Source organism: Agelaius tricolor, unplaced genomic scaffold (genome assembly GCF_023055355.1).
Source record: "Agelaius tricolor isolate 1412-34295 unplaced genomic scaffold, bAgeTri1.0.p SCAF_110, whole genome shotgun sequence".
NCBI classification, from domain to species: Eukaryota; Metazoa; Chordata; class Aves; order Passeriformes; family Icteridae; genus Agelaius; species Agelaius tricolor.
The window spans coordinates 75,559-201,344 of NW_027269370.1; the positions used below are offsets into that span (position 1 = coordinate 75,559).

General features: G+C 49.7%; 8 protein-coding genes and 5 long non-coding RNA genes across 104 annotated transcripts; 8 read left to right on the plus strand and 5 right to left on the minus strand.

Annotated features, from left to right (window-relative positions):
- The first annotated feature begins 1,699 nt into the window (after positions 1-1,699).
- LOC139586260 (zonadhesin-like) lies at positions 1,700-12,543 on the plus strand. Its single transcript, XM_071419538.1, has 4 exons — positions 1,700-1,822; positions 3,774-3,935; positions 5,076-5,249; positions 10,593-12,543. The coding sequence occupies exons 2-4, from the start codon at positions 3,825-3,827 to the stop codon at positions 12,084-12,086; spliced, it is 1,779 nt and encodes a 592-aa protein (XP_071275639.1). The 5' UTR covers positions 1,700-1,822; positions 3,774-3,824; the 3' UTR covers positions 12,087-12,543.
- Positions 12,356-16,103, plus strand: LOC139586252 (uncharacterized). Its single transcript, XM_071419510.1, has 4 exons — positions 12,356-12,498; positions 12,835-12,863; positions 13,020-13,117; positions 13,425-16,103. The coding sequence occupies exons 1-4, from the start codon at positions 12,356-12,358 to the stop codon at positions 14,529-14,531; spliced, it is 1,377 nt and encodes a 458-aa protein (XP_071275611.1). The 3' UTR covers positions 14,532-16,103.
- A 2,310-nt stretch (positions 16,104-18,413) lies between these two features.
- Positions 18,414-19,818, minus strand: LOC139586264 (uncharacterized). The gene is made up of 2 exons (XR_011677609.1): positions 19,708-19,818; positions 18,414-19,533 (listed from the first exon to the last, which is right to left on the minus strand). It is a non-coding gene; the product is annotated as an uncharacterized lncRNA (long non-coding RNA).
- Positions 19,819-20,069: 251 nt separating this feature from the next.
- LOC139586261 (zinc finger protein 345-like) lies at positions 20,070-27,278 on the minus strand. Of its 2 annotated transcripts, none has more exons than XM_071419540.1 (4): positions 26,983-27,278; positions 25,070-25,185; positions 24,086-24,160; positions 20,070-22,007 (listed from the first exon to the last, which is right to left on the minus strand). In XM_071419540.1, exons 2-4 carry the CDS (start codon positions 25,101-25,103, stop codon positions 20,098-20,100), a joined length of 2,019 nt encoding a protein of 672 aa, XP_071275641.1. In that variant the 5' UTR covers positions 25,104-25,185; positions 26,983-27,278; the 3' UTR covers positions 20,070-20,097. The 2 variants fall into 2 exon arrangements, with proteins under 2 accessions (XP_071275641.1, XP_071275642.1); XM_071419541.1 differs by lacking the exon at positions 26,983-27,278 and adding an exon at positions 26,330-26,937.
- Positions 27,279-27,460: 182 nt separating this feature from the next.
- Positions 27,461-40,142, plus strand: LOC139586256 (zinc finger protein 814-like). The gene is made up of 3 exons (XM_071419514.1): positions 27,461-27,479; positions 33,822-33,943; positions 36,460-40,142. The coding sequence occupies exons 2-3, from the start codon at positions 33,838-33,840 to the stop codon at positions 39,612-39,614; spliced, it is 3,261 nt and encodes a 1,086-aa protein (XP_071275615.1). The 5' UTR covers positions 27,461-27,479; positions 33,822-33,837; the 3' UTR covers positions 39,615-40,142.
- A 2,137-nt stretch (positions 40,143-42,279) lies between these two features.
- LOC139586257 (zinc finger protein ZFP2-like) lies at positions 42,280-54,930 on the plus strand. 22 transcript variants are annotated; one of them, XM_071419519.1, is made up of 8 exons: positions 43,454-43,855; positions 43,891-44,082; positions 44,130-44,224; positions 45,360-45,420; positions 46,159-46,233; positions 48,358-48,618; positions 50,654-52,329; positions 54,708-54,930. In XM_071419519.1, the coding sequence occupies exons 4-8, from the start codon at positions 45,387-45,389 to the stop codon at positions 54,795-54,797; spliced, it is 2,136 nt and encodes a 711-aa protein (XP_071275620.1). In that variant the 5' UTR covers positions 43,454-43,855; positions 43,891-44,082; positions 44,130-44,224; positions 45,360-45,386; the 3' UTR covers positions 54,798-54,930. The 22 variants fall into 22 exon arrangements, with proteins under 22 accessions (XP_071275632.1, XP_071275634.1, XP_071275628.1 ...); XM_071419525.1 differs by lacking the exon at positions 43,891-44,082 and having other exon boundaries at positions 43,454-43,705; positions 43,736-43,769; positions 44,165-44,224; XM_071419527.1 differs by lacking the exons at positions 43,454-43,855; positions 43,891-44,082 and adding an exon at positions 42,312-42,387 and having other exon boundaries at positions 44,156-44,224.
- Positions 54,931-58,327: 3,397 nt separating this feature from the next.
- Positions 58,328-63,706, minus strand: LOC139586262 (uncharacterized). 5 transcript variants are annotated; one of them, XR_011677601.1, is made up of 3 exons: positions 63,611-63,706; positions 61,372-63,576; positions 58,328-58,659 (listed from the first exon to the last, which is right to left on the minus strand). It is a non-coding gene; the product is annotated as an uncharacterized lncRNA (long non-coding RNA). The 5 variants fall into 5 exon arrangements; XR_011677604.1 differs by having other exon boundaries at positions 61,372-63,498; positions 63,544-63,666; XR_011677605.1 differs by having other exon boundaries at positions 61,372-63,487; positions 63,544-63,654.
- Positions 62,349-64,099, plus strand: LOC139586263 (uncharacterized). 3 transcript variants are annotated; one of them, XR_011677608.1, is made up of 3 exons: positions 62,349-62,447; positions 62,481-63,952; positions 64,031-64,099. It is a non-coding gene; the product is annotated as an uncharacterized lncRNA (long non-coding RNA). The 3 variants fall into 3 exon arrangements; XR_011677607.1 differs by having other exon boundaries at positions 64,020-64,083; XR_011677606.1 differs by lacking the exon at positions 64,031-64,099 and having other exon boundaries at positions 62,481-63,302; positions 63,415-63,969.
- A 4,238-nt stretch (positions 64,100-68,337) lies between these two features.
- LOC139586265 (epithelial discoidin domain-containing receptor 1-like) lies at positions 68,338-100,110 on the plus strand. 6 transcript variants are annotated; one of them, XM_071419547.1, is made up of 19 exons: positions 68,338-68,707; positions 71,041-71,192; positions 72,116-72,218; positions 74,159-74,387; positions 75,790-75,937; positions 77,287-77,389; positions 77,963-78,149; positions 78,803-79,049; positions 79,702-79,815; positions 80,557-80,702; positions 81,782-82,004; positions 82,629-82,727; positions 82,810-82,979; positions 83,319-83,458; positions 84,843-85,010; positions 87,685-87,919; positions 89,755-89,904; positions 98,188-99,568; positions 99,671-100,110. In XM_071419547.1, exons 2-18 carry the CDS (start codon positions 71,099-71,101, stop codon positions 98,548-98,550), a joined length of 2,919 nt encoding a protein of 972 aa, XP_071275648.1. In that variant the 5' UTR covers positions 68,338-68,707; positions 71,041-71,098; the 3' UTR covers positions 98,551-99,568; positions 99,671-100,110. The 6 variants fall into 6 exon arrangements, with proteins under 6 accessions (XP_071275648.1, XP_071275646.1, XP_071275643.1 ...); XM_071419542.1 differs by lacking the exon at positions 68,338-68,707 and adding an exon at positions 70,309-70,715 and having other exon boundaries at positions 70,939-71,192; XM_071419544.1 differs by lacking the exons at positions 68,338-68,707; positions 98,188-99,568; positions 99,671-100,110 and adding exons at positions 70,315-70,726; positions 90,824-91,075 and having other exon boundaries at positions 70,939-71,192.
- Positions 90,872-94,601, minus strand: LOC139586267 (uncharacterized). 50 transcript variants are annotated; one of them, XR_011677639.1, is made up of 5 exons: positions 91,784-91,886; positions 91,619-91,687; positions 91,449-91,551; positions 91,121-91,173; positions 90,872-91,025 (listed from the first exon to the last, which is right to left on the minus strand). It is a non-coding gene; the product is annotated as an uncharacterized lncRNA (long non-coding RNA). The 50 variants fall into 50 exon arrangements; XR_011677638.1 differs by having other exon boundaries at positions 91,121-91,182; XR_011677620.1 differs by having other exon boundaries at positions 90,872-91,096; positions 91,156-91,173; positions 91,449-91,512; positions 91,586-91,687.
- Positions 94,815-105,538, minus strand: LOC139586253 (uncharacterized). The gene is made up of 6 exons (XM_071419512.1): positions 105,534-105,538; positions 102,206-102,309; positions 99,359-99,873; positions 97,446-99,190; positions 96,040-96,277; positions 94,815-95,045 (listed from the first exon to the last, which is right to left on the minus strand). The coding sequence occupies exons 1-4, from the start codon at positions 105,536-105,538 to the stop codon at positions 98,684-98,686; spliced, it is 1,131 nt and encodes a 376-aa protein (XP_071275613.1). The 3' UTR covers positions 94,815-95,045; positions 96,040-96,277; positions 97,446-98,683.
- A 441-nt stretch (positions 105,539-105,979) lies between these two features.
- Positions 105,980-106,479, plus strand: LOC139586255 (uncharacterized). The gene is made up of 3 exons (XR_011677600.1): positions 105,980-105,996; positions 106,027-106,065; positions 106,128-106,479. It is a non-coding gene; the product is annotated as an uncharacterized lncRNA (long non-coding RNA).
- Positions 106,480-114,596: 8,117 nt separating this feature from the next.
- Positions 114,597-121,459, plus strand: ZBTB12 (zinc finger and BTB domain containing 12). 10 transcript variants are annotated; one of them, XR_011677598.1, is made up of 5 exons: positions 115,531-116,644; positions 119,243-120,454; positions 120,861-120,925; positions 121,018-121,059; positions 121,195-121,459. XR_011677598.1 is itself a non-coding variant. In XM_071419508.1 (4 exons), the coding sequence occupies exons 3-4, from the start codon at positions 116,345-116,347 to the stop codon at positions 120,140-120,142; spliced, it is 1,200 nt and encodes a 399-aa protein (XP_071275609.1). In that variant the 5' UTR covers positions 114,597-114,779; positions 115,637-115,686; positions 115,832-116,344; the 3' UTR covers positions 120,143-120,639. The 10 variants fall into 10 exon arrangements, 8 of the variants coding, with proteins under 8 accessions (XP_071275609.1, XP_071275603.1, XP_071275605.1 ...); XM_071419508.1 differs by lacking the exons at positions 120,861-120,925; positions 121,018-121,059; positions 121,195-121,459 and adding an exon at positions 114,597-114,779 and having other exon boundaries at positions 115,637-115,686; positions 115,832-116,644; positions 119,243-120,639; XM_071419502.1 differs by lacking the exons at positions 120,861-120,925; positions 121,018-121,059; positions 121,195-121,459 and adding an exon at positions 115,126-115,325 and having other exon boundaries at positions 115,475-116,644; positions 119,243-120,639.
- Positions 121,460-125,786: the final 4,327 nt, after the last annotated feature.

Here is a 125,786-nt window from a genome sequence, read left to right on the forward strand (position 1 = left end):
GTCCCGTCCCAGTTCAAACCAGTTCAAACCAGTCCCAAACTGGTTCCCAGTCCCAAACCAGTCCCAAACCAGTCCAAACCCATCCCAAACCAGTCCCTCCCAGTCCCTCCCAGTCCATCCCAGTCCCAAACTGGTATCCAGTCCCATCCAAGTCCAAACCAGTTCAAACCAGTCCCATCCCAGTCCATCCCAGTCCCATCCCAGTCCCTCCCAGTCCATCCCAATCCCATCCCAGTCCCATCCCAGTCGCAAACCAGTTCAAACCAGTCCCAAACTGGTTCTCCCCTTCCCTGACTCGTCTCCCAGTCCCTCCCAGTTCAAACCAGTCCCAAACTGGTTCCTAGTCCCATCCCAGTCCCAAACTGGTTTTCCCACTCCAAACCCATCCCAAACTGGTTCCCAGTCCCATCCCAGTCCCATCCCAGTCCATCCCAGTCCCTCCCAATCCCATCCCAGTCCCTCCCAGTCCCAAACTGGTTCCCAATCCCAAACCCATCCCAAACCAGTTCAAACCAGTCCCAAACCGGTTCCCAGTCCCATCCCAGTCCCAAACCAGTTTAAACCAGTCCCAAACTGGTTTTCCCATCCCAAACTGTTTCCCAGTCCCATCCCAGTCCATCCCAGTCCCAAACCAGTTCAAACCCATCCCAAACTGGTTTTCCCATTCCAAACCCATCCCAAACTGGTTTTCCCACTCCAAACCAGTTCAAACCACTCCCTCCCAGTCCAAACCAGTCCCTCCCAGTCCCATCCCAGTCCCTCCCAGTCTCTCCCAATCCCATCCCAGTCCCTCCCAGTCCAAACCAGTCCCATCCCAGTCCATCCCAGTCCCAAACTGGTTTTCCCACTCCAAACCCATCCCAAACTGGTTCCCAGTCCCATCCCACTCCATCCCAGTCCCAAACCAGTCCCAAACTGGTTCCCAGTCCCTCCCAGTCCCTCCCAGTCCCTCCCAGTCCCTCCCAGTCCATCCCAGTCCCCTCCCAGTCCCTCCCAGTCCCATCCCAGTCTATCCCAGTCCATCCCAGTCCCTCCCAGTTCCCTCCCAGTCCCTCCCAGTCCCTCCCAGTCCATCCCAGTCCATCCCAGTCCCTCCCAGTCCCATCCCAGTCCCTCCCAGTCCATCCCAGTCCCATCCCAGTCCCTCCCAGTCCATCCCAGTCCATCCCAGTCCCATCCCAGTCCCTCCCAGTCCCTCCCAGTCCCAAACTGGTTTTCCCATTCCAAACCAATCCCAAACTGGTTCCCAGTCCCATCCCAGTCCCTCCCAGTCCAAACCAGTCCCATCCCAGTCCATCCCAGTCCCAAACTGGTTTTCCCATTCCAAACCCATCCCAGTCCCAAACCCATCCCAAACCAGTTCAAACCAGTCCCAAACCAGTTCAAACCAGTCCCAAACTGGTTCCCAGTCCCATCCCAGTCCCTCCCAGTCCCTCCCAGTCCATCCCAGTCCCAAACCAGTCCCAAACCAGTCCCAAACTGGTTTTCCCATTCCCTGACTCCTCTCCGAGTCCCATCCCATCCCATCCCAGTCCATCCCAGTCCCTCCCAGTCCATCCCAGTCCCTCCCAGTCCCTCCCAGTCCATCCCAGTCCCTCCCAATCCCTCCCAGTCCATCCCAGTCCCTCCCAATCCCATCCCAGTCCCTCCCAATCCCTCCCAGTCCCTCCCAGTCCCAAACTGGTTTTCCCAGGCCGCCCGTTGCCGTTACCGCCGCGTTCTCTCGGACTCCGCGCGCCGGCTGAACTCGCAGGGCTCCCAGCTCGGCGCCTGCATCGAGCGCGCCCGGCCCTACTACGAGGCCCGGAGGAGAGCCAAGGAGGTGAGAACGGGGAGGAAAACGGGGAAAACGGGCAAAAATATGGGGGGGGGGGAATAAAAATGGGGAAAATTGGGGGGAAATGGAAAAAAAAAAAATGGGGAAAATCGGGGGAGAAATGGGGAAAATCTGGGGGGAAATGGGGGAAATGAAAAAAAAAGGGAAAAATTGGGGGGAAATGGGGAAAAAATGAGGGAAAATCTGGGGGGAAATGGGGAAAATCGGGGGGAAATGGGGAAAAAATGAGGGAAAAGCAAAAAAAAATTTGGAGGAAAAAAGGGAATTTGGGTCTCAAAGGCATCGGAGCTTCTCCAGGCATTCCAGACCTTCTGCAAACCCATCCCAAACCACCCCAAACCCCATCCCAAACCTTCTCCAAACCTTCTCCAACCCATCCCAAAACAACCCAAACCCCATCCCAAACCTTCTCCATCCATCCCAAACCCCATTCCAAACCATCCCAAACCCCATCCCAGCATCCCAAACCCCATCCCAAACCCCATCCCAGCATCCCAAACCTTCTCCAAACCTTCACCACCTTCTCTAAACCCCATCCCACCACCCCAAACCCCATCCCAAACCATCCCAAACCCCATCCCAGCATCCCAAACCTTCTCCAAACCTTCTCCAAACCCCATCCCACCTTCTCCAGTCCCAGTCCCACCATTTCCAAACCTTCTCCAACCATCTCCAAACCCCATCCCACCTCTTCCAATCCATCCCAAACCTTCTCCAAACCCCATCCCACCTTCTCCAAACCCCATCCCACCTTCTCCAAACCCCATCCCACCTTCTCCAAACCCCATCCCACCACCTCCAAACCCCATCCCACCTTCTCCAAACTCCATCCCACCCTCTCCAAACTCCATCCCAAACCTTCTCCAAAGCTCATCCCACCTTCTCCAACCCATCCTAAACCCCATCGCCCCTTCTCATAACCCATTCCCACCATCTCTAAACTCCATCCCACCTTCTCCAAACCTTCTCCAACCATCCCAAACCCCATCCCACCATCTCCAAACCTTCTCCAAGCCATCCTAGACCCCATCCCACCTTCTCCAATCCCAGTCCCACCATCTCCAAACCCCATCCCACCGTCTCCAAACCCCATCCCACCTCTTCCAACCCATCCCAAACCTTCTCCAAACCCCATCCCACCTTTTCCAAACCCCATCCCAAACCTTCTCCAAACCTTCTCCATCCATCCCAAACCCCATCCCAAACCTTCTCCAAACCTTCTCCAAACCCCATCCCACCATCCCAAACCTTCTCCAACCCATCCTAAATCCATCCCACCATCTCCAAACCCCATCCCACCTTCCCAAACCCCATCCCACTTTCTCCAAACCTTCTCCACCCATCCCAAACCCCATCCCACCTTCTCCAAACCCCATCCCAAACCTTCTCCAAACCCATCCCACCTTCTCCAAACCCCATCCCACCTTCTCCAATCCCAGTCCCACCATCTCCAAACCCCATCCCACCATCTCCAAACCCCATCCCACCACCCCAAAACTTCTCCAAACCCCATCCCACCTTCTCCAAACCTTCTCCAACCCATCCCAAACCTTCTCCATCCATCCCAAACCCCATCCCACCATCTCCAAACCCCATCCCACCTTCTCCAAACCCCATCCCACCATCTCCAAACCCCATCCCACCTTTTCCAAACCCCATCCCAAACCTTCTCCAAACCTTCTCCATCCATCCCAAACCTCATCCCACCATCTCCAAACCCCATCCCACCACCCCAAAACTTCTCCAAACCCCATCCCACCTTCTCCAAACCTTCTCCAACCCATCCCAAACCTTCTCCATCCATCCCAAACCCCATCCCAGCATCTCCAAACCCCATCCCACCTTCTCCAAACCCCATCCCACCATCTCCAAACCCCATCCCACCCCCGACCCCCCTCGGAGCAGATCCCAACCCGCCCCGTTGGGGCTGTCCCAGGCGCAGCAGGAGACGCAGCGGGCGGCGCTGCGCTACGAGCGCGCGGTGGGCATGCACAACGCGGCGCGCGAGATGGTCTTCGTGGCCGAGCAGGGCATGGGCACCGGCAAGAACCGCCTGGACCCCACCTGGCAGGAGATGCTCAACCACGCCACCAGGAAGGTGGGGAGCCTGAGAATGGGGCTTGGAGAAGGTTTGGGGTGGGTTGGAGGAGGTGGGAGGGGGTTTGGAGAAGGTCTGGGGTGGGTTGGAGAAGGTTTGGGGTGGTGGGATGGAGTTTGGAGAAGGTTTGGAGATGCTGGGATGGGATTTGGGGATGGGTGGAGAGGGTTTGGAGAAGGTGGGAATGGGTTATGAGATGGTGGGATGGGGTTTGGAGAAGGTTTGGGATGGTTTGGAGGAGGTGGGATGGGGTTTGGAGAAGGTTTGGAATGGTTTGGAGAAGGTGGGATGGGGTTTGGAGAAGGTCTGGGGTGGGTTGGAGAAGGTTTGGGATGGTTTGGAGAGGGTGGGATGGGTTGGAGAAGGTTTGGGGTGGGTTGGAGAAGGTGCAGCGAGGTTTGGAGAAGGTGGGATGGAGTTTGGAGATGCTGGGATGGGGTTTAGGATGGGTTGGAGATGGTTTGGGATGGGTTGGAGGAGGTGGGATGGGGTTTAGAATGGGTTTGAGAAGGTTTGGAGGAGGTTTGGGATGGGTTTGGAGATGCTGGGATGGGGTTTGGGATGGATGGAGAAGGTTTGGAGAAGGTGGGATGGGGTTTGGAGATGCTCGGATGGGATTTGGGGATGGTGGAGAGGGTTTGGAGAAGGTGGGATGGAGTTTGGAAGAGGTGGGATGGGGTTTGGAGAAGGTTTGGGATGGGTTGGAAGAGGTGGGATGGAGTTTGGAGAAGGTTTGGAGAAGGTTTGGGATGGGGTTTGGAGAAGGTTTGGGATGGGGTTTGGAGAAGGTTTGGAGATGCTGGGATGGGGTTTGGGATGGGGTTTGGAGAAGGTTTGGAGAAGGTTTGGAGATGCTGGGATGGGGTTTGGGATGGGGTTTGGAGAAGGTTTGGGATGGGGTTTGGAGAAGGTTTGGAGAAGGTTTGGGATGGGGTTTGGAGAAGGTTTGGAGAAGGTTTGGGATGGGGTTTGGAGAAGGTTTGGGATGGAGTTTGGAGAAGGTTTGGGATGGGGTTTGGAGAAGGTTTGGGATGGGGTTTGGAGAAGGTTTGGGATGGAGTTTGGAGAAGGTTTGGAGAAGGTCTGGGGTGGGGTTTGGAGAAGGTTTGGGATGGGTTTGGCGATGGCGGCTCCGTGCAGGTGAACGAGGCGGAGCAGGAGCGGCTCTGGAGCGAGCGGGAGCACCAGCGCGTGACGCGGCTCTGCCAGGAGGCCGAGGCCGAGGTGCAGCGGCTGCAGAAATCCCTGAGGCGCGACATCGCCCGCAGCCGGCCCTACTTCGAGCTCAAGGCCCAGTTCAACCTGCGCCTCGAGGTACTGGGATAAACTGGGATAAACTGGGAGGGACTGGGAGCACTGGGAGGGACTGGGAGGGACTGGGAGCACTGGGAGCACTGGGAGCCGGCCCTACTTCGAGCTCAAGGCCCAGTTCAACCTCAGGCTGGAGGTACTGGGATATACTGGGATATACTGGGAGGGACTGGGAGCACTGGGAGCCGGCCCTACTTCGAGCTCAAGGCCCAGTTCAACCTCCGGCTCGAGGTACTGGGATAAACTGGGATATACTGGGAGCACTGGGAGGGACTGGGAGGTGCGACATCGCCCGCAGCCGGCCCTACTTCGAGCTCAAGGCCCAGTTCAACCTCAGGCTCGAGGTACTGGGATAAACTGGGATAAACTGGGAGGGACTGGGAGGGACTGGGAGGGACTGGGAGGGACTGGGAGAGGAGCTGGGACCAGTTTGGAGCACTGGGAGAAGGATTGGAGTGGGTACTGGGAGCACTGGGAGGGACTGGGAGGGACTGGGAGAAGGATTAGAGGGCACTGGGAGGGACTGGGATAAACTGGGAGGGACTGGGATAAACTGGGAGGGACTGGGATAAACTGGGATGGACTGGGAGCACTGGGAGGCGCGACATCGCCCGCAGCCGGCCCTACTTCGAGCTCAAGGCCCAGCTCAACCTCCGGCTCGAGGTACTGGGATAAACTGGGATATACTGGGAGGGACTGGGAGGGACTGGGAGAGACTGGGATGGACTGGAAGAGACTGGGAGGGACTGGGAGGGACTGGGAGGCGCGACATCGCCCGCAGCCGGCCCTACTTCGAGCTCAAGGCCCAGTTCAACCTGCGCCTCGAGGTACTGGGATATACTGGGATATACTGGGAGGGACTGGGAGCACTGGGAGGGACTGGGAGGGACTGGGAGCACTGGGAGCACTGGGAGCCGGCCCTACTTCGAGCTCAAGGCCCAGTTCAACCTCAGGCTCGAGGTACTGGGAGCACTGGGATAAACTGGGAGGGACTGGGATGGACTGGGAGGGGCTGGGAGAGGAGCTGGGTTTAACTGGGAGCACTGGGAGGGGCACTGGGAGCACTGGGAGCCAGCCCTACTTGGAGCTCAAGGCCCAGTTCAACCTCAGGCTGGAGGTACTGGGATAAACTGGGATATACTGGGAGCACTGGGAGGGACTGGGAGGGACTGGGAGTCCCAGTTTGGCTGGATCCTGGGAGTACTGGGAGCACTGGGAGCCGGCCCTACTTTGAGCTCAAGGCCCAGTTCAACCTCAGGCTCGAGGTACTGGGATAAACTGGGATAAACTGGGAGGGACTGGGAGCACTGGGAAGGCCACTGGGTTACTGGGAGAGGAGCTTGGTTTAACTGGGAGCACTGGGAGAAGGATTAGAGTGGATACTGGGAGCACTGGGAGCACTGGGAGCCGGCCCTACTTCGAGCTCAAGGCCCAGTTCAACCTCAGGCTCGAGGTACTGGGATATACTGGGATAAACTGGGAGCACTGGGATGGACTGGGAGGGGCTGGGAGAGGAGCTGGGTTTAACTGGGAGCACTGGGTTTAACTGGGAGCACTGGGAGCCAGCCCTACTTTGAGCTCAAGGCCCAGTTCAACCTCAGGCTGGAGGTACTGGGAGCACTGGGAGGGACTGGGATGGACTGGGAGGGACTGGGAGAAGGATTAGAGGGCACTGGGAGGGACTGGGATAAACTGGGAGGGACTGGGAGCACTGGGAGCCGGCCCTACTTGGAGCTCAAGGCCCAGTTCAACCTCAGGCTGGAGGTACTGGGATAAACTGGGATATACTGGGAGGGGCTGGGATGGACTGGGAGAAGGATTAGAGGGCACTGGGATGGACTGGGATGGACTGGGAGGGACTGGGAGGGACTGGGAATGAAGGACTCAGGAAGATCTTGGAGGTAAAGAGGGAACTGGGATAGACTGGGAGGGACTGGGATAAACTGGGATGAACTGGGAGAAGGATTGGAGTGGATACTGGGGATACTGGGAGCACTGGGATGGACTGGGAGGGACTGGGAGAGGAGTTGGGTTTAACTGGGAGCACTGGGAGGGACTGGGATAAACTGGGAATAGACTGGGATGGACTGGGATGAATGAGATGAACTGGGATGGACTGGGATGAACTGGGAGGGAACTGGGATGGACTGGGATGGACTGGGATGGACTGGGATGAACTGGGAGAGACTGGGATGAACTGGGAGGGAACTGGGATGAACTGGGATGAACTGGGATGGACTGGGATGGACTGGGATGGACTGGGAGAGGCACTGGGACCATTTAAAAACGAATTTTAACCAAATTTTCACCCATTTTCACCAAATTTTTTCCAATTTTCCCTGAATTTTTTGGCCTTTTCCACCCAAATTTTTGGGATTTTCAGGAATTTTTAGGAACTTTTATGGATCCTTACCAATTTTTTGGGGGGAAGAAAAATCTGAATTTTTAACGTATTTTCCCCATTTTTTGACGTATTTTCCCCATTTTTTCACCGATTTTCCTCAAATTTTCACCGATTTTCATCAAATTTTCACCGATTTTCCCGGAATTTTTTGCATTTTCCCAGATTTTTTGGGAATTCTCACGGATCCCCCTCTTTTCCAGGAGCACAAGTCCCGGGTGACCTCGCTGGAGGCGGCCGTGGCCCAGGCCAAGCTCCTGAGGAACCTGGGGCCATTCAGGGAATTTTTAAACCCAAATTTTTCCCAATTTTCCCCCAATTTTTGGCATTTCCCACCCGAATTTTCAGGATTTTGGGGAATTTAGGGAATTTTTCAGAATTCCATGGAGTTGTTTGGTTTTAATCCAATTTTTGGAATGAATTTTAGACGATTTTTTAGGTATTTTCATCAATTTTTTAGGTATTTTCATCAAATTTTCACCCAAATTTTTTGGGATTTTCCCAGATTTTTAGGAATTCTTTGAAATCTTGGAATTTTTAGGCATTCACCCAAATTTTCTATGGATTTTCACTGATTTTGTTACCAAATCTGAACCAAATACTTTAACTCAATTTTCACCAATTTCCACCAAATTTTAACCAATTTCCATCAAATTTCCACCAAATTTCCACCTGAATTTTTGGGATTTTCAGGAATTTTTAGGAACTTTTCAAAATTCCAAGGAACTTTTATGGATTCTTACCAATTTTTTTTTGGAAAAACCCCATTTTTTTACCTATTTTCCCCATTTTTTGACGTATTTTCATCAAATTTTCACCGATTTTCACCAAATTTTTTGGGATTTTCAGGAATTTTTAGGAACTTTTCAAAATTCCAAGGAATTTTTATGGATCCCTACCAATTTTTGGGGGGAAGAAAAATGCGAATTTTTTACATATTTTCCCCATTTTTTAACGTATTTTCATCAAATTTTCACCAATTTCCCCCAAATTTTTGGGGGATTTTCTCAGATTTTTAGGAATTCCTTGCAATCTTTAGGAATTCTTTGAAATCCTCAGGAATTCCTTGGAATTTTTTGGGGATAAAACCCAATTTTTTAGGGATTTTAACCAATTTTTGAACCGAATTTTAACCAAATTTTCACCCATTTTCACCAAATTTTTTCCAATTTTCCCCGAATTTTTTGGCCTTTTCCACCCAAATTTTTGGGATTTTCAGGAATTTTTAGGAACTTCTCAGAATTCCAAGGAATTTTTAGGGATTAATCCAAATTTTTGACGTATTTTCCCCATTTTTTAACATATTTTCCTCAAATTTTCACCGATTTTCCTCAAATTTTCACCGATTTTCCCGGAATTTTTTGCATTTTCCCAGATTTTTTGGGAATTCTCACGGATCCCCCTCTTTTCCAGGAGCACAAGTCCCGGGTGACCTCGCTGGAGGCGGCCGTGGCCCAGGCCAAGCTCCTGAGGAACCTGGGGCCATTCAGGGAATTTTTAAACCCAAATTTTTCCCAATTTTCCCCCAATTTTTGGCATTTCCCACCCGAATTTTCAGGATTTTGGGGAATTTAGGGAATTTTTCAGAATTCCATGGAGTTGTTTGGTTTTAATCCAATTTTTGGAATGAATTTTAGACGATTTTTTAGGTATTTTCATCAAATTTTCACCCAAATTTTTTGGGATTTTCCCAGATTTTTAGGAATTCTTTGAAATCTTGGAATTTTTAGGCATTCACCCAAATTTTCTATGGATTTTCACTGATTTTTTTGACCAAATTTGAACCAAATATTTTATCTCAATTTTCACCAATTTCCACCAAATTTTAACCAATTTCCACCAAATTTTCACAGATTTCCACCCAGATTTTCGGGATTTTCAGGAATTTTTAGGAACTTTTCAAAATTCCAAGGAACTTTTATGGATTCTTACCAATTTTTTTTTGAAAAACCCAATTTTTTTACCTATTTTCCCCATTTTTTCACTGATTTTCATCAAATTTTCACCAATTTTCACCGAATTTTTGGGGATTTTCAGGAATTTTTAGGAACTTTTCAAAATTCCAAGGAATTTTTATGGATTCTTACCGATTCTTTGGAGGGAAAAAAATCTCAATTTTTTTCTGTATTTTCCCCATTTTTTGGCGTATTTTCGTCCAATTTTCACCGATTTCCCCCAAATTTTTGGAGGATTTTCTCAGATTTTTAGGAATTCCTTGCAATCTTTAGGAATTCTTTGAAATCCTCAGGAATTCCTTGAGAATTTTTTGGGGATAAAACCCAATTTTTTAGGGATTTTAACCAATTTTTGAACCGAATTTCAACCAAGTATTTTAACCAAATTTTTTCCAATTTTCCCCGAATTTTTTGCTTTTTCCACCCGAATTTTTGGGATTTTCAGGAATTTTTAGGAACTTCTCAGAATTCCAAGGAATTTTTAGGGATTAATCCAATTTTTTACGTATTTTCCCCATTGTTTACATATTTTCCCCATTTTTTGACGTATTTTCATCAAATTTTCACCGATTTCCCCCAAATTTTTGGGGGATTTTCCCAGATTTTTAGGAATTCCTTGGAATCCTCAGGAATTCCTTGGAATTTTTTGGGGATAAAACCCAATTTTTTTAGGGATTTTAACCAACTTTTCAACCGAATTTCAACCAAATTTTCATCCATTTTCACCAAATTTTTTCCAATTTTCCCCGAATTTTTTGGCCTTTTCCACCCAAATTTTTGGGATTTTCAGGAATTTTTAGGAACTTTTATGGCTCCTTACCAATTTTTTGGGGGGAAGAAAAATCTGAATTTTTAACGTATTTTCCCCATTTTTTAACATATTTTCGTCAAATTTTCACCGATTTTCCTCAAATTTTCACCGATTTTCCCGGGATTTTTTGGCTTTTCCCAGATTTTTTGGGAATTCTCACGGATCCCCCTCTTTTCCAGGAGCACAAGTCCCGGGTGACCTCGCTGGAGGCGGCCGTGGCCCAGGCCAAGCTGCGCTACTCGGTGGCCCTGAGGAACCTGGAGCAGATCAGCGAGGAGATCCACGCCCGGCGATTCCAGAGGATCCTGCGGAAAAAAAACCTCCGGGAAAACCCCCTGGGAGCCGAGGGCGGCGCCGGGAACCCCGAAATCCCCGGAATTCCCGGAGAAATCCACGGAATTCCCGGAGAAAACCCCAAAATTCCCGGAGAAATGGCCCAAAAAATTCACAGAATTCCAAGAGAAACTCCTGAAAGTTCCGGGATTCCCGGAGGAATTCCTGGAGGAAACGTAGAAGTTGCGACAGAAACTCCCGGAATTCCCAGAATTCCCGGAGAAATCCGTGGAATTCCAAGAGAAAACCACAGAATTCCTGGAGAAATTGCCGGAGGAATTGCCGGAGAAATTCCCGGAATTCCGAGAGAAAATCACAGAATTCCTGGAGGAATTTCTGGAATTCCTGGGGAAAACCCTGGAATTCCCAGAATTCCTGGAGAAATTCCCGGAATTCCAAGAGAAATTCCCAGAAGTCCTGGAGAAATCCCCGGAATTCCCAGAGAAAATCTCGGAATTCCCAACGAAACCTCAGCTGGAACGGGCGGAATTCCAAGAGAAATTCCTGGAATTCCAAGGGAAAATCCTGGAAATTTCACCTCAATCCCATTGGGAACATCCGGAATTCCAAGAGAAAATCCAGAAAATCCTGGAAATTTCAGCTCAGTCCCATCGGGAACGTTCCGAATTCCTGGAATTTCATCCGAAATTCCAAGAGAAAATCCCGAAAATTCCATGGAAAATCCCGGAAATTTCACCTCAATCCCATCAGGAACCTTCAGAATTCCTGGAATTTTGTCTGAAATTCCAAGAGAAAATCCAGAAAATCCCGGAAATTTCAGCTCAACCCTGTCAGGACCCTTCCGAATTCCTGGGATCGCAAGAGAAAATCCCGAAAATTCCATGGAAAATCCCGAAAATTCCACAGAAAATCCCAGAAATTTCAGCTCAACCCTGTCGGGACCCTTCCAGATTCCCGGAATTCCACAGGAAAATCCCGAAAATTCCACTGAAAATCTTGGAAATTTCAGCTCAATCCCATCGGGACCGTTCAGTATTCCCGGAATCCCGCAGGAAAATCCCGAAAATTCCATGGAAAATCCCGAAAATTCCATTGAAAATCCCGGGAATTTCAGCTCAATCCCATCGGGACCGTTCAGAATTCCCGGAATTCCGCAGGAAATTCCCGGGATTCCTCGGGAATTGTCGGCGTCCGGGGATTCGCTGTCGCTGCTGAGCCTGCGGACGATCGCCTCGGACCTGCAGAAATTCGATTCCGTGGAACATTTGTCGGGAATTCCGGGAATTTCGGGAACGCCGGACGCGCTGAGCCTGCACAGCGAGGAGCTGGGGGCGGAGCCTGGGGGCGGCTCCCGGCACCAGCGCAGCCTCAGCCTCTGAGAGGGGGAAAAAATCTGGGAAAAATCCCGGAAAAATCTGGAAAAATACGGGGAAAATACGGGGGAAATCCGGGGAATATCTGGGAAATATCTGGGAAAAAATCTGGGAAATATCCAGGAAATATCTGGGAAAAATCCAGGAAAAAATCCGGGGAAAATACAGGAAAAAATCCGGGAAATATCCGGGGAAAATACAGGAAAAAATACGGGAAATATCCAGGGAATATCTGGGAAAAATCCGGGAAAAATACGGGGGAAAATCCGGGAAATATGCGGGAAAAAATCCGGGAAATATCTGGGAAAAAAATCTGGGAAAAATCCGGGAAAATCTGGGAAAAAATCCAGGAAAAAATCCGGAGAAATATCTGGGGAAAAATACGGGAAAAATCCGGGAAAAAAAATCCGGGAAATATGCGGGAAAAAATCTGGGAAATATCTGGGAAAACATCCGGGGAAAATTCCGGGAAATATCTGGGAAAAATCCGGGGAAAAAATACGGGAAAAATCTGGGAAAAATCCGGGAAATATGCGGGAAATATCTGGGAAAAATACGGGGAAAATACGGGAAAAAATACGGGAAAAATCTGGGGAAAAATACGGGAAAAATCTGGGAAAAATCCCGGGAAAAATTCGGGGAAAAATCCGGGAAAAAATCCGGGAAAAAATACGGGAAAAATCCGGGGGAAAATATGGGAAATATCCGGGAAAAATCGGGGGAAAAATACGGGAAATATCTGGGAAAAATCCAGGGAAAAATACGGGAAAAATCCGGGAAAAAGTCTGGGAAAAAATCCAGGAAAAATACGGGAAAAAATACGGGAAAAAATCTGGGAAATATCCGGGAAAAATTTGGGAAAAATCCCGGGAAATATCTGGGAAAAAATACGGGAAAAAATCCGGGAAATATCTGGGAAATACCCGGGGGAAAATCCAGGAAATATCCCGGGAAAAATCTGGGAAAAATCCGGGGAAAATCCAGGAAAAAATACGGGAAATATCCAGGGAAAATCCGGGAAATATCTGGGAAAAAATCTGGGAAAAAATATCTGGGAAATATCCAGAAAAATCCGGGGAAAAATCCGGGGAAATATCCGGGAAAAATCCGGGAAAAATCCGGGAAAAATCCAGGAAAAAATACGGGAAAAAATACAGGAAAAATCCAGGGAAAATCCGGGGAAAATCTGGGGAAAATCTGAAAAAATACGGGAAAAATACGGGAAAAATCCAGGAAATATCCGGGGAAAATACGGGGAAAAATACGGGGAAAATATGGGAAATATCCGGGGAAAATCTGGGAAATATCTGGGAAAAATTCGGGAAAAATTCTGGGAAAAAATACGGGAAATATCTGGGAAAATCTGGGAAAAAGTCCGGGAAAAATCCGGGAAATATCCAGGAAAAAATCTGGGAAATATCCGGGAAAAATCCGGGGAAAATACGGGAAAAAATCCGGGAAATATCCGGGAAAAAATATCTGGGAAAAAATCCAGGAAAAAATCTGGGAAATATCCGGAAAAATCCGGGGAAAATACAGGAAAAAATACGGGAAAAAATCTGGGAAATATCCGGGAAAAAATATGGGAAATATCCGGGAAAAATCCGGGAAATATCCGGGAAAAATCCAGGGGAAAATCCGGGAAAAATACGGGAAAAATCTGAAAAAGTACGGGAAAAATCTGGAAAAATACGGGAAATATCCAGGAAAAAAAATCCGGGAAAAATCCGGGGAAAAATCCGGGAAATATCCGGGAAAAAATATCCGGGGAAAAATCTGGGAAATATCTGGGAAATATCTGGGAAAAAATATGGGAAAAAATACGGGAAATATCTGGGAAAATCTGGGAGAAAGTCCGGGAAAAATCTGGGAAATATCTTGCAAATATCCGGGGAAAATCTGGGAAAAAATCCGGGAAATATCCAGGAAAAAATACGGGAAAAATCTGGGAAAAATCCTGGAAAAAGTCCCAGGAAAAATCCAGGAAAAAAATCCGGGAAATATCCGGGAAAAAATCCGGGGAAAATCTGGGAAATATCTGGGGAAAATACAGGAAAAATCCAGGAAAAATCCGGGAAAAATCCAGGGAAAAATCCGAGAAAAAATATCCGGGAAAAAATATCCAGGAAAAATCCGGGAAAAATATCCGGGAAAAATACGGGAAAAATCCAGGAAAAAATTCCGGGAAAAAATATCCGGGAAAAAAAGTTGGGAATTCCTGAGGGGAGAGAGCGCAGGGAATTCTGGGGGATTGGGGATGGGGGAAGTGAGGAGAGATCCCAGAAATTCTGGGGGAATTCCAAGAAAACTCAAAAATTCCAGGGAAATTGCCGGAAATTCCAAGGAAATTCCATTAAATCCCGTGGAAATTCCAAGAAATCCCAAGGAAATTGCATAAAATTCCAAGGAAATCCCGTGGAAATTCCAAGGAAATTCCAACAAATCCCGTGAGAAATTCCAAGGAAATCCCGTGGAAATGCCACGAAATTCCAAGGAAATTCCAGGAAATTCCAAGAAATCCTATGGAAATCCTAAAACATTCCAAGGAAATTGCATAAAATTCCATGAAATTCCATGAAATTCCAAGGAAATCCCAAGGAAATTCTAAGAAATCCAGTGGAAATTCCATGAAATTCCAGGAAATCCAGTGGAAATTCCAAGGAAATTCCAAGGAATTCCAAGGAAATTGCATAAAATCCCAAAAAATCCTGTGGAAATCCTAAAACATTCCAAGGAAATTCCATGAAATTCCGTGGAAATTCCATGGAAATTCCAGAGAAATTCCAAAAAATCCCATGGAAATTGCAGGAAATTCCAAGGAAATTCCAAGAAATCCCCAAAAAATCCCAAGGAAATTCCATGAAATTCCAGGGAAACTGCATAAAATTCCCAAAAAAATCCCGTGGGAATTCCAAGAAATTCCATGGAAATTCCAAGGAAAATCCGGGAAATTCCAAGAAATCCAGTGGAAATTCCAGGAAATTCCAAGGAAATTCCATCAAATTCCAAGGAAATTCCATCAAATCCCAAAAAATCCTGTGGAAATCCTAAAAAATTCCAAGGGAATCTCAGGAAATTCCAAGGAAATCCCCAAAGTCCTGAGGAAATCGCCCAAAATTCCAAGGAAATTCCATAAAATTCCCAAAAAAATCCCATTAAAAAGTTGAGATTTTTGGGGGTTAAATCCCAGGAATTTTGGGTTTAAATCCCTGAAATTTGGGATTTTTTGGGAATTCATCCCTGAAATTTGGGATTTTTTTGGGACTAAACCCTCAAAATTTGGGATATTTTGGGAATTAACCCCTGAAATTTGGGATTAAATCCCCAAAATTTGAGATTTTTGGGGGTTAAATCCCAGGAATTTTTTTGGTTTAAATCCCTGAAATTTGGGGTTTTTTTGGGTCTAAATCACCAAAATTTGGGATTTTTTAGGAATTCACCCCTGAAATTTGGGATTTTTTGGGATTAAACCCTCAAAATCTGGGATATTTTGGGAATTCACCCCTGAAATTTGGGATTTTTTTGGGACTAAACCCCAAAATTTGGGATTTTTTTGGGTCTAAATCACCAAAATTTGGGATTTTTTTGGGAATTCACCCCTGAAATTTGGGATTTTTTTGGGACTAAACCCCAAAATTTGAGGATTTTGCGAATCCCAGCCCCAAAATCCCAAATTTCCCCCCAGAATTCCCAACTTTTTTTTGGGGAAAATTCCCCTTTTCCCACCCAAAACGGCGCCCGGAGCCCAATTGCACTAAAGGGGGGGTCGGGAATTTTTGGGAATTTTGGGAATTTTTGGGAATTTTTAGGGAGGGGCTGTGATGAGAACCCCCCCAGTTCGAGGCAGCCCTGGGAATTTCCCATCCCAAAAATCCCCAAAAAATCCCAAAAAATTCCCAAAAAATCCCCAAAAATTCCTCCAGGAATTCCAGGAAAATTCAGGAATTTGGGAATTTCAGGGAGGGGGGAAAAAAAATCCTGGATAAAAAATGTTGATATCAATAAAATTCCTTCTTGTTGTAATTTCTGCTTTTCCAAGTTTGTTTTGTGTCCTCATCCAGGAATTTTTTTGGGATTTTTCCCCTTTTTTTTGGGATTTTTCTCCCCTTTTTTTGGGATTATTTCCCCCTTTTTTGGGATTTTTTCCCCTTTTTTATTTGGGATTTTCCCCCTTTTTTGGGGGATTATTTCCCCTTTTTTTGGGATGTTTTCCCCCTTTTTTTTGGGATTTTTCCCCTTTTTTTGGGATTTTTTCCCCCCTTTTTTGGGATTTTTTCCCCCTTTTTTTTTTGGGATTATTTCCCCTTTTTTTTGGATTTTTCCCCCTTTTTTTTTGGAATAATTTCCCCATTTTTTTGGGATTTTTCCCCCATTTTTTTTGATTTTTCCCCCTTTTTTTGGGATTTTTCCCCCTTTTTTGGGGGGATTATTTTCCCCATTTTTTGGAGATTATTTTCCCCATTTTTTGGAGATTATTTCCCCCTTTTTTTGGGGATTTTTTCCCCTTTTTTTGGGGATTTTCCCCCCTTTTTTTTGGAATTATTTCCCCCTTTTTTTGGGATTTTTCCCCATTTTTTTGTGGATTATTTCCCCCATTTTTTTTTGTATTTTCCCCCCTTTTTTGGGGATTTTTCCCCCTTTTTTTTTTGGGATTTTCCCCCCTTTTTTGGGGGATTTTCCCCCCTTTTTTTGTGATTATTTTCCCCATTTTTTGGAGATTATTTCCCCCTTTTTTTGGGATTTTCCCCCCATTTTTTGGTATTTCCCCCCCCTTTTTTTGTGATTATTTTCCCCATTTTTTTGGGATTATTTCCCCCTTTTTTTGGGATTTTCCCCCCATTTTTTGGGGATTTTTCCCCCCTTTTTTGGAGATTATTTCCCCCTTTTTTGGGGAATTTTTAGGGTTTTTTTTTCACATTTATTTTAGGGCATTTTCCCTTTTTTTGGGATGAGTTTTATCTCAATTTTTTCTGCTCAATCCTAAATATTTTTTCCCTGGGAAATTATCCCAAAAAAAAAGGGAAAAATCCCAAAAAAAAACCCAGGAAATGTCTCTGATAAAAATGGGGGAAATCCCTAAAAAAATCAGGAAAAATGACAAAAAAATAGGGAAAATTTTTCCCAAAAAATGGGGGGAAATTCCCCAAAAAAAGGTGGAAAAATCCCCGAAAAAAGAAGAAAATTCTCCCCAAAAATGGGGCAAAAAACCCAAAAAATGGGGGAAAAATCCCCCCAAAAGGTTGGGAAAAAACCCAGGAAAATTCCCCAAAACATTGGGAAAAAATCCCCCAAAAAAGGTTGAAAAAACCCCAAAAAAATCTGGGAATCCACCCCAAAAAAGGGAAAATTCTCCACAAAAAATTGGGGGAAAATCCCCCCAAAAAAGGTGGAAAAACCCCAGGAAAATTCAGGAAAATCCCTCAAAAAATAGGAAAAAATCCACCCAAAAATTGGAAAATTCCCCCCAAAAATGAGGAAAAAAATCCCCAAAAAAGGTGGAAAAATCCCCCAAAAATGGGAACAATTTCCCCCCCAAAAATGGGGGAAAAATGGGGAAAAATCCCCCAAAAAAGTGGAAAAAAACCCTGGAAAATTCCCATAACAATTGGAAAAAATCCTCCTAAAATGGGAAAAAAATCCCCCAAAAAAGGTGGGAAAAAAACCCCAAAAAATGGGAAAAAATCCCCCCAAAAATGGGGGAAAATTCCCCCAAAAATGAGGGAAAAAATCCCCCCAAAAAGGTGGAAAAAACCTCTGGAAAATTCCCATTAAAAAATTGAAAAAAATCCCCCCAAAATGGGGGAAATTTCCCCAAGAAAAGGTGGGAAAAAACCCCAAAAATGAGGGAAAAAATCCCACAAAAAAGGTGGAAAAAAATCCCACAAAAAAGGTGGAAAAAAACCCCAAAAATGGGAACATTTTCCCCCACAAAAAATAGGGAAAAAAACGCAAAAAATGGGGGAAAAATCCCTCAAAAAAGGTGGAAAAAAACCCTGGAAAATTCCCATTAAAAATTGGAAAAAATCCCCCAAAAAAGGTGGAAAAAAACCCCAAAAAGGGGAAAATTCCCCCCAAAATGAGAGAAAAAATCCCCAAAAAAAGGTGGAAAAAAAACCCCAAAAAATGGAAAATTCCCCAAAAAAATGGAAAAAAAAATCCCCAAAAAATGGAAAAAAAATCCCCAAAGAAATTGAGGAAAACCCCCCAAAAATTGGGAATATCCACCCCAAAATTCCATTCTTTTTCCACATTTCCCAAATTTCCCTTTATTTTTCCATATTTATTCCACATTTTCCATTTTTTTTCCTTTATTTTCCTTTATTTTTTCCATTCTTTTCCAACATTTTCCCACATTTTCCCAACATTTTCCCACATTTTCCCAACATTTTCCATATTTCCCAAATTTCCCAAAATTTCCAACATTTTCCCACATTTTTCCATAATTTTCCTTTATTTTTTTCCATCATTTTTCCAACATTTTCCCCAATATTTTCCCATCATTTTCCCAAATATTTTCCTTTATTTCCCCATCTTTTTCCAACATTTTTCCAACATTTTCCATAAATTCCCATCATTTTCCCATAAATTCCCATAATTTTCCATAAATTCCCATCAATTTCCAATTTTTCATAAATTTGCATAAATTTGCATAAATTCCCGTAAATTTGCATAAATTTCCATAAAATTTCCCAACGTTGACTCTTGGCTTGGCCAATCCCAGTTGGGCACTGGGAGCGCTGGGGATGCTGGAATTCCCCCTCCAGTCATTAATTAGCCAATTAATCATCCCCTAATTAATTAGAGATCGTTAATTAGCCATGGGAATTCAATGGGACCAAGGCAAGGTTGGGTCTTGGGTTGGCCAATGGGAGAACTGGGAATGATGGGAACCATGGAATGATGGGAATTCCCAATGTTCCCACTTAATTAATGAATTAAATCATCCCTAATTAATCAGAGATCGTTAATTGGCCATGGGAATTCAATGGGACCAAGCCAAGGTTGGGTCTTGCGTTGGCCAATCCCAGTTGGGCACTGGGGGCACTGGGAATGCTGGGAACCATGGAATGATGGGAATTCCTCATGTCCCCACTTAATTAATGAATGAATTCACCCCTAATTAATTACAAATCATTAATTAGCCATCGAATTTGAATGGGAATTCAATGGGACCAAGCCAAGGTTGGGTCTTGCATTGGCCAATCCCAGTTGGGCACTGGGAGCACTGGGAATGCTGGGAACCATGGAATGATGGGAATTCCTCATGTCCCCACTTAATTAATGAATGAAATCATCCCTAATTAATTAGAGATCGTTAATTAGCCATGGGAATTCAATGGTACCAAGCCAAGGTTGGGTCCTGCCTTGGCCAATCCCAGTTGGGCACTGGGAGCACTGGGAATGATGGGAACCGACCGGAACCATGGAATGATGGGAATTCCCAATGTTCCCACTTAATTAATGAATGAAATCATCCCTAATTAATTAGAGATCATTAATTACCCATTGAAATTGAATGGGAATGAGTTGGGCCCAAACACGGGGTGGATCCTTGATCCCAGTTGGGCACTGGGAGCACTGGGAATGCTGGGAACCATGGAATGATGGGAATTCCTCATGTCCCCACTTAATTAATGAATTAAATCACCCCTAATTAATCAGAGATCGTTAATTAGCCATGGGAATTCAATGGCACCAACTCAAACTTGGGTCCTGCCTTGGCCAATCCCAGTTGGGCACTGGGAGCACTGGGAATGCTGGGAACCATGGAATGATGGGAATTCCCCATTTCCCACCTAATTAACGAATGAATTCACCTCTAATTAATTACAAATCATTAATTAGCCATCGAATTTGAATGGGAATTCAATGGCACCAACTCAAACTTGGGTCCTGGCTTGGCCAATCCCAGTTGGGCACTGGGAGCCCTGGGACCCCCCCAGCCCCGTGAGCCTCCCCCATCCCCCCCCACCCCCATCCCTCCTTTAATCCCCGCCCCCTCATTAACGCCCTCCCTTTAATTACCCACCGGAAACCCCGGGAACGCCCGGCCCGGCAACGCCAGCGCCCAGGGCAGCTCCAGCGGCGCCGGCACGGCCGAGGAGCCCGGGAATGCCGGGAAGGAGGAGGAGGAAGAAGACGAAAAGGACGATGAAGACGAGAAGGACGAGGATGAGGATGATGATGATGAGGAAGAGGCGGCGGCGGCGGCTTTGCCGTGGGTGCGGCGGTGCCGGTTGAGGTGCGAGCTGCGGCTGAAGCGCTTCCCGCACTCGCCGCACTCGTAGGGTTTCTCGCCGGTGTGGACGCGCCGGTGGATGGTGAGCTCGGAGCGCTGGATGAAGCTCTTGCCGCACTCGGAGCACTGGAAGGGTTTCTCGCCCAGATGGATCCGCTGGTGCTTGATGAGGTTGGAGGAGACGCTGAAGCGCTTCCCGCACTCGCGGCACTCGTAGGGTTTCTCGCCCGTGTGCATGCGCCGGTGCTTGGTCAGGTCGGATTTTTGGATGAAGCCCTTGGCGCAATCCTGGCACTTGTAGGGTTTCTCGCCCAGGTGCGTGCGCCGGTGCTTGATCAGGTTGGAGCGGACGCCGAAGCTTTTGCCGCACTCGGGGCACTCGTGGGGTTTCTCGCCCGTGTGCGTCCGCCGGTGCTTGGCCAGCGCCGAGCTCTGCCCGAAGCTTTTGCCGCACTCGGGGCACTCCAGGCCCCTCTCGCCCGTTTGGGTGCCCTGATCCTTCAACAACCCCGAATCCGCCCCCGATCCCGAATCCGGATTTTTCTCCCCGCCTTTCTCCGAGCCCGAAATCCGGCCCCGCCATTTTCCCGGCCTTTTCCCCGCTCTTTTCCCCTCGTTTCCGCCGCATTCCCGGCACGGCTCCCGGTGAACTTTGCGGTGCCGCTCCAGGTGGGAGCTTTGGGAGAAGCTCTTGCCGCAGCTGCCGCACCGGAACGGTTTCTCCCCCATGTGGATGCGCCGGTGCCGATCCAAGTGGGAGCTCCAGGAAAAGCTTTTCCCGCATTCCCGGCACTCGTAGGCTTTGCCGGCACCGTGACCACGCCGATGCTGCGCCAACGCCGCCGCCGCGCCGAACCCCTTCCCGCATTCCCCGCACTTGTGAGGCTTCTCCAACGCTTCCCCGTGAGTTTTTGGGGCGTTTTTGGCGTTTTTAGGCACCGCCGGCTCCGCCCCGCACTCCTCGCACCGCCCGCCCGATCCCAATCCCGATTCCACCACCACGGCGTGGGTCCGGCGATGCCGATCCAAGTGCGAACTCCACGAAAAACTCTTCCCGCACTCGGGGCACTCGTAGGGTTTCTCGCCGGTGTGGATGCGCCGGTGCCGCTCCAGGTGGGAATTCCAGCTGAACCCTTTGCCGCAGTCGCCGCATTTGTAGGGTTTCTCCTCGGCGTGAACCTTCTGGTGCTTCACCAAACCCGAGCTGGCCGGGAAGCTCTTCCCGCAAACCCCGCAGCGGCACGGCGCCGCGCCACCGTGGACGAGCCGGTGCTGGATGAACGCCGAGCCCACGCCGAAGGATTTCCCGCACTCGGGGCACCCGTAGGGGTTTTGGCCTCCGTGGCGTCGCCGATGCGTCACCAAACTCGTGCTCAACCTGAAGCTCTTCCCGCATTCCGGGCATTTGTGGCATCGCTCGGCCCCGCGCCGGCGTTTCGGCAAAACCCCCAAAGCTTTGCCGCAGTCGTGGCACCGCAGTTGTTGACGCGCTTGGAGTTTCGGCCTCGGTTTCCCTCGGCGTTTGCCCGGCGATTTTTGGGGTTGGGGTTTTGGGGTTTCTGGAGGGAGCGGGGGAGATTTGGGGTTTGGTGGTGGCGGTGGTGGTGTCGGCGTTTCGGGTTTTGCCGGAGCGTTGGGTGGAGGATCTTCATCGTTGTCGTTGTCGCTTGGCGAGGCTGGGGTGGTGTCTGGAGAGAGGGGGGAGAAAAGAATTGGGGTTTTTGGGGGGTTTTTGGGGAGTTTTTGGGGTTTTTGGGAGTTTAAGGTCTTGGGTGGTTTTGGGGTCTTGGAGGAATTTTGGGGTTTTTGGGGGGATTTGGGGGGATTTGGGGCTTTTGGGGGTTTTTGGGGGTTTTGGGGACTCTTGGGTGTCTTTGGGGTCTTGGAGGAGTTTTTGGGACTCTTGGGAGTCTTTGGGATTTTGGGGTTTTTGGGGGGATTTGGGGGGTTTGGGGTCTTGGAGGAACTTTGGGGTTTTTGGGGGTTTTGGGGGATTTGGGAGTTTGGGGTCTTGGAGAGGCCTTGGGGGTCTTTGGGGTTTTGGGGGGATTTGGGGTTTTGGGGGGGATTTGGAGTTTTTGGGAGTTTGGTGTCTTTGGGGAATTTGGGGTTTTTGGGGGCATTTGGGGGATTTGGGGTTTTTGGGGTCTTGGAGGAGTTTTTGGGACTCTTGGGGGTCTTTAGGATTTTGGGGTTTCTGGGGTTTTTGGGGGGATTTGGGGGTTTTGGGGTATTGGAGGAACTTTGGGGTTTTGGGGGGGTTTTGGGGGGTTTGGGGGATTTGGGGTTTTTGGGGGGTTTGGGGTCTTGGAGAGGCCTTGGGGGTCTTTGGGTTTTTGGGGGGATTTGGGGTCTTTGGGGTTTTTGGGGGTTTTGGGGGATTTGGAATTTTTGGGGTTTTTGGGGGTTTTGGGGGGATTTGGGGGTTTTTGGGGGTCTTTGGGATTTGGGGGGTTTTGGAAGTTTGGGGTCTTGGAGAGGCCTTGGGGGTCTTTGGGGTTTGGGGATTTTTGGGGGGATTTGGGGATTTTGGGGTTTTTGGGGTCTTGGGGGGGGTTTGAGGTCTTGGAGAAACTTTGGGGTTTTTGGGGGTTTTGGGGGGATTTGGGATTTTGGGGTTTTTGGGGGGATTTGGGGATTTTGGGGGTTTTGGGATTTTTGGGGGTTTTTGGGAGTTTGGGGTCTTGGAGAGGCCTTGGGGGAACTTCGGGGTTTGGGGGTTTTTGGGGGGATTTGGGGGGTTTGGGGTTTTTGGGGTCTTGGAGGAGTTTTTGGGGCTCTTGGAGGAGTTTTTGGGATTTTGGGGTTTTTGGGGGGATTTGGGGGTTTTTGGGGGGATTTGGGGGTTTTGGGGTCTTGGAGGAATTTTGGGGTTTTTGTGTCTTTGGGGGATTTGGGGATTTTGGGGTCTTGGAGGAGTTTTTGGGGCTCTTGGGGGTCTTTGGGATTTTGGGGTTTTTGGGGGTTTTTGGGGGGATTTGGGGGGTTTGGGAGTTTGGGGTCTTGGAGAGGCCTTGGGGTCTTTTGGAATTTTGTGGTTTTTGGGGGGATTTGGGGTTTTTGGGATCTTGGGGGAGTTTTGGGATCTTGGAGGGGTTTTGGGGTTTTTGGGAGGATTTGGGGTCTTGGGGAACTTTGGAGATCTTGGGGCTTTTGGGATTCTTGGTGGGTTTTGGGGGTCTTGGGAGCTTTTTCAGGTCTTGGAGGGGTTTGGGGATTTTGGGGGGGATTTTGGGGAGTTTGGGGTCTTGGGAAACTTTGGGGTCTTTGAGGGGTCCAGGGATCTTGGGGAGATTTGGGGATTTTGGGGGAATTTGGGGGATTTTGGGAGAATTTGGGGGATTTTGGGGGAATTTGGGGTTTTTGGGATCTTGGAGGGGGTTCTGGGACCTTGGGGTTTCTGGGGGTTTCTTTGGAGGAATTTTGGGGGTTTTTTTTGGGACTTTGGATGAGTTTGAAAATCTCAAAAATCTCAAAAATTTTGGGGGACCCCCGGAAGGGATTTTTGGGGAATCTCAGTTGGGTTGGCCAACTGGAAGAGCCCAAACCCATTCATGGCTGGATCGACCAATCAGAGCCTCCAAACCCATTCGTGGCTGCATCGACCAATCAGAGCCTCCAAACCCATTCATGGCTGGATCGACCAATCAGAGCCTCCAAACCCATTCGTGGCTGGATCGACCAATCAGAGCCTCCAAACCCTCTCTGGGTCGCGTTGGCCAATGGGAAGAGCCCACCCCTCGTTGGCCACGCCCCCTGGACTCACCGGCGCCGAGGCCGCGTCTCCGGTGCGATTCGGCGAAGGCGGTGATCCGCGGCCAACTGATGGCGATCTCCTCGGCTTTTGGGGGGAAAAACGGGGATTTTGAGCAATTTTGGGAATTTTCAGAGTTTGTTTTCCCGTCCCGGCTCCGTTTTGGGGTGAAATCCCCAAATTTTGGGCAAATTTGGGGCAAATTTTGGGTTTTTTTTTTTTAGGGGAAAAATCGTTGCGGGGGAAACTGAGGCAGCCGAGTTCTAGCGGGAATTTTGGGCGTTCCTAAAAATTTAAAATTTTAGGATTTTGCCTCAAGAATTCCCTCAAAAAAAATCCCAAAATTCTGTCAAATTTGTGCCTTTGGGAGCTCAGAAATATTCCCCAAAAATTCCCAAAATTTTGCCCCAGGGGCTCCCAAAAAAATTCCCCAAAAATTCCCAATTTTGTTTTTTAGGGAATTCCCAAAATTCCCACCCCCCAAAAATGTTTGGTGGTTTTTGGGGAAAATTCCGGAAAATGGAGGAAAATCCGGGCCGGAATTGGGGTTTTAATTCTGATTTTTTGATTAAATCAAATTAATTTTAATTTTGGGGTTCTTAATGAAAGAATAACCCCAAATTTATTTAATTGAATAAAAGAATTAAAATAAAAATAAATGTAAATAAATAAATTAGAAATAAATAGAAATTTACCCAAGGAAAATCCCACGGGAATTTGAGTTTTAATTCTGATTTTTTTAATTAAACCCAATTAATTTCAATTTTGGGGGTCATTAATTAAGGAATTTTTTAAATGAAACCAAATTAATTTCAATTTTGGGATTATTAATTAATTTGATCCCAAATTAAAAAAATAATTGGGGTTTTACCCAAGGAAAATCCGGCCAAAATTGGGGTTTTAATTCTGATTTTTTTAATTAAACCCAATTAATTTCAATTTTGGGGTCATTAATTAAAGAATTTTATTGTTAATTAAGGAAATTTGGGCTCTTACCCAAGGAAATGACGCTCTCGTAGCTCTCCTGCATCCCGGATTTTTTTTGGGAATTTTTTGGGGGAAAAATCCCAAATTCCCGAAATTCCAACAGCTCCGGGTCAGATTTTGGGATCCTGGGGAGAAAAAACCAAAAATTTTGGGGTTTTTTAGGGAATTTTGGGGGTTTTAAAGGGATTTTAAAGGGAATTTTTAAGGAATTTTTGGGGATTTTTTAGGGAATTTTTTGGGAATTTTTTAGGGAATTTTTGGGGGATTTAAAGGGATTTTAAAGGGAATTTTTTTGGGGAATTTTTAGGGAATTTTTGGGGATTTTTTTGGGAATTTTGGGGGGATTTTTTTAGTATTTTAAAGGAAATTTTGGGGGAATTTTTAGGGCTCCTTTAGGGAATTTTTTTAGGATTTTTTGGGGATTTTTTTATAATTTTTAGGGGAAGATTTGGGGATTTTTTTGGGATTTTTTGGGAATTTTTAGGGATTTTTTAGGGCACGTTTGGGGAATTTTAAGGGAATTTTTGGGGAATTTTAAGGGAATTTGGGGGGGATTTTTAGGGAATTTTGGGGGGGAATTTTGGGGGATTTTTAGGGAATTTTGGGGCAGTTTTTAGGGGATTTTTTGGGGGATTTGTGGGAATTTTTAGGGATTTTTTAGGGAATTTTGGGGGATTTTGGGGGGATTTTTGGGGGGGATTTTGGGGGCATTTTTTCTTAATTTTGGGGGGAATTTTGGGGGATTTTTGGAGAAATTTGGGGGAATTTTGGGGGAGTTTTTAGGGGATTTTTTGGGGAATTTGTGGGAATTTTTAGGGATTTTTTAGGCGATTTTTGGGGCTTTTTTAGGGGTTTTAAAGGGAATTTTTGGGGCTTTTTTTCTTAATTTTGGGGGAAATTTCATGGGGATTATTGGGGATTTTTTGGGAAATTGGGGGGGATTTTTTTTTAATTTTGGGGTGAATTTTTGGGGATTTTTTGGAGAATTTTGGGGGGAATTTTTAGGGAATTTTTAGGGAATTTTGGGGGAGTTTTTAGGGGATTTTTGGGGGGAATTTGTGGGAATTTTTAGGGATTTTTTAGGGAATTTTGGGGGAGTTTTTAGGGGATTTTTGGGGGGAATTTGTGGGAATTTTTAGGGATTTTTTTAGGGAATTTTGGGGGATTTTTGGGGGATTTTTTAGGGAATTTTTGGGGAATTTTTGGGGTTTGGGGCTGGGAAAAAAAAAAAGGAATTTTAGGGAATGGACCCCCCCCTTAAATTCCCACCTTAATTCCCAGCCAAATCCAGATTTTTTTAAATTTTGGGAAAGGTTTTTAAGAAAGATTTGGGGTTTCCATGGGGGAAAAATAAAAAGCAGGGAATGAAGGGGTTAAAAATGGGAATTTAAAAGGGGGGGGGCGCTGGAATTTCGGGAAATTTAAAATAAAAATGGGGAAAAAAAGGGGGAAAATGGGGGGGGGGAGAAAATGGGATAAAAAGGGGGGAAAATGGGGAAAAAATCGGGATAAAAAAACGGGAAAAAAAAGGGAAAAAACCTCGGGAAAAGGAGGGGATAAAAACAAAGGAAAATAATGGGAGGAAAATCCCGGAAAACCGCGGCAAAAAATGGGGAAAAAAGGGGAAAAAACGGGAAAAAAAAGAAGAAAAATGGAGGAGGGGCTCGGCCGGGATGCGAGGAGGGAGAAAAATGAGAATAAAAAGCGAATTTTGGGGTTAAAAAAGCGGATTTGGAGTGGAAAATATCGGGGATGGAAGGGTTAAAACGCGAGGGAATTAAATCTTGATTTTTTAAATTTAATTTTTAATTAATTTTGGGGTTTTTTTTTCCTGATTTTTCCCGGTTTCTGGGCGCGGTCGGGGATAAATTGGATTTTTTTTTGGGTTAAATAAAGCGGATTTTGGGGGGGGTTTTATTTACCTGGATGGCGCTGGAAAAGCTGGAAGAGGTCGAGAAAAGGGGGGGGAAAATAAAAATAAAAAATTTGGAATTTTTAAGGGTGAGGGGGTTGGGAAAAATGGGGGAAAAAAATATTAAAAAATAAAATAAAAATAAATAAAAAATTGGGAAAAAAAAAAAAAGGGGAGGGGTTGGTGTTGCACGTCGGCTCCGAGAGCGCTGAACACACAGGAAGGGGTTGGGCCGGCCAAAAACAAAAAAAAAAGGTGAAAAAAATGAAATAAAAGCCCCCAAAAAAAAGAGAAAAATCCGGGATATCGGTAAAAAAAACCTAAAAAAAATAAGGGGAAAAAAAACCGGAAAAAAATCGGAGGTGGGAGGGGGAAAAAAGGGGAAAAAAAGGGGGAAAAATGGGGGAAAAATGAGATTTTTTTAAGGGGTGGGGGAGGGGAGGAATTCCCGGATTTTGGGGGGTTTGGGGGAGGGTGGGGGAGGGGAGGAGCGGCGGCTTTGTGCCGGTGGGGTGGGGGAGGGGAGGGGGTTTTTGGGGGGAAAAATGGGGATTTTGGGGGCTTTGATGAAGGGAAAATTGGGGTTTTTTAGTCGATTTATTAAGGGGAAAATGAGGATTTTGGGGTCTTTAATTAAGAGGAAATTCGGATTTTTGGGGTCTTTAATTAAGGCGGAAAATGGGGTTTTTTAGTCGATTTATTAAGGGGAAAATTGGGATTTTTGGGGTCTTTAATTAAGGGAAAAATGAGGATTTTGGGGTCTTTAATTAATGGAAAAATTGGGATTTGGGGGTCGTTAATGCATGGGGGAAATGAGGATTTTTGGGGGTTTAATTAAGGTGAAAAATGGGGATTTTGGGGTCTTTAATTAATGAAAAAATGAGGATTTTGGGGGGCTTTAATTAAGGGGAAAATTGGGATTTTGGGGGCTTTAATTAATGGAAAAATTGGGATTTGGGGGTCGTTAATGAAGGGGAAAAATGGGGATTTTGGGGTCTTTAATTAAGGGAAAAATACGGATTTTTGGGGGCTTAAATGAAGGGGAAAATTGGGGATTTTGGGGGCTTTAATTAAGGCAAAAAATGGGGATTTTGGGGTCTTTAATGAAGGGGAAAAATGGGGATTTTGGGGTCGTTAATTAAGGGGAAAATACGGATTTTTGGGGGCTTTAATGAAGGGGAAAATGAGGATTTTGGGGGGTGGATTTGGGGGGAAATTGGGATTTTTGGGGTCTTTAATTAAGGGAAAAATTGGGGTTTTTTAGTCGATTTATTAAGGGGAAAATTGGGATTTTTGGGGTCTTTAATTAAGGGGAAAATTCGGATTTTTGGGGGCTTTAATTAAGGACAAAATGAGGATTTTTGGGGGTTTAATGAATGGAAAAATTGGGGATTTTGGGGTCTTTAATTAATGGAAAAATTGGGGATTTTGGGGTCTTTAATTAAGGGGAAAATGGGGATTTTGGGGCGCGGATTTGGGGGAAAAATGGGGATTTTGGGGGCTTTGATGAAGGGAAAATTGGGGTTTTTTAGTCGATTTATTAAGGGGAAAATTGGGATTTTTGGGGGTTTCATTAAGGGGAAAAATGGGGATTTTTGGGGGTTTAATTAAGGTGAAAAATGGGGATTTTGGGGGGCTTTAATTAAGGGGAAAATTGGGGATTTTTGGATCTTTAATTAAGGGTAAAATTGGGGATTTTGGGGCGCGGATTTGGGGGGAAAATTGGGATTTTTGGGGTCTTTAATTAATGGAAAAATTGGGGATTTTTGGGGTCTTTAATTAAGGGAAAAATTGGGGGTTTTGGGGTCTTTAATTAATGAAAAAATGAGGATTTTTGGGGGTTTAATTAAGGCGAAAAATGAGGATTTTTTGGTCTTTAATGAATGGAAAAATTGGAGATTTTGGGGCTTTAATTAAGGGAAAAAATGGGGATTTTGGGGTCTTTAATTAAGGGAAAAATTGGGGTTTAATTAATGGGAAAATTGGGGGTTTTTTGGTCTTTAATGAAGGGGAAAATTGGGGATTTTGGGGGGTGGATTTGGGGAGAAAATGGGGATTTTTGGGGTCTTTAATTAAGGGAAAAATTGGGGTTTTTTAGTCGATTTATTAAGGGGAAAATTGGGATTTTTGGGGTCTTTAATTAAGGGGAAAATTCGGATTTTTGGGGGCTTTAATTAAGGACAAAATGAGGATTTTTGGGGGTTTAATGAATGGAAAAATTGGGGATTTTGGGGTCTTTAATTAATGGAAAAATTGGGGATTTTGGGGTCTTTAATTAAGGGGAAAATGGGGATTTTGGGGCGCGGATTTGGGGGAAAAATGGGGATTTTGGGGGCTTTGATGAAGGGAAAATTGGGGTTTTTTAGTCGATTTATTAAGGGGAAAATTGGGATTTTTGGGGGTTTCATTAAGGGGAAAAATGGGGATTTTGGGGGCTTTAATGAAGGGGAAAATTGGGATTTTGGGGCGCGGATTTGGGGAAAAATGGGGGTTTTTGGGGGCTTTGATGAAGGGGAAAATTGGGGATTTTGGGGCGCGGATTTGGGGGGAAATTGGGGATTTTTGGGTCTTTGATGAAGGGAAAAATTGGGTTTTTTTAGTCGATTTATTAAGGGGAAAATTGGGATTTTGGGGGGTTTCATTAAGGGGAAATTTGGGTTTTTTGGGCGATTTATTAAGGGGAAAATTGGGATTTTTGGGGTCGTTAATTAATGGAAAAATTGGGGATTTTGGGGGCTTTAATTAAGGGAAAATGGAGATTTTGGGGTCGTTGATGCGTGGGGAAATGGGGATTTTTGGGGGTTTAATTAAGGTGAAAAATGGGGATTTTGGGGTCTTTAATTAATGAAAAAATGAGGATTTTGGGGGGCTTTAATTAAGGGGAAAATTGGGATTTTGGGGCGCGGATTTTGGGGGAAAATGGGGATTTTTGGGTCTTTAGTTAAGGGGAAATTCGGGTTTTTTTAGTCGATTTATTAAGGGGAAAATTGGGATTTTTGGGGTCTTTAATTAATGGAAAAATTCGGATTTTTGGGGGTTTAATTAAGGCGAAAATTGGGGATTTTGGGGTCTTTAATTAATGGAAAAATTGGGGGTTTTGGGGTCGTTAATGCATGGGGAAATGGGGATTTTTGGGGGTTTCATTAAGGGGAAAATTGGGGATTTTGGGGCGCGGATTTTGGGGGAAAATGGGGATTTTTGGGGTCTTTAATTAAGGGGAAATTGGGATTTTGGGGTGTGGATCTGGGGGAAAAATGGGGATTTTTGGGGTCTTTTATTAAGGCGAAAAATGGGGATTTTGGGGCTTTAAATTAAGGGGAAAATACAGATTTTTGGGGGTTTAATTAATGGAAAAATTGGGGATTTTGGGGCGCGGATTTGGGGGAAAAATGGGGATTTTGGGGGCTTTAATTAAGGGGAAAATTGGGGATTTTTGGATCTTTAATTAAGGGTAAAATTGGGGATTTTGGGGCGCGGATTTGGGGGGAAAATTGGGATTTTTGGGGTCTTTAATTAATGGAAAAATTGGGGATTTTGGGGGTTTAATTAAGGCGAAAATTGGGGATTTTGGGGTCTTTAATTAATGGAAAAATTGGGGATTTTGGGGGCTTTAATTAAGGGAAAAATTGGGGGTTTTGGGGGCTTTAATTAATGAAAAAATGAGGATTTTTGGGGGTTTAATTAAGGCGAAAAATGAGGATTTTTTGGTCTTTAATGAATGGAAAAATTGGGGATTTTTGGGAGCGGATTTGGGGGAAAAATGGGGATTTTTGGGGGCTTTAATTAAGGGGAAAATTGGGGATTTTGGGGTCTTTAATTAAGGGTAAAATTGGGGATTTTGGGGCGTGGATTTGGGGGAAAATTGGGGGTTTTGGGGTCTTTTATTAAGGGCAAAATGAGGATTTTTGGATCTTTAATTAATGGAAAAATTGGGGATTTTTGGGGGTTTAATTAATGGAAAAATTGGGGATTTTGGGGCGCGGATTTGGGGGAAAAATGGGGATTTTTGGGGTCGTTGATGCGTGGGGAAATGAGGATTTTTGGGGGTTTAATTAAGGGAAAATTTGGGGTTTTTGGGGTCTTTAATTAAGGGAAAAATGGGGATTTTTGGGGGTTTAATTAAGGTGAAAAATGGGGATTTTGGGGGGCTTTAATTAAGGGGAAAATACGGATTTTGGGGCGCGGATTTGGGGGGAAATTGGGGGTTTTGGGGTCGTTGATGCGTGGGGAAAATTGGGATTTTTGGGGGTTTAGTTAAGGGGAAAATTGGGGATTTTTGGGGGCTTAAATTAAGGGAAAATGAGGGGGTTTTAATCGTTTTATTAAGGGAAAAATGGGGATTTTTGGGGTCTTTAATGAAGGGAAAATTAGGGTTTTTTAATCGTTTTATTAAGGGGAAAATGGAGGTTTTTGGGGTCTTTAATTAAGAGAAAATTCGGATTTTTGGGGTCTTTTATTAAGGACAAAATGAGGATTTTTGGGGGTTTAATGAATGGAAAAATTGGGGATTTTGGGGTCGTTAATTAATGGAAAAATTGGGGATTTTGGGGGTTTAATTAAGGCGAAAAATTGGGATTTTGGGGTCTTTAATTAATGGAAAAATGGAGATTTTTGATCTTTAATGAAGGGGAAATTTGGGGATTTTGGGGCGCGGATTAAGGGGAAAAATGGGGATTTTTGGGGGCTTTAATTAAGGGAAAAATTGGGGATTTTTTTGGTCTTTAATTAAGGGAATAATGAGGATTTTTGGGGGTTTAATTAAGGGGAAAAATGGGGATTTTGGGGTCCTTAATTAATGAAAAAATTGGGGATTTTGGGGTCGTTGATGCGTGGGGAAATGAGGATTTTGGGGGGTTTAATTAAGGGAAAAATTGGGGAGTTTGGGGCGCGGATTTGGGGAAAAATTGGGGGTTTTGGGGGCTTTAATTAAGGGAAAAATTGGGTTTTTTAGTCGATTTATTAAGGGGAAAATTCGGATTTTTGGGGGTTTCATTAAGGGGAAAATTGGGGATTTTGGGGCGCGGATTTGGGGGAAAAATGGGGATTTTGGGGTCGTTGATGCGTGGGGAAAATGGGGATTTTTGGGGGTTTAATTAAGGGAAAAATGGGGATTTTTGGGGGTTTAATTAAGGTGAAAAATGGGGATTTTGGGGGTTTAATTAAGGCGAAAAATGGGGATTTTGGGGTCCTTAATTAATGGAAAAATTGGGGGTTTTGGGGTCGTTAATGCATGGGGGAAATGAGGATTTTGGGGGTTTAATTAAGGCGAAAAATTGGGATTTTGGGGGCTTTAATTAATGGAGAAATTGGGGATTTTGGGGTCTTTAATTAATGGAAAAATTCGGATTTTTGGGGGTTTAATTAAGGCGAAAAATGGGGATTTTGGGGGCTTTAATTAATGGAAAAATTGGGGATTTTGGGGTCGTTGATGCGTGGGGAAATGAGGATTTTTGGGGGTTTAGTTAAGGGGAAATTTGGGTTTTTTTAGTCGATTTATTAAGGGGAAAATTGGGATTTTTGGGGTCTTTAATTAAGGGAAAAATTGGGGATTTTGGGGTCTGTAATTAATGGAAAAATTTGGATTTTTGGGGGTTTAATTAAGGCGAAAAATGGGGATTTTGGGGTCTTTAATTAATGGAAAAATTGGGGATTTTGGGGGTTTAATTAAGGGAAAATTGGGATTTTTGGGGTCTTTTATGAAGAGCAAAATTGAGGATTTTTGGATCTTTAATGAAGGGGGGGAAAGGGGATTTTGAGGTCTTTAATGAAGGGGAAAATGGGGATTTTGGGGCACGGATTTGGGGGGAAAATGGGGATTTTTGGGGTCTTTAATTAATGGAAAAATTGGGATTTTTTGGTCTTTAATTATTGGAAATAATGGGGGTCTGGGGTCGTTAATTAATGGAAAAATTGGGGATTTTGGGGCGTGGATTTGGGGGAAAATTGGGGGGTTTGGGGTCGTTAATGAAGGGGAAAATTGGGGATTTTTTGGGCTTTAATTAATGGGAAAATTGGGGTTTAATTAATGGGAAAATTGGGGATTTTGGGGCCTTTAATTATTGCAAAAATTGGGGATTTGGGTCGTTCATTTGGGGTGAAAATGGGGATTTTTGGGGCCTTTAATGAATGAAAAATTTGGGGTTTTGGGTCATTAATTAATGGAAAAATTGGGGATTTGGGGTTTTAATTCCTGGGATTTTTTGGGGGCTGGGATTTTTTAGTAACTGAATTTTATTTTATTTTATTTTATTTTATTTTATTTTATTTTATTTTATTTTATTTTTATTTTATTTTATTTTATTTTTTATTTTATTTTTATTTTTTTTTTTTTTTAATTTTATTTATTTTATTTTATTTTATTTTATTGGATTTGAATTTTATTTTATTTTATGTTATTTTATTTTATTTTATTCTAATTTTATTTTATTTTATTTTTATTTTATTTTATTTTATTTTTTATTTTATTTTATTTTTTTTATTTTATTTTATTTTATTTTTTTATTTTAATTTTTATTTTTATTTTATTTTATTTTATTTTTTATTTTATTTTATTTTATTTTATTTTATTTTATTGGATTTGAATTTTATTTTATTTTATGTTATTTTATTTATTTTATTCTAATTTTATTTTATTTTATTTTATTTTTATTTTATTTTAGTTTATTTTTTATTTTATTTTATTTATTTTATTTTATTTTATTTTATTATTTTATTTTAATTTTAATTTTTATTTTATTTTATTTTATTTTTATTTTATTTTATTTTTTATTATTTTATTTTATTTTTTTTATTTTATTTTATTTTATTTTTTGGAATTTGAATTTTATTTTATTTTTTGGGATTTTCCAGGATCCCTGACCGGGCCATGGATCCATGGGGGGAGGAAGAGGAGGAGGAGGAGGAGGAGGAGCCGGAGGTGATTTTTGGGGATGAAGGGGAGGAAGATCCCTTCGAGCCCAATGGGATCCGGGGTAAGTTTGGGAAGGGGGAAAATCCCATAAAAACCCCAAAAATCCCATAAAAAAACCCAAAAATCCCATTAAAAAACCCCAAAAATCCCATTAAAAAATCCCAAAAATCCCATTAAAAAATCCCCAAAAATCCCATAAAAAAATTCCCAAAAATCCCATTAAAAAAATCCCAAAAATCCCATTAAAAAATCCCCAAAAATCCCATAAAATAAACCCCAAAAATCCCATTAAAAAATTCCCAAAAATCCCATTTAAAAAATCCCATTTCAAAATCCCATAAATCCCATAAAAAATCCCAAAAAATCCCATTTAAAAAATCCCATTTAAAAATCCCATAAATTCCATTTAAAAATCCCATAAATTCCATTTAAAAATAAAAAAAAATCCCATTTAAAAATCCCCAAAAATCCCATAAAATAAACCCCAAAAATCCCATTAAAATCCCAAAAATCCCATTAAAAAATGCCATAAATTCTATTGAAAAATCAAAAAAAAATCCCATTTAAAAATCCCCAAAAATCCCATAAAATAAACCCCAAAAATCCCGTAAATAAATCCCAAAAATCCCATTTTAAAAGTCCCATAAATTCTATCAAAAAATCCCATAAATCCCATTTAAAAATCCCATTAAAAATTCCACAAATCCCATTAAAAATCCCATAAAAATTCCCAAAGTCCCATAAAAAAATCCCATTTTAAAATCCCAAAAAATCCCATAAAATAAACCCCATAAATCCTATTAAAAATCCCATAAATCCCATTTAAAAATCCTATTAAAAATCCCAATAAAAATTTCCAAAGTCCCATAAATAAATCCCATAAATCCCATTTTAAAAAATCCCAAAAATCCCATTTAAAAATCCCAAAGAATCCCATAAAATAAACCCCAAAATCCCATTTAAAAATCCCAGAAATCCCATTAAAAAAATCCCAATAAAAATCCCATAAATCCCATTAAAAAAATTCCAAAAATCCCATAAAATAAACCGGAAAATTCGCAATAAAAATGGGGAAAATTCGCAATAAAAATGGGGACAAATCACATTAAAAAATGGGGAAAATTCTGCAAAAAGGGGGAAAATTCCCATTAAAATGGGGGGGAATTTGCATAAAAATGGGGAAAAATTCACATAAAAATGGGGAAAAATTCTAAAAAATTGGGGACAAATCACATTAAAAACTGGGGACAAATCCCATTAAAGTGGGGAAAATTCCACAAAAAATGGGGAAAATTCCCATTAAAACAGGGGAAAATTCCACAAAACACTGAGAAAATTCACAGCAAAAAATTGGGAAAATTCACAGCAAAAATGAGGGAAAATTCCGCAAAAAAGGGGAAAAATTCGCGTAAAAAATGGGGAAAAATTCTAAAAAAATGGGGGAAAATTCTGCAAAAAAGGGGGAAAATTCACATAAAAAATGGGGAAAAATTCACATAAAAATGGGGAAAAATTCTAAAAAAATGGGGGGAAATTCTAAAAAAAAAAAAGGGGAAAAATCCCATTAAAATGGGGAAAAATTCTACATAAAATTGGGGAAAATTCCCATTAAAACAGGGGGAAGATCCACAAAAAAATGGGGAAAAATTCTAAAAAAAAACAGGGAAAAATTCTAAAAAAAAGGGGAAAAATCCCATTAAAACAGGGGGAAATTCCACAAAAAATGGGGAAAAATTCTAAAAAAAATGGAAAAAAAATTCTAAAAAAAATGGGAAAAATCCCATTAAAATGGGGAAAATTCCACAAAACACTGAGAAAATTCGCACCAAAAATGGGGGAAAATTCACAGCAAAATTGGGAAAAATTCCACAAAAAAGGGGGAAAATTCCACAAAAAAATTGGGACAAATCCCATTAAAACAGCGGAAAATTCCACAAAAAAAGGGGGACAAATCACATTAAAAATGGGAAAAAATCCACAAAACACTGAGAAAATTCACATCAAAAATGGGGGAAAATTCCACAAAAAATGGGGAAAATTCCCATTAAAACGGGGAAATTCCACAAAAAAAAGGGGAAAATTCACATAAAAAATGGGGAAAAATTCTAAAAAAAATGGGGACAAATCCCACAAAAAAAGTTGGGAAAATTCACATTAAAACAGGGGGAAATTCCACAAAAAAATGGGGAAAAATTCTAAAAAAAATGGAAAAAAATTCTAAAAAAAAGGGGAAAATTCCCATTAAAAATGGGGAAATTCCCATTAAAACAGGGGGAAATCCCACAAAAAATGGTGACAAATCCCATTAAAAATGGGGAAAATTCCCATTAAAACAGGGGGAAATTGCACAAAAAAAAGGGGAAAATTGCACAAAAAAAAGGGGAAAATTCACATAAAAATTGGGAAAAATTCACATAAAAATGGGGAAAAATTCTAAAAAAAATGGGGGAAAATTCTGCAAAAAATGGGAAAAATTCACATAAAAAATGGGAAAAATTCCCCAAAAAAAATAGGAAAAAAATCCCACAAAACCCATGAAATCCCCCCAAAATTCCCAATTTTTTTTTCCCCCCTCAGGAACCCCCGGCTCCGACCCGAGCCCCGCGGCCGTCGCGGGGTCGGACCCCGAAACTTTCCGCTGGACCGTGGTGCAACAAATCCACCCCGGCGCTTCCGCGGCATCGTCATCATCCAAAAACCACCCAAAAAACCCCAAATCCCCAAATTTTTCCAATTTCGGGAGCATCATCGTCCTCCAAAAAAGCTACGAGTGCTCGGAGTGCGGGAAGAGCTTCAGCTGCAGCTCCCATTTCTCCAAACACCGCCGGACGCACACGGGGGAAAAACCCTTCCGGTGTCTCCATTGCGGCAAAAGCTTCAACGTCTCCTCCAACCTTTACCGGCACCAACGCGGCCACGGCGGCGGCGAAACGGCGCCGGCAAAACCGCGGGGTTTTCCTTACGAATGCCAGGAGTGCGGGAAGAGTTTCCGTCGGAACAAGGAGTTGGCCACGCACCGGCGGCTGCACACGGGGGCTTTGCCCTTCCAGTGCGGCGACTGCGGCAAAAGCTTCTCCTGGAGCTCGCATTGGCTGCGGCACCGGCGCATCCACACCGGCGAGAAACCCTACGAGTGCCAGGAGTGCGGCAAGAGCTTCTCCAGGAGCTCCCACCTCTACCGGCACCAGCGCGGCCACGCCGGCGGCCGCTCCTACATCTGCACCTACTGCGGCCGCAGCTTCGGCAGCATCCTGCACTTCGAGCGCCACCAGGGCACCCACACCGGCGTCCGGCCCTACAGGTGCTCCCTGTGCCGCAAGAGCTTCGGCGACGCGCCCGCCTTGGTGAAGCACCAGCGCCTCCACCTGGCCGAGGGCCCCTTCCGCTGCGAGGATTGCGGCAAGAGCTTCGGCGCCCGCCCGCAGTACGCGCGGCACCGGCGCAGTTTCCACGCCGGCACCGGCGCGGCGGAGAAGCCGTACCGGTGCGGGGATTGCGGGAAAAGCTTCTCCTGGAGCTCGCACTGGGAGCGGCACCAACGCATCCACACCGGGGAGAAACCCTACGAGTGCCAGGAGTGCGGGAAGAGCTTCGGGAGGACCTCGCACCTCTACCGGCACCAGCGCACGCACGCCGGCGGCCGCCCCCACGTCTGCGGCGAGTGCGGCAAGAGCTTCAACTCCACGCTCCACTTCCAGAAGCACCAGAGGGCGCACGGGGCCCGGAAAAGCCGCGGGGAGGGCGGGAAATCGGTCACGGAGGCGCCGGCGTTGGGAGAGAACCAACGGGGCCGGGAGAGTTGCCAAAAAAGCTGCTCGGAACGCGGGAAATCGGTCACGGAGGCGCCGGCGTTGGGAGAGAACCAAGGGGTTCGCGGGGAGGCGCAGGAAAGTGGGAGATCCTTGGCGGGACCGGCGGCGGCGGCCAAACGTCGAGGGGTTCGTGAGGGAGCCCAGAAAGTTGGGAAATGCTCGGTGGGATCACCAAAAATTGGGAAATCTTTGGTGGAATCCCAAAAAGTTGGGAAATCTTTGGTGGAATCCCAAAAAATTGGGAAATTTTCGGTGGAATCACAGAAAATTGGGAAATTTTTGGCGGAATCCCAAGAAATTGGGAAATTTTCGGTGGAATCACAGAAAATTGGGAAATCTTTGAATGAATCCCAAGAAATTTGCCCCAAATGCGGGAAAACCTTTGGAGATCCCTCAACGTTGGCCAAGCATCGACGGCTCCATGAGGAATCCCAAAAAATTGGGAAATCTTTGAATGAATCCCAAAAAATTGGGAAATCTTTGGTGGAATCCCAAGAAATTGGGAAATCTTTGAATGAATCCCCGAAAATTGGGAAATCCTTGGCGGAATCCCAAGAAATTGGGAAATTTTCGGTGGAATCCCCAAAAATTGGGAAATCCTTGGTGGAATCCCAAAAAATTGGGAAATCTTTGGCGGAATCCCAAAAAATCGGGAAATCCTTGGATGAATCCCAAGAAATTTGCCCCAAATGCGGGAAAACCTTTGGAGATCCCTCAACGTTGGCCAAGCATCGACGGCTCCATGAGGAATCCCCGAAAATTGGGAAATCCTTGGCGGAATCCCAAAAAATTGGGAAATCTTTGGTGGAATCCCAGAAAATTGGGAAATCTTTGAATGAATCCCAGAAAGTTGGGAAATTTTTGGTGGAATCACAGAAAATTGGGAAATCCTCGGTGGAATCACAGAAAATTGGGAAATCTTTGGTGGAATCCCAGAAAATTGGGAAATCCTCGGTGGAATCCCCAAAAATTGGGAAATCCTCGGTGGAATCACAGAAAATTGGGAAATCCTTGGATGAATCCCAAAAAATCGGGAAATCCTTGGATGAATCCCAAGAAATTTGCCCCAAATGCGGGAAAACCTTTGGAGATCCCTCAACGTTGGCCAAGCATCGACGGCTCCATGAGGAATCCCCGAAAATTGGGAAATCCTTGGCGGAATCACAAAAAATTGGGAAATCTTTGAATGAATCCCAAAAAATTGGGAAATCTTTGGTGGAATCCCAAAAAATTGGGAAATCCTTGGTGGAATCCCCAAAAATTGGGAAATCCTTGGTGGAATCCCAAGAAATTGGGAAATCTTTGAATGAATCCCAAAAAATTGGGAAATCTTTGGTGGAATCCCAAGAAATTGGGAAATCCATGGTGGAATCCCAGAAAATTGGGAAATCTTCGGCGGAATCCCAAGAAATTGGGAAATTTTCGGTGGAATCCCAAGAAATTGGGAAATCCATGATGGAATCCCAAGAAATTGGGAAATCTTTGGTGGAATCCCAAGAAATCGGGAAATCCTTGGATGAATCCCAAGAAATTTGCCCCAAATGTGGGAAAACCTTTGGAGATCCCTCAACGTTGGCCAAGCATCGACGGCTCCATGAGGAATCACAGAAAATTGGGAAATCCTCGGTGGAATCCCAAAAAATCGGGAAATCTTTGGTGGAATCCCAAGAAATTGGGAAATCCTTGGCGGAATCCCAAAAAATTGGGAAATCCTCGGCGGAATCCCAAAAAATTGGGAAATCTTTGAATGAATCCCAAAAAATCGGGAAATCCTTGGCGGAATCCCAAAAAATCGGGAAATCCTTGGATGAATCCCAAGAAATTTGCTCCAAATGCGGGAAAACCTTTGGAGATCCCTCAACGTTGGCCAAGCATCGACGGCTCCACGATCCCGACCGGAATTCCGGGATCGGATCCTGACTCCGGAATCCCGGAGAGGAGGAGAAGCCGGAAGGGTGAAAATCGGGAAAAAAACCAAAATTTTGGGAATTTTTTCCGGCGTTTTCCCGGCCGTAGTTTCGGGTAGGGTAGAGTAGGAAAAAGTAGGGGTAGAAATTGTTAAAGAAATAAAAAAATTTGGAATTTTTTTGGTTTTTCCCTAAGTTTTCCCAGGAAAAATAATTTTAAAAAAAAATTAGGTTGGAGGAAATCCCGGAATTTTGGGTGGTTTCGGGGAATTTTTGGAGGTTTCGGAGAAAATTTTGGGAATTTTGGGCCGTTCCGTAATTTATTGTATTTATTCAGCCGGAAAATCCCGGGAAGTTTTGGGAAGGAAATCCCAAAATTGGTGGAAAAAAAGAGGATTTGATCCCAAAAATCTTCTGGGATTGGGGTGGGGGGAAAAGGAAAAAAAAAAAATGGGAATTTTTTCCCCCGGGTTTTTTTGGGATTTTTTTGGAATTTTCTTCTTTGTTTGTAATGTGAATAAAAAATAGATTTAGTGAGGAATTCCTGGAATTTTGTCTTGGGAATGGAATGGGGGAAAAGTGGGAATAATCCTTGGGAATTTCGGGAATTTTGGGGGGATTTTGGGGCAAATATTTGGGAATTTTTGGGGGAATTTTGGGGCAAATCTTTGGGAATTATTTGGGATTTTTGGGGCATTTTTTGGGAATTTTGGGGGCAAATCTTTGGGAATTATTTGGGATTTTTTGGGGCATTTTTTGGCATTTTTTGGGAATCCCTTGGGATTTTTTTGGGTGCAAAACTTTGGGAATTATTTGGGTTTTTTTGGGGAATTTTGGGACAAATCTTGGGGAATTATTTGGGAATTATTTGTGATTTTTTGGGCATTTTTTGGGCATTTTTTGGGAATTTTGGGTGCAAATCTTTGGGAATTCTTTGGGATTTTTTGGGGATTTTTTGGCATTTTTTGGGAATCCCTTGGGATTTTTTTGGGACAAATCTTGGGGAATTATTTGGGATTTTTTGGGCATTTTTTGGGAATTTTGGGTGCAAATCTTTGGGAATTATTTGGGATTTTTTGGGGATTTTTTGGCATTTTTTGGGAATCCCTTGGGATTTTATTTGGGACAAATCTTGGGGAATTATTTGGGATTTTTTGGGCATTTTTTGGGAATCCCTTGGGAATTTTGGGGGGCAAAACTTTGGGCATTCTTTGGATATTTGGGGAATTTTGTGGCATTTTTTGGGCATTTTTTGGGCATTTTCTGGGGCAAATCCTTGGGAAATTTTGGGGCACATCTTTGGGAATTATTTGGGATTTTTGGGGCATTTTTTGGGAATCCCTTGGGATTTTTTTGGGGCAAATCTTTGGGAATTATTTGGGAAATCGAGGAAATTTTGGGGCAAATCTTTGGGAAATTTTGGGGGTATTTTTGGAATTTTTTGGGGGGATCCCTCGGGATTTTTTTGGAGGGGGAAACCCTTGGGAATTCAGGGAATTTTGGGGCCCATCTTTGGGAATTATTTGGGAATTTTTGGGGTGCAAATCCTTGGGAATTCGGGGAATTTTGGGGGCCCATCTTTGGGAATTATTTGGGAATTTTTGGGTGCAAATCCTTGGGAATTCAGGGAATTTTGGGGGCCCATGTTTGGGAATTTTTGGGTGCAAATCCTTGGGAATTCGGGGAATTTTGGGGCCCATTTTTGGGAATTTTGGGTGCAAATCCTTGGGAATTCTTTGGGTGTTTGGGAATTTTCTGGGCGAGTCCTTGGGGGAAGTGTTTGGAGGAGGAAGAGGAGGAGGGGGAGGAAGAAGAGGGAGAGGAGGAAAAGGGGGGGAGAGGGAGGAGGAGAAGAAAGGGTGGGGGAGGAGGAGGAGGAGGAGGGGAAGGGGAGGAAGAAGAGGAGGGGGAGAGGGAGAGGAGGAGGAAGAAGAGGAAGAGAAATAAGGGAGGAAGAAGAGGGAGAGGAAGAAAGGGGGGGAGAGGAGGAGGAAGAGGAGGGAAAGGGGAGGAAGAGGAGGAGGAGAAATAAGGGAGGAAGAAGAGGGAGAGGAAGAAAGGGGGGAGAGGAGGAGGAAGAGGAGGAGGAGGAGGAAGAGCGGGAGGGGGAGAGGGAGGAGGAAGAGGAGGGGGGGAGAGGAAGAGGAGAAGGAGGAAGAGGAGGAGGAAGAAGAGGAGGAGGAGGGAGAGAAGGAGGAGGAGGAGGGAAAGGGGAGGAAGAGGAGGAAGAGGAGGAGAAATAAGGGAGGAAGAAGAGGGAGAGGAAGAAAGGGGGGGAGGGGAGGAGGAAGAGGAGGAGGAGGAGGGAAGGGGGAGGGAAAGGGGAGGAAGAAGAGGAGGGGAGGGGGAGAGGAAGAGGAGGAGGAAGAAGAGGAGGAGGGAAAGGGGAGAAGGAGGAGGAAGAGGAGGAGGAGGAGGAGGGAAGGAGGAGGAGGAAGAGGAGGAGGAGGAGGGAAAGGGGAGGAAGAAGAGGAGGAGGAGGAGGAGGGAAAGGGGAGAAGGAGGAGGAAGAGGAGGAGGAGGGAAAGGGGAGGAGGAAGAGCGGGAGGGGGAGAGGGAGGAGGAAGAGGAGGAGGAGAAGGAGGAGGGAAAGGGGAGGAGGAAGAGGAGGGAAGGGGGAGGAAGAGGAGGAGGAGGAGGAGGGAAGAGGGAGGAGGAAGAGGAGGAGGAGGAGGAGGAGGAGGGAAGGGGGAGGAGGCGGCGGCTCCTCTGTATCCGGGTCACGCCGGGAGCCGCCTCCAGCGGGACCGGGACCGGGACTGGGAGCGGGAACGGAGCGGGAACGGGTCCGGAGCGGGAGCGGGAACGGGTCCGGAGCGGGAGCGGGAACGGGAGCGGAACCGGGTCGGGAACGGGAGCGGGAGCGGGAGCGGGACCAGGTCGGGATCGGGATCGGGACCGGGTCGGGATCGGGAGCGGGAACGGGTCCGGAGCGGGATTGGAACCGGGTCGGGAACGGAGCGGGAACGGGAGCGGGACCAGGTCGGGATCGGGAGCGGGACCGGGTCGGGACCGGGATCGGGAACGGGACCGGGAACGGGAGCGGGAACGGGATCGGAGCGGGATTCGAAGCGGGTCCAAAGCGGGATCGGGAGGGGGTCGGGACCGGGATTTAGAACCGGGCTGGGAACGGGAACGGGATCGGGACTGGGAGCGGGAACGGGTCCGGATCGGGACTAGAACCGGGCTGGGATCGGGAAGGGGATCGGGACTGGGAGTGGGATTGGGACTGGAATCGGAGTGGGATTCGAACGGGATCGGGACCGGGTCGGGACCGAGACTGGGAGCAGGATCGGAGCGGGACCGGGATTGGGTCGGGATCGGGAACGGGATCAGGATTGGATCGGGACTAGAACCGGGTCGGGATCGGGAACGGGATCGGGATTAGAACCCGGTCAGGGTCGGGATTGGGTCGGGATCAGGACTAGAACGGGGTCGGGAGCTCGACTGGGATCAGGTCAGGATCAGGAACAGGACCGGGACTGGATCGGGTTGGAATTGGGATTGGGATTGGGATCAGGACCAGGACAGGGACTGGGTTGGGATTGGGATCGGGTCAGGACCGGGACCGGGACCGGGTCAGGAGCGGGACCAGGATCAGGATCAGGATTTGAACCGGGTCAGGACCAGAAGCTGGAATGGGAGCAGGATCGAGTTGGGATCGGGTTGGGATCGAGTTGGGATCGGGTTGAGATCGAGTTGGGATCGGGTCCAGTTTGGGATCGGGATCAGGACTCGAACCAGGTCAGGATTGGGACTGGGGGAGCAGGACCGGGATCGGGATCAATTTTGGGATCAGGATCAGGAACGGGGTCAGGATCAGGACCGGGGTCAGGTGGGGATCAGGTCCGGTTTGGGATTGGGATCGGGATTAGAACCAGGTCGGGATCAGTTTTGGGATCGGGATTAGAACCGGGTCGGGATCAGTTTTAGGATCAGTTTTAGGATTGGGATCAGTTTTGGGATCGGTTTTGGGATCAGTTTTAGGATTGGGATTAGAACTGGGTCGGGATCAGTTTTAGGATCAGGATTAGAACCGGGTCGGGATAAGTTTTGGGATCGGTTTTAGGATCGGGATCAGTTTTGGGATCGGTTTTAGGGTCAGGATCAGTTTTAGGATCGGTTTTAAGATTGGGATCAGTTTTGGGATCGGTTTTAGGATCGGGATTAGAACCGGGTTGGGATCAGTTTTGGGATTGGTTTTAGGATCGGGATCGATTTTGGGATCAGTTTTGGGATTGGGATTAGAATTGGGTCAAGATCAGTTTTGGGATCAGGGTTAGAACCAGGTCAGGATCAGTTTTGGGATCGGTTTTAGGATCAGGATTAGAACCAGGTCGGGATCAGTTTTAGGATCAGGATTAGAACTGGGTCGGGATCAGTTTTGGGATCGGTTTTAGGATCGGGATTAGAACCGGGTCGGGACCAGTTTTGGGATCGGTTTTAGGATCGGGATCAGTTTTGGGATCGGTTTTAGGATTGGGATCAGTTTTGGGATCAGTTTTAGGATTGGGATTAGAACCGGGTCGGGATCAGTTTTGGGATCGGTTTTAGGATCGGGACCAGCGCAGGGAGACCCCAAAACCCGGAGGGACCCCACGCTGATCCCCCCTCCCCCAGCAGGTACCAAATTCCCCCCACGTTTTCCTGAAATTATCCCAAAATTACCCCCGAATTCCCCCTAAATCCACCCCAAAATTCCGCCCAAATCATCCTGAAATCACCCCAAAAATCCCCCCAAAAATTATCCTAAAAGTATCCCAAAATTCCCCCTAAATCACCCCAAAATTCCGCCCAAATCATCCTGAAATCACCCCAAAAATCCCCCCAAAAATGATCCTAAAATTATCCCAAAATTCCCCCTAAATCATCCCAAAATTCCCCCCAAAAATGATCCTAAAATCACCCCAAAATTCCCCCTAAATCACCCCAAAATTCCCCCCCAATTCATCCCGAAATCACCCCAAAAATCCCCCCAAAAATTATCCTAAAATTATCCCAAAATTCCCCCCAAAAATGATCCTAAAATTATCCCAAAATTCCCCCTAAATCACCCCAAAATTCCCCCCAAAATGATCCCAGAATTATCACAAAATTGCCCCTAAAAATCCCAAATCCAAATCCCAAATCCACCCCAAAATCCCCCAAAACCACCCCAAAATCCTCTCAAAATTTCCCCCCAAAATAATCCCAAAATCACCCCCGAATCGATCCCAAAATCCCCCTCAGATCCACCCCCAAATAATCCCAAAATTATCCCAAAATTCCTCCTGAAATTTGCCCAAAATGCCCCCAAATCCACCTGAAAATTCCCCCAAAATTATCCCCAAATTATCCCAAAATTTCCCCCTAAATCGTCCCTAAAATTCCCCCAAAATTCCCCCAAATCCACCCCAAAATGCCCCCCAATATTTCCCCAAAATGGTCTGAAAATTCTGCTTGAAAAATCCCAAAATTGTCCCAAAATTTCCCCTAAAATTCCCCCAAAATTCCCCCAAAATTCCCCCAAATTTTTCCCAAAATTCCCCCAAATCCACCCCAAAATCCCCCCAAAATTCCCCCAATTTTTTCCCAAAATTCCCCCAAATTTTTCCCAACATTTTGACCAAAATTCCCTCAAAACCCCCCAAAATTCTCCCAAAATTTCCCCCAAATCCACCCCAAAATTTCCTCCCAAATAATCCCAAAATTCCCTCCAAAAAACCCCAAAATTTTTGGGATCCTGACCGGGATTTTTGGGATTTTTGGGACATTTCAGGCTCGGATTTGGGATTTTGGGGTGAAGATGCAGGAGAATTACGAGAACGTCATTTCCTTGGGTAAGAGCATCCCAAAAATTTGGGAATTTTGGGAATTTTTTGGGATTTTTTTGGGAATTTTTGGGGTGTTCCCAGTGGCGAATTTTGGGGGGAAAAGGGAATTTTTGGGGGGGAAATTTTGGGATTTTTTTTGGGAGGGAATTTTGGGATTTTTGGGGGAATTATTTTTAATCATTTTAATTTCAATATTTAAAAATGTAAATATTTTAAATTTCATTTGAATATTTTCATTTTGATATTTGAAGCATTTAAATAATTTAAATATCATTTAATATTTTAATTATAATGATATTAATTTTAATTTTTAAATGGTGTTGATATTTTAAATTATTTAAAAATATTTTTGGGGGTGGGAATTTTGGGAATTCCCTAAGCAACAAAATTGGGAATTTTTGGGAATTTTTTTGGGAGCCCCTGGGGCAAAATTTTGGGAATTTTTTGGGAATATTTCAGAGCTCCCAAAGGCACAAATTTGACAGAATTTTGGGATTTTTTTTGAGGGAATTCTTGAGGCAAAATCCTAAAATTTTAAATTTTTAGGAACGCCCGAAATTCCCGCTGGAACTCGGCTGCCTCAGTTTCCCCTGCAACGATTTTTCCCCTAAAAAAAAAAACACCAAAATTTGCCCAAAATTTGTCCAAAATTTGGGGATTTCACCCCAAAACGGAGCCGGGACGGGAAAACAAACTCTGAAAATTCCCCAAATTGCCCAAAATTCCCGTTTTTCCCCCCAAAAGCCGAGGAGATCGCCATCAGTTGGCCGCGGATCACCGCCTTCGCCGAATCGCACCGGAGACGCGGCCTCGGCGCCGGTGAGTCCAGGGGGCGTGGCCAACGAGGGGTGGGCTCTTCCCATTGGCCAACGCGACCCAGAGAGGGTTTGGAGGCTCTGATTGGTCGATCCAGCCATGAATGGGTTTGGACTCTTCCATTGGCCGACCCAACCAAGACTTTGGTCGGCCAAGCCAATCAAGAGCGTGGTTGGGCTCTTCCCATTGGCCAACCCAACCTAGGGCATGGTTGGGCTCTTCCAGTTGGCCAACGCGACCCAAAGAGGGTTTGGGCTCTTCCAATTGGCCAACACGACCATGAATGGGTTTGGGCTCTTCCAGTTGGCCAACCCAACCAAGACCTTGGTTGGTCAAGCCAATCAAGAGAGGGTTTGGATGCTCTGATTGGTCAATCCAGCCATGAATGGGTTTGGAGGCTCTGATTGGTCGATCCAGCCATGAATGGGTTGGACTCTTCCAATTGGTCAACGCAACCAAGACTTTGGTCGGCCAAGCCAATCAAGAGAGGTTTTGGATGCTCTGATTGGTCGATCCAACCATGAATGTGGTTGGGCTCTTCCAATTGGCCAACGCGACCATGAATGGGTTTGGGCTCTTCCATTGGCCAACCCAACCAAGACTTTGGTCGGTCAACCCAATCAAGAGAGGGTTTGGAGGCTCTGATTGGTCGATCCAGCCACGAATGGGTTTGGAGGCTCTGATTGGTCGATCCAGCCATGAATGGGTTTGGGCTCTTCCTATTGGCCAACGCAACCAAGACTTTGGTCGGCCAAGCCAATCAAGAGCGTGGTTGGACTCTTCCCATTGGCCAACCCAACCTAGGGCATGGTTGGGCTCTTCCAATTGGCCAACACGACCATGAATGGGTTTGGGCTCTTCCATTGGCCAACCCAACCAAGACCTTGGTTGGTCAACCCAATCAAGAGAGGGTTTGGAGGCTCTGATTGGTCGATCCAGCCATGAATGGGTTTGGATGCTCTGATTGGTCGATCCAACCATGAATGGGTTTGGAGGCTCTGATTGGTCGATCCAGCCATGAATGGGTTTGGATGCTCTGATTGGTCGATCCAACCATGAATGGGTTTGGAGGCTCTGATTGGTCGATCCAGCCATGAATGGGTTTGGATGCTCTGATTGGTCGATCCAGCCATGAATGGGTTTGGGCTCTTCCCATTGGCCAACCCAATTTAACCGACTCAAAACCTTTGGAACTTTCATGAATTCCGTCCGAAATTTGCCCAAAATTTTCTGGAATTGCCCCCCCCAAAATTTATTTCAGGGATTTTCTTGGATTCCTCCCAAAATTGACCGAAATCCTTGGAATTTTCCAGGAATTTTCCGAAATTTTCCTTTGATTCACATGAAGTTTTTGGGGTTTTCAGGAATTTTCCTTTAATTTGCCCAAAATCTTTGGGATTTTCAGGAATTTCCCCCCAAAATCCTTGGAATTTTCAGGAATTTCCCCCCAAAAATCTTTGGGATTTTCAGGAATTTTCTTTGAATTCGACCAAAATCTTTGGAATTTTTCTTGAATTCCCATCAAATTTGAAATCTTTGCAATTTCCAGGAACTTCCCTTAAATGCGACGAAAATCTTTGGGATTTTCCGGAATTTTCCTTTAATTTGCCCAAAATCTTTGGGATTTTCAGGAATTTTCCTTTAATTTGCCCAAAATCTTTGAATTTTCAGGAATTCCCGCAAAACCTTTGTGATTTTCAGGAATTTTCCTTTAATTTGCCCAAAATCTTTGGGATTTTCCAGAATTTTCCTCAAATTTGCCCAAAACCTTTGGGATTTTCAGGAATTTTCCTCAAATTTGCCCAAAATCTTTGGGATTTTCAGGAATTCCCCCCAAAATCCTTGGAAGTTTCAGGAATTTCCTCCCAAAAATCTTTGGGATTTTCAGGAATTTTCCTTTAATTTGCCCGCAATCTTTGGGATTTTCAGGAATTTTTCCTCAAATTTGCCCAAAACCTTTGGATTTTCCAGAATTTTTCCTTTAATTTGCCCAAAACCTTTGGGATTTTCAGGAATCCCCCCAAAAAAATCTTCATCATTTCCCACAATCACCTCCAAATCTCAACTTTTTTCCCCATTTTTTCCCCTTTTTTCCCCTTTTTTCCCCCATTTTCTCTCCCTCCGCAGCCGCCGAATCCGAGGGGGAGCAGCCCCGCCCCTCCCCGCCCCCGGCTCCGCCCCCTCCGGCTCGGGGAGGGGCGGGACCGGAAGGGGCGGGGCTGGAAGGGGCGGGGCCGGAAGGGGCGGGGCCGGAGCTGCGGCGGCAGCTGGGGCTGATCCTGCAGACGGCCGGGAGGAGCCGGGTGGAGAAAATGCTGCGGGAGCTGGTGCGGGAGCAGGGCCTGGCCGGGAAACGCCGCAACCGCCGCCGGCCGGCCAAGGACCACGGTGAGGATTTGGGGACGTTTCACCCCAAAAATAAATTAAAAAAAAAAAATTGGGTTTTCCCCAAAAAAATTTAAAAAAAAAAGGATTTTTTTCCCCCAAAAAATCCCCCAAAAAAATGGAATTTTAGCCAGAAATTTCCCCAGAAAAAAAGGAGTTTCTACAAAAAAAAATTTTTAAAAAAGGATTTTTTTCCCACAAAAACCACGTTTTTTTCCCCAAAAAATTCCCCCCCAAAAATGGGTTTTTTCTCCAAAAATAATCCCCAAAAGTTCCCCAGAAAAAAAAGAGTTTCTACCAAAAAAAAAATTTAAAAAAAAAAGGATTTTTTTCCCACAAAAACCACGTTTTTTTCCCCCAAAAATTCCCCCCCAAAAATGGGTTTTTCTCCAAAAAAAATCCCCAAAAGTTCCCCAGAAAAAAAAGAGTTTCTACCAAAAAAAAATTCAAAAAAAAAGGATTTTTTTCCCACAAAACCCACGTTTTTTTCCCCCCAAAAAATTCCCCCCCAAAAATGGGTTTTTCTCCAAAAATAATCCCCAAAAGTTCCCCAGAAAAAAAAGAGTTTCTACCAAAAAAAAATTCAAAAAAAAAAGGATTTTTTCCCCACAAAAACCACGTTTTTTTCCCCTCAAAATTCCCCCCCAAAAATGGGTTTTTCTCCAAAAAAAATCCCCAAAAGTTCCCCAGAAAAAAAAGAGTTTTTACCAAAAAAAAATTGAAAAAAAAGGATTTTTTTCCCACAAAAACCATGTTTTTTTCCCCCAAAAATTCCCCCCAAAAATGGGTTTTTCTCCAAAAATAATCCCCAAAAGTTCCCCAGAAAAAAAAGAGTTCCTACCAAAAAAAATTTAAAAAAAAAGGATTTTTTTCCCACAAAAACCACGTTTTTTTCCCCCCAAAATTCCCCCCAAAAATGGGTTTTTTCTCCAAAAAAAATCCCCAAAAGTTCCCCAGAAAAAAAAGAGTTTCTACCAAAAAAAATTCAAAAAAAAAACCCGGTATTTTTTTCCCGAAATATTAAAAAAACATTGGGTGTTTCTCAAAAAAAAAATCTCAAAAAAAACCCCAAAAAAATTCCCCAAAAAAATGGAATTTTAGCCAGAAATTTCCCCAGAAAAAAAGGAGTTTCTACAAAAAAAAATTCAAAAAAAAAAAGGATTTTTTTCTCCAAAATATTAAAAAATAAATGGGTGTTTCTCAAAAAAAAAATCTCAAAAAAAACCCCCAAAAAACCCTGGTTTTTCCCCCCCAAAAATGGGGTTTTCTCCAAAAAAAATCCCCAAAAGTTCCCTAGAAAAAAAACCCAGGTATTTCCCAAAAAATATAGCCAAGAAAATGGGGTTTTCCCAAAAAAAATTGGGCTTTTACCAAGAAATTGCCAAAAAAAGGGGGGTTTTTCCCAAAAAAATGGATTTTTCCAAAAAATCCCCCCAAAAAAGGGGTTTTTCCCAAAAAAATGGATTTTTTCCCAAAAAAAAGGGTTTTCACAAAAAAATTTCAGATAGGAACAGGTCTTCCTAAAAATTTCCAAAAAAGGGGGATTTTCAAAAATAAAAAAGGGTTTTTCCAAAAAATTAAAAACTCCCTGTTTTTTCCCAAGAAATTCCCAAAAAATCGGGTTTTTCCCAAAAAAATCCCATTATAAAAGATGTTTTCCCAATAAAAATTGGGTTTTCCCAATAAAAAAGGGGTTTTTCCAAAATTTTCCCCCCAAAAAACGTGGTTTTGATGTGAAGGTCCACCAAAAAATGGCTTTTCCCAAAAAATTTCAGGAAAAACCTGGATTTCCCCCGAAAACGCGCATTTCCCAAAAATACCCAATTTCTATTGCCCCAATCCTCTTTTTTTTTGCCCCAAAAAAATCCCCCCAAAAATAAAAATTTCACCAACCGCGGTCGACACCCACCCAAAAAATCCCGGAATTCCACGGTGAGGAATTTTTGGCTCTTCTTTAACGCTCAATGGCTGCCAACGCCCAACCCAACCCAACGGAAGAGTTTGGGTTTGGTTTTAATCCCCTCCCGTCCCCGCGCAGGCCCCGACGACGCCGACGCCACCGCGGCCGCCCCAGAGCCTCCCGAACCGGCACCGGCGGCGCCGAACGGCGCCGGGCCCTGCCCGGAATGCGGCGGAACCGCGGGCGAGCCCCGGGCGGGGCGGCGGCGCTGCCGGCACCGGGCGGAGCGGCCTCACCGCTGCGCCGACTGCGGCAAAGGCTTCAGCCGCGGCTCCAACCTGGCGCAGCACCGGCGCATCCACACCGGGGAGCGGCCGCACCGCTGCGGCGACTGCGGCAAGGGCTTCATCCAGCGCTCGGACCTGGCGCGGCACCGGCGCGTGCACACCGGGGAGCGGCCGTACGGCTGCGGCGACTGCGGGAAGCGCTTCAGCGTCAGCTCCCACCTGGACCGGCACCGCCGCGTCCACGCCGGGGGGCCCGGCCCGCCCCAGCAGCCGCGCGGCAAAGCCAAAACCGAGGAGGAGGCGACGGCGGTGACGGCGACGGAGGCGTTTCGGTGCCAGGACTGCGGGAAGAGCTTCGCCCAACGCTCGGCCTTGGCCAAGCACCGCAAGACGCACGGCGGGGAGCGGCCGCACCGCTGCGGCGACTGCGGCAAGAGCTTCAGCCGCGGCTCCAACCTGACCCAGCACCGGCGCATCCACACCGGCGAGCGCCCGTTCGCCTGCGGCGACTGCGGCAAAGGCTTCATCCAGCGCTCCGACCTGGAGCGGCACCAGCGCATGCACACCGGCGAGCGGCCGTACGGCTGCGGCGAGTGCGGCAAGAGCTTCAGCGTCAGCTCGCACCTGGACCGGCACCGCAAGATCCACGCGGCCGAACGCGCCTCCTACCGCTGCCCCGAGCACCTGGCCGGGTTTTTGGCGGCGCACCGGCACGGGAGGCTCTTCCAGTGCGGGCAGTGCGGGCGGTGTTTCGGGCAGGGCGCGGCGTTGTTGAAGCACCAGCGGTCTCATGGTGGTGGTGCCGGTGGTGGTGGTGGTGGAGGTTCGGCGTCGCCGAAATGTTTGGACTGCGGGAAAAGCCGGGGGTTGTGCCAGGATTGCGGCCGGCAGCCGGAATCGGCGTCAGCGCCGGCAGCGGCGGTGGTGGAAAAGCCGTACAAGTGCCAGGAATGCGGGAAAAGCTTCGGGCAGCGCTCGGCGTTGGTGAAGCACCGGCGCATCCACACCGGCGAGAAACCCTACAAGTGCCAGGATTGCGCCAAGGGCTTCATCCAAAAATCCGACCTCACCATCCACCGGCGCATGCACACGGGCGAGAAACCCTACGAGTGCCGCGAGTGCGGGAAATGCTTCAGCGTCTCCTCCAACCTCCTGACCCACCAGAGAACCCATCTGGGCGAGAAACCCTTCCAGTGCTCCGAGTGCGGCAAGAGCTTCATCCAGCGCTCCGAGCTCACCATCCACCGGCGCGTCCACACCGGCGAGAAACCCTACGAGTGTGGCGAGTGCGGGAAGCGCTTCAGCCGCAGCTCGCACCTCAACCGGCACCGCCGCACCCACGGCAAAGCCGCCGCCGCCGCCTCTTCCTCATCATCATCCTCATCCTCGTCCTTCTCGTCTTCATCATCCTTTTCGTCTTCTTCCTCCTCCTCCTTCCCGGCGTTCCCGGGCTCCTCGGCCGTGCCGGCGCCGCTGGAGCTGCCCTGGGCGCTGGCGTTGCCGGGCCGGGCGTTCCCGGGGTTTCCGGTGGGTAATTAAAGGGAGGGCGTTAATGAGGGGGCGGGGATTAAAGGAGGGATGGGGGTGGGGGGGGAGATGGGGGAGGCTCACGGGGCTGGGGGGGTCCCAGGGCTCCCAGTGCCCAACTGGGATTGGCCAAGGCAGGACCCAAGTTTGAGTTGGTGCCATTGAATTCCCATGGCTAATTAATGATCTCTAATTAATTAGAGGTGATTTCAATCATTAATTAGGTGGGAAATGGGGAATTCCCATCATTCCATGGTTCTGGTGGGTTCCCATCATTCCCAGTGCTCCCAGTGCCCAATTGGGATTGGCCAAGGCAGGACCCAAGTTTGAGTTGGTGCCATTGAATTCCCATGGCTAATTAACGATCTCTAATTAATTAGGGATGATTTCAATCATTAATTAGGTGGGAAATGGGGAGTTCCCATCATTCCATGGTTCCCATCATTCCCAGGGCTCCCAGTGCCCAACTGGGATTGGCCAAGGCAGGACCCAACCTTGGCTTGGGCCCATTGAATTCCCATTCAAATTCAGTGACCAATTAACGATCTCTGATTAATTAGAGGTGATTTCAATCATTAATTAGGTGGGAAATGGGGAATTCCCATCATTCCACGGTTCTGGTTGGTTCCCATCATTCCCAGTGCTCCCAGTGCCCAACTGGGATTGGCCAACACAAGACCCAACATTGGCTTGGTGCCATTGAATTCCCATGGCTAATTAACGATCTCTAATTAATTAGAGGTGATTTCAATCATTAATTAGGTGGGAAATGGGGAATTCCCATCATTCCATGGTTCCCATCATTCCCAGTGCTCCCAGTGCCCAACTGGGATCAAGGATCCACCCCGGGTTTGGTCCCAACTCATTCCCATTCAATTTCAATGGGTAATTAATGATCTCTAATTAATTAGGGATGATTTCATTCATTAATTAAGTGGGAATATTGGGAATTCCCATCATTCCATGGTTCTGGTTGGTTCCCATCATTCCCAGTGCTCCCAGTGCCCAACTGGGATTGGCCAACCCAAGACCCAACCTTGGCTTGGTCCCATTGAATTCCCATGGCTAATTAACGATCTCTAATTAATTAGGGATGATTAATTGGCTAATTAATGACTGGAGGGGGAATTCCCAGCATCCCCAGCGCTCCCAGTGCCCAACTGGGGTTGGCCAACCCAACACTGGGGGATTTTCCCAACCCTCCCGTTCCTAAATTTGGGGGAAAAAACCCCAAAAATTGGGGAAAACGTTAAAAAATTGGGGAAAAATCCCAAAATATTGGGGGAAAAAACACCCAAAAAATTGGGGGAAAAAAAATCAAAATATTGGGGAAAAAATTGGGGAAAATGTCAAAAGTTGGGAAAAACCTCAAAATTCTAAGAAAGTAACTCAAAAATTGGCGAGAAAAATTTTTAAAAATTGGGGAAAACCTTAAAAATTTGGGGAAAGAAATCAGAATTTGGGAAAAAAATCCCAAATTTGGTTCATGAATTCAACCAAATGTGGGTTTGGAAGGAAAAATTGGATTTTCCTTTGGATTTTTTGGGTTTTTCCCAAAAAATGGGAGCGAACTCGAGCTTTTTTTTAGACTTTTTTTTTTCTTATTTTGTAATGAAAATTTGAATTTTTTTGGTTTTTTTGTTACTTTTGTGACTTTGTATTTTCTGTGTCGGGTCAATAAAAATCCGACGTGGGCTGAAAATGCCAAAAAATTTGGATTTTTCTCATTCTTTTATATAAAAATTTAAGGATAAAATGGTGAAAAATTTGGATTTTTCCATCATTTCTGACCACGAGAAATTCCAATAAAGACACAACCCCTGCTAATGAATTCAAATATTTTAATTAATTAGAATATTAAATACCCCCCCCAAATGGAATCACAAGAAATAATCCAGAGGTAATTAATCAATAAATAATTAATAAATAAGAGCAAATAAATAGTAGCCAATAAATAAGGACAAATAAATAATAAATAAATAAATAACATAGAAATAATTAATAATAATTAATAAATCCAGCAGCCACAGGCGCTGAAGCTGAGGTAGAGGTGACCTCGTTAATTAAAACCTCGTTAACGAGGCCATCCTGACCACGCCCCTTTCCGGTCCTCCCAGTTCCAAACTGGGATTGGGCAACCTCAAAATTCCAACGTGGGGTTTGTTCCCGCCTTCATTGGGAGCTAATTAATGAGCTGCTCATTAATTAGGGGGTTAATTAATTAGGGAATGGCAAAACCCCCCTCAATCCATGACTCCGCCCCTTTCCGGTCCTCCCAGTTCCAAACTGGGATCGTCCAACACCCATTGGGTTCCTTCGGTTTCTTCCAACCCCTGGAGCTCTTCCGCCTTAATTAACGACCTCGTTAATTAATCCAGGAGGGCGTGGCAGTCCTGGGCACCGCCCCCAGTTTCGGGGAGGGTCCCTCAGTGCGTCCTGGAGCCACCAGGGGGCGACAAAGGCGGTGACAAAGGCGGCGACAAAGGCGGTGACACCCACAACGAGGGACAGGAGCCACCCATGGGTGCCACCACCGCCGTCCCGTTGGCGTTCCCGGCTGGAATCTGGGGACCCTCTGGAACTGGGGGTGTCCCCAAGGGTGTCCTTGTCCCCCCCGAGGTGACGTCGGGGAGGTCGCCGGGCGCGTTGTAGATTTGGGTGCCCACCACGGCCAGGAGGAGCAGCAGGAGCCGCTTGGCGGCGCTGGGTTCTTCCGAGGGGAGGGGGCGACGCACCTGGAAAGGGGGAAAAAATTGAAGATTTAGGGTCAGGGATCTTCGGGATGGGGGAAGTTTCTGGAAATTCCCAGAATTTTGGGGAATTTTTTGCGGTGGGAAAAGTGAGGGAGGTGGGATTAGAGATGGGGAAGGGTGGAGTGGGGGAACCCATCCAAGGGGTGACCTGGGCGGACCCTGCTTAGCTTCACAAAGGGGTTGGGGGAATTCATGCACCTTGGGGTAAATAATTCCAGTTTTGGGGCAAAAAAATTCCATCTTGGGGTAAATAATTCAGATTTTTGGATAAAATTCCATTTGTTTTGACAGCAAAGAAGTTCATTTTTGGGGAAAAAAGTCCCTTTTTGGGGGAAATAATCCTTTAGTCAGGTTGGGGAACCCATCCAAGGGGTGACCCAGGCAGACCCTGCTTAGCTTCACAAAGGGGTTGGGGGAATTAATGCACCTTGGGGTAAATAATTCCAGTTTTGGGGCAAATAAATTCCATTTTGGGGTAAATAATTCAGATTTTTGGATAAAATTCCACTTGTTTTGACAGCAAAGAAGTTCATTTTTGGGGAAAAAAGTCCCTTTTTGGGGGAAATAATCCTTTAGTCCGGTTGGGGAACCCATCCAAGGGGTGACCCAGGCAGACCCTGCTTAGCTCCCCAAAGAGTTTGGGGGAATTAACACCCCCTGGAGTAAATAATTCAAAATTAGGGGCAAATAATTCCCACTCTGGGGTAAATAATTTCAATTCTGGGATAAAAATTCCCTCTTTTTGGGTAAATAATACCAATCAGGGGATTTTGGGGGAAAAAAATCCCTTTTTAGAGTAAATAATCCTGTAGTCGTGTTGGGGAACCCATCCAAGGGGTGACCCTGGCAGACCCTGCTTAGCTTCACAAAGGGTTTGGGGGAATTAATCTCACTTGGGGTAAATAATTCTCATTTTGGGGCAAATAAATCCCATTTTGGGGCAAATAAATACCATTTTGGGATAAAATTCCCTTTTTAGGAGCAAATAAATCCATTTTTTGGGAAAAAAGTCCCTATTGGGGTAAATATTCCCCTAGTCAGTTGGGGAACCCATCCAAGGGGCGACCCTGGCAGACCCTGCTTAGCTTCCCAAAGGGTTTGGAGGAATTAACTCCCCCTGGGGCAATTAATTCTAATTTCGGGGCAATTAAATCCCATTTGGGAGAAAATAATTACCATATTGGTATAAAATTCCCTTTTTGGGGGGGAAATAAATCTATTTTGGGGAAAAAAGTCCCTTTTTGGGGGAAATAATCCTTTAGTCAGGTGGGGGAACCCATCCAAGGGGTGACCCTGGTGGACCCTGCTTAGCTTCCCAAAGGGGTTTGGAGGAATTAACCCCCCCTGGGGCAAATAATTCAAATTTTGGGGCAAATAATTCCCACTCTGGAATAAAAAATTCTTCCTTTTTGGGCAAATAAATCCCAGCCTGGAGCAGGGAGGGGCCCAAATCTTTCCCCGAGGGTGCCAGGAAAGGCTGAGTCAGAGCGGACAGGGTGGAAGTGACTCAGCCTCCCCCACCCCTCCGAGAAATGAGGCCAATTTTGGGTTCCGGCCGGGGAATTCCGGGAATTTGGGATTTGGGAGGGGTTTGGGGGGGATCTGTAGGGGATTTAGGGGGTTTGGGGGGATCTAGGGGGTATAGGGGGCTTAGGGATGGGGAGTTCGGGGGGATTTGAGGGCGTTTGGGGGGGTTTAGGACGAGTTTGGGGCAATTCAAAAGGAATTGGGAGGAGTTTAAGGCTGATTTGGGGGAGTTTAGGATGAATTTGGGGAAGTTTAGGACGAGTTTGGGGAGATTTAGGACGAGTTTGAGGGATTTAGGGCAAATTTGGGGAAGTTTAGGACGAGTTTGGAGCAGTTCTGGGGGAACTTGGAGGAGTTAAGGACGAGTTTGGGGGGGTTTAGGGGGAATTTGGAGGAGTTTAAGGTGAATTTGGGAGGATTTAGGGCGAATTTGGGGAAGTTTAGGCAGGTTTAGGTCAGATTTGAGGGGGTTCTGGGCCATTTTGAGGGGGATTGGGGCGAGTTTGGGGCAAGTTTTAGAAGTTTAGGGCGAATTTGGGGAAAGTTTGGGCAAATTGGGGTGACTTTTACAAGTTTGGGGGCAAATTTAGGTGAGTCCAGGGGGGTTTAGGCAAGGCTATAAGCGACTTCTGACATCTATAGGGGATATAAGGGATCTAGGACAACCCAAACCACCCCAAAACCTCCAAATTTAGGCTAAAAACCCCCCAAAAAAACCCCCAAAAAATCCTTCCCATACTCACAGCGGGCGGATAAAGAACGCGGCGATGGCGCCGCCGAGGCCTGGAAGGGCCGGGGGGCGGCGGGAGGGGTTCGAAGGTGAAGTGACGAGGTGGGGACGGTGCCACCCCTTTGGGGACACCCTCGAGATGTCCCCAAACCCGCCCCGGACACCGCGCGGTGGCCGCGACCGCCGCCACCATCGACATCGTGAAAAAGGAAATGCCGGGATTCGAACCCGCGGCCTCTGGGTTATAACAGGGGGTGGAGGCCACGCCCACAGTGAGATTTGATTGGCGGAGAGCGCGAGGGGGCGGGGTTTGTGGGGAGGCCACGCCCGCTGTGCGCGGGGTCGGGGAAATTCCCGAATTTTGAGTCACGGATTTTGCGTCATTGGATGGGGAAAAAAATTGGGAATTTTTTGGGGAAAACCCGGGAATTTTATGGGGGAAATCACGGGAATTATGGAGGGAAATAAAAGGGAATTTTTTTGGGGGGGGGTTTGGGAGTTTTGGGGCAAAAAAGGGATTTTTTTGGGGGAAAAAAGGGATTTTTGGGGGGGAAAAATTTGAATTTTTTTGGGGAAAAGCGGGATTTTTATGGGGGAAATCACGGGAATTATGGAGGGAAAACTTGGGAATTTTGGGGAGAAATTGGGAAGTTTTGGGGGGAAAAAATGGGACTTTTTTATAAAAAATGGGATTTTTTGGGAGGGAGAAAAGGGAATTTTTAGGGGAAAAAACCGGGAATTATGGAGAGAAAAAAATGGGAATTTTTAGGGGAAAAATAAGGAATTTTGGGGGAAAAAAAAGGGATTTTTTGGGGGTAAAAATCGGGATTTTTTTGGGGGAGAAAAGGGAATTTTTAAGGGGAAAAAGAGCAAATTTTGGGGGGGGAAATTGAGAATTTTTTGGGAAAAACCCTGGAATTTTGGGGGGAAAATTGAGAATTTTTGGGGGTGGAAAGGGGGAATTTTGGGGGGAAAGAATTCATTTAAATAAATTAAACTTTGAATTTTTATTAAGGTTTATTGAAAGGAATGCAGGGAAACAAAGGATTTTTATTTAAAGATGGGAAATTGTTACCAAAAGAGGAAAAAAAATCTGGGGAAAGCAAAAAAAAGGGGGAAAAAAGAGAAAAAAAAGGAGAAAAAAAAAAAGAGAAAAAAAGCCCCAAAAAGGTTCAAAAAAATTGGAAAAAAAAAATTTAAATCCACAAAAAAATCTCTAAAAAAAAGACCAAAAAATAAAAAAAAAATTCCCAAATATTCCCTAAAAAAGCCCCAAAATTCCAATTTTTGCTCCAGGTTTTGTCCCTCGGTGGCCTCGACCTGCAAGGGGGAGGGAGAGATCCCAAAATGTCCCAAAATTCCAGAAATTTATCCCAAAAAATCCCAAATTTATTATCCAAAAATCCCAACATTTCACCCCCAAAAAATCCCAAATTTAACCCCAAAATCCCAAAATTTCACCCCAAAATTCCTAAATTTAATCCCAAATTTAATCCCCAAAATTCCGAAATTTAATCCCCAAAATTCTTAAATTTCACCCCAAAAATTTCCCCAAAATCTTAAATTTTATCCCAAAACCCCCAAATTTTATCCCCAAAATTCATCCCAAAATCTCAAAATTTCACCCCAAAATTCTCTAAATTTAATCCCAAATTTAATCCCCAAAATTCTGAAATTTAATCCCCAAAATTCTTAAATTTCACCCCAAAAATTTCCCCAAAATCTTAAATTTTATCCCAAAAACCCCAAATTTTATCCCCAAAATTCATCCCAAAATCTCAAAATTTCACCCCAAAATTCCCAAATTTAATCCCCAAATTTAATCCCCAAAATTCTTAAATTTCACCCCAAAAATTCCCCAAAAACCCCAAATTTCATCCCCAAAATCCCAAATTTTATCCCCAAAATTCCCCCAAAAATCCCAAATTTCATCCCCAAAATCCCAAATTTTATCCCCAAAATTCTCATTTTTGCCCCAATTCTGTGTTGGGCTCCATTCCCAGGGTTGTTCCCATGGGAATTCCAGGAATTTCCCAAATTTGGGGAATTTTGCCCCAATTTTCTGCCTCCTTCTCTTACGTGGAGGGGCCACAAGAGACCCCCACGCCTTTGGGGGAGGGTCCAAAAATGCCCAAAAAATCCCCAAAATTCCCCCAAATTCACCCCAAAAATCCCAAGAAATTTGCCCCAAAAAATCCCAAATATTCCTTAAAAATCCCACCCCAAATCCCAAAAATTTCCCCCAAAAAACTACAAAAAAATCCCCAAAAAAGGCCTAAAAATATCCCCAAATTTCCTTAAAATTCCCCCAAAAATTCCCTAAAATTTTCCCAAAAATGAAAAAAATTTCCCTAAAAATTCCCCCCAAAACTACCAAAGAAATCTGAAAAAATTCCCCCCAAAAATCCCCGAATATTCCCCAAAATTTCCCCCAAAAAATTCCCAAAATATCCCCCAGAAGTCACAAGAAAATTGCCCAAAATTCCCCAAAAATCCCCTCAAAATAAACCCCAAAAATTCCTAAAATGTTCCCCAAAAAAATCCCAAGAAACTCCCAAAAATTCCCCCCAAAAAATTCCAAAAAATTCCCCAAAGAACCCCAAGAAATAAAAAAAAATCCCAAGAAATTCCCAAAAATTCCCCCCAAAACCCCAAGAAATTCCCCCAAAAAATCACAAAAAATCCCCAAATTTCCCCCCCAAAAACCCCAAGAAATTCCCAAAATTCCCCCCAAAAACCCCAAGAAATTCCCAAAAATTCCCTCAAAAATTCCCCCCCAAAACCCCAAGAAATTCCCAAAAAAATCACAAAAAAAATCCCAAAAAACCCCAATTCCCAAAAATCCCCCCCAAAAAACTCAAGAAATTCCCAAAAATTCCCCAAAAAAATCCCAAAAATTCCCCCCAAAACCCCCAAGAAATTCCCAAAAATTCCCCAAAAAACCCCCAAGAAATTCCCCAAAAAATCCCAAAAAAATCCCAAAAAACCCCAAGCAATTCCCAAAAATTCCCCCCGAAAAAACCCAAAAAAAATCCATAAAAAACCCCAGGAAATTCCCAAAAATTCCCCCCAAAAAATTCCCAAAAAAACCCCAAGAAATTCCCAAAAAAACCCCAAGAAATTCCCCCAAAAAACCCCCCAAAAAACCCCAAAAAAATCCCAAAAAAACCCCCAAGAAATTCCCAAAAATTCCCCACAATTCCCCCCCCAAAAAAATCCCCCAAAATCCCAAAAATTCCCCAAAAATTCTCCAAAAAACCCCAAGAAATTCCCAAAAATCCCCCCAAAAAACCCCAAGAAATTACCAAAAATTCCCCCAAAAATTCCCAAAAAAACCCCAAGAAATTCCCAAAAATTCCCCCCAAAACCCCAAAAAATTCCCAAAAATTCCCCCCAAAACACCCAAGAAATTCCCAAAAATTCTCCAAAAAACCCCAAGAAATTCCCAAAACTTCCCCCCAAAAAACCCCCAAAAATTCCCTCAAAAAACCCCAAGAAATTCCCCAAAAACCCCAAGAAATTCCAAAAAAAAAACCCCAAAATTTCCCAAAAATTCCCTCAAAATTCCCAAAAATTCCCCCCAAAAAACTCAATAAATTCCCAAAAATTCCCAAAAAAACCCCAAGAAATCCCCAAAAAAACCCCAAGAAATTCCCAAAAATTCCCCCCAAAAAAACCCAAAAATTCCCCCCAAAAAATTCCCCAAAAACCCCCAAGAAATTCCCAAAAATTCCCCCCAAAAATTCCCTCAAAAAACCCCAAGAAATTCCCCAAAAAGTTCCCCCCAAAAACCCCAAGAAAATCCCAAAAATTCCCCTCAAAAACTCCAAGAAATTCCCAAAAATTCCCAAAAAATTCCTAAAATGTTCCCCAAAAAAACCCAAGAAATTCCCAAAAATTTCCCCCAAAAACCCCAAGAAATTTCCCAAAAAACCCCCAAGAAATTCCCAAAAATTCCCCACAAAAATTCCCAAAAAATCCCAAATTTTCCCCCAAAATTTTCCCTCAAAATCCCCGAATTTTCCCCCTTACCTGGGCCCGGATCCGGAGCTTCCTCTGGAGGCGTTTGGGGTTTTCTATAGGGGAATTCTATAGGGGAATTTCTATAGGGGATTTGGGGTTTTCTATAGGGGAATTTGGGGTTTTCTATAGGGAAATTTGGGGTTTTCTATAGGGGAATTTCTATAGGGAATTTGGGGTTTTCCATAGGAAAAATTTGGGATTTTCCATAGGGGAATTTGGGATTTTCCATAGGGGTTTTCTATAGGGGATTTGGGGTTTTCTATAGGGAAATTTGGGATTTTCCATAGGGGATCTGGGGGTTTTTTCCATAGGGGGATTTGGGATTTTCCACAGGGAAATTTGGGGTTTTCTATAGGGAAATATGGGGTTTTCTATAAGGGATTTTCCATAGGGAAATTTGGGATTTTCCATAGGGGATCTGGGGTTTTTTCCCATAAGGGATTTGGGATCCTCTATAGGGAAATTTGGGATTTTCCATAGGGGAATTTGGGGTTTTCCATAGGGGTTTTCTATAGGGGATTTTGGGTTTTTTATAAGGGATTTTCTATAGGGGAATTTGGGGTTTTCTATAGGGAAATTTGGGGTTTTCTATAGGGGATTTTCCATAGGGAAATTTGGGGTTTTCTATAGGGGAATTTGGGGTTTTCTATAGGGGAATTTGGGGTTTTCTATAGGGGATTTTCTGTAGGGGATTTGGGGTTTTCCATGGGGAAAATTTGGGGTTTTCTATAAGGAAATTTGGGGTTTTCTATAGGGGATTTTCCATAGGGAAATTTGGGGTTTTCTATAGGGGAATTTGGGGTTTTCTATAGGGGAATTTAGGGTTTTCTATAGGGGAATTTGGGGTTTTCTATAGGGGATTTTCTGTAGGGGATTTGGGGTTTTCCATGGGGAAAATTTGGGATTTTCTATAGGGGAATTTGGGGTTTTCTATAGGGAAATTTCCATAGGGGATTTGGGGTTTTCTATAGGGGTTTCTACAGGGGTTTTCTATAGGAGATTTGGGGTTTTCTATAGGGGATTTTCCATAGGGAAATTTGGGGTTTTCTATAGGGGAATCTGGGAATTTCCACAGGGGATTTGGGGTTTTCTATAGGGAAATTTAGGATTTTCCATAGGGGATTTTCTATAGGGGATTTGGGGTTTTCTATAGGGAAATTTAGGTTTTCTATAAGGGATTTTCCATAGGGAAATTTGGGGTTTTCTATAGGGAAGTTTGGGATTTTCCATAGGGGATTTTCCATAGGGGGTCTGGGGTTTTTTTCCATAGGGAATTTGGGATTTTCCATAGGGAAATTTGGGGTTTTCTATAGGGAAATTTGGGATTTTCCATAGGGGATTTTCCATAGGGGAATTGGGTTTCTTTATAGGGAAATTTGGGATCCTCTGTAGGGGAATTTCCATAGGGACGAGATTTGGGATCCCCTATAGGATCTATAGGGTGTGTAGGGGCCGGCGTGTGCCGGGACCATGGCAGATCCCCTATAGGATCTATGGGGTGTGTAGGGGCTGGCGTGTGCTGGGACCATGGCAGATCCCCTATAGGATCCTCTATAGGATCTATAGGGTGTGTAGGGGCCGGCGTGTGCCATGACCATGGCAGATCCCCTATAGGATCCCCTATAGGATCCCCTATAGGATCTATGGGGTGTGTAGGGGCCGGCGTGTGCCGGGGCCGTGGCGGATCCCCTGCAGGGTCCCCTATAGGAACAGGGTCCCCTATGGGATCCATACGGCCCCGGCCGTAGGTGACCCCGGCCTTGCTGTGGCCTCGGCCCCGGGGGCAGCGCACGGGGACAGCGCCCCCCGCTGGGGGACAGGGCCTGGGGAGCCCCTATGGATTCCCTATGGATCCCCTATGGGTCACCTATAGATCCCCTATGGGTCACCTATGGGTCAGATATGGGGGCCCCTATGGGTCACCTATGGATCCCCTATGGGTCCCCTATGGGTCACCTATGGATTCCCTATGGATCCCCTATGGGTCCCCTATGGGTCAGATATGGGGACCCCTATGGATACCCCATGGGAGCCCCTATGGATCCCCTATAGGTCACCTATGGGGGCCTCTATGGGTCACCTATGGGTCAGATATGGGGGCCCCTATGGGTCAGTTATGGATCCCCTATAGATCACCTATGGAGCCCCTATGGGTCAGATATGGGGGCCCCTATGGGTCACCTATAGATCCCCTATGGGTCAGATATGGGGGCCCTTATGGATCCCCTATAGATCCCCTATGGGTCACCTATGGATCCCCTATGGGTCAGATATGGGGGCCCCTACAGATCCCCTATGGAGCCCCTATGGGTCAGATAAGGGGGCCCCTATAGATTCCCTCTGGGCCAGATATGGGGGCCCCTATGGATCCCCTATGGGTCACCTATGGAGCCCCTATGGATCCCCTATGGGTCAGATATGGGGGCCCCTATGGGTCAGTTATGGAGCCCCTATAGATCACCTATGGATCCCCTATGGGTCAGATATGGGGGTCCCTATGGGTCACCTATGGATTCCCTATAGATCCCCTATAGATCCCCTATGGGTCACCTATGGAGCCCCTATGGATCAGATATGGGGGCCCCTATGGGTCAGTTATGGATCCCCTATGGATCAGATATGGGGGCCCCTATGGGTCAGTTATGGATCCCCTATAGATCCCTTATAGATCCCCTATGGGAGCCCCTATGGATCCCCTACAGATCCGCCTTTGGATCCCCTATGGATCAGCTATGGGAGCCTCTATGGATCCCTTATAGATCCCCTATAGATCATCGATGGGATCCCTATGGAATCACTATGGGGACCTGTGGGATCCCCTATAGATCCCCTATGGATTCCCCATAAATCCCCTATGGAACCCTCAATGGATCCCTATGGGTCACCTATAGATCCCTGGGAATCCCCTATGGAATCCCCCAGATCCCAGGGAGGGGCTGGGCGGCACCTACAGAGCCCCTATAGGGCCCCAGGGTCCCCTATAGAATCCCAATGTCCCCTATAGGGCCCCAAACCCCCCCCATAGAGCCCCTATAGGGCCCCAATGTCCCCTATAGGACCCCTGAACCACCCCAACCCCCCTTTAGAACCCCCCACGTCCCCTATAGACCCCATAACCCCACCCCAAACCCCCCCTATAGACCCTATATCCCCTATAGGGCCCCAATTTCCCCTATAGACCCCATAACCCCCCCCCAAACGTCCCATATAGGACCCCCCAAATCCCTTTAACCCCCCCTTATAGAGCCCCAATGTCCCCCTATAGATCCCATAACCCCCCCCAATGTCCCCTATAGACCCCATAACCACCCCCAATGTCCCCTATAGAACCCATAACCCCCCCAGACCCCCCCAAAGTCCCCTATAGAACCCAAACCTCCCACAAATCCCCTATAGACCCACCCCAAACATCCCCTATAGGCCCCATAGGTCCCATATAGGGTCCACCCCCGCCCCCCAAATGTCCCCTATAGACCCCAAAATCCCCCCTATAGGTCCCATATAGGGCCCAGCGCCGCCCCCAAAGTCCCCTATAGGTTCCATAGGTCCCATATAGGGTCCAACCCCCCTCCCCAAAATCCCTTATAGACCCCATAGGTCCCATATAGGGTCCAACCCCCCTCCCCAAAATCCCTTATAGACCCCATAGATCCCATATAGGGTCCAACCCCCCCCAAAATCCCTATAGACCCCAAAATCCCCCCCAAAAATCCCCTATAGACCCCACGGATCCCATACAGGGCCTCCCCCCAAAAATCCCTTATAGACCCCATAGGTCCCATATAGGGTCCAACCCCCTCCCCCCCCCCGCAAAATCCCCTATAGGTCCCATATAGGGCCCAAAACCACCCCCAAAATCCCCTATAGACCCCCCATAAGTCCCATATAGGGCCCAATCCCCCCCCAAAAATTCCATATAGGTCCCATATAGGACCCAAGCCCCGTCCCCAGAGTCCCTTATAGTCCCCATAGGTTCCGGATATCCCCAGAAACCACTCCGGATTTTCCCCAAATGCCCCCCTATAGATTCCCTCCCCCTATAGATCCCCTATAGATCCCCCCCCCACCCTCCATAGGTACCATCAAACCCCCCCCCCCCCTCCCTCCTCCCTTTCCCTCCCTCCAACCTCCATCCATACGTTCCGGATATCCCCAAAAAATCCCCCCCCCCCCACCCCACAGATCCCATATAGATCCCCTATAGATCCCATACAGGCCCCACACACATACCCCCACACACACACCCCCTCACGCCCACCCTGCCGCCCCCCCAAACATTCTATACCCCCCTCAAACCCCTTTAAATCCCCCTCAGGACCCGTTTGAAAAGCCCCCAGCCCCATTTGAAACTCCAAACCGCCCCTATAGAGCCCCTATAGCCTCCATACGTCCCCTCCCTGCTCGCCCTCAGCCGCCTCTAAAATGGCGGCCGCCACCTCCCCCTCACGGGCAGCGAAGCCACGCCCCCCGCACGACGGCACCGCTGATTGGCTGCTTCTCCCATAGCGACAGCGCTGATTGGTTGAGAGGAGCGGAAGGCGGGGTTTAGTCGTGAGGGGAGCGGGAGGGGTTTTGGCGGGAAAGGGGCAGGGTTATGGCGGATGATTGACGTGAAGGGTCTCAGCTAGAGGCGGGGTTATGCAAATGAAAGGGCGTGGTTTGTTGAGGGGGAAAGGGGGAGAAGCCGCTAATAATTAATAATGTTTGGGGGGGATAATGGCTAATTAGCGCTAATTAATGGGCAATTACGGCTAATAACCGGGTAATAATAGCTGATTATCTCTAATTAATGGGGGTAATAATAATTATGGCTAATGGTATTATTATTAATATATATTGGCTAATTAATGGCAAAACAATAGCTAATAAATGGGTAATTATAGCGAATAATTGCTAATTAATGGGGATGATCACTGCTCATAATGGCTAATAATGAGGAAATAGTGATTAGAAATTGGAAATGATGATTAATGACGGGAAATGATTAATAATAATTGGGAAATCATTCTCAAAAATAATTAATAACGGGAAATAATTAAGAAATTATGGGGAAATAATGGCTAATAACGATGACTAATTAAGAAATGGTGATTATTAATGAGGAGCTAATTAGCGAATCTCCCCTCCCCCCTCCCCCCCCCCCTTTTCCAGCTGTTCCCGGAGCAGCCGGGGTGGGGGAGGGGCGGCAGCTGCGGGGTCACGTGACCGCTCCCATCCCCCCCCCTTTGGGAGCGGGAGGGAGCCAAGGGGGGGAGGGGAAATTTGGGAATTTTGGGGTTAAAAATTGGGAATTTTGGGGTTAAAAATTGGGAATTTTGGGGTTAAAAATGGGGGGGGAAATTGGGAATTTTGGGGTTAAAAATTGGGAATTTTGGGGTTAAAAATGGGGGGGAAATTGGGAATTTTGGGGGTAAAAAATGGGAATTTCGGGGTTAAAAATTGGGAATTTTGGGGTTTAAAAATGGGGGGAAATTGGGAATTTTGGGGGTAAAAAATGGAAATTTTGGGGTTAAAAATTGGGAATTTTGGGGTTAAAAATGGGGATAAAATGGGAATTTTGGGGGTAAAATTGGCAATTTTGGGGTTAAAAATGGGAGGGGAATTGGGAATTTTGGGGTTAAAAATGGGGGGGAATTGGGAATTTTGGGGGTAAAAAATGGGAATTTTTGGTGGTAAAAAATGGGAATTTTGGGAAGGAAAAATCGAGCAAAAATTGGGAATTTTGGGGGTAAAATGGGAATTTTGGGGTTAAAAAAAAAGGGGAATTGGGAATTTTGGGGGTAAAAATGGGAAATTTGGGAAGGAAAAATTGAGTAAAAAATTGGAATTTTGGGGGTTAAAAATGGGAATTTTGGGGTTAAAAATGGGGGGGAAATTGGGAATTTTGGGGGTAAAAAATGGGAAATTTTTGGGGTAAAAAATGGGAATTTTGGGAAGGAAAAATTGAGTAAAAAAATGGGAAATTTGGGAAGGAAAAATGGGAATTTTGGGAATGATAAATCGAGAAAAAATTTGGAATTTTGGGGGTTAAAAATGTGAAATTTTGGGGCTAAAAAATGGGAATTTGGGGGTAAAAAGATGGGAATTGAGGGGGTTAAAACTGGAAATTTTGGGGATTAAAAATGGGGATTTTGGGGATTAAAAATGGGGATTTTGGAGATGAAAAATTTGGGAATTTTGGGGGAAAAATTTGGGAATTTTGGGGAATAAAATATGGGGATTTGGGGGATGAAAATGGGGATTTTGGAGTTAAAAAATGAGACTTTGAGGACTAAAAAGGTCCCAAAATGAGAATTTTGCGGGAATTTGGGACTAAAAAGCTCTAAAATAACGGGAATTTTTGGCATAAAATGATCCCAAAAATTGGAATTATGGGGGAACAAAAATGGGAATATTTGGGGGTTTTTTTGAGGGGGGGAGTAAAAAAATCTCCCCCCAAAAAAATCGGAATTTTGGAGGAATTTGGGTCTAAAAATTCCCCAAAAAAATCCCAATTTTGAGCTTTTTTCCCCTTTTCAAAAACCCCAAAATTTGGGGAATTTTTTGGGTTTTTTTTTTCCATTTTTGGGGTTTTTTCCCATTTTTTGGGGGTTTTTTTTCCCCATTTTTGGGGGTTTTTTCCCATTTTTTGGGGGGTTTTTCCCCATTTTTTGGGGTTTTTTTCCCATTTTTGGGGGTTTTTTTTCCTATTTTTGGGGGTTTTTTTCCCCATTTTGGGGGGTTTTTTTCCCATTTTTGGGGTTTTTTTCCCCATTTTTTGGGGTTTTTTTTCCCCATTTTTGGGGTTTTTTTTCCCATTTTTGGGGTTTTTTTCCCCATTTTTGTGGGTTTTTTCCCCATTTTTGTGGGTTTTTTCCCCATTTTTTGGGGGTTTTTTCCCCCATTTTTGGGGTTTTTTTTCCCCATTTTTGGGGGGTTTTTTCCCCATTTTTTGGGGTTTTTTTTCCCATTTTTAGGGTTTTTTTCCCAATTTTGGGGGGTTTTTTTCCCCATTTTTTGGGGGTTTTTTCCCATTTTTTGGGGTTTTTTTCCCCATTTTTTGGGTTTTTTTTCCCATTTTTTGGGGTTTTTTTCCCATTTTTGTGGGGGTTTTTTTCCCCATTTTGGGGTTTTTTTCCCCATTTTTTGGGGTTTTTTCCCCCATTTTTTGGGGGTTTTTTTCCCCATTTTTTGGGGTTTTCTTAGGGAATTTTTTTTGGGAATTTTCCTCGGGAATTCTCGCGGGAATTCGGGCTCCGGGAGCCCCCCTGGAGCCCCCACCCGAGGGGGGAGGTCCCGGGAATTTCGGGATTTTGGGAGGGTCCGGGGGGGATTTGGGAGCGACCGGGAGGAGCCGAGGAGAGCGGTGGGAACCGGGCAGGGAAATTTGGGGGAAATTTGGGAATTTTGGGGGAAATTGGGAATTTTGGGGGGAGTTTGGGGAGTTTTGGGGGGAGTTTGGGGGGAATTTGGGGGGAAATTTGGGGGTTTGAGGGGGAATTTTGGGGGAAATTTGGAGTTTTGGGGAGAGTTTGGGGGGAAAAATTGGGAATTTTGGGGGAATTTGGGGGGAAATTTGGAGTTTTGGGGGACTTTGGGGGGAAAAATTGGGAAGTTTGGGGGGAAATTTGGAGTTTTGGGGGGATTTTGGGAGGGGATTTGGGGATTTTTGGGGGAATTTCGGGGGAAATTGGGAATTTGAGGTGGAATTTTGGGGAAAATTTGGAGTTTTGGGGGGAGTTTGGGTGGAAAAATTGGGAATTTTGGGGGAATTTGGGGGGAAATTTGGGGTTTTTTGGGGGGGATTTGGGAATTTGGGGGGGATTTTGGGGGAAATTGGGAATTTGAGGGGGAGTTTGGGGCGGAATTTGGGGGTTTTGGGGGAAAATTTGGGGGTTTTGGGGTGAATTTGGGGAGGAATTTGGGGGTTTTGAGGGGAGTTTGGGGAGGAATTGGGAATTTTAGGGGGGTTTTGGGGGGGAATTTGGGAGTTTTGGGGGGAATTTAGGTGGAAATTTGGGGTTTTTGGGGGGGGATTTGGGAATTTGGGGGGGAATTTTGGGGGAAATTTGGATTGGGGGGAAAAATTGGGAATTTTGGGGGAATTTGGGGGGAAATTTGGAGTTTTAGGGGGAGTTTGGGGGGAAATTTGGGAATTTGAGGGGGAATTTTGGGGGGAAATTTGGAGTTTTGGGGGGATTTCGGGAGGGGATTTGGGGATTTTTGGGGGAATTTTGGGGGAAATTTGGATTGGGGGGAAAAATTGGGAATTTTGGGGGAATTTGGGGGGAAATTTGGAGTTTTAGGGGGAGTTTGGGGGGAAATTTGGAGTCTTGGGGGGAATTTGGGGATTTTGGGGGAATTCGGGGGAAATTGGGAATTTGAGGGGGGAATTAGGGACGGAATTTGGGGGTTTTGGAGGGAAATTTGGAGTTTTGGGGGAATTTGGGGGAAAATTTGGGGGTTTTGAGGGGAATTCGGGATTTTTGGGGTAATTTTGGGGGATTTTGGGGAGATTTGGGGGAAATTGGGAATTTGAGGGGGAGTTTGGGGGGAATTAGGGGCGGAATTTGGGGTTTTGGGGGAAATTTGGGGATTTTTGGGGTAATTTTGAGGGATTTTGGGGGGAAATCCGGAGTTTTGGGGGGATTTGGGGCGGAATTTGGGGGGGATTTGGGGATTTTGGGGGGAATTTTGTGGAGAATTGGGAATTTTGGGGGGACTTTGGGAGTTTTTGGAGGGAATTTTGGGGGAATTTGGAAGAAATTTGGAAGTTTTTGGGGGGAATTTGAGGGAAATTTTAGCGATTTTGGGCGGATTTTGGGACATTTGGGGCCGGTTTTGTCCCTCCCGGGGGGTTCTAATGAAGGCTAATGAATATTTATCTTTATGCAAATGAAGGGGTGGGGTCTGGGCGAGGCCACGCCCCCTCTGCAGCTGTTGTGGGGGGAGGGGAGGGGGGAATTCCAGCAAAGGATTCTGGGAGCAGCTGCAGGGGGGGGCTCCCAGTGCTCCCAGTCCCTCCCAGTTCATCCCAGTCCCTCCCAGTCCCTCCCAGTTCACCCCAGTTCCTCCCAGTTCATCCCAGTCCCTCCCAGTTCATCCCAGTTCACTCCCAGTTCATCCCAGTTCATCTCAGTTCACTCCCAGTTCATCCCAGTTCATTCCCAGTTCACTCCCAGTTCATCCCAGTCCCTCCCAGTTCATCCCAGTTCATGCCAGTCCCTCCCAGTTCCTCCCAGTTCACTCCCAGTCCCTCCCAGTTCATCCCAGTTCATCCCAGTTCCTCCCAGTTCCTCCCAGTCCATCCCAGTTCATTCCCAGTCCATCCCAGTTCATTCCAGTTCACTCCCAGTTCATCCCAATCCGTCCCAGTTCATTCCCAGTTCACTCCCAGTCCACCCCAGTCCCTCCCAGTCAATCCCAGTCCACCCCAGTCCCTCCCAGTCAATCCCAGTCCATCCCAGTCCCTCCCAGTCCCTCCCAGTCAATCCCAGTCCATCCCAGTCCCTCCCAGTCCCTCCCAGTCACTCCCAGTTCATCCCAGTCCCTCCCAGTCCCTCCCAGTTCATTCCAGTCCATCCCAGTCCATCCCAGGTTCATCCCAGTCCATCCCAGTCCATCCCAGTTCATTCCCAGTCCCTCCCAGTCCCTCCCAGTCCCTCCCAGTCCCTCCCAGTCACTCCCAGTTCATTCCAGGTTCGTTCCCAGTCCCTCCCAGTTCCCTCCCAGTATCCCCGGGTTCGGGGGCGGGGCCATGGGGGCGCTGCCGCTGCCCCTCCCCCTCCTGCTGCTGGCCGGGGTGGCCGAGGGGACCCCGAGGGGGACGGAGGGGACAGCGCCGGACCTGGGTGAGCGTCACCGGTGTCACCAATGTCACCAAATGTCACCGGTGTCACCAATGTCACCAAATGTCACCGGTGTCACCCAATGTCACCAAATGTCACCAAATGTCACCGGTGTCACCAATGTCACCAGTGTCACCAAATGTCACCAGTGTCACCAAATGTCCTTCAATGTCCTCAATGTCACCCAATGTCCCCAAATGTCACCAAATGTCACCAAATGTCACCAATGTCCCCCAATGTCCCCAAATGTCACCAATGTCCCTCAATGTCCTCAATGTCACCAGTGTCACCAAATGTCCCCAATGTCCTCAGTGTCCCCAATGTCCCCAATGTCCCCTCAGCATCCCCAATGTCCCCAATGTCCCCTCCGTGTCCCCTCAGTGTCCCCAATGTCCCCTCAGTGTCCCCTCAATGTCCCCTCAGTGTCCCCTCCGTGTCCCCTCTGTCCCCAATGTCCCCTCTGTGTCCCCTCCATGTCCCCAATGTCCCCAATGTCCCCTCAGTGTCCCCAATGTCCCCTCAGTGTCCCCTCAGTGTCCCCAATGTCCCCAATGTCCCCTCGGTGTCCCCTCTGTCCTCCGTGTCCCCAATGTCCCCCCAATGTCCCCTCAGTGTCCCCTCAGTGTCCCCAATGTCCCCAATGTCCCCTCAGTGTCCCCTCAGTGTCCCCAATGTCCCCAATGTCCCCTCAGTGTCCCCAATGTCCCTTCAGTGTCCCCTCAGTGTCCCCAATGTCCCCAATGTCCCCTCGGTGTCCCCTCTGTCCTCAGTGTCCCCAATGTCCCCTCAGTGTCCCCTCGGTGTCCCCTCTGTCCCCAATGTCCCCTCAGCGTCCCCTCAGTGTCCCCAATGTCCCCAATGTCCCCTCCGTGTCCCCAATGTCCCCAATGTCCCCAATGTCCCCTCGGTGTCCCCTCTGTCCCCAGGCCGCTGTCGCTTCGCTCTGGGCATGGAGGACGGGACCATCCCCGACTTTCGCCTCTCGGCCTCCAGCGCCTGGTCCGACTCCACCGCCGCCCGCCACGGCCGGTACGCACCAGTATAAACCAGTATGGACCAGTATAGACCAGTACGGACCAGTATGGACCAGTATAGACCAGTATGGACTGGTATAAACCAGTATGGACCAGTATGGACCGGTATAGACCAGTATGAACTGGCATAAACCAGTATGGACCAGTATGGACCGGTATAGACCAGTATGAACTGGCATAAACCAGTATGGACCAGTACAGACCAGTATGGACTGGTATAAACCAGTATGGACCGGTATAGACCAGTACGGACCGGTATAGACTGGTATAGACCAGTACAGACCAGTATAGACCAGTATGGGCCAGTATGGGCCAGTATAGACCAGTATGGACCAGTATGAACTGGTATAAACCAGTACGGACCAGTATGGACCAGTATGGGCCAGTATGGACCAGTATAGACTGGTATAAACCAGTATGGACCGGTATAGGCCAGTATGGATCAGTACGGACCAGTATAGACCAGTATGGGCCAGTATAGACTGGTATAGGCCAGTATGGACCGGTATGAACTGGTATAAACCAGTACGGACCAGTATAAACCAGTATGGGCCAGTATAAACCAGTATAAACCAGTATGGATCAGTATGGACTAGTATAAACCAGTATGGACCATGGATCACTATAAACCAGTATAGAGCAATATAGACCAGTATAGACCAGTATAAACTGGCATGGACCAGTATGGATCCCCAGTGTTCCCTGAATGTCCCCAAGCCCCAAAATGTCCCCAAATCTCCTGGGTGTCCCCCCATTCCCAAGTGTCCCCAAGTGTCCCCAAACCCCCAAACGTCTTCAAATCCCCTGGGTTTTCCCCTATTCCCAAGTGTCCCCAAATGCCCCCAAGTGTCCTTTGAGTATCCCCAAGTGTCCCCTGGGTGTCCCCAAACCTCAAAACGTCCCCAAACTCCTTGGCCTTCCCCACATCCCCGACCACCCCGAGCGTCACCGAATGTCCCCAAACGTCCCCAAATGTCCTCCGGGTGTCCCCAGGTGTCCCCTGGGCGCCCCCAAACCTCAAAATATCCCCAAATCCCAGGTGTCCCTCATGTCCCCAAAGTGTCCCCAGATGTCCCCAAATGTCCTTTGGGTGTCCCCAAACCTCAAAACGTCCCCAAACTCCTTGGCTTTCCCCACATCCCCGACCACCCCGAGCGTCCCCAAACGTCCCCAAAAATGTCCCCTGGGCGTCCCCAAACCTCAAAATATCCCCAAATCCCAGGTGTCCTCATGTCCCAAGGTGTCCCCAAGTGTCCCCAAACGTCCTCTGGGTGTCCTCAAGTGTTCCCTGAGTGTCCCCTGAGTGTCCCCAAACCTCAAAACGCCCCCAAACTCCTTGGCTTTCCCCACATCCCCGACCACCCCGAGTGTCCCCAAACGTCCCCAAAAATGTCCCCAAACCCCCAAAGTCTTCAAATCCCCTGGATGTTCCCCCATTCCCAAGTGTCCCCAAGTGTTCCCAAGTGTCCCCAAGTGTCCCCAATCTCCCCTGGGTGTCCCTAAATGTCCCCTGGGTGTTCTCAAGTGTCCCCTGAGTGTCCCCAAACCTCAAAACGTCCCCAAACTCCTTGGCCTTCCCCACATCCCCGACCACCCCGAGCGTCACCGAATGTCCCCAAACGTCCCCAAATGTCCTCCGGGTGTCCCCAGGTGTCCCCTGGGCGCCCCCAAACCTCAAAATATCCCCAAATCCCAAGTGTCCTCATGTCCCAAAGTGTCCCCAGATGTCCCCAAATGTCCTTTGGGTGTCCCCAGACCTCAAAACGTCCCCAAACTCCTTGGCCTTCCCCACATCCCCGACCACCCCGAACGTCCCCAAACGTCCCCAAAAATGTCCCCTGGGCGTCCCCAAACCTCAAAATATCCCCAAATCCCAGGTGTCCTCATGTCCCAAAGTGTCCCCAAGTGTCCCCAAACGTCCCCAAACGTCCCCAGGCTGGGCCGCAGCGACGGCGACGGCGCCTGGTGCCCGGCGGGGCCGGTGTTCCCGGCCGAGCAGGAGTTCCTGGAGGTGGACCTGGGCCGGCTGCACCTGGTGACGCTGGTGGGGACGCAGGGACGCCACGCGGGGGGACACGGCCGCGAGTTCGCCCGGCAGTACCGGCTGCGCTACAGCCGCGACCGGCGCCGCTGGCTGCGCTGGAGGGACCGCTGGGGAGCCGAGGTGGCCTTGGGGACATCGGGGACATTTGGGGACATTTGAGGGGATTTTGGGACATTGGGGGGATTGGGGGCGTTGGGGACACCGGGGACATCAGGGCTGTGTAGGGGATTTGGGGACATTGGGGACATCGGCGGTGTTGGGGACGTCAGGGGTGTTGATGGGATTTGGGGATGTTGGGGACGTTGGGGGATGTTGGGGACGTTGGGGACATCGGGGGAATTTGGGGACATCGGGGGGATTTGGGGACATCGGGCGTGTTGGGGGCGTTGAGGGGATTGGGGGATTTGGGAGTGTTGGGGACATTGGGAGGATTTGGGGACATTGGGGGGATTGGGGACATTGGGGGTGTTGGGGACATTGGGGACATTGGGGGGATTGGGGGATTTGGGGACGTCGGGGGTGTTGGGGGCGTTGAGGGGATTGGGGGCATTGGGGATATGGGGAGGACTGGGGACACTGGGGGATTTGGGGACATCGGAGGTGTTGGGGACATTTGGGGGATTGGGGACATTGGGGGTGTTGGGGATATTGGGAGAATCTGGGGACATTGGGGACATTGGGGGGATTGGGGACATTTGAGGGGATTACGGGCATGGAGGGGATTGGGGACATTGGGGGACATTGGGGGACATTGGGGACATCAGTGGGATTGGGGACATTGAGGGCATTGGGGGTGTTGGACGCGTTGGGGACACTGGCGAGATTTGGGGACATTGGGGACATTGGGCTTGTTGGGGACGTTGAGAGGATTGGGGACGTCGGGGGTGTTGGGGACGTTGAGGGGATTAGGGACATTGGGGGTGTTGGAGATATTGGGGACATTGGGGGTGTTGGGGACATTTGAGGGGATTGGGGACATTGAGGGAATTTTGGGAGGATTGGGGACACTGGGGTGATTTGGGGACGTCGGGGGTGTTGGGGACGTCGGGGACATTGGGGGTGTTGGGGACATTGGGAGAATCTGGGGACATTGAGGGGATTATGGGACACTGGGGGTGTTGGGGACATTGGGGGCATCAAGGGGATTTGGGGACATTGGGAGGATTGGGGACATTGGGGGAATTTGGGGACATTTGGGGATACTGGGGGTGTTGGGGACATTGGGGGTATTGGGGACATTGAGGACATTTTGGGGATTGGAGGGATTTGGGGACATTGGGGACATTTGGGGGGTGTCGAGGGGATTTGGGGACGTTGAAGGTGTTGGGGATATTGGGGGAATTTGGGGACATGGGGAGAATTTGGGGACATTGGGAGGATATTGGGGGACATTGGGGGGACGTTGGGGACATCAAGGGGACCTCGGGGACATCCCGGGCACTTCCGGGGCTGTGACAGATCCCAAGGGACCCCCAGCGTCCCCTCGGGTGCCACCGGCCGCGGTTTTCGGTGTCCCCCGCAGGTGATCGGTGGCAACGAGGACCCCGAGGGCGTGGTGCTCAAGGACCTGTCCCCGGCGCCGGTGGCGCGGGCGCTGCGGGTGTACCCGCGGGCGCCGCGCGCCATGAGCGTCTGCCTGCGCCTCGAGCTCTACGGCTGCCCCTGGGAGGGTGAGCGCCACCTCCGTGCCACCTCCGTGTCACCTCCGTGTCACCTCCCTGTCACCTCCCTGTCACCTCCGTGTCACCTCTGTGGCACCTCTGTCCCACCCCACTGGTGGCCCTGAAGGGGTGGTGGTCGCCCATGGTCGTGTTCTTCACCCAAGGCGGCTCTTGGTGGTGGCCCTGGGGGCACCGGGGTTGGGGTTTGGTCATGGTGGGGTCAATGGTTGGGTGGTGGGGTCAATGGTTGGGTGTTGGGGTCAACGATTGGGTGTTGGGGTCAATGGTTGGGTTATGGGGTCAACGATTGGGTGTTGGGGTCAATGGTTGAGTGTTGGGGTCATCCATTGGGTCATGAAATCAATAGTTGGGCGTTGGGGTCACCCATTGGGTCATGTGGTCAATGGTTGGGTTTTGGGGTCACCCATTGGGTATTGGGGTCACCCATTGGGTGGTGGGGTCAATGGTTGGGTTTTGGGGTCACCCGTTGGGTCATGAGGTCAATGGTTGGGTGTTGGGGTCACCCATTGGGTTTTGGGGTCAACGGTTGAGTGGTGGGATCATCCATTGGGTGTTGGGGTCAATGGTTGGGTTTTGGGGTCACCCATTGGGTGTTGGGGTCAACAGTTGGGTGTTGGGGTCAATGGTTGGGTTATGGGGTCACCCATTGGGTTTTGGGGTCAACGGTTGAGTGGTGGGATCATCCATTGGGTGTTGGGTTCAACGGTTGGGTTTTGGGGTCACTCATTGGGTCATGGGGTCAATGGTTGGGTTTTGGGGTCACCCATTGGGTCATGAGGTCAATGGTTGGGTTTTGGGGTCACCCATTGGGTGTTGGGGTCACCCATTGGGTGTTGGGGTCAACGGTTGGGTTTTGGGGTCACCCATTGGGTGGTGGGGTCAATGGTTGGGTTTTCGGGTCAACGGTTGGGTCATGGGATCATCCATTGGGTGTTGGGGTCATCCGTTGGGTCATGGGGTCATCGGTTGGGTTTTGGGGTCAATGGTTGGGTCATGGGGTCACCCATTGGCTGTTGGGGTCAACGGTTGGGTCATGGGGTCACCCATTGGGTGTTGGGGTCACCCATTGGGTGGTGGTGTCAATGGTTGGGTTTTGGGGTCATCCATTGGGTGTTGGGGGTCAATGGTCGGGTCATAAGGTCAACGTTTGCTTGATGACATCATCACTGCCACCCCGCCCCCCTGCCCCACCCATTGCCACCTCTTGGGTGTCCTCAAAGCTGTGGTGGCCCCTCCATGGCCACGTCCCCCCATGTTAACCTCCTGGTGACCCCGCCGTGACCCCGCCGTGACCCCGCGGTGACCCTGCGGTGACACGCCCCCGTCCCTGTCCCCAGCCGGGCTCCTGTCCTACACGGCGCCGCGGGGTCACGTCATGGCCCTGGACCCCGTCCCCATCGTCCTCAACGACTCCACCTACGACGGCTTCAGCGCCGGCCCGTGAGTGTCCCCAGGTGTCCCCAGGTGTCCCCAGGTGTCCCCAGACCATCTCCAGGGGTCACCTGCCCCAAGAATTCCCAAAATTCCTGCACCCAACCCCTCCCCAGGTGTCCCCAAACTGTCCCAGGTGTCCCTGGGGCATCTCCAGGTGGGTGGGATGGGACAATTGAGGTGTCCAGGTGTCCCTGGGGTATCTCCAGGTGTTTGGGATGGGACAATTGAGGTGTCCAGGTGTCCCTGGGGTATCTCCAGGTGGGTGGGATGGGACAATCCCCATATCCAGGTGTGTCCCCAAACTGTCCCAGGTGTCACTGGGGCATCTCCAGGTGGGTGGGATGGGATAATTGTGGTGTCCAGGTGTCCCTGGGGCATCTCCAGGTGGGTGGGATGGGACAATTGTGGTGTCCAGGTGTGTCTCACCTGCCCAGGTGTCCCCAGGGCATCTCCAGGTGGGTGGGACAGGACAATCCCCATATCCAGGTGTGTCCCCAAACTGTCCCAGGTGTCACTGGGGCATCTCCAGGTGGGTGGGACGGGACAATCCCCATATCCAGGTGTGTCCCACCTGCCCAGGTTGCACTTCGGGGGGCTGGGCCAGCTCTCGGACGGGGTCCTGGGCCTCGATGACTTCCTGAGGACGCGCGAGCGCCGCCTGTGGCCGGGCTACGACTACGTGGGGTGGCCACGCCCACCCGGGCCCCACCCCCACGTGGAGCTGGAGTTCGAGTTCCAGGAGCTCCGCACCTTCCACGCCATGCAGGTGCCCCAGGGCATGCTGGGAGGCCTGGGGGCGCCGGGGATTGTGGGATTGTAAAGCTATGGATGGACCAATGGGTGGCCACCAGGTCAGGCCCATCCTGGGGTCGGGGATGTTCTTCTGGAGAACGTCAGGATTGGTCACCTTGCCCCAGGGCATCATGGGAAGGTGGGAAATGGAAGTTCTGGGAGATTTGGGACGCTGGGGATTGTGGGATTGGTCAGCCATGGATGGACCAATGGGTGGGCACCAGGTCAGGCCCAGCTTGGGGTCAGGGGTGTTCTTCTGGAGAACGTCAGGATTGGTCACCTTGCCCCAGGGCATCATGGGATGGTGGGAAATGGAAGTTCTGGGAGATTTGGGACGCCGGGAATTGTGGGATTGGTCAGCTGTGGATGGACAGACACGCGACCACTGTCCAGCTCAGGGTCAGGGATGTCCCTCTGGATTGGTCACCTTGCCCCAGAGCATCATGGGAAGGTGGGAAATGGAAGTTCTGGGAGATTTGGGATGCTGGGGATTGTGGGATTGGTCAGTTGTGGATGGACCAATGGGTGGGCACCAGGTCAGGCCCATCCTGGGGTCAGGGATGTCCCTCTGGATTGGTCACCTTGCCCCAGGGCATCATGGGATGTCCCATCACCGCCCCCTCCCAGGTCCACTGCAACAACCTCCACACGCGCGGCGTCGGAATCTTCCGGGCGGTCGAGTGTCGCTTCAAGAAGGTCCTGGCCACGGCCTGGGAGCCCCTGGTGGTCACCCACAGCCTGGCCGGGGCCACCAAGGACCCCAGCGCCCGCTCGGTCACCGTCCCCTTGGGCGGGCGCCGCGCCCGCTTCATCCAGTGCCGCTTCTTCTTCGGCGCCGAGTGGATGCTCTTCAGTGAGGTGTCCTTCGTCTCAGGTGGGGTGGTGGGGTCAACGGTTGGGTCATGGGGTCATCCATTGGGTGTTGAGGTCAATGGTTGGGTCATGGGGGTCAATGGTTGGGTGTTGGGGTCAATGGTTGGGTCATAGGGTCAACGGTTGGGTCATGGGGTCAACGGATGGGTCATGGGGTCATCCATTGGGTGTTGGGGTCATTCGTTGGCTCATGGGGTCAACGGTTGGGTCATGGGGTCAACCATAGGGTGTTGGGGTCATTGGTTGGGTCATGGGGTCAACGGTTGGGTGTTGGGGTCAACCATAGGGTGTTGGGGTCAATGGTTGGGTCATGGGTTCATCCATTGGGTGTTGGGGTCAATGGTTGGGTGTTGGGGTCAATGGTTGGGTGTTGGGGTCATTCATTGGGTCATAGAGTCAAGAGTTGGGTATTGGGGTCATCCATTGGGTGTTGGGGTCAATGGTTGGGTCATGGGGTCAACGGTTGGGTGTTGGGGTCAGTCGTTGGGTGATGACGTCATTGGTTGACTGCTGAGGTCATCATCGATCAATGACGTCATCGATTTCACGGTAACGCCTTTGATCGTTCATGGTGCTATTGCCGATGATGTCACCGGCTGTTGATGACATCATTGACCGTTGATGATGTCATCAATGACTGTCCCCGCCCCCAGAGGTGCTGGACGACCCCATGGGTGCCAGCGGGTGGCCCCCGACCCCTGACCCCTCCTCCGCCATCTTGGAAAACGCCCGCGACGGGGGCGGGGCCACGAATGTCACCGGCTTGGGTAGGCGGGGCTTAGATGGGTGTGGTTTAAATGGGAGGGGCTTAATATGGGAGATTGAGTGGGTGGGGCTTAATTGGGATGGGATTTAGTGGGTGGGGTTTAACTGGGAAGGGAATTTAGTGGGTGTGGCTTAACTGGGAGGGGCTTGGGTGGGTGGGGCTTAACTGGGACTGGATTTAGTGGGTGGGGCTTAATTGGAATGGGATTTAGTGGGTGGGGCTTAAGTGGGATGGCATTTAGTGGGTGTGGCTTAACTGGGAGGGGCTTGGGTGGGTGGGGCTTAATTGGGATGGGATTTAGTGGGTGGGGCTTAACTGGGAGGGGCTTAATATGGGAGATTAAGTGGGTGGGGCTTAATTGGGAGGGGCTTAAAGGGGTGGGGTTTAATTGGGCGTGGCCTAAGGGGGTGTGGCTTAACTGAGGGTTAAATGGGTGGGGTTAATTGGGCGGGGCTTAATGGGGTGTGGCTTAACTGAGGGTTACATGGGTGGGGTTTAATTGGGCGGGGCTTAATGGGGTGTGGCTTAACTGAGGGTTACATGGGTGGGGTTTAATTGGGCGGGGCTTAATGGGGTGTGGCTTAACTGAGGGTTAAATGGGTGGGGTTTAATTGGGCGGGGTGTAGAATAACGACCATGTAAATGGGCGGGGCTTAATTGTGTAAGGTTCTAGGGGTTGGGAATTAAACGGGCGTGGCTTATCGGAGGTGGGCGTGGCCACCACGCCTCCCTCTCCTCCCAGCAGCCCCCGGGGTCCCGCCCGTGGCCCAGGGCGAGGCGGGGCAGCCGCCGGCGCTGCTGGGGTGCCTGGGCGCCATCATCGTCCTCCTCCTGCTCGCCATCGTCATCCTCGTCCTGCGGCGTGGAGGGGCCGGGCCAATGGGCAAGGTCACTGGGAGGGACTGGGATCAAACTGGGAGGGACTGGGATCAAACTGGGAGGGATTGGGAGGGGTTAAAGGGGGAGTGGGCGGGGCTGGGAGGGACTGGGATCAAACTGGGATGGACTGGGAGGGACTGGGAGGGGTTAAAGGGGGACTGGGAGGAAATTGGGAGGGACTGGGATGGACTGGGAGGGATTGGGAGGGGATTGGGAGGGACTGGGAGGGACTGGGAGGGACTGGGAGGGATTGGGAGGGACTGGGAGGGACTGGGAGGGACTGGGATCAAACTGGGAGGGACTGGGAGGGGATTGGGAGGGGATTGGGAGGGACTGGGAGGGGTTAAAGGGGGACTGGGAGGGGACTGGGAGGGACTGGGAGGGAACTGGGGGGAACTGGAAGGGATTGGGAGGGACTGGGAGGGGATTGGGAGGGGATTGGGAGGGACTGGGAGGGACTGGGAGGGACTGGAAGGGGCTGAACTGGTTTTTACTGGTCTGAGCTGGTTCTAATTGCTCAGAACTGGTTCTAACTGGTTTTTAATGGTCTGAACCAGTTCTAACTGGTCTGAACTGGTTCTATCTGCGGCTGAACTGGTTCTAATGGTTTTTACTGGTCTGAGCTGGTCCCAACTGAAGCTGAACCGGTTCTAAGTGGTCTGAACTGGTTCTAACTGGTTTTTAATGGTCTGAACCAGTTCTAACAGCCCTAAATTGGGGCTGAACTGGTTCTAACTGCCCTGAACTGGTTCCTACTGCTCTGGACTGGTTCTAACTGGTCTGAACTGGTTCTAATGGGCTCTAACTGGTTCTAACTGGTTTTTACTATTTTTTACTGGTTTTTACTGGTTTTTACTGGTTTTTACTGGTTTTTACTGGTTTTTCCCGGTTCTCAGGGCCGCGGGGCGGAGGCGGCGCTGCGGGTGCAGCTCTCGGGGGACACCGGGGTCAGAACTGGGGGGTTGAACTGGTTCTAACTGGTCCGAACTGGTTCTAATGGGCTCTAACTGGTTTTTACTGGTTTTTACTGGTTTTTACTGGTTTTTACTGGTTTTTACTGGTTTTTACTGGTTTTTCCCGGTTCTCAGGGCCGCGGGGCGGAGGCTGCGCTGCGGGTGCAGCTCTCGGGGGACACCGTGGTCATCAACAACGCCACGGGAGGGGGACCCCGCTACGAGCGGATCGGAACCGGAAGTGGAACCGGAACCGGAAGTGGGATCGGACCCGGAAGTGGAACCGGAAGCGGAAGTGGGGAGTACCAGGAACCCACCCGGGCACGGCCCCGACTGGCACCGGTGCCCCCCGGGGCTGGTGAGAGAGGGGAAAATGGGGAAAAAATGGGGAAAAAGGGGAAAAACGGGGAAAAAATGGGGAAAAAAGGGGAAAAATGGGGAAAAAATGGGGAAAAAGGGGAAAATGGGAAAAGAAAAAAGGGAAAAATGGGGGAAGAGGGGGGAAGAAAGAGGAGAACAAAAACGGGAAAAAAGGGGAAAAGAAAATAGGGAGAAAAGGGGGAAAACGGGGGAAAAATGGGGAAAAAAGGGTAAAAATGGGGAAAAGAAAAAAGGGGAAGAGAGGGAAAAAAGAGGAGAGCCAAAAAGGGAAAAAAGGGGAAAAAAGGGGGAAAATGGGGAAAAGAAAAAAGGGGGAAAATGGAGGGGGAAAGGGAAAAAATGGGGGGAAAGAAAAAAGGAAAAAAAGGGGAAAGAAAGTGAAAAAGAGGGGGGAAAAAAGGAGGAAAAGGGAGGGGAAAAAGGAGGGAGGGAGGATTTTTTTCCCCCCAGTTTTATTTTTGTCTGAAATCTGCAAAAAAACTCAGTCCGGGAATGAGGAAAAGGCTCAAAATTGGCCCAAAAAATCCCTCGGGAATGGAGGAGGAGGGGGAACCCCCACCCCCTCTATGACCACGCCCCTCTCTGGCCACACCCCCCCCAGCCAACCCGGCCTATCGGCTTCTTCTGGCCACCTACGCTCAGCCAATAGGAGGCCTCGCCTTGGCCCCGCCCAATGCTGCCAAGCCAATCAACACCGACGGTAAGGGTGAGGCTCAGGGAAGGCCACGCCCACTTTGGCCACACCCACCATGACCTCACCTGTGCCCCTCCCACCTGCACAGGTGAGCCCGAGGTGGGGGCGGGGGCTTACGCCGAGGCTGACGTCACCGGAGGCTCCGCCTACGCCCTGGCTGGCCCCGCCCACAGCCCCGCCCACGGCCCCGCCCTCCCCACCTTCCCTCGGGACCGCCTCCGCTTCCGGGAGAAGCTGGGGGAGGGGCAGTTTGGAGAGGTAAGCCACGCCCCCGGCATCAAGCCACGCCTCCACAATGAGAACACACCCGTTATGTCTTAGACACGCCCCTAAAGAGCTTTAGCCCCGCCTCTAAATTATTTACCACATCCATGTGTGGTTTAGCCCCGCCCCTTAGCAAGGCCACGCCCACTATGGATTAACCGCGTCCCTTATTGAATTGGCTCCGCCTCTTTTTAATGCTCCACCCCATTAATTTGGCCACACCCACCCACACTGAGGCCACGCCCCCTGTTTCTTAGCCCCGCCCCATTTCTGAACACCCACCCATTTCTCAAGCGTTTGGCCACGCCCCCTTTCATTTGGCCCCGCCCCCAGGTGCTGCTGTGTGAGGTCATCGCCCCCCACACCCTGGGCCTGGCCCCGCCCCCCGGCTCAAGCCCCGCCCCCTCGGGCACGGAGCGCCCCCTGCTGGTGGCGGTGAAGGTGCTGAGACCGGACGCCACCAAAAACGCCCGGTAGGGAAACTGGGATGGACTGGGAGGGGACTGGGAGGGACTGGGAGGGAATTGGGATGGACTGGGAGGGACTGGGGGGGACTGGGAATGGACTGGGGGGGACTTGGGAGGGACTGGGATGGACTGGGGAGGGACTGGGAGGGACTGGGAATGAACTGGGATGGACTGGGAGGGACTGGGAATGAATTGGGAGGGATTGAAAATGAACTGGGATGGACTGGGAGGGACTGGGAATGGACTGGGGGGGAATTGGGGGGGATTGGGAATGAACTGGGAATGACTTGGGAGGGACTGGGAGGGACTGGGAGGGACTGGCGGGGACTGGGAATGAACTGGGATGGACTGGGAATGAACTGGGAATGACTTGGGAGGGACTGGTTGGGATTGGGAATGAACTGGGAGGGACTGGGAATGGACTGGGAATGAACTGGGATGGACTGGCGGGGACTGGGAGAGATTGGGAGAGGGGTTTGGGGCAAGAAATGGGGGAAAATTGGGAAAACTTGGGAAAAATTTGGATATTTGGGGATACCGGGATGCACTGGGAGGGACTGGGAGGAGTCAGGAGGGTACTGGAGGGTGGCCAAAGGGACCCAGGTGTGCCCAGGGCATCCCCAGGTGTACCCAGAACCTCCCCAGGTGTGCCCAGGTGCCTCCAGGCACCCTCACCTGGCGCCAGGGCGTGCCCAGGTGTGCCCAGGTGTGCCCAGGGCATCCCCAGGTGTACCCAGGTGTGCCCAGAGCATCCCCAGAGCATCCCCAGGTGTGCCCAGGGCATCCCCAGGTGTACCCAGGTGTGCCCAGAGCATCCCCAGAGCATCCCCAGGTGTGCCCAGGTCATGCCGAGGTGTACCCAGGGCATCCCCAGAGCATCCCCAGGTGTGCCCAGGTGTGCCCAGAGCATCCCCAGGTGTACCCAGGGCATCCCCAGAGCATCCCCAGAGCATCCCCAGGTGTGCCCAGGTGCCCCCAGATGTGCCCAGAGCATCCCCAGGTGTACCCAGGTGTGCCCAGAGCATCCCCAGGTGTACCCAGGGCATCCCCAGAGCATCCCCAGGTGTGCCCAGGTCATCCCCAGGTGTACCCAGGTGTGCCCAGGTCATGCCCAGGTGTACCCAGGGCATCCCCAGAGCATCCCCAGGTGTACCCAGGGCATCCCCAGAGCATCCCCAGGTGTACCCAGAGCATCCCCAGGTCATGCCCAGGTGTACCCAGAGCATGCCCAGGTGTGCCCAGGTGTGCCCAGGTGTGCCCAGGGCATCCCCAGGTGTGCCCAGGGCATCCCCAGAGCATCCCCAGGTGTACCCAGGGCATCCCCAGGGCATTACCCAGGTGTGCCCAGGTGCCCCCAGGTGCCCTCACCTGTGCCCCCGGCCGCGCCCAGGCGCGATTTCCTGCAGGAGGCGCGGGCGCTGTGGCGGCTGCGGGACCCCAACATCGTGCGGCTGCTGGGCGTGTGCGGGGGGCCCGGGCCCCTGTGCATCGTCACCGAGTACATGGAGCACGGAGACCTCCACCAGTTCCTGGGCGGGGCCCGGGGACACGCCCTCAGGTGGGGACACGCCCACATCCTCACACACCTGGCCGGGCCACGCCCGCGGCGGCCGCGCCCATTCCGAGTTGGGTTTTCTGTAATTTTGGGGGTTCTGGCCCTTTAAGAGAAGCCCTGATAGAATTAAGCCACGCCCACCACGAAGGAAAGGCCACGCCTGCATCCTCACACACCTGGCCAGGCCACGCCCACTCCATCCACGCCCACCACAAAGTTGGGGTTCGGTTGTAATTTCAGGGGTTCTGGCCCTTTAAGAGAAGCCCTGATATAATTAGGCCACGCCCATCACTCGATAAAAGGCCACGCCCACATACACACACACCTGGCCAGGCCACGCCCACTGTGGCCGCGCCCATTCCGAGTTGGGTTTTCTGTAATTTCGGGGGTTCTGTCCCTTTAAGAGAAGCCACTCCATAATTAAGCCACGCCCATCACTCGAGAAAAGGCCACGCCCACATCCTCACACACCTGGCCGGGCCACGCCCGCTGTGGCCGCGCCCATTCGGAGTTGGGTTTTCTGTAATTTTGGGGGTTCTGGCCCTTTAAGAGAAGCCCTGATAGAATTAGGCCACGCCCATCACTCAAGAAAAGGCCACGCCCACATCCCCCTCACACCTGGCCGGGCCACGCCCGCTGCGGCCGCGCCCAGTTCAAATCATTTTGTGTTGTCATTTTTGGGGTTCTGGCCCTTTAAGAGAAGCCACTCCATAATTAAGCCACGCCCATCACGAAGAAAAGGCCACGCCCACATTCCCCTCACGCCTGGGTGGGCCACGCCCACTCCAAATGCAGAAAAATCCGATTTTTGGGGGGAAAAAAGCAATTTTTTTGGGGAAAAACCCCTATTTTTTGGGGGGAGAAAAATCTGAGAATAATCCCAGAAAAATCGGATTTTTTTGGATTAAAAAACCACAAAAAATCCCAGAAAAATCAGATTTTTTTGGGGAAAAAAACCGCAAAAAATCCCAGAAAAATCAGATTTTTTGGGGGAAAAAAGCCATTTTTTTGGGGAAAAAACCACGAATAATTGTAGAAAAATCGGATTTTTTGGGGGGAAAAAACCCCAAATAATCACAGAAAAATCGGATTTTTTTGGGGGAAAAAAGCCATTTTTTGGGGGGAAAACCGCAAAAAATCCCAGAAAAATCGCATTTTTTTGGGGAAAAAACCACAAAAAATCCCCGAAAAATCGGATTTTTTTGGGGAAAAAAGACATTTTTTTGGGGGGAAAAAAAATGCAAAAAATCCCCAAAAAATCAGATTTTTTTGAGGAAAAAACCCACAAAAAATCCCCGAAAAATCAGATTTTTTGGGGGAAAAAAAACCATAAATAATCCTAGAAAAATCGGATTTTTTGGGGATAAAAGCAATTTTTGGGGGGAAAAAAAAGTGATTTTTTGGGGGGAAAAAAACTGCAAATACTTGTAGAAAAATCAGATTTTTTGGGGTAAAAAAGCCTTTTTTTTTGGGAAAAAAATGCGAATAATCCTAGAAAAATTGGATTTTTTGGGGGGGATAAAGGTGATTTTTTTGGGGGAAAAAACCGTGAATAATCGTAGAAAAATCGGATTTTTTGGGGGAAAAAAATGGGAATAATCCTAGAAAAATCAGATTTTTTGGGGGAAAAAACCATGAATAATTGTAGAAAAATCAGATTTTTTTGGGAAAAAAACCACAAATAATTGTAGAAAAATCGGATTTTTTGGGGAAAAAAGCTATTTTTTTGGGAAAAAAAAGCAATTTTTTGGGGGGAAAAAACCCCAAATAATTGTAGAAAAATCGGATTTTTTGGGGGGAAAAAACCCCAAATAATCACAGAAAAATCGGATTTTTTTGGGGGAAAAAAGCCATTTTTTGGGGGGAAAAACCGCAAAAAATCCCAGAAAAATCAGATTTTTTTGGGGAAAAAACCACAAAAAATCCCCGAAAAATCGGATTTTTTTGGGGAAAAAAGACATTTTTTTGGGGGGAAAAAAAATGCAAAAAATCCCCAAAAAATCCGATTTTTTTGAGGAAAAAACCCACAAAAAATCCCCGAAAAATCAGATTTTTTGGGGGAAAGAAAACCATAAATAATCCTAGAAAAATCGGATTTTTTGGGGATAAAAGCAATTTTTGGGGGGAAAAAAAAGTGATTTTTTGGGGGGAAAAAAACTGCAAATACTTGTAGAAAAATCAGATTTTTTTTGGGAAAAAAGTGGTTTTTTGGGGGAAAAAACCGCAAATAATCCCAGAAAAATTAGATTTTTTTAGGGAAAAAAACACAAAAAATCCCAGAAAAATCAGATTTTTTTGGGTAAAAAAGCGATTTTTTCGGGGGGAAAACACAAGAATAATCATCGAAAAATCGGATTTTTTGGGGGAAAAAACCCCAAATAATCACAGAAAAATCGGATTTTTTGGGGGAAAAAACCACAAAAAATCCCAGAAAAATCGCATTTTTTTGGGAAAAAAACGCAAAAAATCCCAGAAAAATCAGATTTTTTGGGGGAAAAAAGCAATTTTTTGGGGGAAAAAAAAGCCATTTTTTGGGATAAAAAAACCACAAAAAATCCCCGAAAAATCTGATTTTTTTGAGGAAAAAACCACCAAAAATCCCCGAAAAATCAGATTTTTTTGGGGCAAAACCCAAATTTTTTTGGAAAACCCCTAAAAACTGAATTTCCCCGCCCAGCCTGGGCACGCTGGTGCAGTTGGGCGCCCAGATCGCGTCCGGGATGCGTTTCCTGAGCGCCCGGAACTTCGTGCACCGGGACCTGGCCACCAGGAACTGCCTGGTGGGGCCGGGGCTGCGCGTCAAAGTGGCCGATTTTGGGATGAGCCGGAGCCTCTACGGCACCGAGTACTGCCGGGTGCGCGGCCGGGCGCTGCTGCCCATCCGCTGGATGGCCTGGGAGAGCATCCTCTGGGTGAGCTTTGGGGAGAAAACCCGGGATTTTGGGAAAAAATTGAAAAAAAATGGGATTTTTTGGCGAAAAAATGGGAATTTTTGGCGAAAAAATGGGAATTTTTGGTGAAAAAATGGGGTTTTTTTGGTGGGGAAAATGGGATTTTTTGGGGGGAATGGGAAAGGAATTGGTGGAAATTGAGGTTTTTGGAGAAGGAATGGATTTAGGAGGGAAAATTGGGGGGAAATGGGGTTTTTTGGGAAAAAATGGGGAAAATGGTGAAAAATTGGGTTTTTTTTGGGGGAAAATGGGATTTTTTTGGGGGGAATTGGAAAGGAATTGGGGGAAATTGAGGTTTTTGGAGAAAGAATGGATTTAGGAGAAAAAATTGGGGGGAAAGTGGGATTTTGGGGAAAAAATGAGAAAAATTGGGATTTTTGGCGAAAAAATGGGATTTTTGGTGAAAAAATGGGATTTTTTTGGGGGGAATGGGAAAGGAATTGGGGGAAATTGAGGTTTTTGGAGAACGAATGGATTTAGGAGGGAAAATGGGGTGTTTTTGGGAAAAAATGGATATTGGGATTTTGGGGAAAAAAACGGGGAAAAATTTGAAGTTTTGGTGAAAAAATGGGATTTTTTGGGTGAAAATTGGAAAAAAATTGGATTTTTTTTGGGGAAAAAAAAAGGATTTTTTGGGGGGGCAAAAAATTGCAAAATTATTGGGATTATTTGGGAAAAAAATTGAGGGTTTGGGGGAAAAAAAAGAAAAACGGGGAAATTTCCAACTTTGGGATTCCAGGGCACGTTGAGCCCAGCCAGCTCCTGGAACCCCAAATTTCCACTTTCCGACTTCCTAAAAACTCCCCAAAAATTCCAAAAAAATTCCCAAAAAATTCCCAAAAAATCCCAAAAAAATCCCCAACATTTCCAAAATCCCCAAAATTCCCAAAATTTGGGATTTTAGGGAACTTTCAGCCCAGCCAGTGACGCTGTGGGAGCTCCCGAAACCCCAAATTTCCACTTCCCGACTTCATAAAAACGCCTAAAAACTCCAAAAAATTCCCAAAAAACTCCCAAAAATTCCCAAAAAATTCCCGAAAAATCCCCCCAAAATCCCCAACATTCCCAAAATCCCCAAAATTTGGGATTTTAGGGAACTTTCAGCCCGGCCAGTGACGCCTGGGCCTTCGGGGTGACGCTCCTGAAACCCCAAATTTCCACTTCCCGGCTTCCCAAAAACACCTAAAAACTCCAAAAAAATTCCCAAAAAATCCCCAAAAATTCCCAAATTCCCTAAATTTGGGATTTTAGGGCACGTTCAGCCCGGCCAGCGACGCCTGGGCCTTCGGGGTGACGCTGTGGGAGCTCCTGAAACCCCAAATTTCCACTTTCCGACGCCCCAAAAACGCCTAAAAACTCCAAAAAAACTCCCAAAAAATTCCCGAAAAATCCCCCAAAAATCCCCAACATTCCCAAAATCCCCAAAATTTGGGATTTTAGGGCACGTTCAGCGCAGCCAGCGACGCCTGGGCCTTCAGGGTGACGCTGTGGAAGCTCCCGAAACCCCAAATTTCCACTTCCCGGCTTCCCGAAAACGCCTAAAAACTCCAAAAAAATTCCCAAAAAATTCCCGAAAAATCCCCCAAAAATCCCCAACATTTCCAAAATCCCCCAAATTTGGGATTTTAGGGCACGTTCAGCCCGGCCAGCGACGCCTGGGCCTTCGGGGTGACGCTGTGGGAGCTCCTGAAACCCCAAATTTCCACTTCCCGACGCCCCAAAAACGCCTAAAAACTCCAAAAAAATTCCCAAAAAATCCCCCAAAATTCCCAAATTCCCTAAATTTGGGATTTTAGGGAACTTTCAGCCCGGCCAGCGACGCCTGGGCCTTCGGGGTGACGCTGTGGGAGGTTCTGACGCGCTGCCGGGAGCAGCCGTACGGGGCCCTGAGCGACGAGCAGGTGATCGCCAACGCCGGGCACCACTTCCAGAACCGCGGGCAGCAGGTGGGACTGGGAGGGAATGGGAGGGACTGGGAGGGACTGGGAGGGACTGGGAGGGACTGGGAGGGGATTGGGATGGACTGGGAGGGACTGGGAGGGACTGGGAGGGGACTGGGACAGACTGGGAGGGACTGGGAGGGACTGGGAGGGGATTGGGAGGGAACTGGGAGGGGTTTGGAGGGATTTGAGGGCGACTGGAATGGACTGGGACAGACTGGGATGGACTGGGAGGGGATTGGGAGGGACTGGGAGGGGATTGGGACAGACTGGGAGTGGACTGGGAGCACTGGGAGCCACTGGCAAGGGATTGAGAGTGGACTGGGACTGACTGGGAGGCACTGGGAGGGGATTGGAAGGGACTGGGAGGGACTGGGATGGACTGGGAGGAGATTGGGATAGAGTGGGAATAGACTGGGACAGACTGGAAGGCAACTGGGAGGCACTGGGGATGGACTGGGATTGACTGGGAATGAACTGGGATTGGACTGGGATGGACTGGGAGGCACTGGGAGGGGATTGGGAGGGACTGGGAGGCACTGGGAAGGAACTGGGACACACTGGGATTGAACTGGGACGGACTGGGATGGGATTGGGAGGGACTGGGAGGGATTTGAGGGGAACTGGGAGGGAACTGGGAGCTACTGGGAAGGGGTTATGGGGTCCAGTTATCCCTGTCCCAGTCCAATCCCAATCCCATCCCAGTCCCTCCCAGTCCCTCCCAGTCCATCCCAGTCCATCCCAGTCCCTCCCAATCCCATCCCAGTTCCCTCCCAGTCCATCCCAGTCCCTCCCAGTCCCTCCCAGTCCATCCCAGTCCATCCCAGTCCCTCCCAGTCCATCCCAGTCTCTCCCAGTCCATCCCAGTCCATCCCAGTCCATCCCAGTCCCTCCCAGTCCATCCCAGTAACCCCAGTTCCAGCAGTACCTGCCCTGTCCCCCCGGCTGCCCCCCGGCCCTGCACCGGCTGATGTTGAACTGCTGGGCCCGCGAGGCGGCCGAGCGGCCGGACTTCGGCCACCTGCACCGGACCCTGAGTGACCACGGGGCCCTGGAGTGACCGCGGTCATCTTCATCATCTTCATCATCTTCATCTTCCTCACTGACCACCCCTTTGATCGACTGAACTGGACACTGAGTGACCACGGTCATCTTCATCATCATCATCATCTTCATCGCTGACCACCCCTTTAGTCACCTGCACCGGACACTGAGTGACCACGGGGCCCTGGAGTGACCACGGGGCCCTGGAGTGACCGCGGTCATCTTCATCATCTTCATCATCTTCATCATCATCGCTGACCACCCACTGAGTGACCGCGGTCATCTTCATCATCGTCATCTTCATCATCTTCATCATCTTCATCATCATCATTGACCACCCCTTTGGTCACCTGCACCGGACCCTGAGTGACCACGGGGCCCTGGAGTGACCACAGGGCCCTGGAGTGACCGCGGTCATCTTCATCATCATCATCATCATCATCATCATCATCATCATCATTGACCACCCACCGAGTGACCGCGGTCATCTTCATTATCTTCATCACCGTCATCATCATCATTGACCACCCCTTTGGTCAACTGAACTGGACACTGAGTGACCACTGGACACTGAGTGACCGCGGTCATCATCATCATCATCATCATCATCTTCATCATCATCGCTGACCACCCACCGAGTGACCACGGTCATCTTCATCATCATCATCATCATCACTGACCACCCACCGAGTGACCACGGTCATCTTCATCATCATCATCATCATCATCATCATCACTGACCACCCTTTGCTCACCTGCACTGGACGCTGAGTGACCATGGAGCCCTGGAGTGACCATGGTCATCTTCATCATCTTCATCATCATCATCATCACTGACCACCCTTTGGTCACCTGCACCGGACCCTGAGTGACCACGGGGCCCTGGAGTGACCACGGTCATCTTCATCATCATCATCATCTTCATCACTGACCACCCCTTTGGTCACCTGCACCGGACCCTGAGTGACCACGTGGCCCTGGAGTGACCGTAGTCATCTTCATCATCTTCATCATCGTCATCATCTTCATCTTCGTCATCATCGCTGACCACCCACCAAGTGACCACGGTCATCTTCATCATCTTCATCTTCATCACTGACCACCCCTTTGGTCAACTGAACTGGACACTGAGTGACCATGGTCATCTTCATCATCTTCATCATCATCATCACTGACCACCCCTTTGATCGACTGAACTGGACCCTGAGTGACCACGGGGCCCTGGAGTGACCACGGTCATCTTCATCATCTTCATCATCGTCATCATCATCATTGACCACCCACCGAGTGACCGCGGTCATCTTCATCATCATCATCTTCACTGACCACCCTTTGGTCACCTGCACCGGACCCTGAGTGACCACGGGGCCCTGGAGTGACCACGGTCATCTTCATCATCATCATCTTCATCACTGACCATCCACTGAGTGACCGCGGTCATCTTCATCATCGTCATCTTCATCATCTTCATCATCTTCATCTTCATCACTGACCACCCCTTTGGTCGACTGAACTGGACACTGAGTGACCACCATGGTCATCATCATCATCATCATCATCATCATCATCATTGACCACCCACCGAGTGACCACGGTCATCTTCATCACCATCATCATCATCTTCATCGCTGACCACCCCTTTGATCGACTGAACTGGACCCTGAGTGACCACTGGACACTGAGTGACCCTCACCATCATCTTCATCATCTTCATCACTGACCACCCCTTTGTCCGGACACTGAGTGACCATCATCATCATCATCATCATCATCATCATCACTGACCACCCTTCAGCCACCTGAACTGGACATTGAGTGACCACGGGGCCCTGCAGTGACCATGGTCATCTTCATCACCATCATCATCATCATCACTGACCACCCCTGCTGAGTGACCACCGGACATTGAGTGACCACGGTCATCTTCATCATCATCATCATCGTCTTCCTCCCCTCATTAATGGTGGGAGGATTTAATTACCGGCGGTGAGGGAGGGGCGGGGCTGATTTTTGGGGTCGAAATTCCGGATTTTTGTAATTTAATTTTTTTTTTTAATTGTGAATTTTGCGTTTTGTTTCGGTTTTAAAATGATTTTTACCTCAAAAATTTCCCGTTTCTTTATCAAAATTTCAATTTTTCCCTAAAAAAACCCTTCACAAAAATCGCCATTTTACCAAAAAATTACATTTTCTCCCCAGATAATTTTATTTTTCTCAGAAAAAAAAAAAATCCTAAATTCCACATAAACTCAATTCTTCGCTCTTCGGAACACCCAAATTTTAAATAAATCCACTTATTTTTCTTGGAAACTCAATTTTCCCCTTAAAAATTCTCCTTTTTTTCCAATAAAATCAATTTTTTTTCACACAGAAAATCCTTTTTTTCCACCCAAAATCCCATTTTCCCCCTAAAAACTCCCTTTAATAATGAAAAAAATCCCATATTTGAGGCTCTTTTTTGACCCTTTTTTGTTGATTGACCCGTTCTAAGCCTTTTTGAGGGCCTTTTTTACCTTTTTAAAAAGTATTTTTAGACCCTTTTTAAACCTTTTTTTGAGGCTCTTTTTGACCATTTTTAGCCTTTTTGGAACCCATTTTTAACCTTTTTTTGCGGCCTTTTGCAACCTTTTTCAAACCACTTTTGAGGCCTTTTTGATCCTTTTTTTAGGCTTTTTTTGGACCCTTATTTAACCTTTTTTTGAGGCCTTTTTGGACACTTTTTTGCCCTTTTTTTATTATTTTTGGGTGGATTTCCCGTATTTTTCCCGTTTCCCCCTTGGCCACCCCCTCCATCACCAGCCAGGGTCACAACAGCCGACATCGGCGTTTATTGTCACTGTCGCGATACAAGCAGCATTGCCATGGCAACGGGAGCAGGCCTTGGGAGTAGGTAGGCCGCAGGCTTCGTTGCCATGGCGACAGAAGCAGGCCGCAGGCTTCGTTTCCGCAGCAACAGGAACAGGCCTTGGGAGTAGGCAGGCCACAGGCTTCGTTGCCATGGTGACAGGAACAGGCCGTGGGAGTACACAGGCCACAGGCTTCGTTACCATAGCAACAGGAGGAGGCCACAGCCTTTAGACTGTTGCCATGGTGACAGGTACAGGCCTTAGCAGTACACAGGCCGCAGGCTTCGTTGTCATGGCGACCAAAGCAGGCCTTAGCAGTACACAGGCCACAGGCTTTGTTGTCATGGCGACCAAAGCAGGCCTTAGCAGTACACAGGCCGCAGGCTTTGTAACCATAGCAACAGGAGCAGGCCACAGCCTTTAGACTGTTGCCATGGTGACAGGCACAGGCCTTAGCAGTACACAGGTCGCAGGCTTCGTTGCCATGGCGACCAAAGCAGGCCTTGGCAGTATACAGGCTGCAGGCTTAATTACCATAGCAACAGGAGCAGGCCTTGGCCGTACACAGGCCACAGGCTTTGTTACCATAGCAACAGGAGCAGGCCTTGGCCGTACACAGGCCACAGGCTTTGTTACCATAGCAACAGGAGCAGGCCTTAGCAGTACACAGGCCGCAGGCTTTGTTGTCATGGTGACCAAAGCCTGCCTTGGCAGTACACAGGCCGCAGGCTTCATTGCTGCGGCAACAAGACCAGGCCAAAGGCTTCGGCCTACTCCATCCCGCGCCATTTTTGCCCCCTCCTCCCCCAAATCTGCCCCCTCCCCATCCCCCCAACCCCCTCTTCAAAGCAGCTTCGCCCCCTCGCCCCCCCCCCCCCCCCCCAAAATACTGCCACGGCTTTGGCCCCGCCCCTTCCTGTCCAAACTGGTCCAGGCCCAGTCCAAACTGGGAGCAAATACTGACAAAATTCCGCCCACCCCCAAAGTACAAAACCCCTTCATTAGGCTAAAAAAAACCTCGTTAGGGATAATTAAAAAAACCTCCCCGGTACTAAAAAATCTACAAAATTGGGTAAAAAAAACACCAAAAAAGCCCCCCCAGACCCTGCCGGGGGGGGGGGGTGTGGAATGTTCCGGAACCTCCCCCCAAAGGTTTGGGGGGTTCTGTCTGTCCGTGTGTCCGGCCCTGTCCGAGTGTCCGGCCCCTCCGGGGGGTCCCGGGGGGGCTGGGCCGGGGTTACCGACGGCAGGATTCATCTGGGGAGGGGGAGATGGGTTAGGGACCCCCCAGGATAGCCTCGAATGACCCCAAAATTTACCAGAACCCCACAAAAAAATTACATTGAAAACCCCCAGAACCCCAAATCCCCCTCGAAATCTGCCCAAATCCCTTCCTAAATTCCCTAAAAACCTCCTGAAATCCCCCAAACCCCTTCCCAAGACCCCCAAAGTCCCCCCAAATTGCCCCCAAACCCCCCAAATCCTTTCGCAAATCCCCCCAAAACTCCCAAATCCCTTCCCAAAACCGCCCCAAATCCCCCAAAACCCCCCAAAATCCCCCCAAATCTCCCCAAAATCCCCCCAAACTCCCCCCCAAAATTCCTTCTTAAGACCCCAAATCTCCCTCAAATCCCCCCATATTTCCTCCCCAAACTGACCAAAACCCCTCCAAACTCCCCAAAATCCCCTAAATCCCCCCCATAAAATATCCCTCAAAATCCCCCAAATCTCCCCCTGACCCCCCCAAATTCCTCAAATTCTCCCCGAAATCCCCCCAAAATTCCCCCAAATTCTCCCCAAAATCCCTAAAATTCCCCCAAAACCCCCCCAAAATCCCCGAAATTCTCCCCAAAACCCCCCAAACTCCCCGAAATTCCCCCAAAATCCCCCAAATTCCCCCCAAAATCCCCCCAAAATCCCCCCAAATTCTCCCCAAAATTCCCCCAAAATCCCCCCAAAATTCCCCCAAAATCCCCGAAATTTCCCCAAATTCTCCCCAAAACCCCCCAAAATTCCCCCCAAAATCCCCCCAAACTCCCCGAAATTCTCCCCAAAATTCCCCCAAAATCCCCAAAATTCCCCCAAAATCCCCAAAATTCCCCCCAAATCCCCCCCGAAATCCCCGAAATTCCCCCCAAATCCCCCCAAACTCCCCGAAATTCCCCCAAAACCCCCGAAATTCCCCCAAAATCCCCGAAATTCCCCCAAATTCCCCCCAAAATCCCCCCCAAATCCCCCTCCCCACACCCACCCACGAGCAGAGCGCGGCCCCGCAGCCCCCCCGGCATGGGGGGAGGGGGCTCTTCCTCCTCCTCCTCCTCCTCCTCCGGGGGTCCCGGGGGGTCCCTGGGGGTCCCGGGGGGTCCCGGGGGGTTCGGGGGGGTCCCGGGGGGGTCCTCGGGGGGTCCCCCCCAGGCCGCCAGCGCCGCCCCCTCCGAGGGGTAGCAGAAGGTTCGCTCCAGGTCGCGCTCGCTGAACCAGATCTGCAGCTGGGGGGACGTTTTGGGGGCGTTTGGGGACATTCGGGGACTTTGGGGGGGTTTGGGGACATCTGGGGGATTTGAGAGATTTGGGGACATTGGGGGGATTTGAGAGATTTGGGGACATTTGGGGACTTTGGGGGATTTGGGGACATCGGGGGGATTTGAGAGATTTGGGGACATTTGGGGACTTTGGGGGATTTGGGGACATTGGGGGGATTCGAGAGATTTGGGGACATTTGGGGACTTTGGGGCATTTGGGGACTTTGGGGACATTTGGGGGATTTGGGAGGAATTTGGGCCATTTGGAGAAATTGAGGGGATTTTGGGGATTTGGGAATCTGGGGGATTTGGATTTGGGGATTGGTGAACCAGATCTGCAGCTTTGGGGACATTTTGGGAGGATTTGGGGACATTTTAGGGGCTTGGGGACATCAGGGACATTTGGGGGCATTGAAGCCATTGGTAACATTGAGGATGCCTGGGGACACAGGTGACACTTGGGGACACAGGTGAATGACACAGGGTTACCCAGGTGACACTTGGGGACACAGGTAGCACAGGTAACACAGACAGGTGACAGGTGACACGGCAGTTACACGGGTGACGCTGTTGGGTCTCCCAGGTGACCGGTGACACACAGGGGTGACAGACAGGTGACACACGGGTGACAGGTGGCACGGGTGACAGACAGGTGGCACAGGTGACACAGGTGACACAGGGGTGACAGACAGGTGACACAGAGGTGACAGACAGGTGGCACAGGGGTGACAGACAGCTGGCACAGGTGACACAGGGGTGACAGGTGGCACAGGTGACACAGGGGTGACAGACAGGTGACACGGGTGACAGACAGGTGGCACAGGTGACACAGGTGACACAGGGGTGACAGGTGACACGGGTGACAGACAGCTGGCACAGGTGACACAGGGGTGACAGGTGGCACAGGTGACACAGGGTGACAGACAGGTGGCACAGGTGACACAGGGGTGACAGACAGGTGACACGGGTGACAGACAGGTGGCACAGGTGACACAGGGGTGACAGACAGGTGGCACGGGTGACAGACAGGTGGCACAGGTGACACAGGTGTGACAGACAGGTGACACAGAGGTGACAGACAGGTGACACAGGTGACACAGGTGACACAGGTGTGTCCCCCCCCATCCCCGGTTACCTTTTTGCGCCGGGGCTCTCCCTTGGCCAGGCAGGAGCGGGGCAGCACCAGGTACCCCCCGATCACCTGGATCTGCTCGGCCGTGGGGGTAGCGCTTCTTGGGGGGCTCGGCCACGCCCCCAGGGCCACCTGGGGGGACACCTGAGGGGACACCTGGGGGGACACCTGAGGGGACACCTGCGGGGACACCTGGGGGGGACACCTGAGGGGACACCTGCGGGGTCACCCGTGGCGCGGCGCGGCCGCACGGTGATGGTGTTGCCGCTGCGGCGCTGCAGGGCCGGGTGGGCACAGGGCGGGGGACACTGGGGGTCACGGCGCGGTGACACTGGCCGGGCGGCCGAGGGGACGGAGGTGGACATGGGGACAGTGGCACCGGACACCGGGAGGGTGGCACCGGACACTGGGAGAGTGGCGCCACACGTGGGGGACAGCGGCGACGCACGTGGGGACAGTGGCACCACACGTGGGGACAGCGCTGGACATGGGGACAGTGGCACTGGACATGGGGACACTGCTGGACACAGGGACAGTGACCCCAGACCTGGGGACAGAGCCACTGGACACCTGGACAGTGGCACTGGACACAGGGGTTGTAGGCACCGGACATGGGGACACCGCTGGACATGGGGGACAGTGGCACCGGACACCTGGACAATGGCACTGGACACAGGGGTTGTGGCACTGGACACCTGGACAGTGGCACCGGACACCTGGACAGTGGCACTGGACATCTGGACAGTGTCACCGGACATGGGGACACCGCTGGACATGGGGACACCGCTGGACAAAGGGGAGAGTGACCTCAGACCTGGGGACGGTGACCTCAGGCTTGGGGACACCGCTGGACAAAGGGAGAGTGACCCCAGACCTGGGGACAGAGCCGCCGGACACCTGGACAGTGTCACCGGACATGGGGACACCGCTGGACACGGGGACAGTGACCCCAGACCTGGGGACGGTGACCCCGGACACGGGGACAGAGCCCTGCCCCGGTGACCCCGGTGACGTCACAGGGGTCGTGGTCAGCGTGGTCACCAAAGGGGTCATCGAGGGCCTGGGCTCGTGGCCGGACACTGTCCCCAGTGTCCCCACTGACCCCTGACCTCTCCGGCCATCTGCCCCTGTCCAGCTCTTGACCATGCCCTTGACCGTCCCTTGTCCCTTCCGCTGTCCCCAGGCCAGCGGTCACTCCGTGACCTTTGACCGTTCCCATGTCCTTGGCTGACCCTTGACCCTCAGGTGACCCCACGGTGACCCCCCCGCGCCCCTCGTCCCCCCCCGGCTCGGGGACAAAGCGGCTCCGCAGGTGACTGACCCGACCCGGGGCGGATTTTGGGAATTTTGGGAATTTTGGGGGTCCCAGGAGGAATTTTCGGGATTTTGGGGAGGATTTTTGGGATCCTGGGGGAAATTTTGGGGATCCCGGAGGAGATTTTGGGGCTGATTTTGGGGATAGTTTTGGGGATCCTGGGAAGGATTTTGGGGGTGATTTTGGGGATCCTGAGGGGAATTTTGGGGGTGATTTTGGGGGTGATTTTGGGGGTCCCAGGTGGGATTTTGGGCACGGCCGCTTTCCTCCATCCCTGGCGCCAGCGCCAGGTGGGAGCCCCCCAAACCCTCCTGCCCAGGTGTGCCCCCCGTGCCAGGTGTGCCCCCAGGTGTGGGTCCTGATCCAGATGTGCCCCCCAGGCCAGGTATAACCCCTGAGCCAGCTGTTCCTCCAGCTGTGCCCCTCGTGCCAGGTGTGCCCATGCCAGGTGTGCCCATGCCAGATGTTCCCATGCCAGCTGTGCCCCCTTGCCCAGGTGTGCCCCCAGGTGTTCCCATGCCAGCTGTGCCCCCTTGCCCAGGTGTTCCCCCTTGCCCAGGTGTTCCCATGCCAGGTGTTCCCGTGCCAGGTGTGCCCCCAGGTGTGCCCATGCCAGGTGTGCCCCCAGCTGTGCCCCCTTGCCCAGGTGTTCCCATGCCAGGTGTTCCCCCTTGCCCAGGTGTTCCCATGCCAGGTGTTCCCGTGCCAGGTGTGCCCCCAGGTGTGCCCATGCCAGCTGTGCCCATGCCAGGTGTGCCCCCTTGCCCAGGTGTGCCCCCAGGTGTTCCCCCTTGCCCAGCTGTGTCCCCAGGTGTTCCCCCTTGCCCAGCTGTGCCCCCAGCTGTGCCCCCAGGTGTTCCCCCTTGCCCAGCTGTGCCCCCAGCTGTGCCCCCAGCTGTTCCCCCTTGCCCAGGTGTTCCTCCAGGTGTTCCCCCTTGCCCAGGTGTGCCCGCTGGCCCCGCCCGGGCGCGGCGCCGCTGCAGCAGCTCCCGTTTCCAGGTGGGCACCTGGGCCTGGCGCTCGCGCTGCTCCCGCTCCCGGCGCCGCGCGGCCTCGTCCTCCCGGCGGCGCCGCTCCAGCAGCGCCAGCTTCCAGGGGGGCACCTGCGCCGCCATCCTGGGGACAATTGGGGACAATTGGGGACAATTCAGGGGATTTGGGGGGCATTGGGGAGTCCCAGCTTCCAGGGGGGCACCTGCGCCGCCATCCTGGGGACATTGGGGACGTTGGGGACGTTGGGGACGTTGGAGGCATTGGGGGGAATTGGGGACATTGGGGACATCGAGGGGATTTGGGGACATTGGGGGTATTTGGGACAATTCAGGGAATTGGGGACATTGGGGGACATTGGGGGCAACTGGGGACATTGGGGGGATTTGGGGCCATTGGGGCCATTGGGGACAGTTCACAGGATTGGGGACATTGGGGACACTGAGGGGATTTGGGGACATTGGGGACATTGGGGACGTTGGGGACATTGGGGACAATTGGGGACAACTGGGGATATTGGGGGATTTGGGGACATTGGGGGGATTTGGGGGAATTGGGGACATTGGGGACGTTGGGACATTGGGGACGTTGGGGACATCGAGGGGATTTGGGGACATTGGGGGCATTGGGGACAATTCAGGGCATTGGGGGCATTGGGGGCACCAAGGGGACATCAAAAGGAATTGGGGACATTTGGGGACATTTGGGGGATTTGGGGACATTTGGGACAATTCAGGGGATTTGGGGACATTGGGGACATTGGGGGACATTGGGGACATTTGGGGGACATTGTGGACATTTGGGACAATTCAGGGGATTTGGGGACATTGGGGACATCAAAAGAAATTGGGGACATTGGGGGACATTGGGAACAATTGGGGACATTGAGGGGATTTGGGGACATTTGGGGACATTTGGGGACATTTGGGGACATTGAGGGGATTTGGGGACATTTGGGGACAATTCAGGGGATTGGGGACATTCTGGGGACATTTTGGGGACATTTTTGGGATATTTTGGGGACGTCACCCTTCCATTGGGGCGGGGTCCCCGAAATCCCCGAAAGCCCCAAAATCTCCAGGAATTTCGGGAATTTTGGGGGGGAATCCCAAGAATTTTGGGGGCAATTCTGGGAATTTTGGGGTGAAATCCGGGAATTTGGGGGATTTTGGGTGAATTTCAGGAATTTTGGGGGCAATTCTGGGAATTTTGGGGGAATTCCGGGAATTTTGGGGGATTTTTTGGGGGAAATTCTGGGAATTTTGGGGGATTTTTTGGGGGAAATTCCGGGAATTTTGGGGGATTTGGGGGCGGGGCAAATATGGGAATTTTGGAGGGGAATCCCAGGAATTTTGGGGGGAATTTCGGGGGAGTTTTGGGGTGAATTCCGGGAAATTTTGGGGCAATCCCATCCAAATCCCGCATCCCAAAAAATCCTGGGCGGGAAACGCCCCCCAAAAAACAACAAAAAAATAATTTAAAAAATCTGCGGGAAACGTCCCAAAAATCATTTAAAAATTAATTAAAAATCCGCGGGGAACGCCCCAAAAATAATTTAAAAAATTAATTTAAAAAATCCACGGGAAATGACCCAAAAAAAGAGGAAAAAAATTTAAAAAATCAGTGGGGGAAACGCCCCAAAAATAATAATTAAAAAAATTTAAAAATCCGCGGGGAACGCCCCAAAAATAATTTAAAAATTAATTTAAAAATCCGTGGGAAACGCCCCAAAAATAATAATTAAAACAATTTAAAAATCCGCGGGGAACGCCCCAAAAAGAATAATTTAAAAAAATTAAAAATCCGCGGGGAACGCCTCAAAAAATAATAAAAAAATAATAAAAAATCCGTGGGAAACGCCCCAAAAATAATTTAAAAAATAATTTAAAAATCCGCGGGAAACGCCCCAAAAAAAGAGGAAAGAAAAATTAAAAAAATCAGCGGGAAATGCCCCAAATAAAAGGAAAAAAAATTTTAAAAATCCGCGGGAAACGCCCCAAAAATAATTAAAAAATCCGCGGGAAACGCCCCCAAAAAAATTAAAAAATAATTTAAAAAATCCGCGGGAAACGCCCCAAAAAAAATTAAAAAATCCGCGGGAAACGCCCCAAAAAAATCCAAAAAAAAAAGGAAAAAAATCCGCGGGAAATCCCCGAAATGATTGGAGGGTGGGGGAGGGGTCCCGGAACCCCTCTCCCCTCCCCCACCCAAATTTGGGGAGGGGTCGCGGCCCCCCCCGGGGTGTGCGGCGGGTGGGGGGAGGGGAGGAAAAAACGCCGTGGAAAAAAAAGGGGAAAAAAAATTAAAAAAAAATTTAAAAAATTTTTAAAAAAATATGAAAGGGGTGGGGGAGGGGAAACCGCGGGGGTCCCGCCCCTCCCCCACCTTTTTTCCCCCCCCCAAAATTTTTGGGGAGGGGTCCCCACCCCTCCCCTCCCCCCCCCCCCCAAATACTCACCCGGGTCTGGAGCGCGGGAGGGACCCGGAGGAAGCGAACGGGGGGGGGGAGGGGCGGGGTGGGGGAGGGGCGGGGGGAGGGGGGGGGAGGAAAAGCGGCTTTTCCTGAGGGGTGGGGGAGGGGCGGGGAGGGGAGGAGGAAGTGGGGGAGGGGCGGGAGGAGAGGTCAGAATTTGGGGTGGGGGGAGGGGGGGGGGAGGTTCGGGTTCGATTTGGGCGGAAAAAAACCCAAAAAAAACCCCAAAAAACAACAAAAAAACAACAAAAAAAAAGAAATCGGGGTGGGGGAGGGGAGGGAGGGGATTTTTGGGGGGGATCCGGGGGATTTTGGGGGTGGGAAATCCTCGAAATTAAATTTTTTTGGGGAGGGGAGGGGGGTGTGGGGGGAGGGGAGGGGATCGCCTTTGTGCGCGGAAATGGGGGCGGGGCTCCCGGAAAGGGGCGGGGCTTAAGGGAGAAGGGGGAGGGGCCTCGGCGGGGCGGATTTTTGGTTCTTTTTTTGGAGGCGAGCCCCAAAATCGCCCAAAATCTCCTCGAATTTGCCCCCAAATTCTGCCCGAATCGGCCCCAAATTCGCTGTTATGGGACCCCCAGACCCCAAAATCCCCCGAATTCCTCCCAAATCCCCCCAAATTTGCCCAAATTCCCCCAAATTCTGCCCGAATCGGCCCCAAATTCGCTTTTATGGGACCCTCAGACCCTAAATTGCCCCAAAATCCCCCAAATTCCTCCCAAATCCCCCCAAATTTGCCCAAATTCCCTCAAAATTCATTTCCTGGGATGCCCCAAATCCCAAATTCCCCCAAATTCCCCCAAATTCTCCCGAATTTCCCCCATTTTTGCCCAAATTTTCCCGATTTTCCCCGTATTTCATTTCCGGCCACCCCCCAGACCACAAATTGCCCCAAATTTGCCCAAATTCCCCCCAAATTCTGCCCGAATCAGCCCCAAATTCGCTTTTATGGGACCCTCAGACCCTAAATTCCCCCAAAATCCCCCAAATTCCTCCCAAATTTGCCCAAATTCCCTCAAATTTCATTTCCTGGGACCTCCCAAGTCCCAAATTTCCCCAATTTTTCCCCCCAATTTTCCCAAATTTCCACAAATTTCATTTCCTGGCACCCCCCAGACCCCAAATTTCCCCAAATCCTCCCAAATTTCTCCCAAATTTCCCCCAAATTCCCCCAATTTTTCCCCGAATTCCCCTAAATTTACCCCAAAACCCACCATATTTCCCCAAATCCCCCCAAAATTCCCCAAAATTTCCACAAAAATCCCCTAAATTTACCCCAAATTTTCCCCAAAAATCCCCTAAATTTATCCCAAATTTTCCCCAAAAATTCCCCCAAAATCCCCTAAATTTACCCCAAATTTCCCCAAAATGTCCTCAAAAATCCCCCAAAAACCCCCTAAATTTACCCCAAATTTTCCCCAAAAATCCCCCAAAAACCCCCTAAATTTACCCCAAATTTTCCCCAAATTCCTCCCAATTTTCCCCTAAATTTACCCCAAAATTCCCCAAATTTTCCCCAAATCCCCCCCAAATTCCCCTAAATTTACTCCGAATTCCCCCAAATTTGCCCCAAATCCCCCCAAATTCCCCAGATCTCCCCAAATTCCCCCAAATTTACCCCAAATCCCCCCAAATTTACCCCAAATTTCCCCAAAAATCCCCTAAATTTACCCCAAATCCCCCCAAATTTGCCCCAAATTCCCCAAATTTTCCCCCCAAATTCCCGGGATGCCCTCGGGGGGGGTGGGGGAGGGGCGGTGGCCGCGTCTCCCCTCCCCCACCCCTTCAATCGGCGGCTTCCGGTGGGGCCCCTCCCCCACCCGGGGGCCCCTCCCCCCCCTGAGCTCACCTGGGGGCCCCTCCCCCCCCTGAGCTCACCTGGGGGCCCCTCCCCCCCCTGAGCTCACCTGGGGGCCCCTCCCCCCCCCTGAGCTCACCTGGGGCCACGCCCCGGGGTGGGGGTCGGGGTCACTTCGGCGTCGGCCGCACCCAAATCCTGACCCTGATCCCGGACAGGTGAGGTCACACCTGGGCAGGTGAGCCCCAAAATCTGACCCTGATCCTGGACAGGTGAGCCCCAAAATCTGACCCCATACCTGGGCAGGTGAGCCCCAAAATCTGACCCCACACCTGGGCAGGTGAGCCCCAAATTTGGCCCTGATCCCAGACAGGTGAGGTCACACCTGGGCAGGTGAGCCCCAAAATCTGACCCTGATCCTGACCCTGATCCCAGACAGGTGAGCCCCAAATTTGGCCCTGATCCTGGACAGGTGAGCCCCAAAATCTGACCCCACACCTGGGCAGGTGAGCCCCAAATCCTGATCCTGATCCTGGACAGGTGAGCCCCAAATCCTGACCCGGATCCCGGGCAGGTGAGCCCCAAAATCTGACCCCACACCTGGGCAGGTGAGCCCCAAAATCTGACCCTGACCAGGTGAGCCCCAAATCCTGATCCTGATCCTGGACAGGTGAGCCCCAAAATGTGACCCCACACCTGGGCAGGTGAGCCCCAAATCCTGACCCCACACCTGGACAGGTGAGCCCCAAATTTGGCCCTGATCCCAGACAGGTGAGGTCACACCTGGGCAGGTGAGCCCCAAATCCTGACCCTGGGCAGGTGAGCCCCAAAATCTGACCCCACACCTGGGCAGGTGAGCCCCAAATCCTGACCCTGATCCTGGACAGGTGAGCCCCAAATCCTGACCCCACACCTGGGCAGGTGAGCCCCAAAATCTGACCCTGATCCTGGACAGGTGAGCCCCAAAATCTGACCCCATACCTGGGCAGGTGAGCCCCAAAATCTGACCCCACACCTGGGCAGGTGAGCCCCAAATCCTGACCCTGATCCTGGACAGGTGAGGTCACACCTGGGCAGGTGAGCCCCAAAATCTGACCCTAATCTTGGACAGGTGAGCCCCAAATCCTGACCCCACACCTGGGCAGGTGAGCCCCAAATTTGGCCTTGATCCCAGACAGGTGAGCCCCAAATCTGACCCCACACCTGGGCAGGTGAGCCCCAAATCCTGACCCTGATCCTGACCCTGATCCCAGACAGGTGAGCCCCAAATTTGGCCCTGATCCTGGACAGGTGAGCCCCAAAATCTGACCCCACACCTGGGCAGGTGAGCCCCAAATCCTGATCCTGATCCTGGACAGGTGAGCCCCAAAATCTGACCCTGATCCCAGACAGGTGAGGTCACACCTGGGCAGGTGAGCCCCAAATTTGGCCCTGACCCTGATCCCAGACAGGTGAGGTCACACCTGGACAGGTGAGCCCCAAAATCTGACCCTCGGCAGGTGAGCCCCAAATCCTGACCCCATACCTGGACAGGTGAGCCCCAAATTTGGCCTTGATCCTGGACAGGTGAGGTCACACCTGGGCAGGTGAGCCCCAAAATCTGACCCTGACCCTGATCCTGGCCAGGTGAGCCCTGAGCTGACACCTGGGCAGGTGAGCCCCAAAATCTGACCCTGATCCTGACCCCACACCTGGGCAGGTGAGCCCCAAATTTGGCCCTGATCCTGGACAGGTGAGCCCAAATCCTGACCCCACACCTGGGCAGGTGAGCCCTGACCCCCTTCGGGTGGGGGAGAACCAGGTGTGACCCAGGTGTGACCCAGATGTGCTCCAGGTATCCCAATTCCCGTCAGGTGTGACCCAGATGTGCTCCAGGTGTCATCCAGGCATCCCAATGTCCCCCCAGGTGTCCCCCAGGTGTGTCCCCATCTCCCCAGGTGTCCCCAGGTGTCTCAGGTGTACCCCAGGTGTGTCCCCAGGTGTCCCCCAGGTATCCCCCAGGTGCCCCCAGGTGTCTCAGGTGTCCCCAGGTGTCCCCCAGGTGTCTCAGGTGTCCCCCAGGTGTCTCAGGTGTGTCCCAGGTGTCCCCCAGGTGTCCCCCAGGTGTCCCAGGTGTCCCCCAGGTGTGTCCCCAGGTGTGTCCCCGCTGTCCCCAGGTGTGTCCCAGGTGTGTCCCCCCACCCCAAGCGGGTCAATCCCGGTGACTCAGAGGATTTGGGGGGTGGGCGGGGCCTCCCCAGCCTCACCTGGGCCCCTCCCCCCACCCTCACCTGGGCTATTTAAGGTGGCCCCGGGTCCCTCCTGTCCCCTCCTGTCCCCTCCTGGTCCCACCTGTCCCCACCTGGTCCCACCTGGGCTCACCTGGCCCCGATGGCTCCGCCCGGGCCCCGCTGGCCCCCGGTGCTGCTGCTGCTGCTGCTGGGTGAGACTGGGAGGGACTGGGATGGACTGGGATGGACTGGGATGGGATTGAGGGGGACTGGGATGGACTGGGATGGGATTGAGGGGGACTGGGATGGACTGGGATGGGATTGGGGGGGACTGGGATGGACTGGGAGGGACTGGGATGGACTGGGATGGACTGGGATGGACTGGGATGGGATTGGGGGATGAACTGGGAATGGAGATACAGGGAACTGGGATGGACTGGGATGGACTGGGATGGACTGGGATGAAGATATGGGGAACAGAGATGGACTGGGATAGGATTGGGGGGAACTGGGATGGACTGGGATGAACTGGGATGGACTGGGAGGGAACTGGGGAGCACTGGGATGGAGACTGGGGGAACTGGGATGGACTGGGATAAAGTCAGGGAGGGAAACTGGGACAGGAAATGGGAGGGACTGGGAGGGACTGGGAGGGACTGGGAGGGACTGGGAATGACGGAGATGGAGCGATAGGGAATTTGGGAGGGACTGGGATGAACTGGGAGCACTGGGATGGACTGGGAGTGACGGATACGGAATCTGGGAGGGGCTGCAGTGACTGGGATGGACTGGGACGAACTGGGATGAACTGGGACAGGAACTGGGAGGGACTGGGATGAACTGGGATGGACTGGGATGAACTGGGATGGATTGGGATTGACTAATACGGAATGTAGGATGAACTGGGATGGGACTGGGATGGATTGGGACAAACTGGGATGAACTGGAATGAACTGGAATGGGACTGAGATGAACTGGGATAGTCTGGGATGAACTGGGATGGGACTGGGATGAACTGGGGTGGGACTGGGATGAACTGGAATAGACTGGGATGGACTGGAATGGGACTGGGATGAACTGGAATGAACTGGGATGAACTGGGATGGACTGGGATAGACTGGGATGAACTGGGATGAACTGGGGAGCACTGGGATGAACTGGGATGAACTGGGATTGAACTGGAATGAACTGGGGTGGGACTGGGATGAACTGGGATGGGACTGGGATGAACTGGAATGAACTGGGATGGACTGGGAGGGACTGGGATGAACTGGGATGGGACTGGGATGGGACTGGGATGAACTGGGATGAACTGGGAATGACCAATACAGAATCTGGGATGCACTGGGACGGGAATCGACCCAAACTGGTCCAAACTGGTCCGTACTGGATCCCTCCCCTCCCCCCAGGCACCGCCGGGCTCTGCGCCCGCCCCGGCTCCGGTTCCGGCTCCGGTTCCGGTTCCGTTTCCGGTTCCGATCCCGGTTCCGGTTCCCTGGCCCCGCTGACGGCCGGGGTGGATCCCTGCAAGGATCCGCTGGGGCTGCTCAGCCCCCAGCTGGGATCGGGATCAGGATCGGGATCATCATCGTCGGGATCCGCCGAGTGCCCGGGAGCTGGATCGGGATCCGCCGGATCGGGATCCGCGTCGGGATCGGGATCGGGATCGGCCGGGAGCTCGGGATCCTACGGGGGAAACTCGGGATCCTATGGGGGAAACTCGGGATCCTCCGGAAGTTCGGGATCCTATGGGAACTCGGAATCCTACGGGGGAAACTCGGGATCCTACGGGGGAAACTCGGGATCCTATGGAGGAAATTCGGGATCCTACGGAGGACTGGGATCCTCTGGAAGTTCAGGATCCTATGGGGGAAATTCGGGATCCTACGGGGGAAATTCGGGATCCTATGGGGGTGGATCAGGATCCTACGGATCGGGATCCTCTGGAAGTTCAGGATCCTATGGGGGAAATTCGGGATCTTATGGGGGATCGGGATCCTACGGGGGAAATTCGGGATCTTATGGGGGATCCGGATCCTATGGGGGAAATTCGGGATCCTATGGGGGTGGATCGGGATCCTACGGATCGGGATCCTCTGGAAGTTCGGGATCCTATGGAGGAAATTCGGGATCTTATGGGGGATCGGGATCCTATGGAGGAAATTCGGGATCCTATGGGAGCTCAGGATCCTATGGGGGTGGATCAGGATCCTACGGATCGGGATCCTCTGGAAGTTCGGGATCCTATGGGGGAAATTCGGGATCCTATGGGAACTCAGGATCCTATGGGGGAAATTCGGGATCCTATGGGGGAAATTCGGGATCCTACGGAGGACTGGGATCCTCTGGAAGTTCGGGATCCTACGGATCCGGATCTGGTTCCGGCCGACCTGGATCCGGATCTGGATCAGGAAGACCCGGATCTGGATCGGGATCGGGATCGGGCAGACCCGGCTCCCAGGGGGGAATCGGCTCAGGAAAACCCGGATCCGGATCAGGCAGGCCTGGATCCCAAGGGGGAATCGGATCCGGAAAACCCGGATCCGGATCGGGATCTGGAAAACCCGGATCCGGATCGGGCAGGCCCGGATCCCAAGGGGGAGGCGGATCCGGCTCCTATGGGGGATCCTCGGGATCCTATGGAGGGTCGGGATCCTACGGGGGTGGGTCGGGATCCTATGGGGGGGGATCTGGATCCTATGGGGGATCCTCAGGATCCTATGGGGGATCCGGATCTTATGGGGGATCCTCAGGATCTTATGGGGGATCGGGATCCCAGGGCAGACCGGGATCCTATGGGGGCAGACCAGGATCTTATGGGGGATCCTCGGGGTCTCAGGGTAGACCAGGATCCTATGGGGGATTGGGATCTTATGGGGGATCCTCAGGATCCTATGGGGGATCCTCGGGATCCTATGGGGGATCGGGATCTCAGGGCAGACCGGGATCCTATGGGGGCAGGCCAGGATCCTATGGGGGATTGGGATCTGGATCCTATGGGGGATCCTCGGGGTCTCAGGGTAGACCAGGATCCTATGGGGGATTGGGATCTTATGGGGGATCCTCAGGATCTCAGGGTAGACCAGGATCCTATGGGGGATTGGGATCTCATGGGGGATCCTCAGGATCCTACGGGGGCAGACCAGGATCTTATGGGGGCAGGCCGGGATCCTATGGGGGTTCCTCAGGGTCCTACGGGGGATCCTCGGGATCCTATGGGGGTTCCTCAGGATCTTATGGGGGATCGGGATCCCAGGGCAGACCGGGATCCTATGGGGGCAGACCAGGATCCTATGGGGGATTGGGATCTTATGGGGGATCCTCAGGATCTTATGGGGGATCCTCGGGATCCTACGGGGGATCCTCGGGATCCTATGGGGGCAGACCAGGATCCTATGGGGGATCGGGATCTTACGGCGGGGATTTGGGATCCTACGGAGGGGATTCGGGATCCTACGGAGGGGATTCGGGATCCTATGGCGGGGATTCGGGATCTTACGGAGGGGATTTAGGATCCTATGGCGGGGATTCGGGGTCCTCGGGGGCCGGTCCGGGATCCTTCGGGGGATCCCTGGGATCCCGTCAGCGCCCCGGCTACAAGAACCCCGGGATCCCCTTCGTGCCGGGGCTGCGGCACCCGGCCCGCATCGGGGGGCGCTTCCCCATCCGCCGGGGGCCGGGATCCGGGCCGGGATCCGCTCTGGGATACAGCCAGGGATCCGCCCAGGGATCCGGAATGGGATCCGGTCAGGGCTACAGCCAGGGGTACAGCCAGGGATCCGGAATGGGATCCGGAATGGGATCCGGTCAGGGCTACAGCTGGGGATCCAGCCAGGGATCCAGACAGGGATCAGCCCTGGAATCTGCCCAGGGATCCGGTCAGGGAACCAGCCAGGGATCGGCCCTGGGAGCTGCCCAGGGATCCGGCCAGGGATCCAGGGCCGGGCCTGAGACGGGATCCAGCTCCGGGGGCGGGAATGGGTGCGGGGGGTGTCGGAAATAAGGGGAGGGGTCCCAGAAGATCCCAGTGGATCCTGAAGGATCCAGAAGGATCCCAGAGGGTCCCGAAGGATCCTGAAGGTTCCAGAAGGATCCTGAAGGTTCCAGAAGGATCCCAGAGGGTCCCGAAGGATCCTGAAGGTTCCAGAAGGATCCTGAAGGTTCCAGAAGGATCCCAGAGGGTCCTGAAGGATCCTGAAGGTTCCAGAAGGATCCTGAAGGTTCCAGAAGGATCCCAGAGGGTCCCGAAGGATCCCAGAGGGTCCCGAAGGATCTGAGCCAGGATCCGGCTCTGGGGAGGGGTGTGGGGGGTGTTGGAAATAGGGGAGGGGGCCCAGAGGGTCCCAAAAGATCCCAGAGGGTCCCAAATAAAGTCTCGGATCCGGCCCGGCCTCGTCACTGTGGTGGGGGAATGGGGGGACTGGGGATACTGGGGATACTGGGGATACTGGGGATACTGGGGATACTGGGAACACTGGGATAGGGATACTGGGGATACTGGGATGGGGATACTGGGGATACTGGGGATACTGGGGATACTGGGGATACTGGGATAGGGATACCGGGGATACTGGGATGGGGATACTGGGATGGGAATACCGGGGATACTGGGGATACTGGGGATACTGGGGATACTGGGATGGGGATACTGGGGATACTGGGATGGGGATACTGGGGATACCGGGGATACTGGGATGGGAATATTGGAGGGACTGGGGATACTGAGGAAACTGGGAACACTGGGGATACTGGGATAGGGATATTGGGGATACTGGGGATACTGGGATAGGGATACCGGGGATACTGGGATGGGGATACTGGGGGGACTGGGGATACTGGGGTGGGGATACTGGGGATACTGGGGGGACTGGGATGGGGATACTGGGATGGGAATACCGGGGATACTGGGGATACTGGGGATACTGGGGATACTGGGATGGGGATACTGGGGGGACTGGGGAATACTGGGATGGGGATACTGGGGATACTGGGATGGGGATACTGGGGGGACTGGGGATACTGGGATGGGGATACTGGGGATACCGGGGATACTGGGGATATTGGGGATACTGGGGATACTGGGAACACTGGGATGGGGATACTGGGGGGACTGGGATGGGGATACTGGGAAAACTGGGGATATTGGGGTAGGGATACTGGGGATACTGGGGATACTGGGATGGGAATACTGGGGATACTGGGGACACTGGGATGGGGATACTGGGGATACTGGGATAGGGATACCGGGGATACTGGGATGGGGATACTGGGATGGGGATACTGGGGATACCGGGGATACTGGGATGGGGATACTGGGGATACTGGGATGGGGATACTGGGGAAACTGGGATGGGGACACTGGGGGGACTGGGATAGGGACACTGGGGAAACAGGATATTGGGGTAGGGATACTGGGGATACTGGGGATACTGGGGATACTGGGGATACTGGGGATACTGGGATGGGGATACTGGGGATACCGGGGATACTGGGATGGGGATACTGGGGATACTGGGGATACTGGGATGGGGATACTGGGGATACTGGGATGGGGATACTGGGGATACTGGGGATACTGGGGATACTGGGATGGGGATACTGGGGATACTGGGGGGAATGGGGATACTGGGGATACTGGGAATGGGATAGGGATACTGGGATGGGGATACTGGGGAGACTGGGGAGACTGGGATGGGGATATTGGGATAGGGATACTGGGGATACTGGGGATACTGGGGAAACTGGGGATGGCGATACTGGGAACACTGGGATGGGGATACTGGGATGGGGATACTGGGGATACTGGGGATACTGGGGATACTGGGATGGGGATACTGGGGACACTGGGGACACTGGGATGGGGATACTGGGGATACTGGGATGGGGTGGGGACATCAATGAGGACACTGGGAACGGGGATACGGGGAACACTGGGGATACTGGGAACGCTGGGATGGGAATACTGGGAATACTGGGAACGCTGGGAATGCTGGGAATGCTGGGAACGCTCCCAGTCCCGTCCCAGCCCCGCCCCCAAACCAGTGCTCCCAGTCTGGCCCCGCCCCCAAACCAGCGCTCCCAGTCTGGCCCCGCCCCCAAACCAGCGCTCCCAGTGCTCCCAGTCCGGCCGGTTCCAACCCCCAATTTGGGGGGGGACACACCTGGAACCGCCGGAATTCGGGGGACACACCTGGAACGTTCCAAATATTTTTGGGGGGGGACGGACACACACCTGGAAATTCCCAAATTTTTGGGGGGGGGCACACCTGGAATTTCCCAAATTTTGGGGGGGAACTCACCTGGAAATTCCCAATTTTTATGGGGGGACACACCTGGAAATTCCCAATTTTTGGGGGGGGGACTCAGGGGGACTCACCTGGAAATTCCCAAATTTTTTGGGGGGGGGATTGACCTGGATTGTCCCAAATTTTGGGGCTTCATACCTGGAAATTCCCAATTTTGGGGGGGGACACACCTGGAAATTCCCAATTTTTGGGGGGGGGGGACACACCTGGAATTTCCCAAATATTTGGGGGGGGGGGGGGGGGGATTGACCTGGATTGTCCCAAATTTTGGGGCTTCATACCTGGAAATTCCTGAAATTTTTGGGGGGTTCACACCTGGAATTTCCCAAATATTTTTTGGGGGGGGGGGGGGGTGTCCCCAAAACCTCCCCCCCCCCCCCCCCGGGTCAGAAAATGCCGGAACTGAGTCACGGCCCCACCCCCACCCCCCGGGAGCCTTTAAGAGCCCTCCCAGTGCTCCCAGTTCCTCCCAGTTTGGCACAGGAGGGACCGGGCAGCACTGCCAGGTACTGGGGGGGACTGGGGGTAAACTGGGAATGAACTGGGAGGGACTGGGACCAAACTGGGATGAACTGGGAGGCACTGGGGGACACTGGGAATGAACTGGGACCAAACTGGGAGGGACTGGGATGAACTGGGAATGAACTGGGAGGGACTGGAGGGTCACTGGGATGAACTGGGGTGAACTGGGAGGGACTGGGAGGAATCTGGGAGGCACTGGGAATGAACTGGGATGAACTGGGAGGCACTGGGATGAACTGGGAATGAACTGGGAGGGGACTGGGATGAACTGGGAGGGACTGGGATGAACTGGGAATGAACTTGGAGGAACTGGGATGAACTGGGGGTCACTGGGGGGGGTCACTGGGATGAACTGGGATGAACTGGGGGTCACTGGGGGTCACTGGGATGAACTGGGGGTCACTGGGGGGGGTCACTGGGATGAACTGGGATGAACTGGGGGTCACTGGGGGTCACTGGGATGAACTGGGGGTCACTGGGAATGAACTGGGGGTCACTGGGGGGGTCACTGGGATGAACTGGGATGAACTGGGGGTCACTGGGATGAACTGGGATGAACTGGGATGAACTGGGGGGGGTCACTGGTGCTCACTGCCTCCCCTCCCCCCCTCCCCAGCCATGGCCGAACGCAGCCGCCCCTCCCCCCCCGGAGACCCCCGGGGCTCCCCCAGCCCCTCCCCCCCGCCCCCTCCCCCCCCGGGGCTCCCCCTCGCGCCGTGGCCGCCCCTGCCCGAGTGGCCCCGAGGCGACAGCGGCGACAGTCGCGATAGCCACGAGAGAGGCGGCGATAGAGGCGGCGATAGCCACGAGAGAGGCGGCGATAGCGGCGATAGAGGCGGCGATAGCGGCGGCGATAAAGGCGATAAAGGCGATAAGCACAAGGCCACGCCCCCCGCGACAGCGGGGACAGGAGGGAGGGGCGGCGCCCAGTGACACCCCCGGGTGTCCCCAAGGGGTGGCACCGATGTCCTGTGTCAATAAACGTCCCCAAAAAGTGGCGCCCTTGGGTGATTTTTTGGTAATTTTCGGTTATTTTTTGGGTGATTTTTGGGATGATTTTGGGATAATTTTGGGTGATTTTGGGGTAATATTTTGCGACTTTTAAATTTTTTTGGGACAGATTTGGTGTGATTTTGGGACGAATTTCGTGCAAATTTTTGATGGATTTGAAAAAACATTTTCTGACCATTTCCAGACAATTTTTTTTCATCAGTTTTGTACCATTTCCTCCCCACCATTTTTGGACCTTTTTTTTTTACCATTTCTTGACCATTTTTAGACCGATTTTTTCACCACTTTTTCACCTATTTCCCAACCATTTCCGGACGATTTTTAAACCATCTTTTAACCATCTTTTAACCATTTTTGGACCGATTTTTTCACCCATTTCCCGACCAATTCCTGACCGATTTTGGGACCATTTTTCCCCATTTTTAACAATTTTAAACCATTTTTTCCCCATTTTCCCGCCCTTTCCCCTCACAGCCCCGTCACCATGGCAACAACGCCGCGCCGTCGCTCTTTAATGACGTCACGCAGTCCTCCCGCATCCCAGAATCCCCCGCGGCCGTGAGGGGAAGGGGGGGGGGTCCGCCTGTATCCCAGAATCCCCCGCGGCCGTGAGGGGAAGGGGGGGGGGTCCGCCTGTATCCCACAATGCCCCGCGCGCGCCCCCTCCCTCCCTCCCGCCGCCGCTCGCTCGCTGCCCCAGGCCCGAGGCTCAGCCGGTACCGGAGGGGAGGGATGGGGGCGGTGTGGGGGGGATGGGCACGGCCCCCTGAGGGGCTTTAGGGAGGTGGGGGAGGGGAGAGGGAAGTGGTGGTTTTGGTGTGGGGGGGGGGGTTTGGTGAGGGGGGGGGGCGCGCGCGGTGACGTCACGGCGCGGCCTTGGTTTTCCCCTCCCCCCCTCTCCTCACTCGGTGTTGGCGCCCTTCCCCCCCCCCCCTCCCCCCGCTCTCCGCAGGTGCAGCCACGTGACTCCCGGAGCCCGCCCCACCCCCCCATCAGTGCTCCCAGTAACTCCCAGTAACTCCCAGTGACCCCCCCAGTGCTCCCAGTAACTCCCGGTCACCCTCCCAGTGCTCCCAGTAACTCCCAGTGACCCTCGGTGACCCTCCCAGTAACTCCCAGTAACTCCCAGTAACCCCCGGTGACCCCCCCAGTGCTCCCAGTAACTCCCAGTAACCCCCGGTGACCCCCCCAGTGCTCCCAGTAACCCCCGGTGACCCCCATCACCCCTTTCCAGTGCTCCCAGTAACTCCCAGTCACTCCCAGTGACCCCCCCAGTGCTCCCAGTAACCCCCGGTGACCCCCCCCAGTGCTCCCAGTAACTCCCGGTCACCCTCCCAGTAACTCCCAGTGACCCCCATCACCCCTTTCCAGTGCTCCCAGTAACTCCCAGTGACCCTCCCAGTGCCTCCAGTCCCGCTTCCCATCCCTCCCAGTCCCTCCCAGTCCATCCCAGTCCCTCCCAGTCCATCCCAGTATCCCCAAATCCCCATTTCCCGGCTATTTCCCCTCCAAAAATCTGATTTTTTTCCCCATTTTTGGGGGCTTTTGCCCCCGTTTTTTTTTTTTCTCCCAGTCCATCCCAGTCCCCATAACTCCACTCCCACTCCCTCCCAGTCTCTCCCAGTCCCTCCCAGTCCCTGTAACTCCACTCCCAGTGCCCAGATCCTTGCTCCCAGTCCCCCCCAGTCCCTCCCAGTCCCTCCCAGTCCCTATAACTCCATTCCCAGTTCCTCCCAATCCCTATAATTCCCTTCTTAGTCCCTCCCAGTCCACTCCCATTCCATCCCAGTCCCCATAACTCCCCTCCCAGTCCCTCCCAGTCCCTATAACTCCACTCCCATTCCATCCCAGTCCTTATAACTCCATTCCCAGTCCCTCCCAGTCCCCATAACTCCACTCCCACTCCCTCCCAGTCCCTCCCAGTCCCCACAAGCCCCCTCCCAGTCCACTCCCAGTCCCTCCCAGTCCCTGCCAGTCCCCACAACCCCACTCCCAGTCTCTCCCATTCCATCCCAGTCCCCATAACTCCACTCCCAGTCCCTCCAGTCCACTCCCAGTCCATCCCAGTCCCCATATCCTTGCCCCCACTCCCTCCCAGTCCTTCCCAGTCCCCATATCCTTGCTCCCAGTCCCTCCCAGTCCCTCCCAGTCCCTATAACTCCATTCCCAGTCCCTCCCAGTCCCTCCCAGTCCTTCCCAGTCCCCATATCCTTGCTCCCAGTCCCTCCCAGTCCACTCCCAGTCTCTCCCAGTCCCTCCCAGTCCCTCCCAGCTCCCCGCCATGTCCTCCTGCGCCGAGCTGCTGCGTTTCCAACTGCCGGGCCACGAGGCGGCGGCGCTGCGCTCCATGACGCGGCTGCGGGCCGAGGAGCGCTTCTGCGACGTCACCATCGTGGCCAGGAGCCTCCGCTTCCGCGGCCACCGCGTCATCCTGGCCGCCTGCTCGCCCTTCCTGAGGGACCAGTTCCTGCTGAACCCGGCGGCCGAGCTGCGCGTGTCGCTGGCGCACAGCGCCCGCGTGCTGGCCGACCTGCTGCTCTCCTGCTACACCGGCGCGCTCGAGTTCGCCGGCAGGGATCTGGTGAGGCTTTAATTGGAGTTATAAATGCCAATATTGCCAGATGGAACGTGCCCAAGGGCTCGGCCGGGGCGCTTGGTGATTGGGCAGGGGGTGGCAGCTGAGGTGGTTTCACCTCAAAGACGCCTTTGGTTATCTGGGTGTGAGGTGGTTTCAGCCAGGATGGAGTTGTCACACGTTGGGCACCAAAATATTAGAATTAAATACCAAAATGTTGGATTTAAATACCAAAATGTTGGGTAAATACCAAACCAAAATATTGGAATGAAATACCAAAATATTGGAATTAAATACCAAAATGTTGGAACGAAATACCGAAATATTGGAATGAAACACTAAAATATTGGGATTAAATACCAAACCAAAATATTGCAATTAAATACCAAAATATTGGAATTAAATACTGAAAAATTGGAATGAAATACCAAAATATTGGGATTGAATACCAAACCAAAATATTGGAATGAAATACCAAAATACTGGAATTAAATACCAAAATGTTGGAACGAAATACCGAAATATTGGAATGAAATACCAAAATATTGGAATGAAATACCCAAATATTGGGGTTAAATACCAAACCAAAATATTGGAATTAAATACCAAAATATTGGGATTAAACACCAAAATATGGGGATTAAATACCAAAATATTGGGATTAATCACCGAAATATTGGAATTAAATGCCAATAGGGATGGGTGGAACGTGCCCAAGGGCTCGGCCGGGGCGTTTGGTGCTTGAGCAGGGGTGGCAGCTGAGGTGGTTTCACCTCAGAGAGGTGGGGGTTCCACCTCAGGGGTCTCTTCCCTGACTGATCCATGCCCACGATGGAGCTGCCTCATGTTGGGCACCAAAATATTGGAATTAAATACAAAAATGTTGGAATGAAATACCGAAATATTGGGGTTAATTACCAAACCAAAATATTGGAATTAAATACCAAAGTGTTGGAATGAAATACCAAAATATTGGAATGAAATACCAAAATATTGGGTTAAATGCCAAACCAAAATGTTGGTATTAAATACCAAAATACTGGAATTAAATACCAAGATACCAAGATACTGGAATTAAATACCAAGATATTGGAATGAAATACCAAAATATTGGAATGAAATACCAAGATATTGGAATTAGATACCCAGATACTGGAATTAAATACCAAGATATTGGGATTAATCACCGAAATATTGGAATTAAATGCCAATAGGGATGGGTGGAACGTGCCCAAGGGCTCGGCCGGGGCGTTTGGTGATTGGGCAGAGGTGGCAGCTGAGGTGGTTTCACCTCAAAGATGCCTTTGGACACCTGGGTGTGAGGTGGTTTCACCTCAAAGACACCTTTGGCTGCCTGGGTGTGAGGTGGTTTTATCTCAGACACACCTTTGGTTATCTGGGTGTGAGGTGGTTTCAGCCAAGATTGGAGCTGTCGCACGTTGGGCACCAAAATATTGGAATTAAATACCAAGATATTGGAATTAAACACCAAGATAGTGCCATTAAATATCGAAATATTGGGATGAAATACCAAAATATTGGGGTTAAATACCAAACTAAAATATTGGAATTAGATACCAAGATACTGGAATTAAATACCAAGATATTGGGATTAAATACCAAAATGTTGGGTTAAATGCCAAACCAAAATATTGGAATTAGATACTAAGATATTGGAATTAAATACTGAAATATTGGAATGAAATACCAAAATATTGGGATTGAATACCAAACCAAAATATTGGAATTAAATACCAAAATGTGGGGTTAAATACCAAACCAAAATATTGGAATTAAATACCAAATATTGGGGTTAAATACCAAACCAAAATATTGGAATTAAATACCAAAATATTGCAATTAAATACCAAAATATGGGGATTAAATACCAAACCAAGATATTGGAATTAGATACCAAGATATTGGAATTAGATACCAAGATATTGGAATTAAATACCAAGATATTGGTAATTAAACACCAAAATATTGGTAATTAAATACCAAAATATTGGAATAAAATACCAAAATATTGGAATTGTATATCAAGATATTGGAATTAAACACCAAGATACTGGAATTAAACATCAAGATATTGGAATTAAATACCAAAATATTGGAATTAAATACTGAAGCATTGCAATTAAACACCAAAATATTGGAATTAATGCCAAGATATTGGAATTAAATACCAAAATATTGGAATTAAATACTAAAGTATTGCAATTAAGCACCAAAATATTGGAATTAATGCCAAGATATTGGAATAAAACACCAAAATGTTGGAATAAAACAGCAAAATGTTGGGATTAAACACCAAAATATTGGGGTTAAACACCAGAATATTGGAATTAAACACCAGCTCCATCAGCCCTCCCTGAGCCCGTGGTCGCCGTTCCTGTTAACCCTGGGGACAGAGGGGCAGGGATCCCCCCCAAACCAGGTAAAGGGGGCGACAAATGACACCTGGATGGCCCAGCCAGCTCCTGAAACCCCCAAATTCCCACTTCCAACTTCCAAAAAAACTCCAAAAAAATCCAAAAAAATCCCCAAAAATTTCATCTGCCTGGATCACCGAGGCGGGATTTTTACCTCGCCCCCCAACAGGTGAATTACCTGACGGCCGCCAGCTACCTGCAGATGGAGCACGTGGTGGAGAGGTGCAGAGGAGCCTTGGCCCGGTTCATCCAGCCCTCGCCGACAGCGCCGGTGCAGCCGCCGAAGAACGAGGAGGACGAGGAAGACGAGGACGAGGAGGACACGACGGACGTTTGCATCGTCAAGGTGGAGCCGGCCACGCGGCGCAGGGGGCGCAGGTGGCCGGTGGTGGCCGGCAGCGAGGTGGTGAGCCAAGGTCCGGCGGGAGTGACCGCGGTGGTGGCGGCCGCGCCGGACAACGCCAGCGCGCAGCTCGGGGTGGTCAAGGCGTGTTACAGCCTGGCCGAGGACGCTGAGGGTGAAGGTTTGGTCATCTTCCCCGGTGGTGGTGGTGGCGGTGGTGGTGGTGGTGGCAACGCCGCCGTGGCCACCAGCGAGGAACCACCGGGCAACCAAGGAGCTGTGGGCGCCTCGACCACCACCACACCAACACCATCATCGTCATCATCGTCATCATCGTCGTCGTCGCGCTGCGGGAAGTGCGGGGAGAGCTTCCAGGGCGTGGAGAAGCTGGTGTTCCACATGAGGGCCCAGCACTTCGTGTTCATGTGCCCGCGCTGCGGCAAGCAGTTCAACCACAGCAGCAACCTCAACCGGCACATGAACGTGCACCGAGGGGTCAAATCCCACGGCTGCGGCGTCTGCGGCAAGAGCTTCACCCAGAAATCCACCCTGCACGACCACCTGAACCTGCACAGCGGCGCCAGGCCCTACCGGTGCTCCTACTGCGACGTCCGCTTCGCCCACAAGCCGGCAATCCGGCGGCACCTGAAGGAGCAGCACGGCAAAACCACGGCGCAGAACGTTCTGGAAGCTGGAGGCGCCGAGGGCGGGGTGGTGATGCGTTGATGTTGGGGTGGGGGGAGGGCCCGGCGTGGTTGGGGGTGGGGGTGGGGGTGGGGAATGGGGGGAGGGGCGGTGCTGGGTTCTCTCCCAGGGGTGGGGGTGGGAGGGAGGGGAGTGAGGGGTCAGGTGGGCAGCGAGGGGGTGAAGTGACCACGGAGTGACCACCGGAGTGGTTCAAAGGGAGACCCTCAAAGTGAGCCCCAAAATGGTGGGGAGTGACCCCCAAAATGGTGGGGAGTGACCACCAAAGTGGCACAGAGTGAGTCCCAAAATGGTGGGGAGTGACCACTGGACATTGAGGGGGTGACCACTGGGGTGCTGGCAAGGAGGCCGAAGTGACCACGGAGTGACCACCGGAGTGGTTCAAAGGGACCCTCAAAGTGAGCCCCAAAATGCTGGGGAGTGACCACCAAAGTGGCACAGAGTGACCCCCAAAATGGTGGGGAGTGACCACCAAAGTGGTGGGGAGTGACCCCCAAAGTGGCTCAAAGTGACCCCCAGAGTGGTCGGGAGTGACCGCTGGACACTGAATCCGTGCTGGACACTGAGGGGGTGGCAAGGAGGCCAAAGTGACCACGGAGTGACCACCGAAGTGACCACCAGAGTGGCACGGAATGACCCCCAACGTGGCACAAAGTGACCCCCAGAGTGGTGGGGAGTGACCCCCAAAGTGGCACAAAGTGACCCCCAAAATGGTGGGGAGTGACCACTGGACACTGAGGGGGTGGCAAGGAGGCCAAAGTGACCACGGAGTGACCACCAGAGTGGTTCAAAGGGACCCTCAAAGTGACCCCCAGAGTGGTGGGGAGTGACCACTGGAGTGACCGCTGGGGTGGTGGTGAAGTGACCACCAGAGTGACACGGAATGACCCCTGAAGTGGCTCAAAGTGACCCCAGAGTGGCTCAAAGTGACCCCCAGAGTGGTCGGGAATGACCTCAGAAAGGGGGGGAGTGACCACTGGACACTGAATCCCTGCTGGACACTGGGGTGGTGGCAAGGAGGCCAAAGTGACCACGGAGTGACCACCAGAGTGACCACGAAGTGACCTCCAAAGTGGTGGGGAGTGACCACTGGACACTGGACCCTGCTGGACATTGGGGGAGTGACCACTGGGGTGGTGGCAAGGAGGCCATAGTGACCACGAAGTGACCACAGGAGTGGCACAAAATGACCCCAAAGTGGCTCAAAGTGACCCCAAAGTGGTTGGGAGTGACCACTGGACACTGGACCCTGCTGGACATCGAGGGAGTGACCACTGGGGTGGTGGCCAAAGTGACCATGAAGTGACCACTGAAGTGGCACAGAGTGACCCTAAAGTGGCTCAAAGTGACCCCAGAGTGGTTGGGAGTGACCACTGGACTCTGCTGGACATTGGGGGAGTGACCACTGGGGTGGTGGCATGGAGGCCAAAGTGACCACAAAAGTGACCCCAAAGTGACCACGAAGTGACCTCCAAAGTGGTGGGGAGTGACCACTGGACATCTGGACCCTGCTGGACACTGAGGGGGCGGCAAGGAGGCCAAAGTGACCACGAAGTGACCCCAAAGTGGCTCAAAGTGACCCCAAAGTGGTTGGGAGTGACCGCTGGACACTGGACCCTGCTGGACATGGAGGGAGTGACCACTGGGGTGGTGGCCAAAGTGACCATGAAGTGACCACGAACTGACCCCAAAATGGTGGGAAATGACCCCAAAGTGGCACCGAGTGACCCCAGAGTGGTGGGGAGTGACCACTGGACCCTGCTGGACACTGAGGTGGTGGCAAGGAGGGCAAAGTGGTCAGAAATGACCCCAAAATGATGAGAAATGACCCCAAAATGGTGGAAAATGACCCCAAAATGTTGGGGAGTGACCCCAAAATGATGGGGAGTGACCCCAAAAGGAGGAAGAACCCCAAAATTACGTGAAATTACCCCCAAAATGATGGGAAATGACCCCAAAATGGTGGGGAACCACCCCAAAATGTTTGGGAGTGACCCCAAAAGGAGGAACCCCAAAATGATGGGAAACGACCTCAAAATGATGAGAAATGACCCCAAAATGATGAAAAATGACCCCAAAATGATGGGGAGTGACCCCAAAAGGAGGAACAACCCCAAAATTATGGGAAATGACCCCAAAATGATGAGAAATGACCCCAAAATGATGGAAAATGACCCCAAAATGATGAGAAATGACCCCAAAATGATGGGGAGTGGCCCCAAATGAGGAACAACCCCAAAATTATGTGAAATGACCCCAAAATGATGGAGAACCACCCCAAAATGTTGGGGAGTGACCCCAAATGAGGAACAACCCCAAAATTACGTGAAATGACCCCAAAATGATGAGGAACGACCCCAAATTTTTGTGAAATGACCCCAAAATTGCATGAAATGACCCTAAAATTTCGTGAAATGACCCCAAAATGATGGGGAGCGACCCCTGAGTGACAAATTTTGGGGTCCCCATTTAAAATCCAGCTCGAAAAAAAAAAAAACCCAAAACCACCAAATTTGGGGACTTTGGACAAAAAAAAGAAAAAAAAGCGGAAAAATTTTAATTTTTTGGGGGGGTTCCCCCCCAAATTTGGCCCCTCAGGATAAATTTGGGGGTCCCAAGGCCTTGGTGGAAAATTTGGGGGATTTTTGGGGGTCCCACTGATTTTTTTGGGGGGGGTTCCCCGATTTTTTTGGGGGTTCTCCAGTTTTTTTGGGGTCCCCCTGATTTTCTTGAGGGTCCCCCCCAAATTTTTTTTTGGGGGGGGTTTTGTAGATTTTAGGATTTTTTTTTGGGGGGGGGGGACCCCCTTAGGTTGTAGCGAGGGGTGGGGGAGGGGAAATTTGGGGGTGGGGGAGGGGGGAAAGGATTTTGGAGCGAGGGGGGGGAGGGGACCCCAAAAATTTTGGGTTTTTTTTGGTTTTTTTAAGGGGGTTTAGGGGGGTAGAGAGGAAGAATTTGGGGGTCCCTTTTTTGGGGGGGTTTGAGACCCTTTTTGGGGTCGGGGAGGTTGGAACCTCCTCCCCCCCTCCCCCTCCCCGGAAATTTTTATTTTTTAGGTTTTTTTTTTTTTTTTTTTTGTAATAAACAGATTTTAAAGAAAAATAAAAAATCGATTTTTAATTTTTTTTATTTTGTTTTTCGGGGGGATTTTTTGGTTTATTTTGGGGATTTATCATTTTGTTTTCGGAGACACGTTTATTTTTGGGGTTTCTTGCGATTTGGCGATTTATTAATTTAATTTAGGGGTGGTTTATTAATTTATTTGGGATTTATTTTTTTATAGGGATTTATTTATTTATTTATTTTGGGGATTTATTCAATTTTTTGGGGGGGATTTATTAATTTTTTTTGGATTTATCATTGAGGATTTATTCGTTTTTGGGGGATTTATTAATTTATTCACCCTTTTGGAGCTTTCTGATGTCTCCTTGCACTTTGGTAAAATTCTAAAATGCCATTTTCTTTGAATAGAATAGAAATGATAAAATTTCGGAAAGGTGGAGTCAAGATTTAATTAGCTAAAATTAAAAGAAAAACAAAATAAGAAGCATAAAATGCTGTGAAATTAAATTTAAAAAAATTTAAAATTGAAAAATAAAATTAGCTAAAATTAAAAGAAAAACAAAAAAAAACCGCAAAGTGCTGTAAAATTAAGTATAAAAAAATTCCAAAATTGAAAAATAAAATGAGCTAAAATTAAAAGAAAAACAAAAAAAGAACCGTAAAGTGCTGTAAAATTAAACTAAAAAAAATTTCAAAATTGAAAAATAAAATGAGCTAAAATTAAAAGAAGAACAAAAAAAGAACTGTAAAATGCTGCAAAATTAAATTTTAAAAAAATTGCAAAATTGAAAAATGAAATTAGTTAAAATTAAAAGAAAACCGAAAAAAGAACCATAAAATGCTGCAAAATTAAATTTTAAAAAAATTGCAAAATTGAAAAATAAAATGAGCTAAAACTAAAGGAAAAACAAAAAAAGAACCGTAAAATGCTGCAAAATTAAATTTAAAAAAATTTCAAAATTGAAAAATAAAATGAGTTAAAATTAAAAGAAAAACAAAAAAAGAACCGTAAAATGCTGTAAAATTAAATTTTAAAAAATTGCAAAATTGAAAAATAAAATGAGCTAAAATTAAAAAAAAAGCAAAAAAACCCCGTAAAATGCTGTAAAATTAAAGTTAAAAAAAATTTTAAATTGAAAAATAAAATTAGTTAAAATTAAAAGAAAAACAAAAAACCCCCATAAAATGCTGTAAAATGCCGTAAAATTTCCATAAAATAAAGTGCACAAAAGCGCGACTGTCGCAAAACTGCCGTAAAGCGACTGTCGCAAAATGGCGGGAAAGGCGCCGTAAAGCGCGGCTGTCGTAAAATGGCGGAACGGTGCCGTAAAGCGCGACTGTCGTAAAAGGTGCCGTAAAGCGCGACTGTCGTAAAAGGTGCCGTAAAGCGCGACTGTCGTAAAAGGTGCCGTAAAGCAAAACTGTCGTAAAAGGTGTCGTAAAGCGCGACTGTCGTAAAAGGGGCCGTAAAGCGCGACTGTCGTAAAAGGGGCCGTAAAGCAAAACTGTCGTAAAAGGCGCCGTAAAGCGCGACTGTCGCAAAACTGCCGTAAAAGCGGCCGTAAAGTGCGACTGTCGTAAAACTGCCGTAAAAGCGGCCGTAAAGTGCGACTGTCGTAAAACGCGACTGTCGTAAAAGGTGCCGTAAAGCGCGACTGTCGTAAAAGGTGCCGTAAAGTGCGGATGTCGTAAAAAGGTGCCGTAAAGTGCGGATGTCGCAAAAGGTGCCGTAAAGCGCGACTGTCGTAAAAGGTGCCGTAAAGCGCGACTGTCGTAAAAGGTGCCGTAAAGCAAAACTGTCGTAAAAGGTGCCGTAAAGCGCGACTGTCGTAAAACTGCCGTAAAGCGAGAATGTCGCAAAAGGCGCCGTAAAGTGCGACTGTCGTAAAAGGTGCCGTAAAGCGCGACTGTCGTAAAAGGTGTCGTAAAGCAAAACTGTCGTAAAAGGTGCCGTAAAGCGCGACTGTCGTAAAAGGTGCCGTAAAGTGCGGATGTCGTAAAAGGTGCCGTAAAGCGCGACTGTCGTAAAAGGTGCCGTAAAGCGCGACTGTCGTAGAACTGCCGTAAAGCGCGAATGTCGTAAAAGGTGCCGTAAAGCGCGAATGTCGCAAAAGGCGCCGTAAAGTGCGACTGTCGTAAAAGGGGCCGTAAAGCGCGACTGTCGTAAAAGGGGCCGTAAAGCAAAACTGTCGTAAAAGGTGCCGTAAAGCGCGACTGTCGTAAAAGGTGCCGTAAAGCGCGACTGTCGTAAAAGGGGCCGTAAAGCGCGACTGTCGTAAAAGGGGCCGTAAAGCGCGACTGTCGTAAAACTGCCGTAAAGCGCGAATGTCGCAAAAGGCGCCGTAAAGTGCGACTGTCGTAAAAGGTGCCGTAAAGTGCGGATGTCGTAAAAGGTGACGTAAAGTGCGACTGTCGTAAAACTGTCGTAAAGCAAAACTGTCGTAAAAGGTGCCGTAAAGCGCGACTGTCGTAAAAAGGTGCCGTAAAGCAAAACTGTCGTAACCGGTGCCGTAAAGCGCGACGGTCGCAAAATGTCGCAAAAGGTGCCGTAAAGCGCGACTGTCTCAAAGTGCCGTAAGTCGCAATTTTACGACAGTCGCGC

Bases quoted from the DNA above. Each gene is read 5' to 3' on its own strand.
- LOC139586260 (XM_071419538.1), top strand. From the start codon at position 3,825: ATGCACAACGCGGCGCGCGAGATGGTCTTCGTGGCCGAGCAGGGCATG. The intron at 3,936-5,075 runs GTGGGGAGCCTG...GGCTCCGTGCAG, and splicing joins TCAACCACGCCACCAGGAAG to GTGAACGAGGCGGAGCAGGA. The intron at 5,250-10,592 runs GTACTGGGATAA...CCTCTTTTCCAG, and splicing joins AGTTCAACCTGCGCCTCGAG to GAGCACAAGTCCCGGGTGAC.
- LOC139586252 (XM_071419510.1), top strand. From the start codon at position 12,356: ATGCGGGAAAAAATCCGGGAAATATCTGGGAAAAAAATCTGGGAAAAA. The intron at 12,499-12,834 runs GCGGGAAAAAAT...GGAAAAATCCAG, and splicing joins AAAAAAAATCCGGGAAATAT to GGAAAAATACGGGAAAAATC. The intron at 12,864-13,019 runs GTCTGGGAAAAA...GGGAAAATCCAG, and splicing joins CGGGAAAAATCCGGGAAAAA to GAAATATCCCGGGAAAAATC.
- LOC139586261 (XM_071419540.1), bottom strand. From the start codon at position 25,103: ATGCAGGAGAGCTACGAGAGCGTCATTTCCTTGG. The intron at 24,161-25,069 runs GTAAGAGCCCAA...TCCCCCCAAAAG, and splicing joins CGAGAGCGTCATTTCCTTGG to CCGAGGAGATCGCCATCAGT. The intron at 22,008-24,085 runs GTGAGTCCAGGG...CCCTCTCTCCAG, and splicing joins GAGACGCGGCCTCGGCGCCG to ACACCACCCCAGCCTCGCCA.
- LOC139586256 (XM_071419514.1), top strand. From the start codon at position 33,838: ATGGATCCATGGGGGGAGGAAGAGGAGGAGGAGGAGGAGGAGGAGCCG. The intron at 33,944-36,459 runs GTAAGTTTGGGA...TTCCCCCCTCAG, and splicing joins CGAGCCCAATGGGATCCGGG to GAACCCCCGGCTCCGACCCG.
- LOC139586257 (XM_071419531.1), top strand. From the start codon at position 45,387: ATGCAGGAGAATTACGAGAACGTCATTTCCTTGG. The intron at 45,421-46,158 runs GTAAGAGCATCC...TCCCCCCAAAAG, and splicing joins CGAGAACGTCATTTCCTTGG to CCGAGGAGATCGCCATCAGT. The intron at 46,234-48,357 runs GTGAGTCCAGGG...CTCCCTCCGCAG, and splicing joins GAGACGCGGCCTCGGCGCCG to CCGCCGAATCCGAGGGGGAG.
- LOC139586265 (XM_071419543.1), top strand. From the start codon at position 70,557: ATGCCAGTCCCTCCCAGTTCCTCCCAGTTCACTCCCAGTCCCTCCCAG. The intron at 79,050-79,701 runs GTGGGGTGGTGG...CCCCGCCCCCAG, and splicing joins TGAGGTGTCCTTCGTCTCAG to AGGTGCTGGACGACCCCATG. The intron at 87,920-89,754 runs GTGAGCTTTGGG...TTGGGATTTTAG, and splicing joins CCTGGGAGAGCATCCTCTGG to GGAACTTTCAGCCCGGCCAG.
- LOC139586253 (XM_071419512.1), bottom strand. The intron at 99,874-102,205 runs GTGAGTATTTGG...AATTGTCCCCAG, and splicing joins CTCCCGCGCTCCAGACCCGG to GATGGCGGCGCAGGTGCCCC. The intron at 99,191-99,358 runs CTGGGGGCACAC...GCATGGGCACAC, and splicing joins CACACCTGGCATGGGCACAC to CTGGCACGAGGGGCACAGCT.
- ZBTB12 (XM_071419508.1), top strand. From the start codon at position 116,345: ATGTCCTCCTGCGCCGAGCTGCTGCGTTTCCAACTGCCGGGCCACGAG. The intron at 116,645-119,242 runs GTGAGGCTTTAA...GCCCCCCAACAG, and splicing joins AGTTCGCCGGCAGGGATCTG to GTGAATTACCTGACGGCCGC.